General features: G+C 39.2%; 6 protein-coding genes and 1 long non-coding RNA gene across 10 annotated transcripts in view; 6 read left to right on the forward strand and 1 right to left on the reverse strand.

Annotated features, from left to right (window-relative positions):
• The first annotated feature begins 12,525 nt into the window (after positions 1 to 12,525).
• tmc1 (transmembrane channel-like 1) lies at positions 12,526 to 23,147 on the forward strand. Its single transcript, XM_028032984.1, has 20 exons — positions 12,526 to 12,613; positions 15,602 to 15,625; positions 15,892 to 16,357; positions 16,443 to 16,631; positions 16,718 to 16,808; positions 16,903 to 16,984; positions 17,287 to 17,393; positions 17,493 to 17,591; positions 17,682 to 17,824; positions 17,908 to 18,052; positions 18,142 to 18,336; positions 18,922 to 19,101; positions 19,176 to 19,328; positions 19,995 to 20,123; positions 20,213 to 20,280; positions 20,419 to 20,658; positions 20,734 to 20,859; positions 21,255 to 21,333; positions 21,759 to 21,894; positions 22,609 to 23,147. Exons 1-20 carry the CDS (start codon positions 12,577 to 12,579, stop codon positions 22,818 to 22,820), a joined length of 2,901 nt encoding a protein of 966 aa, XP_027888785.1. The 5' UTR covers positions 12,526 to 12,576; the 3' UTR covers positions 22,821 to 23,147.
• Positions 23,148 to 23,249: 102 nt separating this feature from the next.
• On the forward strand, positions 23,250 to 34,289 carry tmc2b (transmembrane channel-like 2b). 2 transcript variants are annotated; one of them, XM_028032682.1, is made up of 20 exons: positions 23,250 to 26,239; positions 26,366 to 26,407; positions 26,779 to 27,232; positions 27,700 to 27,858; positions 28,226 to 28,316; positions 28,400 to 28,481; positions 28,563 to 28,669; positions 28,758 to 28,856; positions 29,413 to 29,555; positions 29,637 to 29,784; positions 30,004 to 30,198; positions 30,275 to 30,454; positions 31,111 to 31,269; positions 31,406 to 31,534; positions 31,953 to 32,020; positions 32,241 to 32,480; positions 32,921 to 33,043; positions 33,294 to 33,372; positions 33,464 to 33,590; positions 33,673 to 34,289. In XM_028032682.1, exons 1-20 carry the CDS (start codon positions 26,194 to 26,196, stop codon positions 33,885 to 33,887), a joined length of 2,886 nt encoding a protein of 961 aa, XP_027888483.1. In that variant the 5' UTR covers positions 23,250 to 26,193; the 3' UTR covers positions 33,888 to 34,289. The 2 variants fall into 2 exon arrangements, with proteins under 2 accessions (XP_027888483.1, XP_027888484.1); XM_028032683.1 differs by having other exon boundaries at positions 27,703 to 27,858.
• Positions 34,290 to 37,815: 3,526 nt separating this feature from the next.
• cyp1d1 (cytochrome P450, family 1, subfamily D, polypeptide 1) lies at positions 37,816 to 49,239 on the forward strand. The gene is made up of 8 exons (XM_028033358.1): positions 37,816 to 38,115; positions 38,462 to 38,775; positions 42,188 to 42,796; positions 43,380 to 43,503; positions 43,597 to 43,686; positions 45,653 to 45,776; positions 45,859 to 45,945; positions 46,367 to 49,239. Exons 2-8 carry the CDS (start codon positions 38,482 to 38,484, stop codon positions 46,647 to 46,649), a joined length of 1,611 nt encoding a protein of 536 aa, XP_027889159.1. The 5' UTR covers positions 37,816 to 38,115; positions 38,462 to 38,481; the 3' UTR covers positions 46,650 to 49,239.
• On the reverse strand, positions 48,344 to 65,001 carry kifl (kinesin family-like). 3 transcript variants are annotated; one of them, XM_028033355.1, is made up of 23 exons: positions 64,889 to 65,001; positions 60,536 to 60,716; positions 58,839 to 59,021; positions 56,607 to 56,696; positions 55,970 to 56,079; positions 54,905 to 54,997; positions 54,704 to 54,826; positions 54,471 to 54,563; positions 54,306 to 54,366; positions 54,095 to 54,225; positions 53,356 to 53,532; positions 53,088 to 53,245; positions 52,864 to 52,970; positions 52,397 to 52,503; positions 51,446 to 51,545; positions 51,163 to 51,355; positions 50,910 to 51,090; positions 50,604 to 50,841; positions 50,180 to 50,340; positions 49,850 to 49,954; positions 49,609 to 49,706; positions 49,447 to 49,525; positions 48,344 to 49,324 (listed from the first exon to the last, which is right to left on the reverse strand). In XM_028033355.1, the coding sequence occupies exons 2-23, from the start codon at positions 60,636 to 60,638 to the stop codon at positions 49,274 to 49,276; spliced, it is 2,742 nt and encodes a 913-aa protein (XP_027889156.1). In that variant the 5' UTR covers positions 60,639 to 60,716; positions 64,889 to 65,001; the 3' UTR covers positions 48,344 to 49,273. The 3 variants fall into 3 exon arrangements, with proteins under 3 accessions (XP_027889156.1, XP_027889157.1, XP_027889158.1); XM_028033356.1 differs by lacking the exon at positions 64,889 to 65,001 and adding an exon at positions 61,182 to 63,386; XM_028033357.1 differs by lacking the exons at positions 48,344 to 49,324; positions 49,447 to 49,525; positions 49,609 to 49,706 and having other exon boundaries at positions 49,848 to 49,954; positions 50,128 to 50,340.
• anxa1a (annexin A1a) lies at positions 63,528 to 69,120 on the forward strand. Its single transcript, XM_028033361.1, has 12 exons — positions 63,528 to 63,638; positions 64,192 to 64,271; positions 64,959 to 65,049; positions 65,436 to 65,530; positions 65,623 to 65,736; positions 66,777 to 66,867; positions 66,996 to 67,075; positions 67,840 to 67,984; positions 68,068 to 68,163; positions 68,262 to 68,320; positions 68,410 to 68,532; positions 68,650 to 69,120. Exons 2-12 carry the CDS (start codon positions 64,212 to 64,214, stop codon positions 68,704 to 68,706), a joined length of 1,011 nt encoding a protein of 336 aa, XP_027889162.1. The 5' UTR covers positions 63,528 to 63,638; positions 64,192 to 64,211; the 3' UTR covers positions 68,707 to 69,120.
• Positions 69,121 to 69,246: 126 nt separating this feature from the next.
• mfsd3 (major facilitator superfamily domain containing 3) lies at positions 69,247 to 93,187 on the forward strand. The gene is made up of 6 exons (XM_028033360.1): positions 69,247 to 70,014; positions 70,439 to 71,238; positions 82,461 to 82,608; positions 86,696 to 86,796; positions 88,353 to 88,462; positions 91,629 to 93,187. Exons 2-6 carry the CDS (start codon positions 70,545 to 70,547, stop codon positions 91,833 to 91,835), a joined length of 1,260 nt encoding a protein of 419 aa, XP_027889161.1. The 5' UTR covers positions 69,247 to 70,014; positions 70,439 to 70,544; the 3' UTR covers positions 91,836 to 93,187.
• A 42,980-nt stretch (positions 93,188 to 136,167) lies between these two features.
• LOC114154087 (uncharacterized) overlaps positions 136,168 to 143,134 on the forward strand; it is a 19,559-nt gene continuing 12,592 nt past the window's right edge. The window contains exons 1-2 of the long non-coding RNA XR_003597474.1: positions 136,168 to 136,179; positions 138,076 to 138,079. This is a non-coding gene — a long non-coding RNA (uncharacterized LOC114154087). The remainder of the gene's footprint in view (positions 136,180 to 138,075; positions 138,080 to 143,134) is intronic.

The following is a 143,134-nucleotide window of genomic DNA, read 5'->3' on the forward strand; positions in this document are numbered from 1 at the left end:
CACTTTCTGTGAACCCTAGAGGTTGGTTGAGTTTCTGAAATACTAAGACCAGCCTGTATAGCAACCGAAAACCACAACATGATCAAAGTCGCATTAACCCTCTTTTCTTCCCCATTGCTATGCGTGCTTCAGACTGCTGTGAGCTGTCTTCACCAGATATAGATGCTTAAAAGAATTGAGTAGCTGGCAATGTTGACTGATTTTATGTTTGTGTTCTCAGAAAAATAAATAGGAGTTCCTAATAATGGATCCAGTTAATACTGTCCAATTAAGTTAGAATTTAAATAAAGTAACATTAATTTTGGTTGATTATATAAATAGAATGCTATTTTTTCTTGGAAGTCCAGCTGATTGAATCAAGTCATAAGCATCTTTCACAAAACACTAAAAGCTAGGATTTTAACACCTTTTATCTACAACTTTCTCTGTAAGGACCAAGATGGTGTGAGATGGCTGTTACACCTCTGATTTGCTAGATGATGTAATCACAGCCCTATATTGGTTATGTAAGGATTTGCCAGCATTGTGACTTGAGGGTGTAGAGATGACAGTCTGTGTGACTAGCTGGCCAGGAGAGTCAAGGCGAAAATACACCAAGACCGCAGGGTAGCGGTGCATCAAAGACCTCATTTCTTGCCATTAGCACACATTGGACGGGCTGTGCTAAGATCTGGTGAGACAGAATAGATCAGTGGGCTTTAGCCAAGGGCAGTGTTCCTCAACGACGCTGGCATTTGAGATGCAACAAAATTGTTATAGTTTATATGCCACCAATGTGCTTAATGCTTTAAAAGTGGAGATGTTTGCCACTTGTTTTATGAACAAACCTCTATGTCAGGGGTGTTCAAAGGGTGGTCCACTGTCCATTTGCAGCCCCTTGACTGATTATGTGCAATTAAAGAATCGTACAAATTTCCTAAGAAAGAGTGATTCAAATCATGCTCTTATTGCTGAAAACAGACAAAAATGTTTTCTGTTTTGTTTTTTTTTCTATCCAGCCCAAGAAAAGTTTGTGAACTTTGTGCATTTCTTCTGTTGAAAACAGATAGCGGGAGAAATTGTTTCTTTGAAGTTAAGCACAGAATCTTTGGATCTACCTTTTATGGAGAGTAAACATAAAAGTTATTGACAGGCAATAGTTATTTCTCTATATAAAGATGGCTAAACACAAAAACACCAAGCCAGGCCTAGCTTATATGGAATGCAAAAACAGTGTACTATAGCAACTATGGCAATAGTAACAACTATTGCTACTACTATAGCAATAGTTGCTGTAATAGATTGTAGCAACTATTGTAAGAGATTAAGGGTACAGTTTCATAGAGATGCAGCAGTTTGGACAAATATTCTGAGGTCATTGAAAGACCCAAAAACAAATTAAAGTACAATAACATTTTTCCTGAAATAAATAAGCTGTCACAGCAAAAAGGCTAATCCCATAATGATATCCTCATGTTTCTTTGTACCTTTGTAGAAGTTCAACTTGTTAAAAACAAGTACAAAATGACTTGTGACCTCACAAGTCATTTTGTATAGTTGTATAGTTGAGTATACTCAACTAGACCTCAATAAAACTGGGATATAATAATAACATAAAAAGCATTAACTCCATATCAGAAAAACAATTTAATTGAAATCAGTCAAATTGAGTGTAAAAAAATCTGTAGTAAGATACAAAATGACTGAGATTGTTATATTACAAAATGCTGAAGGGATAAAATAAACAACACGCAAATGAAACCCAATAATACTCTAACCCAGTTATCATCATGAAGCATTAGGCCTTAAACTGCTCATACGGGATCTAATCAATGCGAGTACAGGCCAAATTCTTCAGTGTGAAAACATTGCTTTGGTCTATTGCATAAGCTCACACAGAAAGACAAGCAATGCTGACTAGACCCACTTGTGTGGATGTTGGCAGTGTAAACAAGTATTGTGGAAGGTAACAAGATAAGTTCTGAGTAGAACTAAGAGCAGATCTGTTTAAACTGGTTGTGCAATAGCACTGTGTTCGTAAACAGGGGTGTAGCCCCAGGGTAAGAGCACAAGGGAAAAGTTGTCAGTAATGTTTTGGGAGTTTTTGAAATGTATTATGAATCCCTATATAAATATTTGAAACGAATGTATACAGTCATGTGAAAAGATTGGGATGCCTTATGAATGTCTTTGTATGTTCTAACATATTTCAATAACTGGATGTACAATCTACCCTGTTATGGACTAGTGATGTGTCCAGGCGGTAGCCCACCTCCTGGCCACTGACTGCTGGAGACAGCTTACTCTGTTAAAACCTCATACCTTTTGTGTGGTGTGCAACTGAATCTTAAAGCAATTACGTGAACAACATGGTGAAATTACAACACCTGAGCCCTTCAGAAAGATGACTATTCAATCCTTGTGAACCACCTAAGGGATTTAAGCTTCAACATGCTCAGTTCTGGCTGTGGAAATAATTTTACACTGAACGCCAGCTGTAAGATGCTAAAAGAAGTCAAAGTGTCATTATGAGACTGACAGCAAGGTCTCATGCACTGTTGATGTGAAAGTGTGTGCCTCTAAAATCAAAGATTTCTTATTTCTAAGTTTAATATGCTTTGGAGGACTAAGGTGGAAAACGTTCCTCTACATATAAACATATAAAGGCTTGATTCAAGTTGATCAGAGAGAATAGAAACAAAGACCGGGATTTGGACAGATGACTCTCTAATGCAATTATTTACAGAACAGTGAACATGTTTGGCGTAAACATGTTCACTGCATCCTGAGATGCTATGTTCACCATAACATCTCAGGAAAACTACCTTACACCAACTATGAAGCACAAGTCTGGAAGTCTCATTGTTCAATCAATCAATCAATCAATCAATCAATCAATCAATCAATCAATCAATCAATCAATCAATCAATCAATTTTTATTTGTATAGCACATTTCAGCAGCAAGGCATTTCAAAGTGCTTTACATCATATCAAACACAGAAACACAATGCAACATAGAATCAACAATCAAAACATGACATTAAGTCAGGTTCCATCAACAAATTTGTAATTGATTACATTTCAAATACAATCCTAAACAGGTGGGTTTTTAGTCGAGTTTGCATCCATACAAGCTTTATATGTTACACTCCTACTGTGTTATATGGAACAAAATACCTATTCCTATTTTTATTCCCACTCACGCTCACAATCACACAGTTTAAAACGATGTAAACGGCATTTTAATGGGCTTCTGGCACGAGGATCCGTGTGCCAGAAGCACCAGAATTTGTTTGGAAATCCTTTGCTGAACTGGACTCTTCAACACGAGAATGACCCAAACCTATCAGTGAATACAAGGATTAGAGAATTAAAAACAATGTAAAATTCTGGACTGAGAAAAATCCCAGACCTTGAGATCATTTAGATATTTTGGGGTAACATGTTAAAAAAAGGTATTTAGTTACACCACAGAGTTGGAGTCTTACATTACTACTAGATTGTTCATCACGACAAAAGTTTCAAGGGTTGTTTTTTTTGTTTGTTAGTTTTTGTAAAGGGAAGATTCACCTTGATGTCTGTTTTTAACATCTTGTGGCACAAGAACATGTTATCTACTGTGCTGTTGTGAAATATAAAAACGTGTACTTACCAATGACGTATAATGTGTTATTGGTGCTGTATCACTTGCCCTGAGGTTTAACAAGTCCAAACACATTCGCCCCTAACCTTTTTGTGTATTACGTCAGGCACCACATGTCTCTAAGCACTACAAGCAGTGCTGTAGAGGGAGCAAACGCTTGTGGTGCTAGTGTTCTGAGGGTACATACTGTTAGCTATTAGTGGTTGAATTCTTGGAAGCAGGGAAGGGTAGAAGAGTCGCACAGACACGGTTTGCCCAGTCAGCTTCAAGTGGAAGTGGAGCGAAGTGAAAGTAAAAATAGCTTCTGGCTGTGGATATTTACCTAACTTTTTCAGGGGAACCCAACCTTCTTTTCCACAGAAGAAAAACACCCATACAGACAATGTTTGCTTACACAGACAGCTGTAGTTTCATTTAATGAACACATGTACAAAATAAGACTTGTTCATTTACAACTAGGGACACAAGTTTGGCCTTTTCTGGTTCTCAGGCAAGAAGAAAGTTGTTGCTAAAAAACATAACAAACCCTACTTAATGTTTTTCATAATGCAACATTGTAATGGATACAGTGATCATGTGCAAGAATGTGCTCTGATAAAATGTGATCGAAACGGAACTGTTTAATTTACAAACTAACACTGCAAGTCACCCAAACACACCACCCCTAATGTGATACACCACATTTCATCATGTTGTCGAGAGGCTTTTTCTGGAGGGATACAAAAGATGGGAAAATCTAAATACAGGGTTACTCTGCAGTATTTTCATAGAGGCTGGGGGAAAAAAACACAAAATTGGCTCCTAGGTATACCTACCAGCAGAGTAAAACCAATAAAAATACTGCCAGAGCTCTGATGGGATGGTTTTGATTGAAAAATAATATTTGTTTGTTATTACAATGGCCTAGTTAAAGTGTGGACTTAAATCTAGTCTTTGATCTTCACCTGTGCTATCAATACAATATGATTGAGCTTGAGTCAAGTAGCCTTTCTCGTATTACTAATCCTGAAGAATTTATGTTCACAAATATACTTTTTGTTTATTATACCACATTATGTTGATGTTGTGTTTTGTTTGCTTTTCCTTTGAAATTTTCCCAATCTTGCTTACAGTCATGAAACAAATAATCAGTGATGAGTGAAACGCTGATTAGAAAGCCAAAGGTCACAGTGAAGATGTAAAAGCAACAACTGCACTGTTTATCGCCAGTCAAACCGGTTGATTTCTACGTACATTTCCAAAAAGCACTATAAGTGGTTTTAGGTTAAAAGCTTTTTTTTGCACGTGCATAAGTGAAACACATGCAGCGAGGGCTGGAGGCAGGCAAGGAAAGGGAACCTTGTGTGTGTATCACACTGAGCTCTTTGTGTCAGAGTGTTGTGCTAACAGAGCAGAAAAGAAGAAGCATGTGTGTGGTGAGTATGTGAAGGTTCATGGGTTTCACTGGGTTGAAGAGGGTGGGTGTGGGGTGTGCAGCTGAGGAGAGACTGGGAGATTTTCAGCATTTGAGTATCATCACCCATCCCCCTCGTGTCGTAGCTCGGCACTGGATCGCCACCCGTTTGTAGGATGTAGGTGTTCATCCGTTTCTCTTCCCCGACCATGACGGATGCACGTGAGAGACCGAAAGTGACAATGTTGCCATGACGACAGATTGTACGATTTACAGCCATCTTTCTGTGTAGGCGTGTGTTATGTCTGCATTCGTGTGTGTGCATATGTGGTGTGTGTGTGTGTGTAAGAGGCTCTGAGGATTACTTATGTGAATCTGGAGCAGCCTGTTTGTAGTTACTAGGCAGATATTGGCCCACCCAACACACACACACACACACCCCACACACACGCACAGACAGAGCCTCGGCTTGCTTGTGTCTGGGGTCTTATGGGTGAGACATTGTTGATAAAGGGAACTACTTGTGGCAGTGGCAGCTTATCTGTTTAGTGAGGCCGTCCATGGGGCTTGATAACTTCTGCAGCAAAGTTTAAAAAAAATTTTTTTTAACCATAAACATGACTTTAAACCTCTGTTTCCTGCTCTTTCTACACTCATATCTCGCAAAGGAGCACTTCATCTGTGTCTGTGTTTGAGTGTGTGCTAAATTTATTAAACAGAATAAAGGAGAAGGTGCTCAAAGAACATTTTTGTGATGTGGGGAATTATGGCCCACTTATGCTGCTGTTACTGTAATTTTTGCTGAAGGTTTTTAGAGAAATACAATCTTGACATTCAGAGAAACAAAGAACAATCGGATCAAAAGACAGTAATTTTTTTGATTACTTTCTGTTTTGCTCTTTTTTACTTCCTGCATCTCTCATGACTATCATTCTTGTTACTTGTGACCAGGAAGGAGGCTTGGAATAACTTCCCCGGTTCAAAAAAAAAAAAAAAATCTTAAATTATTTCCTCGACCTTCTCAAGTTGTGTGCAAGCCTACTTTATGGGTATTTTAAGTTATTTGTGGCCATGGTTTCTGTTTTAAAAAAGAAGAAAAAAAGCTGAGGCGGAAGCCTGCAGGCCTTGCATGTACACGCAGCAGACTTGGAAAAAAAAAATTGTTTCTGTTTCCCTTTACAAGCTGATCCATGTGGGTCTGTCTTGTTCCAGCTGACATCTGACACTCTGTGAATGAGTGCACGCCTGTGAGTCATGATAAAGCCCCCGTGCATGTGAAAGTAAGAGCGTGTGCATGTGTGCGCAGCAGATGTCCTGAGCTCTGCTCGGTTCCCCTCCACAGACTGGCTGGTCTTTGTTGCTGCTCCCTCGTGCAAACGGGTATGGCCACGTGCTACTCTGACTGCAGGGACAAGCCACGCCCCCCTCCTCCCTTTAATCTGTCAGTTTCTGACGCCAAGTCCTGCCCTAACAACACCCAGCGACTTTACAGGACCTGCCTCCCCTCTGGATGACGTGGTTTTTACTCATGCATGCTCGCCATGCTGTCTTTTAGTCACACTGAAACATTGTGGCTGAGAAAAAAATAACCCCACAAACTAAGCAATATACTTCCTTTTTTGCATCATTTTATGTGAGCTGTCTATTTCTCAAAGGTTCCCCTTTGATTTGTAGGTTTTGAAAGCTTGAATTTCCTTTGCTGCTCACTTCCTGGCTACAGTGGCTTTAACTTTTCACATTGTTGAGTTACAACAACAAACGTCAGGCATCTCTATAACAGTTTTTAAGGTGTTAAAATCTTTTGTAATGCAGTGAATTTTTTGTCAGCACGAAAAACCTCAAGTCTAAACGTTACAAACTGAGATCTGCTCTCCACAAGGATCCATCTTAACACATAAACTTCATAAATTATGCATACTGCTGCTGGGAAACATAATCAGGAAACTAGCCTTTACAAATGTAGATCTTATTTTATTGATTAATTTTGCATCAATGCTTCCTAACAGTTTGCTTAGTGCTTGTTTAGTCCTAAAAATCAGCATCCACTCTGTCTGCTTTACATATTTATGCACACATTTATTTTATTTTCTGTGCATAGCTTTGGATAGCTCATCCTTTTCTATTTGTTTGTTTATTATTGTTTGTTTTCCAGTTTTTAATCATATGTAAGACCCTTTGTGTACACATACAAAAGTGCTTTGAAATTAAGGAATGATTGATTGACGTATTGACTGACACAAATGTACACTCCCCAGATTTTTATTAGAAAAAAAAGTGTCATTTGTACATCAAAATTTCACTCTACTTTGTGTTGCTCAGTAAAATACATCTCTTATGGAATACACTGAGTTTTGACATTTGAAGTAAATGGAGAAAATGTGAAAAGTTTCAGCTGGTGTGAATGCTTCTTTCAGGCACCAAGAAAGCTGAAACAGGAAGAGGGACTTTTTAATTATGGGGAAGCTAGGGAGAGATCAAAGTGGGTTTCACATTAGAGGCATGAGTGCTGGTGAAACTGAATGCGGCTCTGTTTTTTTTTTTCATTTTAAAACTAGTCTAACTGCTGCACTAAAGCAATCTGTCATCCAAGTAGGTCCTGAAGGTACAGAAAAACCTGTATGGCGCTGAAACAATCATTCATTGTGCTTGAATACAAGTATCTGCCAGGTGATCATTGTCTCATATCTGTGCCGATGGCAAAAAAATGTGTTTACAGTCTGAGTCACACCTGGATTAGCTTGCGCTTTACACTTACTCTCCTTCTTTCTAGAACAAAGACAAGACAGGTTTCAAACAGACAATTTTTTTTGCATTTATGTTTTGCTACACCACTAAAAACATAAATAAAATACAGCACCTTGCACAAGGATTCACACCTAATTAACTTTTTTGCATTTTGTCATGTTACAACAATAACCTCCAAGGTACTTTATTGGGATTGAGTCTCCTACATAAAACCAATTGCAACCAATTTCCTTTATGGATAATTGGTAAGAAAAAAAAAAATCAAAAGAAGTTCAATTTGATGTTTGCCAAAAGCCATGCTTGGGTACAATAAAAGACAAAATCCAGAAATGTTTTTTCTGGTGTAATAATAACTCTGCACGTTACCTTAAACACATCGTTTGCACCACAAAATATAGTGGTTGTTTTTCTTCAGCTGTGACAGGTGAGTTCATCAGGGTTGATGGGAAGATGGATGGAGCAAAGCCCAAGGCAATCTTGGAATAAAACATGTTAGAGGCTGCAAAAGACTTGAGACTGTAGTGGAGGTATATAGCTTCCAGTGTGTGAAAGTCCTTAAATATTTAACCAGAGCCAAAATTGAATCGTTCAGATTAAACCATATTCACGTGTTGGAGCAGTCTAGTCAAAACCAGACCTAAATCCAACAATGAGTCTATGGCAACACTTAAAAACTGAAGTTGACAGATCAGTCTGATTTGAGGTATTTTCCAAAGAATAACAGGTCAAAAATGTTATTCTTTTGTTCTAGAGGACGGAATAGAAATCCACAACAAACTTTCAAAATTTTTATTTATGAAAACTGTGTGTAATAGTTTTTCACTGTTCACAATCATTCTCTTCTTGCTGTTCTTTCATAAAATCACACAAAAACACTGGCTGTAATGCAACACACGTGGAAGATCCAAGGAATAGGAGTATTTTTGCACTGTACATTAGAAACAAACTTTTACGCTAATCACTCCTACTCTTGCCACAAGGATAGAACAGCTAACTTTGCGAGGTAACATTAATTGACTGAACATAATTTTATTGCATGATGAAAAACAATACAAAGCATTTATATTAAGTTCTCCCATGAATTTAAACCAAGGTCTGATGACCTCATCAGAAAGCCTTTCTCCCTGTGCCTCAAGCTTTTCCTGTCACTCCTGTTGTGAGCGGAGAGCCTGGCAACAGTCGGTTCATCTGTTAGACACCGCTCTTTCAGGTTGATGGCGCACTGCCTAACACCTTCATACTGACAGCTACAAACAAATGTTATATTTGCTTAAACAAAATATCAACTTGAGGTACTATAACTCACCAATGCTTCTCTATCATTTACTGCCCTGACAATATAATGACACCAAAAAACAGTGAGCCTCACAACAAGAATGGGCAGCATGTTTTGTGCAAAGATCACATGTTCTCTGTGGAGCCTTCCACAATTTTCCAAGACTGTCCAAAGAAAAGAATCTTAAGCTGTTTGTTTTCATTATGTTAGCAGTGAGTAACCTTGAGAAAATAGAATAGAATAGAATAGAATAGAATTACTTTATTCATCCCAGCAGGGAAATTATTTCGCAGTTACAGCAGCATAGAGACAAGACACACAACAACCACCACTGATTAGCAATTGTAGACAAGATAAAATAAGAATAAAATATGACATGCTGTCAATATAAAAAGCAGCTTAGAGCAGACCTTGCAAGGATTCAAAAATGCAGAACAGAATGTATATGTAAATATATGTACAGCAAGTGTGCCACAGTGCAGTTGTGCGAAATTGGACTGATTAGTGCAGAACAGTGATTTAGCTTTTGTTGTACAGTGAGATGGCATGTGGCATCTCGTCACATGCCAAGGGGGTTCTCGTCATGTATCATAATCATCAACATTAAGAAAAATGAAGGAATGAAATATTTCACTCTATGTTTAGTGAAGCTATACAACATGAGTTTTATTTTGTGAAATACGTGACTTCTCTCTGGGTGCAAAGAAAAAGACCCTTTGAAAATAACATTAAATATAGACTAAGTCTAATTTTTAAAAAATGTAAAAAAAAAAAAGAAAAAAAAAGAAATCTTTTTTCTATAAAACTGTTTTGAAGGGTGAGTCTAGATTAAAGATTACAGAATTATGATGAAGATTGAAATAATTATATATGTTACTAAAATGTATAATTTGTCTTAGTGAAATCAAGAGACCATTTGCAGCCTGGGATAGGCAGAGCTTTAAGAAGTGAAACTAACAAAATAGGAGAACGATTAAACAGAGGTGCAGGGCAATCTGAAACTGAATCACTTCTCTTTTTTTAAAGAATACTGGATTATTTGAGTTTAAACCTGATCTGGTATAAATAAAAACATTTGTTACAGGTGTCAGGGACAGTTGTGCTACACCTTATTAAACTGTAAGAATATATCCAAATCATCAAAGCAAGTTTGATATAAGAATATGTTCAAAATAACAATAAACAAACAAAACTAAACAAAAAACAGTTTACCAAGTGGTTGTGATGAAACTGGATCCTTCAAAATTTCCATTTTAAACAAACTCTTTCTGTGGTGGAAACTGGTTTTAAGTAGGACGGATCATAATGGCGAATATTTGGACTAACTGGTTTCTGGGATGAGCAGCTTTCAAAAGAAAAATACATTCTTACATGTTGGTACTTTTACGCTGTAGGCAGAAATATGGTAACAAAGCATTAGTACCAGAAAAACTAAGCCAAACTATTTGCACACAGGTACATAAACCTACATTTAGTATTTTTAATTGCTCTGGTGTGCAGTTTCAGTGTAAAATTATTATTTCAGTATCCATTATGAGGACACATGCATTATGACTATAGTTGTGGTTTAGTTATGTTTTATTTTACATTATTTAACCTGTAGTTTGTTTTAACATCACAGTCTACTCAAATGGCCTCACTGACCCTTTCCTCCTCCCTTGTGTTCTGTGTAGATAGATAAGGCTAACGTTAGCATTGAAAAACGGAACAATTTGCAACAAGTCATTCACCCAAAACACACACACTCGGTTTTGGCCTCTTAAATTCAAAACGGCAAACTCCAGTACATACAAAACAAGAAGCATGTACGACGAAAACTATGTTTGAGAAGGCAACCCTATCGTTTCCTGCTACTAGAAAGTTTTCATTTTGGAGCAATACCGCCCCCTACAGGATTATGCTAGCACTAACGTTACTTATTTCTACGTACATCGTTGCATGCTGCATGTTCAAACACATGACATTTTGCATCAAAAAACTTAACTCTTAAAATGGTTGCTTTTATACTTCTTCAGGTTAACACTGTAATACATTCCAAAAGTTGTTATGGTTTCAGATAAGGTCTTAAATGGAAAGCCGTACAACAAGCAACTCTCTGTGAAATAAACAGTAGTGCAAAACTATTAGCTAGCGTTACATTCAAAGTAATCAAAACACATTCACTAAAAAATAAAGCAAATGAAACCAAAACAATCCTAATACTGAATCCTGGAGTTTTATTTTATTTTTTTTCCCTGCAGGATGAAGCACACATTGAGATGACTCAGATGGATCAACCACTTTGGCCCACAGAAGTTTAGCTTGTAGACTTACATTTAGTTATTTATCGTCTTTTAGTAAAGTTTTCTTTGAGTTCTCACATTCCTTTACATCAGTAAAGCACTTTGATTCGGTTGTCGTCAACTTAATCTGACTGACCAAGCAAACGGAGAATGACCTGTGCTTGTCTAGCGCTCAATCAAATCCAGGACATTTACAGGACAAACTCCTACCGCCATCGATGAGGAGAACCTTAATCAAAGAAGAAGCTAAGATGTCCATTAGAACTCCAGAGAAGCTGCAGAGATACATGACTTGACTGAAAGAATTTGTCAATACGACACAGTAGGTAGCACTGTTGCCACGCAGCAAGAAGGTCCTGGGTTCGATTCCCGGCCAGGGGTCTTTCTGCATGGAGTTTGCATGTTCTCCCTGTGCATACGTAGGTTCTCTCCTGGTACTCCGGCTTCCTCCCACAGTCCAAAAACATGACTGTTATGTTAATTGGTCTCTCTAAATTCTCCTAAAGTGTGTGTGCATGGTTGTTTGTCCTGCCTGTCTCTGTGTTGCCTGGCGGATGTACCCCTCCTCACCCCACTAGGGACAAGAGGGAACAGAAAATGAATGGACCATCCATCAGTTATACATACAGTATACATTATAAACGTACTCAAGAAATGTTATGGTCAAATGAGACAAAACGTCTATAAGTGTGTCGAAAATTAATACTCAAGTAATTGTTGAACCCTGACACTTTAACAATGAACACTCTTGTACAAAGAGCCATCATCCTCACTTTTACCTGGCCTGCCTTTAACCTCCATGTTTTTGTCTTGCCATCCCCATTCATAGACCTCGAACTCTCACTCTCACTGACACGTGGTGCATAATCTTTCAAATCCACAGACAGCCGCATAAAAGGCAGTCATAACAGTTTTGAATAATTGATTGTTAGTGAAATTGCTTGGCTCTAGAGTTTCCAGCTCATCATTGTTCCTGCCTCGGGTCGATGGGTGGTGAGGAAAAAGTGAACTTCTCAGGCAAGTTACCCATCATGTGCCAAGCCATCAGCGCACATGCAAAACGACATATACCTGGACCTGCACCCACACCCTTCATCCCCAAAGCGGTGCATGAGCTTGAATAGGGTTTCCCTTCTTGTGAAGTAGAAGGTACAGCAGCAGTGAGGAAGTATTAAACCCTGCAGCTCTGTTTGTTTTGCAGTCCACATCACCTCCTGATGTTGCCTTTTCTAGAAGACGCAGGACCATGAGAGGAAGATGCCTGTAGACACCCTGATCACCTCAGAGAACGACAGTAAGATATTGACCATGTTCACATTACTGGATAGGCATTGCTGCTCTGCTTTTCTAATATAGTACAACTCAGGATTTATTGGGTTTGTCATAAATTAGCTTAGATTTTTGTTATACAAGCAGGGTAAGATGCTTCACCCACTTTAGTATTATCTATAACATTTTGTGTGCAGGTAAGAAACTTTAGGCTTGGTCTCCACCAGTCCTTATATGTCCTGTGTCAAAAATTAAAAGGCCTCTTCTTATTACTTTGTTTCAATAGTGACATTTTCTTGCCTGTCTCTCATAAAAGCCAGATGGTGGACATGGCCAATTGCTGATTGGCCATGTCTTGGAAGGTTTGCAGTTGTGCCATACTCCTTCTATTTTTAATTGGTGGAGATAACAGTACTGAAAGCTTGGGATGTTGTTTTATAATGCAGTCCTGCTTTAAACTTTCTTACAACCTTCTTGGTCTTTGCTGACACTTGTTCACTAATATTCTCTAACCAAGGGCATCACAAAAAGCCTTATTTATACTGGATCTTGAATACTGAGAGAGAGATATTGAATATGAGATATGAGATATTGAATGTTTGGACTCCACAGTTTTCAGATCTTTATTTGTAAACAATTTTGAAAACAAAGTATGATTTTTCTTTCACTTCACAGATATGCTCTACTTACTGATGGCCTTTTACCCAAAAACCCAGTGAAATACATTGAATTTTGTGGCTGTAGTCAGACAAAAAAATACTTTTACAAGCCATTTTACATTGTTTCCTCCTAACTAACCCCATTTTCCTTTTTTTGGAGATGGTCCCTGCTCTCCTATGCTCGTAGGCTTAGCCTCCCCCTCTCTACTTCACCAGGCTATTGTTTGACTCCTTTGTGCCCCTCGGCTGCACCTGACCGTAATGACCCATGTGCTGCCCACTCCGGTTACACTAAGGACACACATCAAAAGACCAACTACATAAATATCTGTTCGGTCTGCCAGTGGTCCTCTTTGTTTTCCTCTTTATCCCTATTTACAACAGTACAATAGTCCCATGTGCACAATAAGGTTTGGCTCAGCCAGTCAATGGAGTCAGTGTGGCATCCACAATATAAAAAATTGACTGGATTTAATAAAGCTAATGCGAGGGGTTGGTTATAAAGCACTGATATCATATGACTACAGTTATGTGCATGATTTCTATTAATCAGTGAGAATGCATTACTGCATGTATGTTCTGGAGATTTCTGCTATATCTTTAGCTAAATTTTACTATTACACTTTTTGAAATATTTGTGCTTTTGTGCAAATTTCAGCAACATTGACATACACTGAAATTCAAAAATATTCCACAAAATTCAGCTAAAATCTTCTACTTTTTCACAGCTTACTACTTCTGCCTACTTCATCGTAGAAACTCCATTCAACGTTTAAACAAGTCACAAGACTTTAAACTACCTTCCAATGTCTCGGCTTTTTGATATCTGCTATGATTTTTCCACGATTTAAGTTTTATGCAGATTTTTGATCGTTTTCAGGTTTACAATGTGATCCTATGGTGGAATTCTCTAACTGCTGTCAGTTGTTAGAGTGTACACTCTAGTAACTGACGATTTTTTAACTTTTCATACTTATTGACAAACAAAGTTATGCTGTTCATACATATTTAACTGCACAGAAACAATTTATGCATCAAGACGTAGCCACATATGTCTACTTTAAGGAACTATGACTATCATAGCTGCAGGTCTTTGGGGTTTTTGTCAAACTCTTCTGGAGCGCAGACATGTCACACTGTCTATTTCTTCAATGTGTTTTTCTCTTGTGCTCTGTTTACATATGTGTGTCAACATTCTGCTTGTCTACCTTTCTGCAGATGCCTTTTGTTTTTACTGGCTTTACTGTCTGCAAAGGCATTCTGAAAACTTCAATCAATTTAAGCAATCCATATATCAAAATTCTGCTTCTTCTGCTGAATTATGCCACATCTTCTGCTACATTTTTCTATTGAACTTTTTCAAATATTTCAGGTTACATACAAGATTCTGTTTCTGCTGAAACATCTTTTGCTGAATTTGACTATTTAGCAAAAATATGTTTGGCTTTTTTTCTGTTTTTTTCCTACTTCTTATGCTTCGTTCTACTTTTTCTAGCATATTCTGCAGAAATCATTCTCTAGATTTGCATTCTCACAGCTGTTTCGCTTGGAACAGCAATTTTTCTAGTATAAGTTTTAAGATGCAGTTGAAGTCCCTTAGCTATATGAGTTATAGTTATAAGTATTTAGGACAGTTTAAGAGAGTTTAGTCCAGCAATATCCTTTGCAGTCCAGAATTTCCTTAAAACCATATTTAGTTGTGATTGATGGATATAAAATTATTATCTTTAACTTAGATTTTATTGAAACACAAAAAAACTCAACGAGATTAAAAATCTATTTTTCAAGCATGTGACTGATTTGTACAAAAAAAAAAACGTGACAAGCTGCAATAATCAGAGAATACATAATCAGTATTTTTTATTGAAATTAATAAGGACTAAAGATTTACAGCCTGATGTTTCCTTCCTGATCAAAAAGTGTTTGTGTTTTGATCATTTTCATTTCCCTCCCTAAGACCCACCTAACAGCGTCTCCCATGTTCCTGTTTGGTCCTGCACCTCCAACACTCTCTCTTGCCGTTTTTCCAAAATTCCACACAGACTTTAGGTACTGACAGCAAGAGAACATGCTGGGATTAAAGCCTGTTAACACCTGACTTTTTCTGGTTGATATGAAGAAAGATGGTTGAAAAATAATCTTGGAGATTAAAACATTCTATGGCTTTAAAATGTATGTTAAATAACAAAACATAACACTTCTGCTTGCGAAACATGTCTATCCATAGTTAATCTGTATAATTTTTTAGTTTTTCCGACATACTAACTTATATGCCTGCAGATTCAATATGTTGATAGTAGAATACATTTTATCAGTTGTCCTAATTTTAGTCTGGAATTGTTTTTCTCCCACAGCTGATATTGAATTGGATTTTGCAGGTGAGTCAATACGGAAAATCTCAGTCATGAATAAAAATATTTCACACTATTTACTTCTGGGAACTATTTTATTGTAAAAAATAAAATAATTGGGACATTAAGCAGAACTTTACATCCAGAGATTGTGTTTTGACCAGATTTTATCTCACCAAATCATCCTACTGTGGAAATGGACAGCTGCTAAACTGTCCATCTGTTTCGCAGCTGGTGGACAGATGGCAAGGAAAAATAAAATCACCTCCCTCGCCCCTCTCATTTTTCACCAGGTGATGAAGATTTTCAAGAAAATCATGAGAGGCAAAAACACAAAGGGAAGAGAAGAAATGGTGACAGACCAAAAAACAAGAGGGAAAATCAGAGAAGAAAAAGATCATCCAAGTCAGTGCAAGGAATAAGAGAGGAATCTCAATCCACGACAGAGAGAAGAGAGAGACGTAGGAGGCAAAGAGGAAAAGCTGAACATGAAACAAGCGGACATCAGGGAAACAAAGGTGAGCGGGATCAAACCAGGGTCAAGACAACAAAATCAAAGAAGAACCTCAAAAATGAGAAAACCAGAAAGCTGGAGGGGAAGGAGGATGGAGAAGCTCAGGAAAGAAGTGAAAAGGGAAAACTGAAACCTGTGTGTGCCAAAAATGAGGAGAAAATAGAAAGTGGAGATCAACTTAAGGAAAAAGAAAAAGCACTTGGAGTGAAGAAGAAGAAAAAGCGCAAAAAAGTTGTTGAAACGAGGTAATGCTTCATGTGATGTGATAGCTCCTGCTTCTAAACGAAAATGTCTCGTCACTCATTAACAGAGCCTTCTGAAATGATTTAGTTCAGAGCCAGAGACGAGTGAGGAAAGTGAGGATGAGGAAGAAGTCAATAATGATGGAGAGGTGAGGCCTGAGTTACTGTCACCGGAGGAGTTGGAGAAGTTGAAGGAGGCAGTGGATGAGAAGAAGAAGCTGATCCAAAGTCTGAGGGGGAAGCCCTGGCCAATGAAACAGAAACTTGTCACTTTACGGTACACTTTAATTTATTACTTAAAAAAACAAAAAACAAAATGACTTAAAAAAGTCACTTGCCAATACTTTATTTACTGACTTTTAGAGAGTCTCAGCTATTTGTGGAGAAATATGAGGGAGCTTTGGGGAAAGGGAAAGGCAGGAAGCTCTACGCATACAAGGTCATGATGACAAAGGCAAGTAGACGCCAACGTTTACTTATTCAGAAAAAAAATCTCAAATTAATCCTGTTTTTTTTTTTTTACTTTTTTGTAATCATTGCATCATTAGAAGTGGAAGAAGTTTCAAAGAGACTTTGAGAACTTCAAAACAGCCTGCATCCCGTGGGAGATGAAAATTAAAGAGATTGAAAGTAAGATTCAAACATTTGTTATGAGTAAGAAGACATATGACATATGTTAAAATGTATTTGAATAGAACATCTTTTCAGACACACATTTTGAGTATACATGATCTTCCTTCTAAAAAGGAGAAAATAGTACATGAAATAGTGTGTGGTGCATTTTTGACTGTTAAAAAGTTTATGAAACCATGTCTACCTTTCACAAATATGCTCTTATTCATGCTGATCTACCAGCCAATAAGATGAAAATAATGTTTGTAGTTGAAAGATGACAAAATGTGAAAAGCTTTTGTACTTAATGTGCCATTCAGGTCATTTTGGCTCCTCAGTTGCCTCATACTTCATCTTCTTACGGTGGATGTATGGCATCAACATGATCCTGTTTGGTTTGACCTTCGGCCTGGTTATGGTACCAGAGGTACTCCAGCTTTGAAACCTAAACTGGAGTTTCTTTTTGTTCATTGCTCTCTAGATATATTTCATGTTGATCATTCTCCTCTTTACTTTTTTTGAACAGGCATTAATGGGGAGGCCCTATGGCAGCATCCCGAGAAAGACTGTCCCCAGAGCTGAGGAAGCTGGTGCCATGGACTTTGCTGTCCTTTGGGACTTTGGGGTCAGTTAGAGATGTGACACACATTGATTACTTCCACCTAAAACAAGATGTTTAATTTGCTTTTTTAATCTTTTTCAATGTCACTCATAGGGTTACGCTCAGTATTCGGTCCTCTTCTATGGTTACTATAACAACCAGCGCGCTATTGGCTGGTTCAAGTTTCGTATGCCGTTGTCGTACTTCCTAGTCGGTGTGGGCACAGTGGCCTACAGCTATATGGTTGTCATACGGACGTAAGTTTTCTGCGCAGGTGTTGAATGACAGTATGTCTTCATTGTATGAGGCTGCATAGAGAATGCATTCTTCCTGACTGAAGGATGGCGCGTAATGCAAACGAGTCAGGGGTCGGAGATGACAACAGCTTCAATTTCAGCTGGAAAATGTTCACAAGCTGGGATTACCTGATAGGAAACCCTGAGACAGCAGATAACAAGTTTGCCTCCATCACCACCAGTTTTAAGGTCAGGCCTGCTCTCTGTCTAATTTCCAGTGGAGCAATGAATGAAACAACACAGCAGAGTTAGTCGGTTGTGCTGCCTGACATCTGCAGGAAGCAATCTTGGAGGAGCAAGAGAGCCGAAAGGACGACAACATCCATCTGACTCGTTTCCTGCGCGTGCTGGCCAATTTCCTGGTGTTGTGCTGCTTGGCAGGAAGTGGATACCTCATTTACTTTGTGGTGCGTCGGTCTCAGAAGTTTGCCCTGGATGGTCTGGAGAATCACACCTGGTGGGAAAGAAATGAGGTGAAAAGGGAACAAATAACGAGTGAAATGATTATTACAGTAGAATATTTTAGAAGCAACATTTTTAGGTATATAAAGAAATTTGATTAAATGATTTTATTTTTTTAATTTATTTGCTATGTCTTCTTTCATTTTTCATTTTGCAGGAAAATTATGTTAGAAAAATTTGGCTCAGGCTAAGTTTTAAAAAAACCCAAAAAACATTTCTTTATTGTTTTTTATTTATAAGTGTGAGCTCACTGCTGAATATCTGATTGAATTCTGCAGTTGATCCCATATTAATAAGAGAGATCTAAAACAATGAAAATCAAACAGCAAGAGGATTTTAATGTTATGCATAAACTTTATATTTGTTAGGTTCATCCACTGAGGAGTTGGATAGCTGCAACAATATTTTTGCCTATTTTATTTGCTTTACGGGTATTGTAAAAGCAACTTACACTACAATTTGAACACAGTGTTATCCAAAGAGTAAGTGGTACAATTACAGACAGTGACGTCACTACACACAGACTAATGGATAGTGAAGAATTCGATGGAAACGTGTGATAAGATTTTCTCAGGGGCTGTCTTTGGGCCTCTCAGGTGAATATGGTCATGTCGTTACTGGGAATGTTCTGCCCCATGCTGTTTGACGTCATCAGCGCTCTGGAGAACTACCACCCCCGTGTCGCCCTGCAGTGGCAGCTGGGTCGCATCTTTGCCCTTTTCCTAGGGAACCTCTACACCTTCATCATCGCACTGATGGACGCGATCAACCTTAAAGTGAGGGACCGTGAGTCTGATTCTATAAAATTGCTTTTCTTATGACATGATTCATCACAGAATGTCTTTCACAGAGGAAAGAGGAGAAAGTAGTAAAGTATAACATTACAATGTGGGAAGCAAGTCTTTATAACGGCACAGGATCAGAAAACAGCACTGCTCCACCCGTCACCATCCACCCTGCTGATGTGCCGAGAGGGCCCTGCTGGGAGACGATGGTGGGGCAGGTCAGACTGCATGTGTGTGTTTGGGCTATTATGCAAGTCTGATATGAGTGCTGCTCCAGCTTGTTATTATATTAAGTGGACAGGCGTTGTCTAATGATGTTAGAACAAATGAAAAGCAAATCAGAAAGCAAGAATTTTAATAATACTTTTAACAGATTAATCTTCCAAAAAATATTCATTTAATTCAAACATTTGTTCTGATTTTGAGTTACAGTAAATACATCAGTGGAGAACCACTTTTAATGCACTTATTTAACAGTTATTTCTCATGGTTTACATGAATTTAACAGTAAATATTATGCACATTTGCAAACCATATTAAAGGTTGTTGCTCTCCAGTAATAGCTTTTTACATTTTGTCACATATGTGGACATTTTGGCTACTTTTCAGGATACCAAGTTTAGATGGTACAATACTAAAGGATTTGACATATTTTAAGTTCATTTTTATATAACTAAAAAATGGTGGTTCTAATGTTTCGAGATATGAAAAAGCTAATGTGGTTTGGATTTCTTTTACATTGTATTGCATTTAAGAAAACTAATCAATGATGCTTACCTCCTGACTGCTGAAACAGACATCTGGATATTTCACTTTTCAGTTAACCCTCATTTAAGATAAGCAATATTATTATATGCTTTACATTTGTTTGTGTCATCATGCAGGAGTTTGTTCGCCTGATTATATCTGACACAATGACGACTTACATTACGCTGCTGATTGGAGATTTCCTAAGAGCTGTGCTTGTTCGTTTTCTGAACCATTGCTGGTGTTGGGACCTGGAGGCTGGATTTGTGAGTCGACTTTTTCATAAAATATACTTACATTTTATTCCAAGTATATAAGGTACCATAAGGTGTGTTGTTTCTGACTCTTCTAAAAGCCTTCGTACTCTGAGTTTGATGTCAGTGGAAATGTCCTGGGGCTTATCTTCAACCAAGGAATGATATGGTGAGAAGAAAACATCAGTTTATTTGTCAGCACCGACTTCATGGCTTTACATGAGGCCAGTTGGACTAGTACTGTGAGAAACGTATGGAAGAACGATAAACAACACTAAAAATGACTGGGTCTTCCCTTCCCCTGCAGGATGGGTGCCTTCTATGCCCCTTGCCTGCCGGCTCTGAACCTCCTGCGACTCCATGTGTCCATGTACCTGCAGTGCTGGGCTGTGATGTGCTGCAATGTTCCACAGGAACGGGTCTTTAAAGCCTCGGGCTCCAACAACTTCTACATGGCCATGTTGCTGGTCATCCTCTTCCTATCCACTCTACCGGCCATTTACACCATTGTAACCATCCCCCCATCATTTGACTGTGGACCTTTCAGGTACTGATGTAAGATCAAGGGGTTTCTTCTGAAATTCCCCATGTTTCTTTCTCAGTTGCCATCATGTCTTCACAGTGGCAAGAACAGGATGTTTGATGTGATCCAAGAGACGCTGGAGTCCGATTTCCCGGCCTGGTTTAGTAAAGTGTTCAGCTATGCATCTAACCCTGGGCTGGTGCTGCCCTTTATATTGCTCATGGTGTGAGTCACCATCAGATTGTATGAATTTAGTGTTTATACAGTACAGATCAGAAATGTAAATACAATCATCACGGATATGAATGTAATATTAATTTTTCAGCTTTTAATGATTAATTTGAATTATTTTTTCTTGAAGTTTCTCTTGAACTTCAGAGGTTAAAAATTATCCATACAATCTCAAAAACACATATACACTGTGCTGTAAAAAAGCATTTTCTCATTCTGTTTTTTTTTTTTGCACTGAAATGTTTGAGATCAGAAGCAAAAACAGGAATTGCTGTAGACAGGCTTTTCCTTGCAACTGTAAATTCAGTTTTAAAAATGCTTTGAAGTATTTTACTGGGACATGTTTGGGTGCTTCAGCATTGATGATCTACTGCTGCTTTATTTTTCAGACTGGCCATTTATTACTTACAGTCCACATCCAAAAGCTACAGAGAAGCAAACGTGGAACTGAAGAATAAACTACAGATGGTAACCCAGAGATTAGATAATTTTGTTTTCCTCACATCATATGGTTCAGATTTCATTTTGAATGCATAGAAATTAAGTTTAGTCAAGTAAAGAAACTGAATTAGGTAATTTTTTTCACCAAAGATGTGATTTAATCTTACAATATTAATGTTTGTTTCACCGGATTTTATTTTTCTATCAACACTGGAACTTGCAAAGAATGGAAAAAAATTGGACATTGTATTCCTCCAATGGCGTTGTAACAGTATTGAGTGCAATAGAATGATCACACCAGCAGATAGCAGCAGAGTGAAAACTCAAACTGCATCAATCCCAGAGCTATGCTATACTGTAGCTTCACATGTACCACACATGTACTGCATACAATAGTAGAATGTGCAGCTAAAACATTTATGGTCTGAATTAACTGAGCGCTATTTTCCAAGCAAAATGAAGAAAACAAGAAAAAGAATAAACAAGCTGCACTGAAAGCTCAGATGGATCTGGAGGAGGCCAGAAAATCAGCATGTCAGACTGCGGAGCTTCAGAGGAACAACAATGCTTCAGTTCAAAGACGAGAGGGTGAGAACGCCAAATCAACATGACAAGATAGACAAAAAATGTCATGACGGAATACTTTAAACAGGAAAATAAAAACTGACTTTGTGTACTTTAGAAATGCACAGAAAGTGGTTTTGGAGCTGGATTCAGTAGCAGTAAAAAATCATTCAATGTGTAAACTCGCAACTTAATTCCTATATCTTCATGTATTATCAGTTTGTAGTAGCGTAACTAACCTTCGGTTTGAATGCAGGTTCAGAGAAATCCATGTTTCAGATCTTATGAGGCGGGGTTATGTGGAGTTACACTCAGCAGTCAGTGATTTAACTGGAGTTTTAACCATTTCAGTTCAGAGATGTAAGGAGGCCTCAACAATGCCATTGTTTGATGGCTTTAAGGATGGAGTACTTGTTATTCAAGTTCAAAACAAACTTTATTGATTCCAAAGGGAAATTAAATGAAGCGATATTCAGAAATATGAACCAACCCCTAAATTTAATTATTAATCTGAAATGATACAACAGAAAACCAGCAAGTGAAAATAAATCTCTAGTGGGTTGCACTTAGCTAACAATTTAATAACTCTCCACATCTGGTAACAGCAGAATAATGGCGTATGTTAAATTTAGTTGTGGGATGACACTGTTTCCTACTCTTCCATTAGCATGACCCTGCAAAAACCTAAAAGCTGTCTAAATAATATACACATTTTTATTTTTTATTTTTTCTCTGCAGATGATGAAGAAATCTACAACAAAAATCAGAGGATGTATCATGTGCGCAACCCTTCTCCGTCTGTTGGTGACAGAGAACCACACTTCCCAGTGAGAGGCCCTGCTCCCAGAAATTGCCATAATGGCAACCATGGGAACCCAAGATACCTTCCTGGTTTCCATCAGCAAAGTGAGCCCAGGATGTACAGGGTGCCGAGTCTGGAGAGACACTGACAGAACAAAGACAGAAGCTGTAGCCAAGTAACTTATTTACCTGGGAACTGGAAAAAGAAAACACTTAAATGGAGGCAGTTGGTGTGATAATCTGTTTTAGAATTAGTTTCTGTTGAAAACTGACCAATAATCGGACATTTCTGAATGACAAAAATTCAGAAATGTCCTTGCAGTTGACTGCAAGGATATATTATCTTCTTTAAACATTTTACCTCAGTACTTGCACTGCCTCCTAATATTTCATTCCTTGACAACAGTAGATTTCTTTCTATCTATCTATCTATCTATCTATCTATCTATCTATCTATCTATCTATCTATCTATCTATCTATCTATCTATCTATCTATCTATCTATCTATCTATCTATCTATCTATCTATCTATCTATCTATCTATCTATCTATCTATCTATCTATCTATCTATCTATCTATCTATCTATCTATCTATCTATCTATCTATCTATCTATCTATCTATTTCTCTGTCTGTCTGTATATTTAGTATTGCTTAGCATTGCCATTACCATTGCTATTCCTAACTGTTGCCCTAGGGCCTAGGCCGATGTATTAGAAAATTAATTAGGCACGGAGGCCACTTAACCCAGACAGGAATCCTTAAATAGATCCCTTACTCAACTCTGGGCTGATTTACGCACTAAAATCTGTTTTTTTTGGGAGGTGGATGTTAGGAGGAACTTCCATGTGGGCTGTAGACTGTGTGCAATGGCATTGGGAAAATAATAATTTCTAATATTCACTTATGGACATAAATCAAGAATAATAAAACTTGTCCAGTTGTTTCCAACTAACCGCCTAATCTTAGCCTGACCTCATCAGTTAGACAGTTTACAGCCATTGAGACAGAAGATAAAATGGCTTTTTAATTCTGGCTTTTTACGTGTTATTAAGGTGCTGCATATCCCTCGTTCACTGTAGACCAAATACCACATAGTAAAATAATTGTAAGACATCGTAGAGTAAGGGACCAGAAATAATAAAGACAAAAGAAACAGCACATTTTTTACTTTTTTTTTTTTGCAAAAGGCCTGGAAAATTCCAGTAAATACCTTAAGGTTTTTTATTGTAGCAAAATATGTATAAATTCTCATGGTCTGAATACTTTTGCAACAAAGACAGTCGGTAAATCTTCTACCCAGACCTGATAGGGCACTGTTATTTGAGCTTTAGTTGCATACAGTTTTGAACTTAAGCTGAGTTTTGAAATAAAAGCTGTGTGCTCCCACTGAGGAAAAAGTGCTGAGTCTCTATCAGGTAAGACGACCGTTAATATGAAATCCTCCTACTTCATTGCTCAGGATAAATCCATTGCAAGTAAGCATTAATTATTGACACTGTTTTTATCTGCGATCCGCTGACTGACAGTCTGCCGCTCATCAGGAAAGAGGAGCCACAGACTGTCAGTCACATCCTTTAATGAAGTTGGAAGAGACATATTAATGGTATTAATTAGCATTGTTTGTGTGCTGGAGACAAGTCTTAATGTTACAGGAGAAGAAAAGGAGGAACCACTGTTAATCTCAGTGACATCAACCCTCAGATGGCCCCTGTATCACCCTCCTACTGGGGTTAAGTTTTGGCTCCCTCCCAGTCTCAGTTCAGACTGGTACAATGCGTCAGGAAACTTAGCCTTGACAGATTGCACATTACCGGATGTCTTGGTTTCCTTTGTAAGGTGATGACCATCTAAAGCTTAACGCTGCAACGAAGAGAAGAGGGGTTGTGCAAACACTGATTTTACAGATTAGATACTGTCCTGCTTTGTGTGTGAGAGGTTAGATCAGCACGAGCGAGTAAATGAGTCTCAACACCAAATGCATATACTCTAAAGAAAGAATGAGAAAGGCTGACACAGACGAGTGCTTGAGGCTTGTAGGAGGCAGAAAACAATATGGAGGGAGGTGGATTAGTCTCAATTCCAAAGCATCATCTTTTCTTTCAGATGCAAGCCATCAACTCATTGCTTCTGTTTGTTAGCTGTATAGCAGCCAGCAGCTCCTGTTTCCTCCTTCATTTTTAAATAGGTAGTGTGTGTTTAAAACAAAAAAATGTCCTGCTCTACCTTGTATTTTCTAAAAGGTCAGCTCTGATGAACAGTATGAAAGCATGCAGGTAAGCGATGCGTTGTACTGTTCAGAGATGCTTTCTGTCTAATCTGTCTAAGCTTGAGGTTTTTTGCAAGAAAAGAGGTCAAATATTTCAGTCTCTGGGTGTGCAAAACTGCTAGAGCCCATGTTTCATTTTCCTCCCACCTCATAACTGCCAACTGCTTTGTTTTGGTCTGTCACGTAAAAAGCGTGAAGGTTTTGATTGTAAAGTAAAAGGCTCTTGGAGTGTGAACACATCAGTCGATTCTCTTGTGTGATTATAGGACATTGTTTCTGCTTTACCAATACAAAAATATGTCTATGAACACAGTATTGGAGTAGATTTGGAAAACCAAAAACTCAACCTCCAGTTTGTGGCCTAAAAGGCTAATTGATAGCAAATTTGGCAGAGTTAAATCAACAATGTGCCGAGTCATTTCGTCCTTCTCAGAATTGGTATTAATTTAACTCTTTCAGCGTTATTTCAACAAGCGACTGAATAATTTTAACTTTTGAAATAGTCAAAACTACTCAGTATCTTGTTGAAATAACCCTGAAAGACTTAAATTAATACCAAAATACACTCGACACAGTGTTGATTTGACTATGAAAAATTTCCCTTATAGAGCTGATTATGAATGAAGTCACAGTCTGACTGGAGTAAAACGTCCCCTGTTTGTTCAGCTGGCACCTTTTTCAAGTATTCTGACTATTTGTTTCCCCTCTTGATCAGGATTACCTCATGTTTCATCCAACTTTAATGCATTTTGCCCTATTTTTCTACAAGGTGTTGTCTTTCTGGGTTTTAGTAAATAACGGCAAGCATGAGTGCTTGATGTCAGAGCAGCTTTAATATGAGGACATTATCTATATTTCTACCAGGTGAAGGGTACTAATAGGCTGAAGTTTGAACATTTTTCCTGTTGAGATCAATAAACGTTACGGATTAGTGACTGTATATCCTCCCCTGTGTCTGTGCTATAGTATCCATTGACGTTTTGATTGACAGGTCCATTGTCTGACAGACTGTGTTTCCTCCTCTGGCTCCCTTTTGTCATCCAATGGGCTTGGAGCCTCTAACGGTTACCAAGGATCCCTGAATTGAAACGGCTCTAACTCTAGCACACCCGTTCCTGCTGATGTGTGCAGTTGTGCAAAGTGGCATGTTGACCCTGCAAACTCTCTCATAAATGGACAGGATGCAAGTTTGGATGTAAGGGTTGACAGGAGGAGAAGAAGAAGCTAAGAACTCAAAAACAGCTCAGGAAAAATGCCTCCAAAGAGGAGAAACAATGACATAGTTGATGTTGAAAATGGTGAGATATTTGTGCTAATCTGCTGTTTTTTAGAGACCCTTATATTTACTGATAGTACTACATTATAAAAGCGTATCTCTTATTGTAACTTGTGTTGGATTATTTTTGGTCTGTTTTTTTTTTCAGTTGGGATGGATGTGGACGCTGAGCCTGACAGCGACAGTGAAGGTGAGTGATTCAAGATCTTTTCTACTGAGGTGAAGAGACAAGAATGGCAATATCAGTCTAATCTGCTTTAAAACAGAAAACATATAGTTACTAAAAATAACTATACTTCTTCATTCGCATGTTTTTGTCTATTTGATAGCATAGTTGTTGGTGCCAACAATGGTCCAGCCGGTAATTTTAGTGAAAAGATTTTTTTCTCAATTTTTGATTTTTAAGAATATGCAACAGTAATAAAAGCCAAATGCATTTAAGGTACCTACATATTTTTCTGCAACTCTACTAATATTTTATTGATAGGGTATGACTCTAAACTGCTACAGCATTGCAAATCTCATGTACTAACAATAAACTGTTTTGGGTTTTTTTCACAGAAGAGGCGAGGAAGAAAAGTCGAAACAGGAGAGCTAAGTTGCAACGTAAAGCCAAGCATGTCAGTGAAGATGAGGATGAGGAGGATGAGGACGAGGCACCCCGACGACGAGGACGAAGGAAACTAACCAAGACAGATGATGATGATGATGAGGAGGACAAGACCCCTCAAAGACGAGGACGGAGGAAGACAACCAAACCCCAGGACAGCGACGAAGACGATGATGGAGAGAAACGAAAGGCAGCAGCAAGAAAAGGAACAAGAGCCTCCAGGAAGAAGGCTTCTAAGGAGCAGAGCGATGAAGAAAGTGAGGAAGACAAGGGGAGAGGAAAGAAATCTGGGAGAGCCGTGTCCGAAAAGGAGAAAGAGGAGCAGAATAATGACAAGAAGGGAAACAAGAAAGGAAAAGATGAGGAGAATAAGGACAAGAAAAAGAAGAATAAAAAGACAAGCAGGTGCAAATGTCTTTTCTCTGCATGATTTAGGCTGCTTTCTGCATGCAGTCTTATTCATAGTCCTCAAACAAAGCTAATGGATGAAGGTTACTGAAGTACATTATAGAAACATTAAGTAAGTGACACCTTCAGCAAAATGAATCCTCTAAATACATTCCTTATCTATGCAGCAAATATGTTTAACATCAGTTAGAGGACCATGATAGTAGCTGCAAGAACAAGGCAGTTTCTGCTTCCCAGAATAAAAAAGAAGGCGTTTGCCTGTTCTTTCTTGACTGACCTATAGTTTCAAGCTGCTACTCATTAAGTTTTGCACACACAAAAAAAAATCCCCATCTCAAAACAACTTTCAGAAAGTTGTTTTTGTGGCTGTTGAAACTTAGCTTCTCCAATGTGGTGGAAATTTTGGGCTAATCTTTCTGAATTCTGCAGAATTCACCACCAAGAGACATCTATGTTCTTTTCAGCAGCTCCTCCTCCTCTTCTTCATCCTCCGACCCGGACGAAGAATCATTGTCAGAGGGAGAGATTGCAGCCCTGAAGGAACAGGTGGAGGAAAAGAAGAAGCTGATTGCTACATTAAGGAACAAACCCTGGCGCATGAAGAAGAGGCTCTTGCTGCTCAAGTAAAGAGAAAAGCTCAACCAGTTGACTGAAATCCCATTTCCGTTTTCTGGGTCGTAGAGCATGAGTGAGACGGAGAGGTCTGGGTTTGTTTTCATGCAGAGATCAGCGAGGACAGGTTTGCCCAAAAGAAGCGTGACAGAAGAGAAGCTATGACTTTTTCATGAGCTTGTTTAATGCATGTTGTTGTGGTTGACTCAATTCACGGACTTCAAAACATCATTAATCAGTAAAACACCCCAGACTTGTCCGTACACCTTGTTTTCTCTGACTTATACAATTACCAGTGGAGTGTTTTTTCAAATTTTTTTACCTCAATGGAGGACATCATTTGATTCATACATTTTTTTTCCATGTTTGGACAAACAGGGAGGCCCAGGATTTTGTTGAAAAGTTTGAAGGTGCTCTAGGAAAAGGGAAAGGCAGGAGACTGTATGCTTTCAAAGTCATGATGACGAAGGTAAAAGAGTTAGCATATTGTAAGCATAACAGATAATCTTTGTGGAAAATGAAGTTAAACTGTGTAAAACTTTTCTCCCCTAGAAACTAATCAAATTTAATCGGGATTTTGAGAACTTCAAAACGGCCTGTATACCCTGGGAGAGGAAGATAAAGGAAGTAGAAAGTTAGTACCAAAGATCTAGTTTCTCTAAAAGTCCTCCACCGCTGTCTTTCTGAGCCAGATTTTCTCTTTGCACAACCACAGGTCACTTTGGATCTTCAGTCGCATCATACTTCCTGTTTTTGAGGTGGATGTATGGTTTAAATCTGGTCCTTTTTGGGTTCATGTTTGGCCTGGTGGTGATCCCTGAGGTGGGACTTTCTCCTCACAGTCCTTGTTAGCAAGTGTGAGTTTCACTATAAATCCTCTCAGCTCTCTTGTGTTTTCTTTTGCGTTTAGGTTCTTATGGGTCTACCATATGGTTCAATTCCCAGGAAAACTGTCCCCAGAGATGAACAGGACACAGCTATGGACTTCTCTGTCCTCTTTGACTTTGGGGTGAGCATATTTGCTCCATTCCTACATATCTAAGGCAAAACAAGTTGCTGAGCTAACAAAAGAAAGAAAAAACTGCCTTCCAACTTTGAAATTTGATTAACAAATTACTTCTAAAGTCTTATAGAAGACCTACCAGTCATCAGACCTACAAACTGGTAGGTTTGTAGGTCTTCTATAAGCATCAGGTCCTGATGAGGAAGGCTGGTTTTACCCCTGTGGAGATTATTGTATTAAGAAGGATTCTTCATAAAATGAGGAACACTATGATTTTAGTTTAAACATCCTCATCATGAGACTGTAATACAAAAATAGTGCCTTCAGTAAGGGGCTTCAAAGAGCCACTGTAACATGGGCCGCTACAGGAGATCCTTCCTGCGCCTACAACAGCTCTTTGAAGGAAGCTGTATCAAGTGCAAACTGATCACACAGGAGTAATCACACTAACAGTGATTCAAAAGTATTTCTATTGGTGGTTGAGCCTAATTTCTGTTTTTATCTCCTTGTGCAATAGAATTGTGTATTTTTGCTTTTGAGTTTATGTTCGTGTCTTCAACAGGGTTACTGCAAATATTCCGTTTTATTCTACGGATTCTACAACAACGAACGAAGCATCGGGCTTCTGCAGTTCAAACTCCCTCTGTCGTACCTCCTCACGAGTGTCGGCATTTTCGGATACAGCTTGTTGGTTGTCATCAGAACGTATGCAAAAGATCAACATGCAGGACTACCATTGTTAGGAGTGCAGATGAAGGGGATGGCTTACGGCTGCTATTTTCTCAGGATGGCTCGTAACGCGAACGAAGGAGGAGACGGGGGAGATGAGGGAGAATTCATCTTCAGCTGGAAAATGTTCACCAGCTGGGACTATCTGATAGGAAACCCTGAGACTGCGGACAACAAGTACGCCTCCATTACTACCAGCTTCAAGGTTAGCAGCTGTGTCTGTTTATGTGCTTAGGTCTGTATAATTTTCAGAATGATATCTTCATATTAAGCGTTGGAACATGAAAAATCATCAAGACCTTAAATTTGGATTACCAAATTAAGAGATTTCAACATGCCAAAGTGTCGAGATGTGTAGTTCAACATGATGTTTTAGGTAGGAGACAGGTTACTGTATATTTGACGCCACTTATCTGTTTTGTAGGAATCTATTGTAGACGAACAGGAGAACCAGAAAGATGAGAACATCCACCTCCGACGTTTCCTCAGGATTTTTGCAAACCTCCTAATCCTCTGCAGCCTTGGTGGCAGCGGGTATCTCATCTACTATGTGGTGAAACGGTCTCAAGATTTTGCTAAGATGGACCCCAAAACACTCACATGGTTTGAAAACAATGAGGCAAGTCTGTTCCAAAGATGGAACGCGAGAGTAGCAAAGGAGATCAGTAATTAACCTCTCTCCTCCGGTGTATCAGGTGGAGTTTGTGATGTCACTGCTGGGGCTTGTGTGTCCTCCTCTATTTGAAACCATTGCAGAGTTGGAGGACTACCATCCTCGTATTGCACTGAAATGGCAACTGGGACGCATCTTCGCCCTCTTCCTTGGAAATCTTTACACGTTTCTCTTTGCTCTCTTTGATGAGGTTAATGAAAAGGTATGTCATACAAAAGACACCAGAATTCATATAGAATGATTTTTCCACTAATCATTATAAATTCACTACAACAGAAAAATAAAACACTTCTGCAATGTGTGCAAATATTTTCAAACTAGATTTTTAGATGCAGTTTTTCTGTATTTAACTGAAATACTTAGTAATTTGGCGTGGATAGTATGTTCAGCTTGATGTGGAGTTCTAGTTTTTCATCACAACTTTGTGTTGGTATATTACATACAATCCCCCCAAAAATACATGGACACACATTACAGCGTTTCTTTAGCTATACAGTGGTGCCACTCTGACCTTTGACATGGTGTCTTTAAAGAATTACATATGTGTCACATTAAATAAGCAAAATGCTACAGTACATATTGAAAAATGAAATTGGGAGGACAGTTTTAAATGTAGAATAGCAACTTTCTAACCAGTATAATTAGTGTTAGCATTTTCCCATTAACAAAAATTAAACCTTTAAAACATCAGTTTTGTTTACATAATGCTATCACACACATGAAGTTTGTTTTAGAAATCACATTAAGCTTGCAAAAGAAAAAAAAAAGTTTAGCAAGCCATTTAATTCATTACACCACATGAATTTGCACTGTGTGAACTAAGCTACTAAAAATTGTTTGTTTTGGTTGCATTTTTAGCTGGAAACTGAAAAATCCATCAAGAACGCCACTGAATGGACTTTACATCAATACTACGCCAACTACAGCTCGTTCTACAACACCACAAATGTGCCTCCTCCGACTGTGGCCCCCGCTGATGTCATCAGGGGCCCCTGCTGGGAGACTGGAGTTGGAAGAGTCAGCACTGATGTTATGCATTGTTCAATATTGATTTGAAGGCACGGACAAATGCCCGTGCTTTCTCATAAGTATGACTTACTGTGGATCTGATAATATTTGTTACTCTATGCTTTTGCCTTTTTTTCTTCTGCAGGAATTTGTGAAGCTAATTGTCTCAGATGTGCAGGTTACCTTTTTGACTATTCTGGTCGGTGACTTTCTACGTGCTTTCATTGTCCGCTTTCTCAATTACTGCTGGTGCTGGGACCTGGAGGCCGGATTTGTGAGTATTCATATGTGTCGCTACGTCAACATGCCTTTTCATTTTAGCTTGTTTAGCTAACCAAAAAGGAAGTTTGTTTACATTTGTTCCTGCGTACTCATCTCCATTTGCATTCTTTTCATGCAGGAGTCAGTACAACTTTCCTCAGTTAAATAGTTGTGATTGTAAAACACAGTAAACATGGCAAAGTTTGCATTAGCTTAAAGTGAACCTGATCTACAAAGTGAGGTCTGGCAAGACAGGCGATCCTAAGCTTTAGGGGTAACATGAGATTGAAATGAGATCTTAATTACAGAGGGGGAGATGAATGGAGGGAGACAGAGACCATGTAACAAAGGAGCAGCAAATACAAAGTGTATTGACCTGCTGTTTTTTAATTTAGGTCGATGTATTAATCTTGCTGTTGTGTTCATTCTAGCCTTCATATGGAGAGTTTGACATCAGCGGAAATGTCCTAGGGCTTGTATTTAATCAAGGAATGATATGGTAAATTCAATTAATCAATATATTAGGATGAGATCAATTTGTTTATATTTGGGAGTGCATACTTCCTTGGACTTCCTTGCTGTTTATACTGTTGCCTGTCAAAAACCCCACAATGTTAAATATTTATTCTGAACTTGCCTTATTTAAATTAATAATTAGTTTGGTGTAAGCTGATAAACTCTTATTAAAATAGTGTGTCTACATTTGCTGTCATCCACAGGATGGGCGCATTTTATGCTCCTGGTCTAGTGGGCATGAACGTCCTGCGCCTCTTGACCTCTATGTATTTTCAGTCCTGGGCAGTGATGGCTTGCAACGTTCCTCATGAGCGAGTCTTCAAAGCCTCACGGTCCAACAACTTCTACATGGGCCTGTTGCTGCTGGTGCTGTTTCTTAGTCTGCTTCCTGTTGTGTACTCCATGATGACTCTGTCGCCATCCTTTGACTGTGGACCTTTCAGGTAAGTAGATGTGTAGGGCAGTGGATAGAAATTAAATACAAGTTACATCTGTGATTATAGTTTTGCGAGTTACTAGCAGTCTGTTAAGGAAACAGTTTCGGTTATTTGCACTTTCCTGACAGTTTATTAGATACCCCTGTTTGATTTTTCACTCAAATAGTGAATCAGCCAACACCTAGCTAAAGTTTAAAAAGAGCGTCAAAAAGAAGGGAAAATGTGATTTAAGTAAGAAGCAGTTCCTTGTTCTACGCTTTGCCACGCTTCAGCCTTTGGGAGCAGCAAATCTGAATTTTGAGTAAATCAGGAAGCAATGATAGTAATTTACAGTAATCCTAAACTTTCCCACTTAGGTAATATTTTTTATTTTTTTGCTCACTTAACTGAGACATTGATCTAAAGAGCAGTTAAACCATTGTACCCTATTTCATGTCTTTCTCCAGTGGCCAAGAGAAGATGTATGATGTGGTAATAGACACTATAAAGGGTATGCCAGCTTTTATTGGGAACATTTTTACATATGTCAGCAACCCTGGGCTCATCATGCCTGCAATCCTTCTTATGATGTAAGTAAACTTTGAATACAAATGGAATGCTGTTTTCTGTCTCTCTAATACATATAATTTGGGATACTTTAATTTTGCACATATGATCTGACACTGATGAACTGGAAAAATACAGGCTTAGGGAAAACAATACAATTTGAAAAATTACCTCTGTGCCTATTTTTGTGATCACAGTGTAAATTATCTATAACTTTAGGCTAGCATGTTATTTGCAACAATCTTTAGCTTAAAAACTTTTACTGCTTCACAGACTGGCCATCTACTATTTGAACACAGTGTCAAAAGCATATCAACAAGCAAATACTGACCTGAAAAAGAAGATGCAGATGGTGAGTATTAGTGGGCTCTTGTTTACTTTTTTCCTAACGTGTTTTGTCCTGCCATCAGCATTGTTGTCTGCTAAACTGGTTAAAATTTCAGGCTCGAGATGATGAGAAGAATCGCAGGAACAACAAGGACAGCACCAATCAAATGATGAAAGACTTGGAAGACCTACTGCCGAACAAATCTCTTGCGCCGACTCCTGTTGAGGAGGAGAAACCGCTTGGTACACTGAACTTTTTAATGTGCATACGTATTGCATATATTCGGATGTATTTACCTTGTTCTTGTATTATTTGTCTTTCCAGATATTGTAATTGATAAGACTAGAACAACTAGAACAAAGCCAGGCACGGCAGGGAAAGGAGTATTAGTGCAAAAGGAGGATTCACTGGCTGCCCAGAACCCCAGGCGCCCCGTGACCCGGGCCCCAGGGCCAAGAGGGGGCCCCCCTGGAAACATGAGGTCACCTCAGCCTGAGCCTGGAAGAGGCAGAGGACAGGGTGCGGCTCAAAGAAGATGAACAACAAAAGAAAATTTAAATGGCTCACCACAAATAACAACCAATGGTAACATCACTTTCACGGTCACCAGAGGGAACTGTTGTGTTATTTGAGTGATATACTTTTTTATTAAATACAAACTTTTGTACATTTGTAAATTGTAGAAGTATTGGTTTAACGTATGCAATAAAAATAAAATATAACAATTCATCATACTGACTTAGATATTGTTAGTGGGCTGTTACTACCAGGTAGATTTCAAAAATGCAATGGAAACATGATCTGCTGAATTATACCAAAGCAATGAATGAAAGAAATGATAGAAAAATAAATGCAAAAAGTGGATGCATTCTGCCCTCCTCGTCAACTTAATGTTGTTATCGTTTGTCTAGTTCTTGATAAACGTGTTACTATCTGCTGTATTTTGTCCTGTTTCTTATCCCTGTTTCTGATCTGTTTCACCATTTGGTTTGCTTTGTCACTTGTCATTGTCCCAAATGTCTTCGGTTACTCTTATCTTGTTTCCTGCTCATCAGTAACCTGCTTTCACCTGATGAGTCTTGTTAGCATACATGACTCTCAAAAGTTTATACACATCTCTGTTAAAATCCCAAGTTACTGTGATAAAAAAAAATTAAGGCTGCGATAAATTATTTCAAAGTTTTTCCACATTTAATGTAGCGATTATTTTACAATTCAACAGAAAAACAAACACATGCTGCAATACCTTGGTTATATAACTCTGCAATATTAAATTAATATTTGGCTGAAGCACCACTTTATTGAATCTCAGCATCTAGTTTTGTTTGGTACACATCTAAAATCACTTAGTGAATATTAGCATAAAATAAAACTCAGTTGCTCTATAAGACTATTGTAATATTTGCTCAACTGTACGTCTTTAGACAAAACCATAAAGGATCTCAAGAAAAACTTAATTTTTCTCCAAAGATTTATTAAAAACACAACACAGAAACTGTAGCAGAAGATTCCCAAGATGTGAACAGGCTAAATGGAGTGGGTTATTGTTAGCCAACATAGTGTAAGCCAACACAGTACATGTATCATGTTAGCTAATATTGGAATTTTAGACAATTTTACCAACAACACGAAAGGAGCTGCAGGACTTTTTACAAGTATTAATTGTTCTAGATGTGACAATGATCTTCTGTATTCTCCATATCTTTGGATTGTGGAGTTTGAGTGAAGCTTTTTACTCCAAATGAAATCAGAGATTTTGTCCTGTGTTGTTCTGCACAAGTGATCCTATTGTCATTCAACTTGGAGGACATATTGAGGTACAATCAGTTTAAAACTGAAACTGAGAAAATTTCATTTACCGTAATGTACTCAGCAATGATCTCTGGATATTTTCTTCATATCTTTCTCTCCAGTTGACTCAGATTTCCAGTAGTTTTCAGTTGTTCCTTATTATTATTTACTGTCAAAATAATTTACCATAAAAATTAGGAACTAAAACATGGAAGTCAGCTGTTTCCTTTGCAAATGTTCCTCTTAAGCCTAAATCGCACTCCATGTGTGTCCATCTACTTGCAGAAACAGTGCCAGAGGAAGTGCTGGCATCAGCAGAAGGTTAACACCACAGGGTCAAAGGTTACAGTTGGCACCAGAGAATTAGGCCGGCTCTGAACAGTAGAGTGGCACCAGTTTGTACGGAGATGAGGGAAGGCCGGGACAAACGTACCACCAGAACTGAGCCTGCATCATATTTGCTTAAAAAAAACCCTGAAAGCTAACATGGTAATAGAAATATTTTGTAGAAAGAGTTGCACGTATAACCACAGAGATAAATAATATACAGTATAAATATTTTGGTTGACCCAAAAGATTTATACTGGTCAGAAACTGGTCAGTACTTTCTGAGCAGCACGTTAAGAAAACCACAATAAAGCCACTGTCACTGCAGGCAAAATAAAAGTTATACCTCTGTCCAATGTGCCTTGAAAAAGTAAACATAGCCTTTGAACTGTTTTTCACAGTTATTTATGTTACAAGTTTGAACTTTAATCTGTTTAATTGTAATTTTATGTTATAGGGCGGTGTTTAAGCAGTGCATAATTGCTAAGTGGAGTGTAAAGGACAACTGGTTTCATTAATACTTAATAGAGCTATCCTTCTCTTCTGTTACAGCTGCAAGGCTTCTAGAGTCTTTTTCGCGTTTGTACATTTACTGACTGAAATTTGTGCCAATTCTTCGTCTCAGGACAGCTGAAGTTCAGTCAGATCGGATAAGAGAGTGCGCTTCTTGTCAAAGAAAAAATAGTCAAGTAGATTCACAGAACTAACAGATTTTTGAAGCAGATAAAAGAAAACATAAAGCTAAAAAATGCACACAAACTACAAGAGTAGCTCAAATGGGAAAAGAGTTAACATATACTAAAATATTCACAATTTCTGTCAAGATTTGTATCTTTTCATCTGACATCACACTGCTTCGTCATGGCATTCATATGCTTGAACTTTTTTCACATTATGCTTAGTTACAACAACAAGTTTCAGTGTACTAGGTTATTAGATTTTTCGCTTGAATTTAGAGCTGGTCCTTGAGGCATTCTAACACATTAATATACTTTAATCTAAACCATCACAGGTAATGCTGCCTGTATGTTTAGGACTGTCCTGTTTTTAGGTGAATCCCTCCCACATCCGTTTGACGACTCGCCCTGTATCCCTGCAGTGAGCATGTCTGTCAGAGCTGGGGATGGGACCAGGAGAGCATGATGGAGCAGCAGGTCAAAGGAGTTATCGCTGGAGCTTACAGTGTTGGGCGTCCTGCAGTTGAGCTTGAGCTAAAGTGACAGTTAGCTCAAGCTAAGAAAGAAGATAGAGGGGGGTGAATGGTGAGAGAACAAGACTAGGACAAAATGTAAAATAAGTCATAGAGGCAAACAAAACTAGGAGGAAATGTGAGTATGTTTCAGAAATGACAAAATGTACAAATATAAAGAGGAAATAAAGAAAGAAATATAAGCACTGTAATCAGATGTAGCAGTCTTCATTTGAAATGCTAATATGCAATTAAAAGATTTTATCAGAGGGCATTGCAGGTTCATTGTCAAAAGAAATTAGTGTCAACAATCCACAGTATAATTACACTATTCATACACTTTCCTTTAAATTACAACCACAAACATCAGCATATTTTGTTTTAATTGTATGTCACATAGTACAAAGTAGTGGTTAATACTAATGTGGAAAGAAAATAATAGAATTGTTTTAATGAAAAAATCAAAAACTTAATTATTTTTGATTATTTAGAGCTGCATTTACAACTCCAACTCTTGCCTCTACCAAATTCTCTCACTACAGCTGTCCTTTATTCCCCAAAATAGCTCAAGCTCAGTCAGATTTGACTGGGAGCATTTTTAGGTCTGGACTTTAGTCTGATTGATAGTCCTAAAACAAAAACCTTTCCTTCATACATCAGGCTCTATATGCTCAGGGTAGTTATTCTAATATAAAGTTTACCAAGACCCCAGTTGTAAGCAATTTGTCAGCCTCTGACAGACTTTCTTTCAAAGACACCAGCTTCCCTGTGGATGAAAATGCTTAGTTTTGATCCCATCTGACCAAAAAAAAAAAAAAAAAGAAAAAAAAAAAGCTGTGAACAGTTTTCCCACAGCATTATGCTGCCTGCCACTACTTGGATCACTGTATAGAGAGTATGCTCGGGACCGATTTAGTTTTTCAGACGATGGATTGAACAGAGCTCTGGTAGATGTAAAATGACAAACAGCACCATCTTGTGGCAAATTGCACAAATTACAATTCGCAAACGACATTTTCCAGGTAATGGTCTCGTGTTCAACGTTTTAAAAGGTTTAAATAATTCAGACATGTGACCTTATTAACATAAGAACAGATACGTTTCTTCCCAATAATGTTCACAAAAATATGAAGTGCGACGGGAGAAAGAACAACCGCGGAACTCGCCAAAAATGTGTAAGTTTATTAAAATGCATACATTCATTCTGGATAAAGGATACAAACATAAATGTTTCGCTAATCTTACCCTTTATTTATGTATCTTGAACAGCAGCTCATGTATGCAGGCTAACCTTTTTAGACGAAGCAGCTTGTCTACAGACGGGGAGGTCCCTGTACAATTTATGAAACCCTCCCCTAGAAACATCATCAATCTACAAACTTCTTTCTGGTCTGCATTGGGTCTCTCGTCTCTCAGCCGCTTAGTTTTTACACATAAAAGCCGCAGAGGATCACAGTGTGGTGAGTTTTCCTCACTATATTTCTCAAGCTATTTCCCATCAAGTGCAGATGTTTCATAATGATGTTTTGTTTGTTTGTCCGTTTGTGAAATCACGCAGAAACTGTCTGGATGAGTTTTATATATCCATGCTTAGAGGTGGATCATAGGAACAGGAAAAGCACTTTAAACTTTGGTGTGGATTTGATCCAATTTATTGCAGTCTGTTAAACAGGAAGGCTTGCAGGAGTTCTGATTTGGATGACTTTTTCCTGCATTTTCTTCTGTCTTTCACTCTTTTTTTAAACTTTGGAACATAACTTGATTTTTCTTTTCAGACATTGTTTTCACTTTCTTCTCTCTACTTAGCATGTTCCTGATTTGACAACATGGGGCTGATCCTGTCAGGATATCTGCCAGCCAAAGAGAACTCTAGTGCACCTCTCTCCAGTGTCACTCTTGCTCTGTGTCTTTTTACCCTCATACTGATGATGGCCATCAGGGTAAAACAGAGCCACAGATTTTTCTTCTCCTACCACCATGACTCCCACTTTGACAACACAAAGTTCCCTAGTGCTCCAGGCCCCAAACCTTGGCCCCTTGTGGGCAATTTGCTCCAGGTGGGGGACCAGATGCATCTCTCATTAACTCGCCTGGGTCTGCAGTACGGTGATGTTTTTAAGGTACGGTGAGTTTGGATTCTAATTTATTATGACATTATTTACACTCATCATATCCATGAATTCTAAAAATAATTTGAGCCTTTTGTGATATATTTCGATAATTCTTATTCCAGATTGAACCGACAATACAACGTCAAAGAATCGGGTGTGCATGTTGGATTTGTTAGTTCTGTTGTAATTCAGAGTGGCTTTGTTTTAATACTGATTGGGTTCCTTCACAACCCTGTGAGTAAATACATGTAAACTAGCACCAGGGTTAAGGAATTTGAAGGTACCATGCATCTGTACCTCTGACAGCAAAGCAGATTCATCAGCATCATGTCCCCAACACCATGCCTAACAGCTGGTAAAGTTTGCACAGGTTTGAAAGCCTCGCCTTGATTCCTGCGAACAAACTTATTGTCGCAATGGATAAACAGTTAAATTTAGGCTTGTTTGATCTTGAAACTTCCAAAGCATGAGTTTGTATTTCACTTTTTGAAGGTATTGATTGTGGAGTAGACGGTTCTTTAGCGGCTTGAAATCTGTTGATTTGAACAGTGACACTGACGTGGTTTATGATGGGCTTCAAACCTGGTGGTTCATTGATTGTTCTTGAACATTCTAACAAATTTCCTTCCATCTGAGGGCTAAACTTTGATCAGATGGCTTAAACTCTCAAATCAAGCATTTAGAATGACTGAGAAACTATTGTAAAATTTAAGGACTTTCATCATAATCCAGATCGTTGACATTTTTTCTTTTTAAATTAACTGACATTATTTGTTCTACATTCATTCCATAAAATTCACCTTTAAAAGTCCCAAATGAATTCAGTATTCATGCACATGATGCATGTATATGAACTTCTGACTGGCGTTGTGTGTGTTTTTCAGTGTAAGTAACTTACGTACAATTTTCATGTATCTGTACTTTACTGAAGTAGATTTTATCTTGGATACTTTCGACTTTTACTCCACTGCATTTTACAGTAAGTATCTGTACTTTCTACTTCACTACATTTCTACAAAACCGTCGCGTTACTCGTTACATCCAAGTCGCATTGCTCTTTTTTTACCCATTAAAATGTGAAGTTCAGGGACTTAACGTGGGGCTGTAAAATCCAAGCAATAACGTGACTTACTAATTACGTGTGTCTCTCGTTACCCATCGCCTCCCGGTTTCACTCGCAAGCGGAGCTCCAAGACATGCGCAGTGGTTTCCTCTGAGCGGGAGAAGATGTCTGTCTAATCGTCAGTAATAGAGTACCGCTACATGAATCATAAGATTTGGCGACATGCAAATTCAGCAGCGCTTCGCTTTCACAGACGGTGGGGACTATGTCCAACTTTTATCAAACTTTTAGCAAAGCTAGCTGTACAGAGACAGATGTGTTGCATGGAAAAAGTTGTCACTCATCATTGTGCTGAATTGTTGACTGACGTGTCGCATATGTGGGACAACGCTGTGACGAAAAGTCTGCAATATATATTCCTGAACGATCCGATTCTTCTGAACGGCTCTTACATTGCAGTAGTTATTATTATTTTATTTAACATATATAGAAATGTATTTAATTGGCGAATAAATAAAACAAGAATCTAAGAGCAGGCAGAGCATGCTCATTGCTCTTTAATTGTTTTTGTCACCTGTCATGGTGGCAGATGTTTCAGCTGGAGAGGGTGAGAAGAACCACAATGCGCTCCTTCGGCTTGGTTACCTCTTGCTTATTGCGCCTTGGACAGTGATCATAGTTGAGTGTTGTTTACCATTAGGGCATTGTCTTAATTGCTATGTGTAATGGTGCAGATGGTTGTGGTTTCTGACATAGGCAAACCAGGTCAGAAACGCCCAGGGCGCTATCTTTTTAGGGATGGCATGAGACCACCGGGGTTTGTAGCACAGAGATGGAAGCAAAGCGGAATGAAGAAGAGTTTGAATTGATGATATTGGTTGAACTTATTTCAGCTCTAAGTATTTAATATCTATGTGTTTTTATGGGAATGTGGATCTTTAAGATCAATTTGAAAAGCAATTTTGATCATATTTCACATTTTATTGTGTCATGTAGCGCGGAGCGCTGGTCTTGGGTTAGGTAGTCTTGACTACGTCCTTGGTTGCATGTAAATCTAGATTTAAATTGTGTCACAGAGAGTAAACACAATAAAAAAATGCTTTATCTATGGCATTTTTCATTAAAATGGCACATTTCTGACGTGTTAAAATTAAATATGATAGGTACATGTAATGACATTGTATTAGCGATTAGGTATTACATTCAGCAGGTACTTTTACTTTTAATACTTAAGAATTTTTAGAAGCCAGCACTTTCTTATTTTTTTCTGAAGTACAAATGTTAATGTGGTACTTTCACTTTTACTAGAGTACATTTTTGTCTGTTTATTTGTACTTTTACTTAACCCTCCTATTATGTTCGTTTCTGAGGTACAGCAAAATTGTTCATGGGTCAATTTGACCCAGGGAGTGTTTAATCATACAATAGTGTCAGAAACCAAAGAATTCCTCCAAAACATTTTTGTATCTGATTAGTAACTCCAATACTAACCATTTCAATTAATATTTGTGCAATGATGTTTTATTATTTCTCAAAACTTAAGGATCAATGACGATAACCTACTCATTTACTCATTTGGACATAAAAAATGGAATTTACATTTTTAATGACCACTGAAAAAAACCTAAAAATAAAAAACTATAATTTCCTTGAAATTGATCTTTGGTAAATTTTTTTATATTACACTTTTTTTTTTTCAATGGGTGATCTTTAACTTGAGACACACAAACTGTTCTGGGTCAAATGGACCCAGAACAGATTAAAATCATTTAGTCATGCAGAGAGTATTTATGTTTTCCTCCACTTCTGCTGAGTGTCCACTCAGTGTGGGTGGAGTTTGTCCACAGGAACAGAAAAGATTCCTGTCAAAAGTTGTGTGAACACCTGCTTTCTCGCAGTTTCCTAGTGAAGTAAAGAGAATAGTGAGAAAGTGGGCTTGTGGGCGTGCACATGCGCATGTAGGGGTGTGGTGGGGTGTGTTTGTGTGTGTGCATGTGTTGTGTTTGTGTGTGTGTGGTGAAATATGGTTCATAGCTGCAAGGAAACATATAGAATTGGACATTTTTTAATCTTCTTTTGCACTTTAACCTGACTACCGGGTCAAATTGACCCAAACAGTATCTATGTAAAAAGTAGACCTAGCGGTTGGTACAAATGTGTAAAATGAATAAATTTTTAATTTATTTGTAGCGTGCACCTATTAAGACAAATAGAAAAAGTTTCATGCAAAAAAAAATACTTCCAACTATTTAAAAAAATATTTTAAACTTTAAAACGGGTCAATTTGACCCGCAACATAACAGGAGGGTTAAGTACATTGTTTGAGTACTTTCTCCACCACTGGTGTCTTTGCCTCAGATGCGTTTCGGCTCTTTGCCAGTGGTCATCCTTAGTGGGTACTCCACCATCAGGCAGGCACTGGTCCGTCAGGGAGAAGATTTTGCTGGACGACCTGAACTTTTCACTTTCTCCGCCGTGGCTGATGGGACCAGCATGACCTTCAGTGAAAAGTATGGACCTGCGTGGCTGCTCCATAAGAAGCTGTGCAAAAATGCCCTAAGGTCCTTCTCCCAAGCCGAGCCGAGGGGATCAGGGGCCACTTGCCTCCTGGAGGAGCAGATGTGCACTGAGGCTGCTGAGATGGTGACGGTGATTCGGGAAGAAGCTGCAAAGAACCACAAGACGATGGGTATAGATCCCACAATATCCTTAGTGACCTCAGTGGCAAATGTGGTGTGTGCCCTGTGTTTTGGGAGAAGGTACGACCACAATGACAAGGAGTTTCTCACCATTGTGAACATCAACAACGAGGTACTGAAACTTTTCGCAGCAGGGAATTTGGCTGACTTCTTCCCAGTGTTTCGTTACTTTCCCAGTCCGTCTTTGAGAAAAATGGTCCAGTGCATTCACAGGATGAATGGATTTATGAAGCGAAGAATTGAGGAACACATCAACACCTTTGATAAGGTAAAGAAGCCTGCTAACTACATTAAAACAAGAAATTTATTGTAAAAGAATGAAAAGGGGAAAAGAGTTCACATCTGCTAAAATATTCACAAATTCTGATTAGATTGGTGTCTTGAGGTTTATGCACTTTACAGTCCCATCTTTACTTCATCTTGTTTACAAGCAATATGTACTGTATGCAGTCCTGCGCACGTCTAGGCATTGCATGTGTGTATGTCTTGTTTCCTTTAGATTATGCCACTTATTTGCATCCCAATCTTTTAATCTGCCATTGCACACATACGGCACCGGCCACTGTAGCCAAAAAATAACAAACAAGTCCCCTGGGATGAACTATTGTTCTTGTGCAGAGTGCCTAAAATGTTCGCACACACTCTAATTAGGAATTACCAACCTAGTGGAAGACACGCGTCCCACTATGACTGATTACCATTTTGTCCCTAATTAATTCGTTCAAAATTCAGTCCTAATTTTCTACATAATCACAAGATTGATTCCCCCCACCCCTTGTTATAATAATGACGACAATCTCAGGAGGTCATGCCATGAAAGTTTCTGTCATGTTTTGTACGTGTGGTTGCAGAACTGCATCCGGGACATCACAGATGCTCTGATCGCACTTTGTGAAGAAAGGGAAGAGAACAGGGACACATCTCTACTTTCTAACTCTCAGATCATCCACACCGTCATAGACATCTTCGGTGCAGGTTAGATGAACCAGCATAGCGACGCCAATGGCATTACTGCATAAAAAGACGCCCTCGTTTTTATGCAGCTGTGCATTTTGTGCTCTCCAAAAGGTTTTGACACCATCATTGCTGGATTACAGTGGAGCCTCTTGTACCTCATCAAGTTTCCAGACATCCAAGACAAAGTACAGCAGGAGATAGGTATTGTTTTATGTCTTGATAGGACAAATATCGAGATCTAAATGACTGAGGTGTGTTTGTGATGAAAACTGAAACCCTAACTGCCTTGGTCAGTGTGACCGCAGCCTATGAAAACAGAAAGAATGTACGGAATGCTAATAGCGTGAGCCTGTCTGTTCTCATGAATGAGTCAGGGTTTTACTGTCCAAAAATAGCAGGTTGCTCATTAATGAATCCAAGTAGCACATCACTAATGAGCCTGAGTTTGTGTCTGTTGGTTTATTACAGAGACAAAAATCAAACTGCAATAGTTCCTAATAATAGTGATCTTGAGCATTTTGATTAATATTAAATTTAGCCCCAAAGGAACATCAAACATTTACCATGCAGATGAAAATACAACATTCAGGAAAAAAAAAAGTTTTATAATGTTAATGAAAGTAGCATGATATTTGTGAACTTTGAAGAAAATCAAAGCAAAACAGGTGTAATAAAAAGTTAACTGGTCTTTGAGAAACTCAAAAGCTCAGACCAAGGTTTGCTGACGCCGGAGTTACTTTTGATGTAGACTGACTGAACCGGTGCCGAATGTCCTGAGGCACGTCACATTTTCACAGTGAGAGGAAGGGAGGGGGGATGCTAGGAGGTGACAGGGTGAATCAGAACAGTACAAGGGTTGGAGAGTTCAAGAGAGACACAAAGGCAGTTACACGCAAGGCTCTGAACGATAATAATTTACCATTGTTCCTTAACGCAACTAAAATATTGGAGGCAATGGGCTGAAAGGCTGCTCTTTGTAAGGATGGACTGCAGCTGAACTAGACACCTTATTCACAAAAACAGGATTATTTAGAATGAAAACAAGATATGAAGTGAAAACAAGTAAGTCCTTAGTCCTATAGTCTTCAGTCAACTGCAAAGTTGTCATGCCCATTAAACTTTAATAGATTTGTTGGAATTTCATGTGATGGGCCAACACAATGTTTGAAGTGGGGCTAGATTATAAACAATATCCAAATCTTTGAACATTTTAGAGAGTACTTTTCAATCTGTCATCTGAGAATGGACACAATGTGGCACCAGGACATCTCAGGTGTGATTATCTGTCGATGTAAAATCTCAGTATCTTGCACTGTGCACATCTTGCAGTAATGTAAACGTGGAGAAAAAAACACAGAAAAATTCATAGTTGAGTGAAAGCTGTAGAAGTCCAGTTCGCCACAGGCAGAGATGAAAACTAAGACTGCACATCATCCAACAAGTCATCTCCACAGACCTAGGTGTTAGCAGCACCATGCTGTGGGGATGCTTTGCTAAACCACAAACAGGGAATCTGATCAGTGTGTGTAATACTGGGTAATCCTTAAAGAAAACCTGTTAGCCTGCAAAAGACTTCAGACTGGGGCAGAGAAGGAAAAATCCCTAAACATACGGTTAAAGAAACTATAAAACTTTTTGATGAAAGTATATTCATGCGTTAGAATAACCCAATTAAATTGTATATTTAAGTCTAATTCAGTTTTTATGATGATATTTGAACATTGGTGCTCATAGCTTTGATTCAATGTACTTCAGCTATTTAAGACATGTAACAATCATATCATAGTTTTCAGATGCTCAGTGTTGGTAGACATACCCCCCAGTAGTCTAGCAGCTGTAATGATAACAAAAGCTAGCTATGCAAAGTAATTCCTCAGGTACATTAAATGAATCTCATCAATTTCATTTTTATTTGAACATTTTAGAATTTCTACAACTTTACTATCAGTTGGTCTGTTGCTTAAAATCCCAATACATAAACTAAATGATGTGTTTGTAATGTGGCCAAAAGGATCAAGGAATACTAAGACTTTAGGAAGACATTACATGTTTTCAAAAATAGTTACAATCCTATTAAATAAAAAAATAGAACAGAAAACAAAGATGGTACAATAAGATCTTAGTTTACTGTAAATATTTAGTTGGATCTGTTGTTTCTTCTTTTAAGATGAGCACATTGGCTCAGCCAGACTTCCTGGGTTTTCAGACAAGCCCAACATGCCCTTCACTGAAGCATTCATATTCGAGGTGTTTCGTCACTCTTCCTATGTTCCTTTCACCATCCCTCACTGGTAAGACTTGAGCTTTGGCTGCAGTTTATTTTGGTTTAGCATAAATATTATCGGAACCTTTCATATGTTCCTTTATTTCCAGCACCACCAGAGACACCATCCTGAATGGATATTTCATCCCAAAGGACACATGTGTCTTCATTAACCAGTACCAAGTCAATCATGAAGTGTGAGTTGTCACAAACATTGACACTGATTGATGGTTTAAACATGGTTTATACCAGATCAGGTATGTATTGTCTTTTGGGATATTTCTCATTAAGCTTTGCATCGAGGGACAAACTCAGACTCCAATCAGACTGGATGAACAGTGTTTGTGAACAATGGTTTTCAAGCCTTGGTATAGACTCAGTTACCTTTATGTCTGGACTTTGACTAGATCATTCCTACTTTAAACCGTTTTTTTTTTTTTTAGGTGATTTGGCTCATATTCCTGCTAGACGTATGCTGTTTGTGATGTTCTATTAAATAAAATTCCACTGAAAGACTGAACTTTGTGGTTGTGTGATACTGCAAAATGTAGAAAAGTTTGAATGTAATAAATAATTTTGTAAGCTGTAGAACTCTCGTTGTTTTTCATTTTGAACCAGGGATCTTTGGGGTGATCCAGAGAATTTTCGGCCACACCGCTTCCAGGACCCGTCTGGGCAATTAAACAAGGAGCTGACGGAGAAGGTTCTCATCTTTGGCCTGGGGAAGAGGCGCTGTCTTGGGGATAGATTTGCACGTTTGGAGATGTTTGTGTTTCTCACCACGCTGCTCCACGGTTTGCGGATTGAAAATGTTCCTGGACAGGAGCTGGATCTCAGCACAGACTATGGTCTGACCATGAAACCACGTCCGTACAGGATTACCGTCTCCCCCAGATTTTAGACACTTTGGACATCACAAGTCCACAGAGACGGTGGATCTGTCAATACCGTTCACAGACTGGAGTTTCTTTTTAGTTTAAAAAACCTAAAAAGGAGCAGTTTCTCTATTAAACACACCATTTGTTTAGATGTTCAGGTCAAGCAAACTGCATTGGTATATGTTGAAAATGTTCCAGTACTTAAAGTCCATCAAAATAAAAAAGAATAGAAGCAGTCCCTCATTAAAAGCCTTTACATGAACTTATTATTTACAGTTAAACACTGGGGGAGAGGAGGGAACCATTTTACAGAGCGGTGATTGGTGCTTCAAGCTTGAAACTGTGTTCAGCCAAGGTGCATGGATCCCCCTTCTCTTTGTCCTGCCTCAGCTTTTAAACTGCTGTAATCCTCTCACCTACGTCATGTCTCTGGCTCCTCTTCTACTTATTGTTGCTTTATGTCATACACATAAACTAGTTTATCTTCACTTATAGTTGCAATCTATTGTTTAAATATTACTGTCCTGAACCTTTTTCCAATCTATTTCTCTCTCTCTTTACCTCCCACATTCTTAAATTACTAACAGTCTCAGTCGACTATAAAGATGGCAATGAAATGTGAAATTAGGCAAGTTAGTATCAATAAACTAGACTCACAGAAGTAAGAGCCGAGCAGGGCAGAATTATCCTTAAAAGGAAAGTGTTGTACTCCAAACTGTTGAAGTTTTTCTTTCTTTTTTTCCCCCTAACCTCCTCGGAGGAGAATGCATTTCACCGGCGCATACTTCTGTCAACCAATAAATGAGCTGTTTCACGTGGATTGATGATGTTGAGTTGTATCTGTAATCACTTCCTTGTTGACAGTCACTGAAATTTGTAGCTCAATAGTTTGATTTCCATTAGTTTATGTAACAATTATAAATGTTTAGTGACTTGTAACACACTTGTGCATTTTATAACCACTGCATTCATCTGGGTTCGCTTGTTCTAACTGTGACTGTATGAATTTTACTTTTTAAGAGTTAGCAGAGCACTAATAAACACATCACATGTGATAGGCAGGGTTGATAACTAAAATCATGTTTAAAAATATTTCAGAAATAAAGAAAATGCACTTTTCTCATAATCTGTGACTCATTTGTCTTAATTAAATAACAGTATGGGGCAGTAAAGCTGGTCTAGCTAATGATAAGATGAGTGCAGCTGAACACAGGGAAATCCTGGAAGAAAAAGTTGAAAAAAGTTGGAACTGGGGTAAAACACAGATGTTTGTGTGTGTAATATGACACAATTTTAAAAAGTTGGTGCTTCTGTAAGACACTGCAATTACAGAACAATCCTCCATTTTCCTTTGTTTTATTTCTGTGCAGCAGCAAAGTGGTTTAATCAGCGAAGCAAACTATGAAGACCTAAGGACCTGTTAGCCTTTTCATCAATCATGTACCCCCTCCATCTGCTCTCTGCTCTTCACTGCAGGCTTTGTCCTTCACTTTGCTCTAGCCGACTCACAGTGCAATTTAAACTCATCAACAATAACAAATGAAGGCCAGCGTGTGTTGATTGGCCACTGATCCAAAGCAGCCAATAAAAAGGAGCACGCAATGTTAGAAAAAGTGCGATACAAAAAGAACCACTTGTCGGATCTACATCATAGATTAGGAGAGCGTGACATTTAAGACTGGGCCCAGCTACAGGTAAAAAAAAAGAAGAAAACTACTAAAATGACTCCAGCAATTTATTTTGATGGTTTAGAGCTTTTGGAGTGGAACAAAAACAAAAAAGCAGCAGAAGAGCCAATCTTCTACAAATTCTATAAATAAATAATTGCAATACTTCAGAAAATAAGCGGCTTGCAAAAACATACTCCTGAATCTTTTTCATGTTCTCTGTGGACATTAATAGGTCTGTCATGATAGCAAATTTTGCTGGATGATAAATTGTCCCAGACGTTATCGCAATAAACGATAACACTGTTGTTATGAAACCATTTTCAAGTAATAATAATGCAGGAACACATTCTTCCAGATCAATAAACTTTAGATTCTAATGAACATTTAACACTGGAACTGGAATACATTTTAAATGTCCAAAATAAATAAACAAAACAGAAACAACAAATAAAATTAATCATGAAGTCTCTGTAAACAAAACTGTCTGTCACAAAAATCCCAACAGGATAAGTAAAGATATAAATAAAATCACAGTGCATGAAATTATATGACAGTTCAAAACAGCTCTATTTAATAGATTAATATCAAAGTTTATTATTTTAGACTACAGCTTTTCCAGTCCTTTTTCTTTCATATTATAAGTCAAACTAGAGTTTTCAGTCTCCACTTGTAAATTCACTGTTAAAGAAACACAACATGTGCTTTTTGCTTTCAGTTTTTTAGACATATATAATAATCCTTTGCATGTATGAATCACTAAGTCTTTGTCATCCTTTAGACAAACAGAATCTGAACTGTGGGAGCTTTATTCTATAGCTCAATGCACCAACATTCATTTTCAAACAGCTTTCAATCTCTAAAGCAAAATGTGACTTACTTGTGAACCCCCATCTTCATCCAACATTTAAACCTTTTAAACATGCCAGCGATTACAAGACTGGCCATTATAAAACACAGTGTGCAGAAACAACAGCCTATCAAACATCCACCTCTTCCACTGCCTGTCCAGATTTCAGCTTCATGATCACCTTTAAGAAACACAGAGAGGCAACCAGGATTTTAGTCATTTAAACCACTGCAGTAACATTTTGTTTTATTCTGAAACAGCAGAGCTTCATATCAAAGCAGAACAAATTGAAACTGTGCGGACCTCTTTCAGCTGGGCGATCTCTTTACTGTCCACATTTCTCTGGGCGTTGTTAGTTATGGCTTTCACTCTCGTTGCATAACTGAAAAGGTCCATCAAGTTCAATACATAGATTTCTACCAGCACAATAAATAAACTACTGTCTCTTTTGTGTCTGATTCTTACACGAGAGATGTGAGAGTTTCGTCCAGATTGTATTCTGATGGGGAAATGTTGACAATCATGAGGGTTTTGGCATTTCCTCCCAAAGAGTCCTGCATAACCTGGAAAGGATGGGGAAAAGACTTGTGCTGCTTTGCATGACAGAATTTACAATCCAGGACCACATTTGGTTTTCATCAGCTCTTTTGATTACTGCATGTTCTTTGGATAAATCTAGTTTGTGTATGGGTTTTTACACCAGCACCTGTGTGAGCTTGCTGTTCCTGTATGGTACATGTGGCAGCTCCGCAGACAATGCTGAGATCACATCACCCAAGGCACTCAGAGACTTGTTGATTGAGTTTGCCTCCTACAAAGTGGCATGCAGTGCATAAATGTTCAATCCCATTTAATTTGATACTCCTAAACTCTAAATTTCTAAGTCTTAAAGCAGAGTTAGGTTTTAAGTTAATATCCCAAGCCTTGAGTATCTCAAAGAGCATCATCTGAAAAAGAAGAGTTTTGCACAACTTACAAACTCACCAAAAAATATTCAAGGGGTTTGAATACTTTTCACGGTAACACAGGAGCACACCTTTAGCTGGTGGTCCTTGGCACCGGTCTTTGCTGCTCTTTCACTCCCTGCCAGATCTACAAGGCTCAGCTTTCCGGTGTTGACACTCCCATTAGTCAGATTCCTGCTCTCCACCATGATGCCAACAATCAGATGGGAGCGGGAACTCTCCACATTCATCTCTTAAAAACAGCGGCAGTACGAAAAACAACAACCAGCACTGTTAGTTCATCTTTTGTGATGCACTTTTGTACAGATAGTTTCAGATAGCGCACACCCAATCACATTCTAATAAACGTGGCCCTTCCGAAAGCCGATTCTCTGCAGCTCACCAGTTAGTTCAATAATGACGTACATAGCTACCTTTTCTCTAACTGGAGCTAAAAGGATTACTCCAAACCATTTAGCGCAGCCCTGTTTGAACTGCACAGTATGGGGCACTCACTGGTGGCGGAGATGTGTCGATTGGCGCAAGCCTGTTGGAACAGAGCATAAAGCTCCTGGGCACTGGAAGCCTCCTTTGTCTCTGCTCCTTGGGCGAACACAACCCCCTTTCTGTTCCTTTTGATCTCCACCCGCCTGGTCGGGCCATGGGGTTGTGTCTGCGCATGGACCTCACCCGCCTGGCTCACGAAGAGGTCCTGCAAACTGTCGTTGTACAGCTCCAGCATATAGGCCGAAACCTGAGGAGGGGGAAGGATGAAGAAGCACCGCAACCAGAGGCAGGAACAAACAGGAGGAAGACTGCTACCTTGAAGTCAAATTTAGAGCCGTTCTCGCGCATGATGTCAAATATGCCGTTAAAAGATCTGGGCATAATCCCAGGGTTCTTCTGATCTTTGTCCCCAACCATGGTGAAAGTTTTCCCTGAGCCTGTCTGGCCATATGCAAAAATGCAAACATTGTATCCATCGATGACTGACTGCATCAGCCTGTGGGAGGGAAATGTTGGGAATTATTGAGAAACAAAGTTTCTCACATTCTTGTGTGTTGTATTGTTTTACCTGTTTACATCTTGAAACAAATCTTCCTGAGAGGCCTCTGTACTGAACACCTTATCAAACTGAAACTCTCTGGGCCCTCGTTGGGTTTCCACAGTGACAGAGTAATCGTCTAATTTAGCCACCACAACGGCCCCACCTTGTGTAGCTTCACTTCGGTTCACTGGACGAATTCGACAAAACACCCTGATTTTACCTGATAGGGACATAAAAGCATGAAAAAAAAGTCACAAGAGTCTAGTCCTTACTGAAAAAAATTGATTGCAAGTTGGTAATGTTTGTGTACCTTTCATTTCTTCCACCATGTTATAATATTTCTTCCTCATTGCTCTTTCTGATGTGTAATTCTCAACTACCTTCTTCTTCTCTTCCTTTTCTCGCTTCAGCTTAAGAGAAAACAGTGAAAAGACTTTGGTACGGTAGAACCCAGACAATAAGATCTGAATGAAAACATTCCTGTTTTTATTCAGGAATGTTCCTGCAAACTGTTCCTGAGCAAACTGAAGATGCTCAGAAAGCATCTTCAGTTTGCTGAGCCAAGTTTTGATTCTAATGGTGAAAATAAGTTTCAGCATTCCTCCAGTCAGCAAGAACCTGCAGGGTCTAGGTTTAAAACCTACTCTGCAAATACTAGTGCTTTGGGTTCCTTTCTGCATATTATAGATTTAATTTCTAGCTTACATGTTCTGATGGGACCTAGCCCAGGTTCTACCAGGCCCTGAAGTGAAGGGTTTCTGATTTTAATGTTTTATTTTTTGAGTTTCCAGCATATGTCTTCCTGGCTGACTTGCTGTCATTCCCAATCACTTCTACTTTGCTATTATTTCTCTCACAGTTGAAAGGATTTTATTGAAAGGATCAAAATACCAAAGTCATTTTTGGAAAACAATAATCTCATAGCCCCAACTTTGACCCAACAGCAACTCCAAGAATCTCAAATTTAAATAAATAAAAAAGATATATTGTCCTTTTTATTTTTTAGAATAAATAGGTACCAGTAAACCTGAAAGGATTCAGTGGGTATAAACAATGAACAGATGGATTTTGGAAAAACTCTACTTTTATGTGGACATGGTTACAAATCTTAATGTCTTTATATTGTAATATTAATGCATAAACGAAACATGTCCGGGGTAAATCCCTATGCTGGTTCTAGTGCTAGTTCCCCACAGTCTCTTAAAACCTGCCCTGCAAGTTGTTACTCTTGTGGCTCTGAGATGTCTGAATGAACTCTTACCTGATCCTGCAGCAGGAGAAGCTGGTGGCCAATCCCCTTTACAGTCCTCTGTGCGGTTGGAAGTGTCTCTTGTCCCAGGATGTCCTCCAGCTCAGACATTTCACAATCTAAGCACGGAGTAAAAAAAAAAAATTAGTATCTTTCATAAGATTTGTGGTTGAAGAAGATTCTGTACTGAAGCAATAAGTTCAGCTTCAACTAATTTGGTGATACATGAATGTGAAACTCAAACTTGATTGCAAGCAGTGCTTTGTAATGTCATGCAGGGAATTGCCAATGAGGGTCACAGCTGTGTTTGATAGGTAAAAGTTTAACTCCCTCAATGGAAAATATTGAAAATGTTTATTATAACAGCTTGTGTGATCAGTGTTTTGATCAACACAGTTGTTGTCCTCTAGTGTTTGTGTAGCTATTTATTTACTTGCATTTTTGGGGCAATATTCAGCTGACCTTAGAGCTGAACTCACCATTCATTACAGGGCATTCCCCAGATTTGATGTAGTCTAAAGCAATTTGACACACCTCATGTTCCCTCACTGTCTCTTGCAGAAAAGACAGACTTGACTCATCTGACCTATAAAGTGAAACAAAAGTTTAAACTACAGTTTTAATATTTTTCCTCAGTAAAGGTTTGCATAGATATTTCAAGCCATGGTCATTTCTTTTGCGGACAGTTTAGATTGTCTCTAACCCCTCTTGTGTGGGAGTCTTCTCTTTATCATTGCTGTCCTGTTTAGCGGTTTGTAGATGAAGTTTGTCTCTGGCTTCAGCCAAAGCAACCCGATTGTCTTCTATCATTTGGTGCAAAAGAGCTCTCGACTCTGGCACTGCACTGCAGATTTCATGGGCCTTGAGGAAAAATGATTGTAAGGTATCAAACATCAACTTTGGAAAACATATTTGAGATAATGTGAGAAGTAGCCTGAGGGCAGTTGTTCTGCAAAGTGTGTGGCCAGCACCTTGGTTATGACGGTGGGGAGCAGGACGCTGCAGTGTGGCTGTGGGACAGGAGGGACGGGGATCCTTTCTGCTTCCAGGAGCTCAGTGATCTCCCTCTCCTTCTGGTACAGGCTCTCCTTCAGCTCCTCCAGGCGGGGGTTGGCCCCCTCCAGTGGCTGATCTGAGACACTGCATGTCTGAATACAAAAATGCACTTGCTTGTATTTAAACAATCACTAAATGTTAATATCAAACAAAAGTAACCCAGGAACACAGAGAAATTAGATTTTTCCATTTTTATCAATCAAAAAGATATGCAAAACAAAGAAAAGAAAAAAACATTCTGCCACCTCTGGTAGGAACCACTGCTACCATGGTTGTACTCTTCTTTGCAAAAAAAAAAAAGAAGAAAAAAAGAGTATCATTATATAGCCATGAGTTAGCAAAGGGGATTAACTATTTTTTTATTTTTTTTGCTGTAGAGTTAATTTGGCTTAGCTTTTTCCCATGATAACTAAAATCATCATTAAAAAACTAATTTTATATTTACAGAGGTTACATTTGCATGATGTAAAAAATTGTTTGAGTATCTGAATAAGAGTGACCAGAAAGCAAAAAGAAAATTAAAGAGACATTTAAGGAGGGAAATACTTTTGTACACCACTCTATGTTGAATGATTACCCTCACAGATTAAATGAAGCAAAAGAAAATGTCTTGGACATATAGTACTATTTTGTTATTCTGATGATCCTACCCACCTCCGTTTGTTCTTTCTTGTCTGACCCCTCCTCATCCTCTGCTGCTTCCTGTTGCGCCTGTGATGAAGATACTACCAATATTTCTTGGACTTGCCCTATTTCTTGTCTGGCCATCTGCAGCTCCTGCAGTGCTGTTCGGGGTAACACACACAGAGTAACTTTTCATCCCTTTTTCTTTGTTTTCCATGTCGCCAAATGCTGCTGGACTCACTGGAGGCCTGGTGGCAGTGCAGGGCATCCAGCCTGCTGGAGAACAGCTCCAGCATTTTGCTCTGACACAAAAGAAAAAACACAAACGTTATGTTTGACTCCCGCTCTTCTGCAATATGGCCACCAGAGTGTGCTCTGGTGTAGGAGCTGCCACATGCTCCCTAACTTTTTCTCTCTGCCATTGCAGGGTCTCTTCTTTCCATCTTCTCCTCTCAGCTCTTTGCTCCTCCAGCAGCTGCTCGTTGTGTGCAGTCAGATCCTGCAATACACATAAATGTCTTCAATTATGACCTGTGCTTTTCAGTCACCATGATCCACCATATGGTGGAACAGAAAAAATGGATTAGTAAATTGAAATGTTTGCATGTAAAGGAAAAAATGCATTTCTGAGTGACTTACTGCAACGTTCTTCTCCAGGTCGGCCTTCGTCTTCTCCACTTTGTCCTGGTAGAGGTCCAGGAATCTCCTCACAGTGTTCAGTTTGTTCTGATAGTGAGATCTGACCTTCTGTATGATCCGTTCCTGAGAACAAATGCAGAACTTCAATGAAAGTTCTGTTTAACTTCATATTCACACACTCTTAGACTTTTTTTCTTTTACTTGCGTCTCCTGAGCCGTGAACTGGAAATTCTCCTCCAGTTCCTGCACTGTTTGCAGATGTCTCTTCTTCATTGCCTTCATGTCTTCAGCAATCTGCTTGTACACAATATGCTGTAAGTTAGCCAAAATGTACAAAACTGCATTCTGTTTTGCAACATGACCTAATGGCTTAGAGGTAGCAGCATAAGGGCAACCATGTGAGAGTGAGTAAGAATAAAACACAGGATATCTGACAGTAGCTCCATTGTGCTCATACTCAACAACTGCACTCAGATGTCTTGATGTTTGCTTGACATTCAACACTCGCTGCTTTAGAAGATAAAATTACAGTTTTGGTTTTCAGTGAAATAACAGTAGATATTATGTGTATTGGAGAGATTCTACTCCTTGAATTTCTTTACATTTTGTGATGTTACAATTACAACACTCTGTATACTTATTAGAGTTTCATCTTTTAGACTAACACAAAGAAGTGCACATTTGTGAAGCATATATATATATATATATATATATATATATATATGTATTTTCTTTTCTTTTTTACAAGAGCATGACAAGTTAATTCTTGGAACCACTTATAACCTAACTCTGCTCTTAGCTTCTCTACAACTTCATCTCTTATCTTTCTCCTGTGTGTTCACTAATGTCTTTAAACAAATTTGTTCTATTATTCTATTAAGAATAACTTTAAAGGATATTAATCTGACTTTGACTTTTTAGGTTCTAAAAGTCAAAGTGCATGGCCTACCACATGCTCCCTAACTTTTTCTTTCTGCCATTGCAGGGTGTCTTCTTTCCATCTTCTCCTCTCAGCTCTTTGCTCCCCCATCAATTGTTGCAAAAACAATTTAGCATTTTTTCCCTACTTCACAATAATGTAATATTTTGTGTCGATCCATCCCATAAAAACCCATTAAAAAGTACTGCAGGTTGTTGTTGCAATGTGACAGAATGTGAATAAGATGTCTGAATACTTTGCATAAAACAGATTTCATTGTAAGTATTTTGCAGTGTGAGCTCCTCTACTTGTTTTGCACTGTTTTCCTGTGCTGCTCATTATTTTACCTGAGCGATGCAGAGCTCAGCCGACTCATAGGGGATGTAAATCTTGAGTTCCTGTGAGCGCTCAGCTTCTCTGTCATCACTGCCAACTCCCAGCTGAGATTCTGATGAGCCTGCATAAAAATAAATGCGGATGATTATTGTTTACTCTAGAGCAGGAACCCAGGTTGACAATTATTATCAAAGTAACCTGTGAAGTTAGTCTCAACTTCATACCAAATTCCACCGGCCGTCTCTCATGTCTGTGAACTGTTTCAATAAAATCGTTCTTTCCATCAAGTGATTCCCTTGGTAACTCATATTTTATATGTATTTAGGTGATTTAAAAAACAAACAAACAAACGAAAACAACTTAAATGTTAAAGAATAAACATGTGCTGCCAGAGAACTCCAAGTGAACTTGAAAAATTTGTTTGGGGTTCTTGTCTAAGATGTGCTGTTAGTAGGTCAAACAAGGCAAAAATAATCGTTTGTATCCAATTTTTCTTAACCTCTAATCCTCTGAAGAAAGAAAAGCAAATTTAAAAATAGTGGCTTAAATGTAGATGTAAATTGCTATTATTAAAAATATATCTAAAAATGCCTCCAACCAGACACTCACCCCTCATCATATTAACATCATTTATTTTGTATACAAAACCTTGTCCATCGCGTTTCCTCCTGTCTGCAACAATCCAGCGTCTAAAAGCAGCCCATCTCCTCCTCCATGGATTTTTGTGCCGATGCGTGTCTTGTACAGGAAAGTTGGAGGGTCGTTGCAAAACACACAAAGAGTTCAAGGACAAAAGAGAAAGAGAAGGCATTCACATTTAAAGCATGACATTTTACTTTACCTCAGGATAGAGTGGACATCTGGATCATATATTTTTATTAGTTTTGTTTATGTAATTATTTAGTTTTTTTTTTGTCTCAATCTTTATTTTTGAAAATAATAAAAAATGGACCTGTACTGCTCTATCAGCTTAATTCTTTCTTTCTTTTCTCTACCTTCTCTATTCTGTTTGCAGTCACTTTTTCATTGTCAGACATTCACAAAGCCAATCTTTCTGGAAAAACAAAAGCAGCCAGTCACACTTATCCTCTCTATTGGGGTGTGTTGAGACTCACTGATCATAGGGGAGCTTTATCTTTTCTTAATATAAGGTATTATAATTGGGCATGTCACGACAGGCGCATTTACTAGTGAATCTGAAATCTGAAATTTCTGTTGAAATTTCAATGGATTATTACAGTTTACATTAGAATAGAATAGAATAGAATAGAAACACCCTTACTGTCCCACAAAGGGGAAAATCAGGTGTAACAAAAGCATAAAACGCACAAAAACTGAAAAAATTATATATCCATTTGAAAACAAAAGAAGCTAAACTGTTCAAAACACAAACTAAATCTGGTGAGATGTAGGATTATTATCTCAGATTATACCACTTTTTGCTATAGAGGTGTTAATTAATCTGGCTTTTAATTCTATTGCATTTGGGTGCTGGTAACACATATTTGATGATAATGTTTTTGATAATAATGATAAAATATTTATTCTCTTTGCTGAACCTTAAAAGGCTTCTTGTCATCTGCAAGACATTTTCTGTGTCTCTGTAAATCTATCAGGTTGTTACTCCAAATATTAAGCTGTCATTTTGGCAACATAGAGACAGAACAATTTATTTTACACACAAGCTTCTTTGTTTTTCTTTTTTTTGGTTTCTTTAATACTCAGCAAAAATGTGGCAACAAAAATTTTGGAAATTCCCTCAAATGATTGGAACCTGATCTACAAATGGCTTACAATGAAGAGGTTTGGAAACTATATCCAGTCATCGCACTGATTATTTCTCAAGAATAAAAAAAATTCAGAATGCTACAAAGATAATGTAGGATGTACAACATTTTAAATAAAATACATTCCAGCCCATCAGCCTCTGGCTATAAATAAGAACAGAGGAAATATGTTCACCACCTTTGGCTTTGCCTGTGGATTTAATGCCTTGCATCAAATCTTTATCCACCTACAACGTTTTTCTATTTTGTAGTGACGTAACTACACATAAGTCTACATTGCTGAGATTTTAATGTGACGGGCCAACATAAAGTGGTGCTTAATAGTAAAGTGCAAGAAGAACTGTTGAAAAAGAAAGACTCAGTCCGTTGAGGTTGAGAAGACCTAAATATGCGGCACCAGCGTTAACTCATCCACCCTGCAGAGCGCCTCTCAGTCACATGATCAACATCAAGTGAAAGCATTCAAGAGTGTAATCATTAACTTGTTTACAGATGAGAAGAAGTAATTTGAGGTGGACTCTATTGTAATGATTGAACTGATTTATGAGACATTTATGACAATTTTATTGATCCATTGTGAGCACAAGAATGAAGACATAAATTTCAAGAACATCACATTTTATTTAAAGTATTACATACAATTTCTAGATGACATCTGACCGAATGTGTGCAGTTTTAGGGTAATTTACATCTTTTGAGATGACGCAAAAAAATCCCAACAAAACAAAACAAAAAAGAAAACACTTTTCATTTGAAATGATCAAAGTTTAAAAAATTATCTGTTTATTTTTTTAACCTTTTGCATCAGCTTATATCTAAAGCACTGAGTGATTCCAATCAAACAAAACTTTCTCCACTCTATCTGTCACATTCCCATCCCCTCTTTGTTTTCTGGTACAGGAATCTAGGCGTGTCGTCATGCTGTTACTCTCTTCTCAGAAATACCTTTCAGTGAAAAAACAGAAATCACGTCAGGACACTGAGAGAAAGGTCCTATCATGTGGAAATGCATCAGCTGCCTTAGCTTGGGAGCAGACAGAAAATGAACCCAAAGACTTAAACCAGAGCGAAGCTGAATGAGACTAAGACTGACCTGATGCGATGTTTCCGTACTGCTGAAACTGTGAGTTGGGAAATCTTGGACTTGTCCTCTGCTCCTTTAACTCAGGTACACTCCCAGGTAGGTTTTCCAAATCCTGCTCCGATACAGGGGCATGGCCTGACTGGGACGGCTCCTCCTGCTCCTCCGTCGACCTGATAGTCGTCTCCCAGGCAACTGAGACAGAGAACAACATTCAGAAGATCTAAATGAACACTGCAAGGAGGTCATGTGAATATAAATGCTTATATGTCACACCTACGCAAGGTCTTCTTGTGAAATTAAAAATAAAATCCAAAATATATTTCACTAGACGTTTTTCAGTTCCTCTTTAAATGCTTAACGTGTGAGTCTCGATCATTTTCTTAGCATTCCAGACATACTTCTCTGAGTTCAAGCCCAGATTGCAGCTGAGCGACTCCGGCACATTCAAAGAGCTTTTCTATTCACACTGGTGCAAGCTTTCCCACAGCAACTCTTAACAAAAAGATCTGTAACTCTGTTGTTGTTGTAGATCCATAAAAGATCTGAATTCCTCTGTAACTTTCTGTGTCACGTCTGATTTTAAAACACCTCCAACTTTTCTAAGGTAATTAATGTTGCCAATAATGGAAAGGAACCCATGTTAATGATGACCTGTGTTTACCTTGCAACAACACAACTGAATGGGTAATTCAAACAGGTATAGTAACTTAGACAAATTCATGCAGCCATTTTTAGATCTGTCACACAATTCAAGACTTTCTGGCAGGCGCGTTGATCATTTAGTCTGCCTCCGTTTCTTATTTCCACTCTGACCATTGCTGCACCATCAATTGCGAGACAGCAGCTGTGAAGGTGAGAAATGTTTTATCTATACTGTATCCTGAGATCAGACAAATTAGGACTACAGTCAAGTTGCAGAAATATTTTAAAATAGCTGGAGGAAGCTGCAGAGTTTATGATGTGGCAAACTAAAAAAAATAAAATAAAAAAATTCACTATAAGTTATCAAGATGTGGTTAGTTTAGATTAGTTTAGTAGTTTAGCTAAGTTTGCATAGTTTAAAATGCAGATGAAAGATATCAAGAAAAAATAATTATAACAGCGCAAGAAGAGGCAAAAACCCAGTGGGCCTATTTAAAGCCTCCGCCAAAATAATACAGAGAAAAAAAAAAAAACAACACAACGCTTTGTCTGTTGATTATAAATATTTTAAATACAATCAATACAGCATAAAAACACCTAAGAGTTTTAATGGGAATTTAAATAAAACTTGTAAAAATAAAAGTGACATTTCTTTAAGTACGTATAGCGTCAAATAATAATTAAACTCTTTTAGAGAATGACTGCCTTTCATAAAATTCAAAAAGCCATTCCAAAGTTTATCTACTCTGTACTGGAGAGAAAACTGACCTTTACTGGTTTGATAATTAGGAAGGTAAAATGTTTACCTTGTCTATTGATAAAAACGTAAGAAGGCCTTCAAACCTTCTGTTAGCTCTATGAAAATCTGCATCAGCTACAGAAACATCTAGAGCTAAATCTGACACCAAGCATGTATAAATTGTTAGAGGTGTGCTTATTTGAGGGTGCTTAGCTTTAAGTGTGACTTTCACATCTCCACACAAAGTGTGGAAACCTCCTCTTTAAACAAACAAAGAAATTCCCATTTCACCTGGTCAGGAAGTTGTGTTATGTGATGCACTTACTTTGCTTCCCAGCAGGTGCCACTGAGTGATGCCTCCCTACTTTCTTTCCCAGGAAGGTCAGGGAGTAGGATCTTCTAGAAGTCCCAGATGTGTTCATGTACATTATGTGTGTCGGTCCTCACCACTGTTCTTATGTTCTACTGATTCTCTATAGCATTTGGAGCTGGATCAGTCCAAAACTCTGCAGGGAAAAGTAAGTTAAAATCCCCGTGGAGCCGAGACAGATGAAAAAAAAAAGTTACCTAATATGCAATCAAATTGGTCCAAATATTTCTGTCCACATGATGAAATCTTGTTCAACCCTTTAAATATTAGCAGATGTCTCAAAGCCGACACAGCCAATTCACGCAGAGAGTGTAATCTGCCTCTCAGCCTCTTCCAGCTTCTGTAAGCTGCAAGCTGAAAATCTCAAATACCTCTTTATTTAACATTTTTAGAAAGAAATAAATTGTCTACAGTTCTCAGCAGGAACAGGAATGGATCCATTTCTACCTGCATGGCACCTGAAACACCATCCCCAAAAGAAGCTATTTTCCATAACATACCACATACAGCATAAAAACACAAATCAGTGTTTTGTTTTTTTCTTCCAATCCTAAGCAGTAGTGAGCTGGAAAATTAGATTAAAATGAGTTTAGATAAGTACCTGGTTGTGAGTCCTGAGCTCCCTGTCGGTGTGACTCAGGTCAGTTTGGGTGCTGCTACGCTACAGGAGGACAAAGCCAAGGTAATCCCGATGCCTCGGGGGAACCAAACTCTCGACAGGGTTTAAATATTAAACTGCAGAGGTAGAGTTTCACCAGCTCCTGGCTTCTCAGCAGCAGAGCACATTGGTAAAAAGATGCCCCCAAAGAGTCCTCAGGTTCCTTCTGTATTAGATCCAGATTGCAACTGGACTCTTTGTTGCCACTCGGAGATGTTTAGTTTTTACCCCCTCGCTTACTCGAGCAGGGGTTGTTTTATTTTAATTCGTTTTGGCGGAAATGGCACACATTTCTCTGTCATCAGGGTCAAATCTGGCTAATTATCTTTCTTGCGATAAAAAGGAGTTGAATGGAGTGTATTTTTTTCACAGTCCATATTCTTCCTGGAGATGCAGTTCAAAAATGATAGCCAACTCCTCTGTTCCTGCAGCGTCTGCTGCTGGTGCCTAACATTGTGTTCTTCTTCCCTGTTGTTTTTGGCTGACCTGGTCTGGGATGATTTCCTTTCTTTTGCTGACTAGGACTCATTTGTAGCATTTGGACTACAGCTGGAGCATCTGTTTAACACACCTTACTTAGCAGCAAATCCAACCCTGATGCCACTTTAATGAAAATACAGCTTTTCCTTCTCTTCACTTTACTTTCCCCAGCATTCAACACTGTCTACATTTCTCTCTGAAGCTCTGAAGTGTTGCTTTTTCAAATAGTGGACCAAAGTGTCATTTCAAAACTCACAAGTACAAATGACAACAGGGCAAACTTTTTTAACTTGCGAAATGTGTGATGATGATGAGTTTCATCACTAAAGGTTTGTTAAGTTTGATTATTTACCGTGACGACAAATTCTACCTGTGTTGAAATGATGTCGTCATGCAAATGCATCACTGGCTTTTATTCATCTCTCTGTCAAAGAGCCCCCCTGTTGAGGCATGTGTGAGGCCTTGGCTGAACTGACATGACTGTCTACCACACCTTAAAATAAGTCATTACCTCACCACACCAAAACCACACTCCTTTCAGGAAACTCCGAGGTCTTGCAAAAGGTTTTAATAAGAGACTCACCAACGGAAGCTAATTGGGTTTAATGTCATTTATGATAGCATCAGTTGCTTTTTGTTACACTTAAATGTTTCAGACAGTCAAACAAAGATAGCCTATAAGTAAACAAAAAGAACTGTAAAATTTCTCAAATTTTTATTTCATTCAACAAGGAAAAAAGTTGTCCAAAACAAAATGACCCAACGTGAAAAAGTAGTTAAAGCATAAATCAAACAGAGATTAAACAAAGTTGTCTAGAAATCTTCCACTGTCACCCAGAGTTGACAAAAAAACAGATATCATGGCTTGATTGAAAGAGAAGGAAGTCATTGACCTCAGTTAGTCTGGAAAGACCGTTGATGAATTTATTGATCACTTCTGTCTGCTTTAAGAGTTGCAAAGTCTTATGCCTGTGTCATTATTTCCAGACCCATTTCAGAATATTTCACAGCTACTCTTGCTTTAGATGGGGGCATGATCTTTTTGTTTTGTTTTGTTTATTTACTAAGAGTTCTTTAAACATATTTCACACTGGTTCTATTTAAGCAATTTCTTTATTCTGCTGGTTTTCACACAGGACCAGACTGACTTGGAGAACTTTGTTACTTTGTCATTTAAGCAATACATTGAAAAAAATAAAATAAATAAAAATAAAACACGTGTATTTACTTCAGTTGTTTTCGTGTAGTGTGACATTAAACTTATTTTGGTAATCTGAAACATCTACAGCGATGCATTTCATGTAAGCAAGTTACATAATTAAGATGTCTTATGGCTAAGTTACGCATATGTGTCTTTATTCAAACATAATTAAATATAAATCATTTGAGTCCTTAAACATTGAGTCAGCAAAAAAAAAGGGCATTGATAAATAAGTAAATGTGTTAAATCTGTAAAATAAACTGATTGGTGCAGGCGGCCCATATTAGGAAAATATAAGTAGAACTCATAGAGCATTTCTCATAAAGTCAGTAATCCCCATAACGCAAACTACCCACGGAAGTCCCAGATGTTGCATATCCCTGTGATTTTCCAGAGGATAACATTTTTATGAAGGATCAGGACCTGGCGTTTTCCCCGCACATGTGTCTCGGTAAGCCGTGTGGCTGTTAAACATCTGCAGGAGAAAATGCGCACAGATTTCTGCGCACTAAACGCCGTCGTGCGTAATGGACGGAGCTCCGCTGCGCTCGGATGTGCAGGGCAGACGCTCAGTCCAATCGCAGAGGTGGAGCCTGGGCAGTATGGGCTGGACCCTTCACTAGGTGGAGTTTAGCTCAGACATAAATACACGTCTTCTGCCCATACAACGCCCCTGCAGCCACACAGTCAGACTAACTTCTCCCTTCTGAGGCCTCTCGGTAAGTAGTTTATCCGCCATGAGAAATAAAATAAAAAAACTGCACTCTGTTCTCCTGTTCTTAATTTCTGACTTTAGCTTAGAGTTTGAGTGTAAACTGAAATCTGGAAGTATGCTGTGTCTTACGGGACTGATGCGCTGTATGAGGGTGTGGCTGATGAGACAGCGGAGATTTTGCAGGTTTTGCGTTTAATACACATGCAGAGTTGTTACGGTATTGTTACGCCGCCGTAGTTCCCATTCAGGCGCCATCTGGAATTATATGAAAGGGACGATGAAGTCTATAAAAGTCTGTTTCCATATCAAGCGGTGTGTGGGTGCGGCTGCGCAGCCTGCATATTGTTGTAATTACTGAGCTAAACCTCATGTAAATACAGTTCAGAAGGGTTGAGTCTTTCCTCTGAATTCAAGTTTGATTTGATTTGAATAAAGCTAAAAATAACAATACATCTTCAATAAAACAAAGCCTGCAATCTCCTCTTAAAAATGTAGCAGTTTTAAAATGATCGCAGAACTGACATCTTCTTCTCTAACTTTGTCCTCTCCTCTTACAGACAGAACCAACTCTCCCAACATGTCTTTCATCCAAGCCTTCTTGCAGCAGACAGTTTATCTGGGCATGCCCGATGAGTCAGTGAGTAACTTTCTAGCACTGTTTTAGTTGCTAAGGCCAACCTCTCTGTTTTTTCCTTTTGTCCCCCCTTCCTCTGCGGTATGCCCTGGTGGAAAAACTGATTAGGCAGAAGGGGGCGTAGAGGAAAATAAAAAAGTCTCCAACATGGGCGTAAAGAAGGAAGGAAAAGGTTGTAGACCTAAAACAAAGATAAAATTAGAGCTGAAAAGAGAAAAAGGAAAGGAAATCTGGACTTTTAAGGTTGTGTGAAATGAGACTGATGGCTGAAGCTCTGGGAGTGTGTGACTCAGTGAAGCAGGAATTTGTGCCCCTCCCTTTATACACTTTGCAAACAGCGAATGCTACTTCTCCTTTCTCCGATTGCTTAAAGTTGAATTAGGGAGAACGTTGCACAACTTTTTCGTGCATGATTTCTGTCCCACCTCCTACAGTATTGCTCAGTGCACCATCATGGGACTCCCAGCCGTGGAAGTACAAAAAGCAAGAATAAAGTCTGTTGCAAGCGTCATTTTCTGTGTGATCTTCATCCACACGTGTAATAGCCAGTTGTTCTTGCTTTGGCATTTGAGCAAATAAGGCTTTAAAATAATAAAAAAAGAAAAACTTTTGCAACATACCTCATGCACTCCTCTTTGCAGCGATCAGTCAAATAAGACGACCCCACCAATCACCTGTGTTGCCTTTTAGCTCCTCAAGAACGAGGGAACGGTGACTGCTGCTCCAAACTTCAACCCCAGTGCAGACGCTGGAGTCCTGGAAAAAGCCATCAAGACTAAAGGTGAATTTTAAAGACATACACAGACGCTGCTTGGGCACGTGTGAACATGCTTCTCTGGTCTTGAAGAGCCGAGAGCTGTAGGAACCACTGCTAACTTTACATTTATTTGTGTTTTATTGTACTTTTTTAGTTCATGTTACTTTTATACAATTTACAATGTATATTGATTTGGTTTTGATTAATAGATTTTTAAATTTTTTATTTTCTACCATTTACTGTTTCTAAAGTACTTTGCATTTTGCGTGTAAGTCCTCTAAAAATGAAGAGTGATGGACCAAATGCTGTTTCTAAAAACTAAAGAAAAATATCAATACCACCTTCTGTACATCACGTGTCATTACAACTTCATGAGACAAATCATTATCTTAACTAATCTCACACTGCAGGCGTAGATGAGCACACCATCATCGATGTTCTGGTCAAAAGGAGCAACGAGCAGAGACAGCACATCAAAGAGGCGTACCAACAGGGCTATGGGAAGGTCAGAACCTCTCCTCTAATGTATCAGTGGCAGAAAAAACATTATGCGTCAGGTTATTTTTGTGCTTATATGTGACTTCACTTTGTTTGTAGCCTCTGGAAACAGAACTAAAAAAGGCCCTGAAAGGCGATCTGGAGGAAGTGGTGCTGGCTCTGCTGAAGACACCGGCGCAGTACGACGCCCAGCAGCTGAAGCTGGCGATGAAGGTTGGTCAAACGCACGGAGTTCAATAGATCCATAAAAATTAAACTATTCCATTATAACTAAGCAAATACAACATACAAATAAGCCGCATAAGTCTTGGTTATTTCAGTAAATAAAAATGTGGATGGTTTGAAATGTGTTTAAAGGTGGGATAATGGAGCTTCTACTTTTTACTAAAGCCAGGGTTCTGACTGCTAAAGGGAAACTTGTCCAGCAGATCAGAGTTCATTAATATGCTGCCACATAAATAGTATTAAGTACTTAAACATTTTCTTAAATTTCGAACCTCTGATGTGAGTATGATGTCACACTGAGTTTGGTACGACACAGCTGTAAGCTAATGGTAGTGGCGCTAACTCTTAATAGCACTACATGCCAAAATCAATGTGTTTCCCTCATTTTTGCTTACATATGCGAGCTCTTAACCCTGATGAATAATTTCCACATGCCACTTTTACAATGTTTTATATCTTTGGCAGTCGTATTAGAAATTGGACTCTTGACTACTTGGAGACCCATGACTATCCAGATCAAACTTTAAAGTTTAGGAGTTGGGAAAGCAGAACATTTCTTAATATATTTATTGGTACTTATCACAGCTTTTTGTTCTTTAATTCAGTGACATACATAGTGATGAGAAATATATGTTTGTGAATGTGTTATTTTTGTCAGAACACACATAGAGGGGAAAAAACTGTTTCAGCTTGTATTGCTAACACTTTTTAGCATCATAAGGAGCCATTTCCAAATCAAATGAATTCCCAAAACTTTGTGATATAAAATTCAATTAATGTGATACAATAACATTTTTGACCAAATATTGCTTTTCCGAGTGGGATTATACTTTCTTCTCCTGCAGCCCAAAGCTTAGGCCGTACCATCCTCTGTTATTTTTGTTAAATAAAGACGCCCACCTACTTCCACACATTCATCCATTGGTTTCTTAGTGGAAGGTGGAAGCTGGGTTGTTGGGTTTGGGTTTGTTATTATACCAGGTATTTTTCACAATGTTAGTATTTCTGCTCACACATTCCTGTGTCAGGGTCTTGGGACAGATGAGGATACTCTGATCGAGATCTTGGCCTCCAGAACCAACAGGCAGGTCTTGGACATTAAGAAGGCCTACAAGGAAGGTATGTACCTAAAAAGCTCAGGAGGAGTCTCTAAACTAGTAGGCAGTAAATACTTTGAGAATAGTTTTTTACAAAAAGGCCAAAATGTTCTTACAAGCTGAATTTTATTATTATTTTTTATTTCCTAGACTACAAGAAGGATTTGGAAGAGGACATCAGGTCAGACACCAGTGGAGACTTCAGGACTGCCCTCCTTGCTCTTTGCAAGGTGTGTCCTATATTTTAGCCAGTGAAGTTTGGAAGGTTCCCAGGTTTTACAAAATGTATACTTGATTTCAGATAAACCTTAGTTTTTCTTTTATGGAGAAATTATATCCAGCAACGACCATTTTTGAAACAATGGAGGAGTTAAGAGACCACAATTCTTGCAGAATAGTTTTACTTTAAGGTTTATCATTCCTACAGTGACAGACATTTGCTTTTTACTGAAAATAACAAAATAACAAGTTTGACTTTCAGGTGTTTTTCTCCTAAGCTTCATAATAATAGTCAAATATTTTCAGCCAAAATCTGAGCAAAAAAGAAAGAAGTGTTGGACATAGTGCTTGTAGACATTTGACATCTGCCACATATAATTAAGACATAAAAATGTCTCTTGTGCAACTCAGACTTTAAAAAATTTACAAAAAGATTTCTCTTTCCAGTGCTTGCTACTGGAAGACTGAAATGAATTGCAAATCCTGTCAGAAGTACTCAAACGATGCAAACTGATCACTCACAAAGGGATCTAGAGATGTAATCCTTTTGAGATGTTTATAACTTGAGTAACATTTGAGTTTAGCATATGTTTCTTAATTTTTATAGATATATTATCAGCAAATAAAGTGGCATTTTTTACATTTTCATACAACATACCTACATTGATCTAAATATTCTGCCTGCCTGAGCTTTGTATTTTTTGTATACATTGTTTAGGTTGATAAGGCAGAGAAATAAGTGTCTAATGGGTTAATGTCCTGTTGCACGTCATAGGCTGGCAGGACTGAAGGAGTCAATGAGCAGCTGATTGACAGCGACGCCAGGACTCTGTATGAAGCCGGCGAGGGGAGGAAGGGCAAAGACTGCTCCGCCTTCATCGAAATCCTGACCACCAGGAGTGCCCTACACCTCCGCAAAGGTTAGTATGGTGACCTGTTGAGTAAGATGTTTCCGTCCCTTTCAGAGATAACACTATTCTGCTTCTTTCTTTATTTTTTTTAGTGTTTGATAGGTATTCAAAATACAGCAAAGTGGATGTGGCCAAAGCAATCGACTTGGAGATGAAGGGAGATATAGAAAGCTGCCTCACAGCAATAGGTGAAGGCAGATACTTGCACTCATAATTTCAGTTACTTAAGAAATGATTATAACCGCTACTAGAATTAATCTTGAGACATTCTTCTGAATTGTAACAGTGAAATGTGCTGGAAGCAGGCCGGCGTTCTTTGCGGAAAAGCTCTACTTGGCCATGAAGGTACAGTCTGTGTAGCAGCAAAATTCTGTCTACTCTGTGCTGACTAACAAAACGTTTCCTAATTCTTTGTTTTGCTCTTTCTCCATCAGGGTAAAGGCACGCGCAAAAACATCCTGACTCGCATCATGGTGAGTCGTTCTGAGATCGACATGAAGCGGATCAAGGATGAGTACAAGAAAACCTACGGCAAAACACTCTACCAGGACATTCTGGTGAGCAGACATCAAAACATGACATTTTCTTCCATTTTATTGGGTTTTACATAGTAAGATGGATATAATAGGCCATTCAAAACTTTTAGAGTTTAACTATTTCTTTTTTACCATCAGGATGACACAAAAGGGGACTACGAAAAGATCCTGCTTGCTCTCTGTGGCGAAAACTAAAAGCCTGTCTCTGGGACCAAAGTGGAAAAAGCCAAAGATCTCCAATGATATTCAGCAGCTGTGGAAAATCCCTTATTATCTTCTGACATGTATGGTGTCCTATGCACTCATGGAAGACTGAGAAGACGTCTCTTCGACTGTCATGACATTTAGTAATAAGCAAAAGATTCTGTTGAAGTTGTCACTGCTTTACATCCTCCCTCAACGCCAAAATATTTTACATTATGGCAGCAAAGGTAGCACATTGTGCTCCTGGACCAATACTTTAGACTGACTTAGCTTTGCATTTATTTACAGAGGCTCAAAAAGCTTAGGTCCAGTACCGCAGATTGGCTAACTTGTGCCAATCATCTAGTTGTAGTAACATTTTTGAAGGTGCTTTAACATCTGCAAATAAAAGCTTTTTTTATTGAATAATTTGATGGGGTCTTGTATTTATATGCATGTATACATATGGCAAACTAATGTGCTCTATTGTTAAAAAATAAATAGTGGCAGTATGAGGAAATGTATGAATTGCTTGAACCAGATAGTTTTGAGAAACACAAGTTGTTTTCAGCTATTAATAAACAAACAATAATGACACAGTACATGAAGAACTAAACATTGAAAGCAAACTTATTCTAGTAATTTGGAGGCCAGAGCAAAGATTTGTTTGATCTTTTACAATCTACAGACAAACTGTAGCTTGAGGTGCAGAATGCAAATGAATCAAGGTTTAACTGTGTAAAATGTGTGTCACATTAAAAGTAGAGCAAGGTGTGCATTCTTGGCTTAATCATTTTAGATCACAAAAAGGCATTTTATGTGTTCTGTACACCTTAGAAAAGCAATTCAATTCAAAGAAAAGGCGAGAAGCAACAGAAGTCTCAGAAACCTGAACTTCGTGGTTTATTAGTTACACAATATAAAAGCACAGTTTTATCTTATAGCAAAACTTTGTTTAGGCCAAGGAATAAGCCTACATGCATGTATGTAACCTTTATTAAACCATGTATGTCCCACTGAGATTTAAAAGATTGCGTGGTGTAATAACTGGATGTTGAAAAATGCTCTGCTTGAAGCAGTTGTAGTTTTTTTTCATGCTGGTCTAAATCCATGAGATGGCAGTATTGTAATGTGAATAATGCCGGCTGCGGTGAAACTTCAGAGAAGAAGAAACAAAGCCTGTCCGGCTGGTTATCCGCAGAAGGGGGATGGCCGTTCTGGAAGCTAGTACCTGGCAACCTCAGGACCCAGCCCAGCACTGTAAACAAGCGGAGGACACTCAGCGGCTAGCTCAAGCTGCAAGACCCAGCGCTTCTCTCTGTATGTGTGAACGTGCCTCCTATAGCAGCCGCAGAGCTGCTCTTCATTACTCTTTTTGTTACAACAGCGCCTTCACTAATGCTGACACGTCATATACACGTGTTTTAAAGTGTTAACCCGGTGCAGATCTAGCCCGCTAACCGAGTCACAGCAGTTTGTCAAAGGTCTATTTAGAAATGTCACTCTGCGTGTGCTGTGATGATGCACATTAAATGATTAAAACGCATGTTTAATTGTGATACTGAATGAGCAAAAGGGTGTTTGGCTTTAAGGAAGCCGGCGGGGTAACGTTACTAGATGTAACTGAGCTGTGCAGAGAAGCAGTAAAACAGCGGTGAGCAGCCAACCTTATAAGGCTGCTGGATACAGACCGAGTTCACCTTGACTAACCTTGATCTTTCCATCTTTGTTTCTCATGTTTCAGGTCAAAAAAGTTGCAGTTCGCTCGAAACACACCCTTTAATGTGAATACTGACCCATGGACCAGTTCAGAGTCTGCTTCACCCCAGAATCACTTTTGGAAGTAGATCATGAATGACAAACTCGTCTTCCTGGGCCTGCTGTACTTTGTCCAGGGTATTCCCTATGGTCTCCAGTCTTCTCTGCTTCCTGTGTACCTACGTGGAGCTGGCCATTCTCTCACACGCATTGGTTTCACCAAGATCCTCTACTTTCCTTGGGTGCTGAAGGTACTGTGGGCCCCTTTGGTGGACCGAGTGGGAACCAAACGTCGCTGGCTGGTGGGCACGGTGTCTGGGCTGGCGTTGACATGCCTCTCCAGTGCTGCCCTGGCTCCAGAAGCACACATCTGGGGTGTGGCGGGGACTCTGCTGGCCATGAACACCTTCGCCTCTGTTCAAGATATTGCTGTAGACGGGGCTGCCGTTGGGCTGTTGAAAGGACGCGGGGAGCTCGGACTGGGCAATACGGCCCAGGTTGTGGGATACAAGGCTGGATCAGTGTTTGCCGGTGGTGGGCTCCTAGCTGTGATTGATGTGGCTGGATGGAGCTGGATGTTTATGCTCCTGACATTTGTGTATGCAGGCGTGGCTCTGTTTGTGTGGGGGGCCCCTGTGCTGGACGATGAGAGCATAAAGCAGGCAGATGGCAGCAGGAGGGGGGGGCAGGGAGCCGAGGCTATGAGGCCGTGGAGGGTATGGAGGAAGCTGATGGCAGTGCCCGGCACACCTTGGACAATCTTGTATGTGCTCACATACAAACTTGGTAAGTCTAATCACTATGCAAATTTGTTTCCTGTTTTAACAAGCAAAACTTTACATAGCAACGGATGTGTGCATACAGTGTGTTCTGCTGCTTAAACTTATTGCAATGAAATGACCAGAGTGTCATTATTTCACTATGTTATTCATGCTGTTAAGGAAATAAATACATCTTACTTAAGGTGAAACACTGAGTCAATCAAGAACGAATCAAAATGAAATTTTGATTATTGTTTTATTAAGAAATTAAGCAAAGAATATAGCAATGACTCCCCTGGCTAGTCCAGGGAAGTGAAGAAAAGATGAAGGTACATCTCTTTTAATATCCACCAGCCCTCTTACAAAGTTTGGAGCAAAAGGGAGTATCCCCCAAGTTTCAGTTTACGTCACAACTCCGGTATTTGCACCTGCAGACTGTGACCCTGGATGATTCAAACCCAGTTCAGAAATACCCTTTATTATGTGTTTCCAATGAACTGCCTCCAACACGAAGGGTGCTTTATAGCTAAAATTGATTGCTTGATTGATTGACATAAAACAGAGTTTGACATAACAATGCACCTTTAACTTGGCTGCATCAGAAGCCGCTCAAAAAGCGAGTTCAGTGGCCTAACCAGTGCTGGTGGTAATTTATGGTGAATTCTCTTCAACCAGCCCTTTCCAAGTTTTAAAACCAGTAGGATTTAACTGATAAGCTTGACGACAAGGCTGACTACTACTAGCAGATGCAGGCTCTCCATTTTCGTATTTAGAACAATCTTTCAACATGTTGACAAAAAAGACTGGATTATCCGAGAAAGATGTTTAATTTATGGAAAATAATTAGATGTGCTACTTGACTTTGTTTTTACTAGTCAATTCCAGTCAGCCATTTTGGATTTTTAGGTCATGGTTGGTAAACAATCTTTTTCTTCCCCAGCTGGAAATTTGACCCGAGGAGACCTCTGTGTTAATTTTGGAAAGCTCCTAAGTAAATATTGAAGAAATAATATAGCTATACTTATTCAATCAGTCTCACAATGACAATTGGTAGTAACTTTTCTTCTCTTTGTTTTTATCATAATATCAAAAGTTTAAAGTGAAATTTTCCTTTTCTATTCCAGTATTTCTTACTACGGTGACGCCTGTAAAACATTTTTTTTTTTTACTGCAGTTGTACCTCTTACAATAAATCTGAGGAAACTACTGTTTTATTCAACATATTGTGAAGACCCACAAGGTATTCACTTTGATTATATCAACTTTAACATGTGAAGAAAAGACCTGATAAGAAACACACAAACTGAGTAACCATTGCATAAAGACATAAAACATGTTACCAGTTTCTATTGGGAACCCCAAAGCCATCGTTGCCCAGCCACTGTTTGAACTATTCAGAAGGTTTCCTTAAACTAAACAATCAGGTTATTTATTATAATAAATATTCAGATTTCTGAAAAAAGTTGTTCCAACATCACATTTTAATTTTATTGTACAGAAAATTTACTTGCATTCATCTATTCTTCAGTATTTCCATCAGTCCATTGAACTTTCCACCCACCTGTCTATACATCTATGGTTCCACAAATCCATCCGTGGTTTTTGCATACGTGTCATGTAAAACCTGAGGAACATCTACATTTGTATTTTAGAGTTGGACCTAAAACTGAAACTAAAAACCTGGAAATTTGCGTCTCGAAAATATACAGCATTTTGAAATGAATTACGAGAATCCTGTGTTCAGAAATACATCAAGAACTGAGAAAGGAAATTGATTTACCCTCTTTAAGCTCGTATAATTATGTATATATGATCACAAAGCCCACCAACAAGTTGAAAGACAGAAACAAATTTGATGGAGCAATCTAATATTTAACTCAATCTGTTTTTCCTCATTTTCTGTTTGAAGGTGAGACTAACAAATTTGTGGTTTCGGTAATTTTATCTTGATTGGTGTTGCTGTCTGAGACCTCTAGATCACCACTAGATGTCACTGTTGGTGTTTCAGTAACTAAACAGAGCCACCAGTGTATTGCTGAAGTGTGTGGAAGTAATTGTTGCAAGCCAGTTTGTTCTGTCTCCTGTGAGAACACTAAGAAATACAGACTCTGGTCAGACGAAGCAGCTTCTGGTACTCAGAATGAGCACAGAAAGTGACTCCACAAAGCGCCATGAGCTCCTTTCAGTTTGCTAACTTGTCGTCAACAATAGAAAGTTGAAATCTAAGGTGGTCCCGTAGAAGTTAAGCTCGAGTGTTTGGTAGCGAGAGTTAATATGACCAGAGTTTGGTTTTTGGTAGCAGAAGGGGATTATGTGAGGATTAGAGCGTCTTTGTGTCTGTGGCGTTAAGAAGCTGAAATAGAGGAAACCATGCATCTTTGCTGATGTGTACTTACATGTATGTGTGCAAGTGGGTGGTGGGAATCTAATTGTCTCCTCAGATTTGCACAGTTCTTTCCTGTGTATGGGGTATGGATGCATACAGCTTTGTTTTTTTTAACAGTGTACATGAGGGTGTGTGTTTTTTCTTTTTCTTTTTTTTTTTTTAGTGTTGAGGTTGGCTCAGTAATCGGATAATCCCCTGCAGACGACACTGCTAGACAAAATATGAAGACTGGCTGGACCCCCTAATCTGTCTAGGAGCAGCCCTCCACCCCCCCAATGCAACACTCTCTCTGATCCATGAGCTCACACATGAAGGCACACAACACATCGTTGTTGCTCAAGAATACAACAGTTATCAACTTTAGCATTGTCAGTGTATTTATTGGTTTCCTTCTTTGCAGTCATCATATTACAGAATTTCCCCTTTTTGCTATTTCAATGCCTCCTATATTTGCATCCCAGTCCAATCTATATATGTATCTTATAGTTTAGATGAATCTTAAATGTGTGGCCTATGTGAGACAGTATTGTTTTTGTTCAAGGGGGTATGTGGATATGTTTGTGTGAGACCAGTAATCTGTCTGTCTGAACAGTCCCCCCCCCCCAAACACCTCTCATAATAACACGCATATACAAGCACAAAAACCCCTTCTCCCTCATCTACCACTAATGAACTCTGAGTTTGCTCTGCTTCCAACTCTGTGGCCAATCATTTGCTGCCTCGTGTCTAAACAGTGACCCTTGTGCCATCTGAGGCCACCAGCTTGGTGGGTGAACTGTCTGGGTAGACCGACAGACAAGGGGGAGAGAGGGGGAGGGAGGCCGCCCAGGAAAAATGGGAAATGAGCCAGGGTAGAGGCGAACAATGAAGGCCTGGAGTTGCAAATACTTTTCCAAAATCTCATCAACCATGTTTTCCCAAAACGTGGTAGACATGGAGAGGTATAAGATTCTCAAGGTACAATAACATTCAGTAAAAATAACGCAGTTTCACACTATATCTGTGTTTATGTGGGGTGTAACGAGATCTTGTTGTACAAGATTTCAAGATATTAAAGCATCACAATATTGTTGAAATGACTGCCACTATTCCAGGAATGGGCAACTCCAGGCCTCGAGGGCCGGTCTCCTGCAACTTATAGATGTATCTCCACTTCAACGCGCCTGAGTGAAATAATGAGGTCATTAGCAGGACTCTGGAGAACTTGACTGCACTTGGGAGGTGATTCAGCTGTTGGATTCAAGTGTGTTGGACCAAGGAGATATTTAAGAGTTGCAGGACACCGGACCTCGAGGACCAGGATTGCCCACCCCTGCACTAGCCAGTTGCCGTCAGCTTGTCTTCATTTGATGAAGTTGGGATAGAAAATGCCCCAGTTACTCTTAATTCACTTGATGATCAGCATTTTGGACTTCCAGTAGGAATTATAAATGGCAATGGTGAGAGAGCACTGGAAGTTGTGGGTGATCTTAATGTGTGTTAGTCTAGAAGCACCACAAACTTTTTAATATATTTTAATAATTATAATAACTATAACTGAGATGCTCATAAAGTACATTTTAGTTTAAATACATCATTGTCACATTTCACATTGAAAATATAACATCTGGACCATTTAAAGTTGATGCAGCATGCACAGGAACCAGAATGTGAAAAATACCCACTCTAGTTCTAACCAGAACTGAACATCTGACTAAGTTGGAGAACCATTTAAGTTAAAGTTGAGGTATTTCAATAGAGAAAAACCTAACAGGCTCTTGGAGTGAAGACTGGAGAAGAGGATGAATTAATAAACAGTCACCACATGGCTCCTCCAGTAAGGCAGAGAGCAGAACTGCAATAGAAGTAAACAGACTTAGCCTTGTTAATTTACATGATCACTTTAAATGTCTTCAGGTTTAGGTTAGTGTGTTCACCTACCATGTCCAATCTGTCATGATAATACACAATATTACACAATGTAGGCAAATGTTGGATTGACTCAAAAATGCTTGGTGCTCCATCAAACTGTGAAACACACTTTGATCACTTTTGGACATCTTTTTTCATCCTTATGCTGTACGATGCCAGGTCAGAAATAGTGATAAATCCTAAAAGCAACAAAGTTTTAAAAATTCATTTGTGCCATTCCCTAACCAGGAAATACCAATCCTGTTCAACTGGACCATCTTCTCTACATGTTTTATGTTTTCCTTCGTCAGCAAACCTGATTTAAATGGATGGGTCATTAAAAGGTTTAGCTGAACTTCATAATGGGTCTCTTGCTTCAATAGATGGATAAATGCTAAAAAAAAAAGTAAAGCACTTGCATTGATTAACTGGTAATAGTAATAATAAAAGATTTGACTTGTTTTATTAGCAGAATGGTAAAATGAAATCTTATTGGAGCAGTTGGACCAACAAAACCTAACTTCATATTACACAGTTCATTTAGTCCAAAAACCCATAAGAAGAAAATCCTACCCAGTGGCCTAGAGGGCTTGGTATTTGTGGAGGGGTTATGTAATCGCGGTTACCTTATGTTCTGGTCTGCATGTTCTTGAGTTCTCAGTGCCATAAAGAACTCCTTGTCTCCAAGTGTGTGACAAAACACTAATATGCATTAGGCACTGTGAAATTCCATATAGGCAGGTTTTATGCCGTCCCTAGTGAACCTGAGGAGCTGAACAGTGCGTGCAGGTGCGTGTGTATCCCTGTGGACCTTCTGTTTGTGTACGTGCATGCTGCATTGTCCTCATACATGTAGACTGTATGAAGCTGCCTTCATTTACCCTGTTGTTGGCGGAGAGTGCTAATTTTGTTCTGCATGGTGACTGTGTGTCCTCGGTGATCTCCCCGGCTCTGACATCTCTTTTCTTTAAGCTGCCACAGGAAGGTCAGGTCTTCGCCGACCTCGCACAATTGTCTTAAACTTTTTATTTCCCAGCTCCACTCCATAGGAACTCCTTTGCACGTATATACACACCTACACACGGCTTCAACCTTAAACCCATGTGCCTGAACGTACCCATTGAATGCATTACCCTAAAATCACTTGTGTATGAATTAGCTTGCCAGATACTGTGTTGGCAAAGAAATATCAGTATATTTCTAAGACATGCAATAGCTGGTCAAACTGTTTTTTTAGGCTATGTGTGGCGCTACATGCACCTGATCAGAGTGTGGAAGTATATAGCGATGTGTTACGACTAACAATTATACAATAACACTTTTCACACTTTTGGTTGTTCTTGGGGATTAATGCAGCAGCTGACATGTACTGGGAGGACAGGAGGACTGATTTGTCTTTGGTTGCAGAAGCAAAAACTTCTATAAGGGAAAAATGTGAAGAGGTTATAGAGAGAGATATTCGGTTGGCCTTATTGAAAACCCTTTGACAATTTAGAAAGGGGAAATGGGGACCAGTCCACCTATCCAGGTGCTCGATAGCGTAGGAAGGGGTATCTGGGTGGCTTTTAATTGCTATCTGATCCTTGTATGCCTGAAGCAAGAGCTGTGTCTGTATTCAAGCTTGTTCCCAGTGTGGAAGGAGACAGCCTGGGCTGCCCCTTGTCACCGATCCTGTTTGTGGTGTTCATGGACAGGATCTTAAGGTGCAGCTGCAGAGACTAAATCCATGGCCTTTGGTGTGCACTGGAGCGGTTTGTAGCTGAGCTCAAAGTGGCTGGGATGAGAGATCCTCTAACTTTGAGAACATGGTTCTCAACTGGAAAAAGATGAATTGTCCTTCTGTAATACAAACCACTACAGGAGGTCCTTGTTGCCATCAGTATGTACAACAAGTTTTTGACGAACATTGGATGAGTTACAGCACTTCATTTTCATGTGGGATTTTTGAATTTGAATTTAAACTTACAAATAAGTGCATGTTTTACCTGTAGCTGTCAAAATGTTTTATAGGTCACATTCCATTTAAACTAGTCCAGTTGGTCTCACCTGGCTCTGTTTATGTTCAATGAGCTTACCCTCGTTTGCTTCAAGGATCATCTTTGTAGCAAAATTGCTCACTCTATCCTTTTTTTGTGCCGCCAGTAGACAGACACAGATCGATTTTACATCAATCTGTATAAAATCGATGAAGTACGACTTCTGAAGTCGTACTTCAGGAGTCAGAAGTATGACTTCTGACTCCGAAGTACGACAGTAGTCAGTAAAATAGACGTAAAGTTATCATTATGTTTACATATTGTCTATTTTGCTATTCAAAAGTGCTTTTAAGTTAACTTTTTGGCATTGAAAAACAATGGAAATTTTAATTAGAATTTATTTTCCTTTCATGTTTTATTTATTTATTTATTTTTAGCTCAACAACTTATTTTTGTTTTGTTATTAAAGCCAAGGACTGAAAAGTGTTTTACTTTGGGATGTCCCACTCAGGACTGTTTTGTCTCTGATGCTCAGACACGTTTTAGATTAGGCATTAACGGCTGGACGAACCTAATCTGACACTACATTAAAAAATATAGAAAGTCCATGACATGTATAGGTTTGAAAACCCCCTAAATTATAAGTTACGGTAAAATAAAGTTGATCTGGTTGAGGCTTCAGTAAATTTAAAACTTTCAGAAGATGTTTACAGGCACAGCAGTTTGCAGAAATATTATTGTACCTGGTGAGGAACATTTAGTTTGTTAGAAACACAGATTTGTTACAGCAAAACACACAACCTAAGCACAGTTTTGCAAGCCGTGCACATGGTAGATGGTGATTTGTTTTCAGAAATTGTTTGGCAGCTGACAATAAATCACAAACAATTGACCAACAACAGTAATTGGGAGTTTAGTCTCATTTAAAAATGTCGTTATCGGAACCCTGTATTGTTGTTGCAAAAGTTTAGAAAATGTTATTAAATATATTTGTGTGCTTACAAGCTTTTTAAATAACCAGGATCAACAAAACACCCCCTTCCTAATTCTTGTCGCTCTTTTAACGGTAAATAGTTTTGTCTGACTGTGCTGTCTGTAAACAGTTTTCTTTGAGCCTGCCATCCCTCTTCTGTTTCCTCTTCACTAACCTCCTAACAATGTCTCTGTTCAGCTTCCCCTCCTCCTCCTGCTTCTCTGTCTGCAGCCATCTTCATCGCTGAGTGCTATCTTCTCACTTGCGTCATGTTCTGTTTGTGTCTTCCTGTTCGTGATTGTATGATGCTCGTTTGCTGCATCGGTTTTCTCCTATTAGTTCTTTTTTTCCTAATTGACCTATTGCTGTTTCTGTCTCATTAATCTCTTTCATTTTTTTGTGTGAGCCTCTTCTCACTGATTCCCTTTTTATTCCGATTTCTGATGTCTTTTCCCCTTCCTTCTTCTTCACCGTTTTTCTATTTACTTGCTTAATATAATAGAGTCCCTGCTAAAATAGACAATTCTTGCTTGGAGAATAGTTAATGGGATAATCTACTTGTTCATATTTGTCTACATTTCCAACCAATACTCCATGTGTAAAGAAATAATTAGTTGAACATACAGAACTTTGAACTAAACAACAGACAATGAAGAATCACATCATGTTTACTTTATTAACAGAGTCAAAATATTGAAGATGCAGTTGGTAACTTTTATAAAAAAAAAAAAAATTGCATGTTTGCTTTACTTACATAAGAGGAAGGAGCCACCGATGGTGGCGGATAAACTGTTGTCCTGCAGGTTATTTCTCCACCATTAGTGCAGCTGCAGCAGACCAGCAATCTTGAACTTGTAAGTTGCGAGTGGCGGAGGATGTGAGCAGCGTGTACACAAGTGTGATATTCCTCTGTTAAGACATTCCTCTTGGCTCTCATTGGTTGTTTCTGAACAACCAATGAGAGCCAAGCAGAACAATGGGCTTCTGCAGATCAGGACCACAGGGAGGAGTTCAATTTTTTCTCAGATTATCTGTATCATATTATACTGTCAGCACACAGTGACTGTTTTAACAGATATGTAAAATATTTTTGTAAAAGATTCCTACTTCAGATTTAAATCGACTTTTGCATCTCAGATTAGTCATTACTATTACTAAAACAGCAGACTTCATGTCTTCATGAAGTCTGAGAGATGGAAAGCTCAGAAGGATAAAATAATCTTGCTCTTTCTCGCTCTCCTGCAGCCTAAGTAAAACTTAGACATGTCCCAACATGTAGCAGAAAATACAGTTAACCTTCAAATATCTACTTTCTTACTTTTCTAAGCATTGATACTAAAAATTGCTCATGTTGAGTCTCAGCAACACTGTGTCAGGATCTGTGTTTTTCTGTGTTTATTTAGAGTTTTATGTGTCTCCATGTTGTCCTGTTCTCCCCTTGATCATTCCCAGGTGTGTCTCGTTTCTGTGATCACCCTCTGTGTATTTAATGCCACCTGTGTGTCTGCGTGCTTGTCTGGTCCTTGTCTCGTCTCGTTTGTGCGTGCTGTCTCTCTGTGGTTCCTGCCTCCGTATAGCTAGTGCTACCTGTGTTGAGCCCTGGTCTCCGCTCTGCAGTGCTGCCTGGTTTTGGACTTTGTGTTGGCTTTTTCGTCATTAAATCATTATTATTCATCTAACCTGGTTCCATCGCGTCTGCCTCACCACTCATCCACACCACACCTCATGACACACTGATGCATGTCGAACAAGAAATGATGGCGCCTACTATGGTGTATTCACTGTATTGAAAGAGATCAGATTTTTGAGTTTTTAGTTGGTAGTGATTCTTTAAAAAACACCACACATACAATAGATATTAAAATTTTGGAACAAATCCTTACATTTAGGCTGAAAGCAGTGAATGTTTGCTTTTTGCAACATTTGTAACATTTACTGAGATAATGTGTTATCAAAATGCATAAGGATGAGGAAGTCATTTTGTTTCTCTTAATCTTCCTTTTCCTTTAAATTCTCTTCTTGTCAGCGTATTTGGGAAAGGTGTTTGTTGGTGCTCGGGTAGATCACGTATGATTCATTTTCAGCCAATAAAATACAAGAGGGCTAGTATTATGTCAATCTTTTTATTCAATTATTTATTTTGCGTATTCTACTCACTCCACTCTGTTCTTTAGATCTGCTGTGATGAGAAAGATCATTGTGAACCTGCAGTGTTTTCTCTTTTCTCTCCGACTTCATCTCAAAGACGAAAACCAAAACACGCTCGTCTGTCGGAAGGCGAATGTCCTATCTGATTGGTTAAGTTAACATTTATGACCAACTTCATGGCACAGTCAGTCCCGTCTGTATGTTGAGCATGTGTAATCTGCCAGCGGTAACACATGAGTGACAGAAGTGAGAGACGAGCGTTTGCTACAGAGAGAATCCACGTTTCCTCCCCAGGTTTCACGAAGGTTGTCACACCATTGTTACAGCGGTGACACTCTAATTCTGCTGCTGCACTCCCAATCACTGGGAGTCTGTTTCATCTGTCTTTGTTTCCCCGTCTCTTTCTCTATTTTTGTTTGTCTCCTGGCTGACTGAGTGAGTGAGTCGTCGGTTGTGTTGCGTCGTCTTTGACAGCAGTCTGGGAGCCAAGCTGTCACTCATGCAGCTCCTTGGTCCCACTGTCTTTCTGAAGTCGGTCTCCATTAATATAACACTGTGTAGTCGGCACCACTGAATATTTTACTGTAATGTTCCACAGAACATTACCCCCACACTCAACGCCACACAGAAGAAAGTCGTACTGTCTGACAGAAACTTTTTATTTTGACTGAAAGGTCTTTGTGAGGTCTGTTTCATCTGTGGAAGTTTCTGTGTTTTTTTGTTGTGTTTTCTCTTTTGAGCTTTAGGAAAAGTGCTAGGCCCCTTTTTGATAAAGTGACTGAGGGTATTCTTTTTCTTGTCGGGCATCTATTATTGACACTTTCCAGGAATAGGCCTAGGTACGCGGCACATCGATGCGCTTCGTTTAAACCTGCAGCCGTCATCTCCGGAAAAAGTGTGTTCTTCGGGTTTGCAGGCTAAACAGTTTGCTCCAACCTCCTCACTGCATTTGACTTTGATATTTTTATTGTCGATGAAAAGTCGGCTTGTTTCGTGAGAAACAAAAACAAAATAAAAAATTTTTTGTCACTTATTTCAAAAAGTGAAACCTATTCCTTACACAGAGAGTGAAATATTTCTTGCTATCACTTTTTGTAATTTTAATTATTAAAGGAAATAAAAACTCTCAGGAAATCAAAATGTTACATAAGATCAATAAATAAGGGATATTTTAAACAGAAAGGTAAAGCTTCTGAAAAATGTTTTTATTTGTATACATTCAGTTCTTGGTTGGGCCTCCATTTAAATTACTGTAACATTGCGGCGTGGCATGGAGGCGATCAGTCTGCAGCACTGCTGTGGTGAGGTCCAGGTTTCTTCGCAGCCTTCAGGTCATCTGCATCATTGGGTCTGGCGTGTTTTATTACTCCATACATATGGAGTTTAAGGGTTTAGACATTTTGACTATTTACCATTTAAATACTTAATGATATTTTGCTTGACAATCCTCTCAAGGCTGCAGTTGTCCCTGTTGCTGTTGTTCCTTTTCTTACCACACTTTTTCCTTCTACTCAACTCTTTATGAATATAGAGTTGATACAATGCTCTGCGTGCAACCAGTTTCTTTAGCAATGACGTTTTGTGGCTCTCCCTCCTTATGGAGGATGCCGGTGTCAAATCAGCAGTCTTTTCCATGACTGTGATGATCCAGACTGAGGGACCATTTAGAAACATTTGAATGTATTACATCTATATCACTTTTGGAGAGCAGCGATAGATAAAGTTGAAGTTTTTTTCTGATATTAACCTGAAAAGACAGAGTTTCTCACCAATAAGCTTCAAGCTTGAACTGCTGTCTTGTTCAGGTTTTCCTCTATTCAGTCCCTCATCTCACTTTTTGTGCCTCTTTCCCATGTGTCCTTTTCTTTTTCCAGGTGAGCAGGGTGCTGTGACCATGTTTCCTCTTTTCCTCCTGGATCACCACATGACAGCCAGAGAGCTCGGCTTCTGGAACGGCGTCGTCGCTATGGGCTTCTCCATCTGTGGCTCATCCCTCGGAGGCCTGCTGCTCGCCCAGTTCAGGTAGTCGTCATCGGCAGTGAGAAACCGCTGTTGATTGTCAAATTATGCACTGTTGATTTAAGACGCTTGGCCGGCATTATAAATGACCTTCAGCATCAGCTAATTTGTAGGGCGTAGTGACAAAAACATAAAAGTTCTGGTGGAGATAAAATATCCAAAACAACAGCAACCATGCTAAAAATATTCAATATGATAAAAAGTGTGTATGCTGCGCTCTCATCATGTAAGATATTGTAATCATCTTTACCTTCTTCTTCACCTTATTCATCATGCAGATTTCCCCTTTAACATTTCTTCATCACTGTTGCTTCACTCTATTGGCTTGTGTGTACGTACGTGCTAATGCGTGTGTGTGTTTGTACCTTTCTCTCTCTCTCTTTCTCTCTCTCGGGGTGTGTACGGTAATTTAAGTAAACATTGCCTTGTTTGAGAGCTCAGGGACCCCCTGTGTGGCGTGTGGTGTGAGAACAGCATGAACAGCAAATCCTTTACACACACTCAGGTGCACGCAGAATACGCATAAACACACACACACACGCGCACGCACACCCCTCAGTTTGCAGAGACAATATAGATGTAGCTGAATGTAGGTATTAGATTTCCCCACAAATGCTAAGTTGTTAGACTGACTTATTATGCTGTGAAGGCTGTGAGGAACTGAAACCTCTCAGTTGGTTTGCTAACTCTGATGACACTCAACATTTAAAGCCTTTTTAAATTAAAATGAGAATTTATCTATTCCTTCTGTTAATCTAGATTTTGATCAGTTTATCTAGCTTTATATTTATATTGTCTTCCAGTTCCAGTGTAAAGTTAAAGTTTATTGATACTTGAGAATGTGGTCTTGGATTATTATGCCATTATCAATATATTGCTTGAAAATGGCCTCAAAGCAAGAGTATTAGTGTTTATTGCAACAACTTTTGGGACAATTTATCGTCCAGCAAAACTTGTTATCATGACAGACCTGATGCAGAGTACCGCGAATCACAATATACACTTGAAACACAGATATGCAATGATATTACAGAGGTAGGAGTCTTTACATTGGTTTAATTCCAACAATATATCCAGATGTTCTTTCTTTTAAAGTGAAGCTTGTGTGCTGTTTTTCCAGTTTCACGTCAAATTGCATCAGGTGATCACTTGACAGCAAATGTTCTGTGTTTCTCTGGTTAATGTCGACTTGTGGTGTCTTTTTATCCCACCTGCCCATATCTGTGTCAGTATTGTATGTGTATGCTAGCTTGCCCAGACCTTTGTTCTCTGCTCTCTCTCTCTCTGATGTCAGCCTGTTTGGTTCTTTCCCTTCGTGAAGGAACACTAATAAACAAAGAGGAAACCTCCAAAGGCCAAACTTTTCTAAGGGCTAAAGTGCTTTGAAAAGATGTCATTGTGATACTTTGCCTTTTGATCCTTCGCGCTGTCTCCATCTCACTTGTACAGGGAATAAACGGTTCACACACCACTAAAGGCAGAAAACACTTGGAGCTATGTCATCTTATTGTGTCATTCTTTCAAAGATACAGAGGTATTTTGTGGATTTTATTTTATCTAAGCTTGAACCAACCAAGATGTCTTTTGAAATGAGAAATGACCTCAAAACGGCCTTATTCAATACCCTCAGCTGTAATTTGTTTTTATGTATGAGATAAATGTGTCTGCTGAGCTCTTATACAGCATTCAGCAAATGACTTGATGCGTTTGTAAAAATTGGTGAAATATTGATAGGTTGATGCTTATTGTTCTTTATAAATAAGGCCAGAAAATTCTTGGTGTGTTGCATTTCTAACTATTCTGTCTCCAAACATGTCGCCATACTTTGTGGTGCATTGTTTATAGAAATCAAACATCTAATTAATCTCCATTCAGTTTATTTGTGTTGAACAATTCACAATGAATTACCCCTCAAGGCAGCTCACAGCTGGACACAGAACTGAATAAATAGCATTTTGAGTTCATATGTAATTATATGGAGTCACGTTTAGTACAAATGCAGATCAAAACAATCACATTTATCCTGATACAATCCAAACACATAGTCAGATTATCATCTAGTGCCTACTTGGATCTAAATTATGAAACCCTGCAACATTACATAATCTAGAGTCAAAATTTCTGTAATCATTTATTGCCTATTGCATTGAGCCGTTGATGCTGCAGCAATCTCTCACCCAGAGCGAGCGTGTAGTGACAGTGGAGGGGAGCAACTTTCTTTTAACTTAAATAAATATCCGGCTAAAATAGACTCACAATAAATAGGCTAAGAAGAAGAAAACAGATGAAAACAAAAGCACTAGACTGGGAGTACTTTCTATGGGACATAACAGAGTTAAAGGCAGAAATTTCTTTGTAAATTAATTTATTCAGGAAAGACTTGCTTCTGTACACAGAACCGCTCGGTCATGACTAACACACTGCTACACGTTTCTCCTCTGTTTCTCCTGTTGTTGCTGTCCAAAGGACCAGTGCACCAAAGGCTTTTAAAGATATTTTTGCTGATTTTCTGCTTTAGCTTTGTTACCACAGATCTAAATGCTCATTATTAGTATTAAACTGCCCTTTTGCTGCTGCAGAAATCTCTCAGTTCTACTCACTTTAAAGATTGAATGAAATAACCTGGTGATGTAGCTAATTATTAAAGGTAAAATTTGTCTTCCACACAACATGTAATGACCCGAAAATCTTTTTTTTTTTACTTTTACTTTATTTGTATTTTTCAATATTTGAAAATACTAGTAAAGACTTATGTGCTGATAAGTCTTTAAAAGTTCATCTATACCATTTAGTTTTCCGTACCACCCTGTGCCAGATGAACACTTTTCCTTCCTCACCTCTTCTTCTCACCCCCGCATTAGCACACAGAGGCGAGGTTGTCCAGCAGGTTGTGTCCCACGTCTAAAAGCCCAGTTGGAACGTTTATCCACTCCACCATCAGAAACGGCTGAGTGGTCAGTCAGGGACGCTCTTTAGAACCACCAGCAGCAACCTGAGAACAAACCTATTCTTATCTGGGCCTGGCCTGTGTAAGATGGCAGCCAGGCGGGTTTTCTTTCTCACACACACACACTCTCTCTCTAACGCACAGGCACACACTTTAGCATCTCTTGAGAAAGCGTCATATGAAAGACTATCATTGAGAAAGGAGGTAAAGAAGAAGCAAAAAGAGGAATGTCTTTAGCATGTGAATGGTGCAGGCTTGGTTTTCCAGTCAGGATGTAGGTGGAGGCGGGGCTGAGAGTGGAGAGAGGGAGTGCAGTGGAGAAAATAGTGTATTTGTGTTAATTATAGTGATTTTCCACAAAAATATGAATGAAAAGAAAATTTAGTACCTTCTTAAAGGTTGTTTTCAAAAAGTACTTTTAATCTGACAAACCAGTCTCGTCTGAACACATTCTAATTTATTGAATATGACTGTATCAAGCAAGGTTTACTGTCATTTTAAGTATCGCCGATCAATCTAAAAATGAGCCACGTCTCGGTGGATCTCCATGGAAAGGAGTAGAGTGGTAAGTTTGGCGTAGACGCTTCACTTACCGTCTTGAATTAAATATTCTGCTTTGCGTGACAGGCCCTTCTTCCTCACAATCTTTTTTACACATAAATAATTACATGCAGAAAAAGCATAAACAAACACACACAGTCCTTTTGAGTGGCAGGTATCCTCTGAGTGATTGGCACTGTTAATCCCTGTTGTCACATCAACAGTGTGAGTGCCCAAATGTGTGTGTCTGTGTGTTTGTATGTATGTTAACAGTGATTAATTATCTCTCTCACGCTGAGGATCTCCTTAGGTTATTGATTACGTCACGAATCAAACCCACAGGGGGATGATTTCTTTGCACTAACAGGGAATCAATTAGTGTCTGGGGACTTGTTTCCTTATGCGCTTGCTGACATGTAAATGTGTGTGTGTGTCCGTCCATGAATGTGTGCTAGTGTAATTGTATGAGATACAATAAGGTGTTTAAATGTAATGCTACGAACCCCGAGGCGTCGTGGCGTACACATCATGTTGCTCGCCGATGCACTTTTAGCTCTTAAATCCGTCTTCCTGAAATTTGTGTTGTTGCTTGTTTCTCCTCAGCATCGGGGCGATGATGCGACGGGTGTTTGTGTTGCGTACCGTCAGCATGGTCTTCCAGAGTTCTTTGCTCACTGTACTGGAACCATCGCCGCTCATGAAAGGTGAGAAACTGGATGGAAATCAAAACAGACAATATTTCCAAACAAGATATAGTTTCAAAGTTGTCATGGCTCATCCAGAAGATCCTTGGGATGAAAAACAGGCAGAAAACTATTACTGTTGCCAAGGCCCTCCGAACCCCGCCTCTTATGATTGTACACAATCAAAGGAGAAAGAAAACTGCTCCAGTAGCTTAAAAAATGAGATCTGAGGTTTGTGGTAAATAAGTTAGTTTAACATCTTTCTGTTCACTTAAAATTATTTTAACCACATTTCAAAAATGAATTGGGCAAGACGAGGTTCATTTGGATAGTCCCATTCATATTCAGAATAGTTTAAGTGCTTCAAATTAAAAACAGATCAGAGATAGGAACCTCCCAATGAAGCGAAAATACAAACAAGTAAAAACAGCAAAGTACAATATATAAAAATATCACAAGATTATGTGAAAAGCACAAAATATTGTATATATTATATCAAAAGATTATATTAATTTAATAATGGGAATGTTTACTTTTTCACTTAAGACCAGGTCGGTTTAGATACTTTTTCCCCCATAAATTAACTAATCATTTGAAAACTGTGAATTGTATTTAGTTAATTATCTTTGCCTAAATAAAAAAAAAATACTTTGATGATCTCATACATTTAAGTGTGACAAAAAATAAAAAAATAAAAAGACATTTGTAAGGATGCAAAGACTTTTTCAAAACTCGGTGAAAGTAAATAAAAACTACAGAGACCTTCAATGGCCACACTATCATATTGTGTGACCTAAACAAATGAGTGCTGAAATTCAAATGTGAATGTGTATTATATATTATATTGTGGACATTGACACAAATGGCACATTCGATTTCATTGTGCTGCCAGTCTAGCAGTGTTTAGCATTCACTTCTCTGCCGTTTATCTTTGCCAAAGACTTCGTCTTCCCCATCAAGGCTCTCACACTGAAAGTCGAGGCCCGCCATCCTGCCTCCGTTCCAAAACCCGACAAAGATTTCACAAAAGTTAAAGGGGAGAGGGGAAAGAAAGAGAAAGAAAACAGAAAAACATTCTGTTTCAGATTTTCAATATTACATGATAACACTCTGCTTCCCACTCTTCCAGTCTGATCAGGCGGAGTATCTGTGTGACTCCAGCAGCTTTGCATCGCTGACTGAAGAGTCTTATTCTGCAAAAACTCTGGCGTCTTGAGTGAATAATTCAGTGTTCGTGGGAGCAGAGACAGATAGGCTCTGTGGTTCCTCTGTGTTTCCCCACTAACATTGCTCTGCCACTTCCCCTCAGAGGATAACACTACATGTGTTTTGGAGATGTGTGTGTGTGTGTGTGTGTGTGATTTCGGGGGGTAGACTTTACTCCTCAGCTGCTTACCTTTTTCCTCCTGCTTTATTTCTTCACTTTGACATCTACATAGAATAAGTATGAGAAGTAAAGATGTAGAAAACACAGTAATTCAGCCTTTTCCCTGTCAGGAAAAGCACCTTTTTTTTGGGATGCAGATGTTTTGTGGCTGATTACGATCCACTTTGCCTGCACGTGTTTGCTTTTGCAGGAATGGCGGTCCTGAGCATGAGCGTTCAGCACTTCCTGGGTGGTCTCATCACCACGCTCACCTTCACTACCATGATGCATTGCACTCAGAGGGCCGAGGAAAGCATACAGGTAACAAAGACTTCATTCACTCTGTCTTCCTCTCGTTGTTTTGTTTCTGGTCGTTGTCGTGTTATTCGGCAGCGTTAGATCATATCCTGTGGCTTAACAAATCTTTTTATGTGCTAGAAATAAAGGCTGCGTTCTTGTTTTTTTCTCATCTGACTGGGCTTTATGTGCTGTTTTGTAATGTGAAGTAATTTCCTTTCGGGGTTGTCAGAAAAGGACTGTGCCACACCTATTCCCAGCTCTACCTGCCTCTTCTCACCAGCGGTTTCCACCTGTGAAATCTCAAAATGAATCCCAAACCCAATTTCTGTTTATTGCTTCCTTCTTCTGGCGGATTTCTGCCTCCAGCTACCTGACTAAGTTTTCTTTTCTTCATTTCGGACAAAATGCTCTTTTTTGTCTGACTCCCAGCATCTTGTTCTCCTCTCTTGATTTCTCGACTTTGCTGTTTCTCCTTTTGTCCCTGCCGTAACTGGGCCATCACCGCCTGAAGGTGATCGCTGTTCAAGCAACCGTCACTCAGTCAATCTCTGAGGGTGACAAATTATAACTCGCATTGCTGTGGCTCCTTGCGTGTGAAACGAGAATAAAAGAAGAGACACCTGCTGAGCAGGTGTCGTAAAACAAATTCAGATAAACGGCAGTAAACGAAGACAAAAATGTGCTGATCAGAGCTACAGTTAGGTCTGAGGGATATGGGGGCAGGTAACTTTGCTTTTTACTGATTCAGTTTGTGAATCTGCGTGCCCAGAACAGGAACGCATTAGCTTGTCTGAGCTCGATGTGTGTAGCATGAGCGTGTTATTGAAAGTAGTGCTATCCAGTAACAGAAAGCTGATAGTGTGAGTGCTTGCTAAGGATACCCAGGAGAAAGAAACCGAATCTGTTAAACAAGTTGCTCAGAATAAAGACACTCCACTTAGCTTTGGTCACACAGGCTCTCAGAGATCTCTGCATCAGAGCGCTGCCACAGTCTGCCGGCAAAGTCGCTCTGGGCGCCGAGCTTCTGAGCCTGGCCGACAAAACCGTAGATTCTCACATTTGGAAGCAACAAGAACATTGTTTAGTCAGATTCAAGTAAAATACCAGTAGCTCCAACATTAACATGTTGACTCTGTTTAGTTTAATTATTATATATGAGTCCTTCAGCTACCCTGTTTCATCAGATATAAACGTCATAATGTACAGTGACATGAAAATACATACTTGATATTCTGGATGAGTCACTGATGCTCTCTGGGAGTCATTTTGGTAAGCTGGTTCGCCACTCTTTTCTGTTTTGTGGATATTGACTAACTGCGATTCTCTGTGATCTTTTCCAAGCCTCCAGACGTCATTGACTGTGATTTTTATAATTTCACGTCTAGGGGCATGATGTGTTGCTTTTTAAGGTATTTTAGGCGCTGTTTTCAGAGAAACCGTAACATATTTGTTGCGATCCGGCCGCTTATTTACACATCAACAGAGATTGGAGTCTCCTAGAGAGGAACCTTTGGGAGCATCTCCCACAGAGGTTTGAAGTATTTCACAGGTGTGAAAGCGCAGCTGCAGGGTGAGGCGTTTTGGCAGTCTCGTCTACTCATGGACACAGTGCCGTCTAAACTTGAAACTTTTTGCCAGTCAACATTTGAAAATACCGGCGCCTTCCAGTCAGCTTTTTTGCGTAAACAAAGCCGTCCAGCTTGGTAAGCAGGCTCTTTCTAAGTTATTTTTTGAAAGTGCAGGTCAATAACCAGACCTGTTGTGGCTCAATACATCCAGTCATGTTTAGATAGATTTTTTTTCTTTAATAAACAAAATCAGAAATTAAAAATTGCTCTTTGTAGTTTTTCAGGTTATCTTTGGCTTATTTCCAAGCATTGTTCTACAGACAGTGTCACAATGCAAGGTGTGTTGAGTGTTTGGAAAAAGATAAAATGTGATATCTCTACTTTCCAAGTTTTTGAACTGCAAAAGAATTTAACAAGTTAAAATATTTTTTAGTTAGATTCATGACAGTGAGGGCTTCTTCACATTAAATCTTTTGTTTAGATGATGTGATTGTTGATGTGTTTATCAGTTTTAACTTTTGCATACAGTCTAAATGAGGAACTCATCTTATTCAAATGTCTCCAGAATCTCTGGTAGCAGTCAGTCTTGCAACGAATCTGAAGAAACCTCTGACTGAAAATACAAAACTATACAACCCAGAGTGAATTTTTGTGAGTAAACTGTAAGAAATCTGTCGAAGGAAGTTGGATCAATGTAGAGAAAAGCCACATGTAATTCATAATTGACATCTTAACAAGGAGGCATGTATCAGAGAGGAAGCCACAGACTGTAAATGATTGAATGAAAGTGATTTATTTGTATAGTGCAATTTATACAAAAAGTCATCAGAAGTGCTTTACTTGAAAATTACGTAAGAGAATCACATTTGAACCAAAAAAGGTCAAATATATTAAACATGACATAAACAGAGAGGTTGAAATGTAAATTTGAAACAAATTAAATGCCAAGACTTGAAAAAATCCAGATAAAGCAATTTTTGACCTTTATATTAAACTGGTGTAAACAATGTTTTCAGTCAGTTTCTGTGCACCGCAAGTTTTCAGGGAGTTTGTTCCATTGCTGAGGAGCATAGAAAGTAAAATTTACCTCCAGTTGATTAGTACTGGATTTGTGAACATGGTGCAGGATGTTTGCTTGGAGCCAAACACAGATGTGACGGTCTGAAGAAAACAAATACATTTAAACCCTGATTGATGATATGAGGTTGACTGTCTGGTGTCCACACCACAACGTAACACTTTCTTGTTTCACCAATTGAAAGTAGTTAAGATGAAAATTTTTAGGATAACGATTTTCCTAACAAAAGAGCTCTAAAATGTTCTCCTGTTGAGTGACAAAGCAAAATAATGGGATGAAAATTGTGAGTTTTCTTCTTTTTTTCCTGGATTTTTAAGTCACTTCTTTTCATCTTTTGGTGTTTTTTTCCCCTGAACATTTCAGATTCACCTTTTTGTCACGTCTGCAGTAATTGTTTCTTTTTTACGAAGAAGCACACTCTACTGATTTTTAGTAGTTAATGTTAAATCCTCTCCTCTAACAGAATGTTAAAGTAGACGCATTGAGTAGAAAATGTAATCTTTTGCCCGTGTTTGTCGCTCACTCTTCACTCTTCTTCTAGGCCACCCACTACAGTTTCCTGGCAACTCTGGAGGTTCTGGGGAAGCTGATGTTCAGCGCTTTGGCCGGCGGAGTGGTGGACTGGTGTGGTTTCCAAGTGGCCTTCCTCTTCTTCCTCACCCTGTCGGCTGGAACGGCCCTGCACGTGTGGACGGCCACCTTCACCGGCGCTCTCAGGGAGAATCAGCTCAAAGAGCAGCCCAAATGAGATCCGTCTTAAACGTTTACATTTAGGGCAAGTCCAGGTACATTAATAATGGACCATTGGAGCTCGACTACGAATATTAAGGAAACAAACTTTGTAGAGTCGTAAATCAAGATTAGTAAAGTTATTTCATATATCAACAGTCTTAAATAAGTATCAGCCATTCTTTAATGGAGAAAAAACGCTTTCCTTTAACCACTCTGTGACTGACTGCTCTTTTGTCATATTTCACAGGCAGAGATGGCCTTATGTTTTATTTATTTTGTTTTGAACATATCTCAAATAGTCTTAAAAAGCGTAGTTAGGTGGTGAACCTTAGGGATACAGTGTACATCTTAAATATGATGGAAGTACTCATAGCTTGATGGAAGATGGTTTATTGTGTTTGGTAGAGACATAAAATATACTGAAAGTTTCATAGTAGCTTAAATTAAAGGGAAATATAATCAAAGCTTATTATCAACTGAGCCAGTTTCATATTGTTATGCGTCAGCAATAAGAGCTGCAGCCAAAAGCAATAGTGTTAGTTTATTTTCTTATACTGTACTGTCTATATATATATATATATATATGTATATATATATATATATATTCTCCTGTGTTGTATGGTTTACAGATGTCTGCTCTTTAATCTCTGCTACCTCGCATCACCACTGTAAGGTACGACACAGAACATAAAGTAACTGCATAAACCCAGAGTGCATACACAGACATCCCGTAATGTGTTAGCTAAAACAAAACGTGATTGTAGTTTGTCTTGAGAAAGAGAATAAAAGTGTAATTTAGCTCTTAAGCAAAGGGCTTTTTTCGTGGGTCGTAAACCATACATTGTCAACTCTTATGTTGTAAATTCCCACAAGTGTCAGAGTACAACTCACACTTGTAGGAAACATCTGCCTTACACACTGCATGGTGCCATCTAGTCTTATTTATTTGACCAGACTCAATAAGAAAGTCAGCTTTCAGAAAGAAACTTGAATGACCAGACTTACTTGGAAGGTAAAGTTCCAAAATCGCACTGTTTTAGTTTGTTTTAATTTCTGTTTTTAAACATGTTTAATGCACAATAACTAATAATAGCTTCTCTTGAATAGCTCAATAATAGCTGCATAGCATAAATTGTTCCCTCAAGTCTTAGATTTAAACAGGTTCATCCCAGCAGGTTCTGTAAGAATACAGAGAAATCCTGTAAGTAGGCTTTGCTAAAGGAAACATTGGCCACTTGATTTCTTTCACATCATGTGAAAAAGACAATGACATTACATATCTAATTATGTAGCCATCTGTGGAACATGAGCGGCAAAGAAAATCTTTGAAATTTGCACAAAAATAAAGCTGCTGGGGACATTTCTAAAGTGTTTTTTTGTGTGCGTTTTATTTACCTCTCCCCTTCTCTGGATCTTATCAAAATTTTCGTGTATCCTCTCTTAAGGTCTGTTTGTGGTTCTTCCACTTTTAAAAGTCCATTGTGGCTTCTAGCGGCCCCGACTTACAACACTGGATCTCTGCAGAGGTTGTGGCTGACGGCTACGGGAGTGAATAGGCCCCATGTCACAGCACCCGCAACGTAAACAGCTCTAATGACACAACAAATGCTGTGAAGGAGGATTAGGCCGGCTTACACGGCCCGTCAATACACCTCCACTTTACATGTTCCCACCCGGCCTCATTATCTTGGCTTTCCTTTTTTTTTTCTTTTTGTTATAGTGGGACTGAGAGGGGAGGGTTTGAGGAGAAGCTTTTATTCGCTCCTCCTTTTCTGAAAAGAACATTAACCAAGAACAATGTGTCTGTTTGATTAGATTTCTATTTGAAAAGTTGCTTAAAACCACAAACCCACCTTAGGATACGGTGCTCTAATTACTCAGGAGTTCCTTCACGTATTTATATGTTATATGATAATGTTCACATTTTTTATTCCGGACTTTGGCTCATAACAGTTTTATTGATTCCCATGTCTGAAGTCAAGATATAGGTTAAAATAATACAAATGTAAAGGAGAGCACAGGAAACCAGAGGATGCAGTCTAAGACTAACAGAGAGATAAACCGATGTAACACATGGGCCACACAATGTGAAACCAGGGATTATAATGTTCAGTTTCAGTTCATTTTCACTTTATTTTGGTAAATTATCAACATTACACACAGAAAACAAAAACAAAATGCTACTTTATAAACCCATAACATACCAGAAAAAGGAGTAGGCTGAAGCCAAGGCTTATCCCTGCACATCCTGCTCTTATGTCAGTTCATATGGCAAATATGTATTCAAGCATTTGCTTCATAAGCGCTCTGTGGTGATCCTGGTCTCCCTTAAAGCTTAAAGCTTAAAGTCTCACTTTTTAGCTACTAAGTGTTTTATTCATGGCAGCTTAATTGCACTACAGTAGGACATTAGCAAAAGCTTTTTACCGACACGGGACATCAAAAGCACACTAAAACAACATATTGCATGTTCGATGACTTCATGTTGACTCTACTGTAGCCATCTGCTGTAGTTTTAACTTTGTTGCATCTTTGACTCTCAGTCTTGGGTTTGTCATGTGAAAATGTTTTATTTATTTTCATACTATTAATTGACGTCTTATGGAAGTCACCCTCATTTCTTTCAGCGCTGCCAACAATTCTCCAGGGAAGACAATGATGAAACCGTATACCTCTGCCAGAAAAGAATGAAACAATTAGGAAACTTTATATGAATTTACCATCAGGAAGCTTCAGCGTTACCTCCAATACAAAAGGAGTGAATTTTAGAAGGAAGGAGCAGTTTACCAAACCAGCTCTTATGTTTTTTAAACCTCCTAACTCAAAGCGAACTGCTTCTGCTGAGTCTGTCTTACTCGTTGAAGCTATGCGTAATGGGATAACTGCTGCTACATAACTTGTCAGTCCCACTTTGAAGCATGTGCGGACATTGAAAGGTAGGTAAGTGGTCTGGATCCCACTGCGCTTGATGAGAGTGAGGCCCCCCGTTGAGGTTGCCAGATTGGCAGAAACCCCCCTGTGGAGATGTTGCGTGTCTTGGGGCCAAACGCCCCGCCACCTCTGAAGTGATTTGGTGTGCGTCCTGTTGGCACAAGTCAGCCTTTATCTTTGTCGTCTTTGTCGGAAAAACTGCCCAGGAGTTTGGAAAGGGGGCTCGATTTGTCTGGTGTTTACACGCAAACAAACTGTTGTGTTGTTACGCCGCAAAAGATTAGACAGCAATTTTGGCATCTCATTGAGAAAGCAGTGCACACAAATTCCTGAGCTGTAATCTCCAGACTCAGATTTCCCACAAGTGACCGGATATGGTTTTCCTGTAGCTGTTTTATTTCTTCAGGGCGGGCAACAACTCTAGTCACATCACCAACTTTATACCCATATCACAGGGGAGGCACAACATAAAATAGCCCTGCGCATTCACCCTGCGCCAAGTCTGATCGGCTACACACAGCATCACTAGAAACACCACAAAGACGTCCAGACAATGGGAAGCAGAAATAATAAGGCAGATTTTATGAGCATCCGAGAATGGGAAGAGAGTTCATTGACAGGTACAGTGCAGAGTTACCTCTAAAGGAAAGAGGATGGGAGGGAGGAAGAGAATGCAACTTGTTTTAATCTCAGCAAACAAAGGTGTTGTATTGCTTTTTCTCCCCCCCTCTTTTGTGTCCGAGTGCCTCGGGAGAAGAGAGGTGTTGGCTTTTTGCGCTGCTTTTGTCTGGTGGGTAACAGAATGGTCTCCTGGGAAACCCGAGTGGGCAGGTGGAGGAGCAATCAGCAGCATCAGGTATCGCGGTGTTTCCTTCGCTGGTGTTTACTTTTTGTTTGTTTGCAGAACAAGAGTCATGGACACCGCTCTCTCTTTACTGTACTGTGGCCATTTCTTCCTGTTCTTTCCATCGCTTTGTTCTCCATCCTCGGTACTTCGGCTAACTTCATTGCACGCTGACAGGAACGTTCGCGGGTTTTGTTCATGTCAGAGATTCTGAGATTCTAATGGTTGATCAAAACTCGAAGCAAGCCAAGAAAACCCTGACAGGTTTTCTAAAATAAGGTCTGGAAAAGTATAGAATTGACTTCAAGATTTTTCTTACCTGAGAACCCATGATTATATATAATATTAGTATTTCCAGACTTCAAAACTTATAAGTTGTCTTTTGTTCCCTTCCTTCCTTCTTTCCTTCAGCTCCTTTCCTTCTTTCTTTACTTTCTTTTCTTCCTTTGCTAATTCCTCTCTCCTTCACATCTTTGCATATTTCCCTTTGTCTTTCTTTTCCTTGGTTCGGTACTTCCATCTTTGTGTCCTACCTTCCCTCCATGTGTCCTTCCTGGAGTGCTTCCTATCTTTGCTGTTGTCCTACATCTCTCATGTGTCTCCCTTCCTTCCTCGTGTCCTTCATTTCTTTACTTGTGCACCACCTCCCTCCCTGAGTTGGGTTCCTTCGTCTATCTCTTCCTGTGTCCTCCTTCCTTCCGTGTGTCTGTCCTTCTTTCCTTGTGTCCTCCCTCCCTACCTTGTTTCCTTTCTTCTTGCCTTCTCTCCTTGTGCTGCATTTGCCTTTTTCCCTACCAGTGTTGATTATACATAAAGGACAGAGAAGCCTGGAAAGTTGAATTTAAAAAAGTTGTGAATTTCTGTATGGAAAACAGTGTGAGAGTAAAATCCTAATTATTTTCATTTTAACTTCACCCAGATTCTCTTTCTGTCATTTGAAATGAGTGAAATGAACAATAACGACTTGATTAAGAGCATCCACACAAAGTGTACAGAAAATATGCGAGAGAAATATTCCACTGCTGTAAAGAACAGCATTGTGATACTATTATTATTATTGTTGTTGTTGTTGTAGCATAAAGATAAAATAATATAGCTGATTAAATGTAACATTTTACACAGATAGAGACTGAAGCAACTTTGACAATAGTGACAATGGAGGTTATCAACAATAGATAGTAAGTATTTACCTTTAAAACTATCTTTCTGGCTCTTTACATTTTAAGAATAAAGTCATGAAGTTTTCCTTTAGCTATGTAAAAGTTTGTGTTGAGATCAAACATCCCTTGGCATTGTAGGTTTTGTATTTCTTTTGGGGCTAAAATGCTGTTTGGGAGTTCGGCAGCATTACCAAATTACATCCTGAACACCATTTAGCGGCATGGCGCCTAATTATCCTGCGTCTTAACATTTTTAAAAAATGATATGCATTTTTTATTATTATTATTATTACAGTTAATAGGAAAAAATACCCAGCCATAATCCCTCACCCTGAATTTAGAAACATCGTTTTCTGACGACGGCGTCGGTAGAATTTTCTATTAGTTCTCTGAAAAATCCTACGAGTTTTCCTCAAACGATGCCTCCGAGGGCAACAAGCCAAAACCCCACTGAATAAGTTAATATAAGACTATATTGCATGTTCTGCATTCGTTTCATTAATACTACACAGCTAATTTTCATGCAGGATTTCTCCTCCCTGCCAACATAATCATAGATGTCTATTTATAGGCCCCGGGTTTTAATTGGCATGAATATTCCAATGAGAGACGGAGAGGCGCGTGTTGTAGATGGCAGCGTAAACATTGTGGGATTTACAGACAAAAAGAGCCGTAGGATGTGCAACGCTGATGTAAATATTCAATGCTGGTAATATAAACATGTCCATGCACAGACACACACTGTCTGTGGGTTCATTATAAAAGTTTCTTTTTTTTTTTAAGTCTGGAGCTTTAGCTCTGACTGCCATAATTTTGCAGTGTTTGAACTGTTAAGAGTTGCAAAGACTTAAAATAAATGAGTCTTTTATTGCGTAATCCCACACTGGAATATTTAGAGAAATCCAGCCTTAAATTGAAGTACGTTTAATCAGTCGGAGGAATGAGCATGAAGGACAGAGCGTCCTGTGTGGTCCAGCAGTATGTTGTTGCTGGGGAAGTGTGTGAAAAACCCAAAATCTTCTATCCTGCAATTAGTGTTGCTGTATTTTTTCTTTCTTCTCTTATGTGGTAAAATAAATTTGCCACATTTCTTTCAGCCAGTGGCTAAAAAAAAACTGCATCTCCAGTGAAAACAGAAACTTGTTGAATCCTAGTTTGAAGTTTATAGAAACTTTGATCAACTCGAAAAAGACAATACTGGACAAATCATTGTAAAGCAGCTCAAAAGTGGAAATAAAAGGCATTTCACATTTAAGGATGCACATTTTTTTCTTTTTTTTTTGGCAGGATGAAAAATTTAATAAATAAGAGATTGTTTTTATTGTCTTGTGCAATGCCAGCGGTTACTAGGAGGAAAATGCACAAAAGGATGCAAAAAGTATGAGTCATATTGCTTGGCGAACTCTCTTTGACTTATGTTCCAGTTCTTTCCATCAAATACATATTGATATACAAAACATGTTGAACTGCCTATGTGAGCTTTCTGTAGGTTTCATTTTGCATAGGATGAAAAAAAAATCTAAAGTAACAACAGTAGAAAAGCTAAAAGGTGTTACTCTTATAAAGTCAAGAAATGAGCAGGTTTTTAGAGGGCAGCTTCCTCACTTTGTTTTAGAAACTTACTTAATTCGCTTCCGTCATCCTCATTTCCCCATAGCTGATCATTTGTTGGTTCTGAAACTCCTTTTATTTAATTATTTTGCTCCCTGTTCTTTAAATCTGAGATGACTGAGATGAAAGGCTGACCCAGTCATACTTCCACTAACAAGTGGTCCCACTGCGAAAAGCATTTCTTTTGATTTTTGATTTCTGGTCCGACTTTAACTTTATGGAAATTTCCTCTAAAGTGATAAACCGTCCCGATCACATGTGCGACCGTTTGAAGTCACCCTGGAGCCGCTGTGTGGTGAAACCGGCTCTGCTGTTCATTCACTCAGTGACGGGCTGGGATGTGACAGGCTGCCACCTCATATGGTGTCGAGCCTGACTCACACAGCTCTGGTCTCCCCCTATCTGCAGGCTGGGACCCCTTCAGCGGAGCCCTGTGGCATTCCCCACTGCCTGTCCCTCGGTCACTGCTGCAACATAAACACACACACACACCCTCGCGCTCACACACACTGTTCCCAGGCCTCATTTGAACCATTAGGGCCAAGACAGGAGAAGCCCTGTTCTTATCCACCCACCCCCAACTCTTCTTTTTCTTCTTCTCTGATCTTTTTTTCTTGTCTCTGTCTGTCGTACCTTGCAGAATTATTCTCACCCTTTTGACCTTTCCCTATTTTGTCAGGTTACAACCACGGTCGTCAGTGCATTTCATTTGGATGTTATGCGATAGACCAAAACAAAGTGGTGCATAAATGGCCTACAGGCAGAACACTATTTGTGGAAAAGAACCAGCTCTGAACACACAATGTACACAACGAAAACACAGGCAGCATCATGCTGTGGGCTCCTTTTCTTCAGCCAAGAAAGAGAAGCTAGTCAGAGCTAATAGGAAGATGATTAGAATAAAGTTGAGAATCTGTGGCCACAGTTAGGGTTAAATCTGATGTTCACAAAAACTCTTCATCCATTCTGACTGAGCTTTAGCTTAGTTTCAGTTTCAACATGTGCAAAGACCTGCAGCTATAATTGCATTGAAATGTGGCCCCACAAAGTGTCGACGTAGGGGCAGTAAATGCAAATGCATCACACCATTTAAAATTTTTTTTTGTAAACAATGGTAAGAAAATATTTATCGGTACAGCCGAATTGCATGTCACCGTATCTACCTATGTGTCTATCTCTAACAGGAGGGAAGAGGTGTTTAAGCTTCCTATTGAGGAGCTGGTGTTGCTGGCAGACTCGATCGGATCAGATTCCAGCCCTTTATTATGTTCAGTATTTCTTGGGAAAGTTGTTCTTGCACAAAGTTTGGCAGAAAACAAACTCCCTTTGCGCAGTCACTGAGCTCAGATTTCTCATTCCCAAATCAGAACATCTGTAGGTTCAGGTTGTGTTCACGAACAAATGGGAAATATCAAATGTTTTCTGCTGCACAAGTTTGTGAAATTGTGAAACGAACACACAACCTATTGGATCACATCACTCTTGAGAAAAAAAATGAAGTTTTGTAATATTTTACTGACAAGAGCAGCTCATGTGTCAGAAACAATCAAATCATCTCCAGTTGAACTATATTTCCCCCACAACAATAATCCATGCATCTATGGACACTTCTACAACAATTTGCCATATTTTGAACATATTACAGTTTTGCCCTTTTGTAAATATTCTAAAGTAGAGGTTAGAATAACTTTAAAGTCTAAATGTAGAGTTTGTAACAACGAGCTAAAGTGGAGGAAAACAAACATGAAGTGATTATGAAAACTGGAGGAGAGATGATGTCAGGACAAAAGGACAAATGAGTGATGAACAGGAATGTTACACGGTTTTACATCTTCAGGGATTCATCCTGAGACTGGAGGGTCTCCATCCACTCTATCCTAAACAAAGTCATGGGTGAGTGCATTCACAAACAAAGTCATGGGTGCTTGTGAATGCATTCAGCCCAGTCCTTTAATCTTTTCTAGGCCTGGTTTTAAATAAATGTGAATCTGTGCTGCCTTTTTGAACATTTCCATTTGAAATTTGATATAAAACGGTACTCCTCAGTCGTTAAATCGTTTGCTAACACAGCATCGTTCTATACATCCCATTTTCCTGTTGCTTCACGGGACGCTAATCTTGTACAACCATATATGTAAGTGCTGATATGCGGCGTGCCATACAAAGGGGGAAAGAAAAACATACGACCGCCCCCCCTTCCCACTTCTCCAAGTACCTTGAAAGCAACACCAGCGGTGCGTCCCTGCAGTACGGGAAAAAAGGCTTACAGTGACACGCTGCTGAGAAAAGCCAACTCATCCCCACCAGCATTTGTTGTGCTCTGCTTAATCTAATTCAACAGCTAAAACCTCTGTGACAGCGGCTTCTTGCTTCAAGCACCAAATTATGGATCTTACGGGGAAAATAAAGATGAGGCGAGGAATGAGAGGAGAGCGAGCGCGGTTCATCCTGATCAGATGGGATGGAGGGGGGCACACACACACACACAGAGAGAGAGATATGCATGGATACAGCAGTGCGTGGTGGTGGTGGGGGTGTATCTGGTGGGACCATCAGAGAGACAGCAGAAGGACTGATGTAGACAGCTGGACGTGGACTCTTTAATCTGTCTAAATAGGATCTGCCCAGCGCAGGCTTTTTGTCCAAACAGCAGGCCCGACACTGGGGTGGTGACAGCCAGATGACATGCAGGGGTGTGTGTATGCGAGTGTATTTGACTACTTGTTTATGAGAAAGAGCAACAGTGACAAACATAGGCAGACAGAAACGTCTCACCAATATATAGATCTGGTTCTGATACAAAACATAAAGCCGGGTCTCATTTCACCATTTCATTTTATAAAGAAAAAGTCAACAAGCAAACAAAAATATAGACAAAGAGAACCTCTTGTGAACATGTTCTGGCATACAGAGCCAGACAGGGGAGACCACACACGCATCATGAGTAGATATAGGCCTATGCCATCTTGTCTGGTGCTTTTAATGATTGAATATTATATGCACTTTTATAGATAGACTAATATTTTGTTAAATGATCCCAGCCCCGGCTCCAGACGAGTTTAACAAGGGGGGGGCACCGACTTTTTTTGCAGGGTGCAAAATGAACGTAGACAACAGCAGTAGTCTATAGGCTACTTGTTAACAAGCTTAAGGTGCTGTATTGTTATTAGCTAGTCATCTTTTATCTATCATTACCTGTATCCAGCACCATTACTCTACTCACTCTGTTAGTTTGGGGGGGGAACTGTGCCAAGTTTAGCTGGTTTACTGCATGATTCTAACACACCTGAGCAGCTCTGCACAGCAACAGCCCAACAGGTACAACCCAGCGCGAGCGTCTTAGCGCTCATGTTGCGTTTAAAGGCGGCTTGGAAAAACAGGTTACGACGTGTTAACGGCTTAAACAGTTTTAACTGCTGAAAACAGTGACAGAGGACACAGATATGGGAAGTTCAGAAGCTCCTATTATATCAAATCAATATAGGAATAACAGAGAGTTGTCCACTTTAAGGTCAAAACAACAAAAGCTTCCAGTCCAGGGGGTGGGGGGGCATGGCGGACTCTGTGGGTGGGCAATGCCCCCCAATGGCCGCCCATGCCGCCGGGCCTGAATGATCCTTAAATCCTACACTTTTTTTTAGACGTCAGTTAGGTCCTGGTGAACGTCTGCCTTAATATTTGACCACTCTTCTTATTAGAAATGGTAGAATTATTCTAAAATTGACTGGTTTTCTGGTAAAGACCAATCTTCTAATCACAATCTATGAATGTTAAATAGGGTCAAGGTCACAATGATTATAGAAGCTACGTGTTAGTTTGTTTCATCCATTCCAAAATTAGTTTTAATGCCTATTTGGCATCATTGTCTTGCTGGAAAACCTGTTTGTGTCAAAGTTTGAGCCATCTGACCCAAAACGTCATCTTCAGATGAGTGAAGGATGCTTGATGGTTAGCATGCTGAGGAACAACCCAGGAACAAACGAGGCTTTGTGCTGGAAAACGTGGGAACATCAGTGTTGACAATAAAGGGAGCTTGGTGTCAATGTGGAAAAAGTTGATTGAAAGTTGATAGTTTTAGGTTTGACAAAATTTTATGGACAAGAGAAATGCTTTATGGTCAGATGAGACAGAAACAATGTGTGTTGAGCTTAAGGAGAAGCTTTCAAACCATAGGCAGACAGAATCCGCTGTAAGCCCGGAAACTGTTTCCAAATACTTCAACTTTGTCTCAGATAAACAGCTGGATGTTCCGCTACAGTAATCCCCAACAGATGTCAGAACTACTTTTGAAAATGTTAAAGCAGGCTAATATTAAACTTCTGCAATGATCCCTCCCAAACCTGACCCAACAGTGACAAACCATACCAAGCCTATGGAACGAAAACCATTATATTTAATCATATAATACTCATCTTGTATAATTATTTCAAGTCAATATATTTTATAATTTCTAGAAAAGATTCAGGTAGAATTATGCCAGTAAACAAACCAAAAAAATCATTTTTCTAAGTCATTTTTATCAAAATATTTGTTGAAATATACAGTATGCGCTTATAACTTTGTTTTAACAGACTTAGCTGTTTAATATTGAGCTATTGTGAGTTAGAGAAAACTGTTCTGCACCATTTTCTTGGTTTTAAAGTTGTTGTACAATTGGTCCACCCTGGAGAGGGAACATTTAATACCATAATTAGGATCTAAAATTACTGACATTCATATTTCAATGTCATAGAAAAGCATGTAAGCATATGGGTGGCACTAGTTAAAATAGGTAGGGGTATGAAAAAAATCTAGTGGGTTCCTGTGAAAATGGGACAGAACGGTGGAAGTAAGACGCCCCTTAAGAAAAAGAAAAGCTGGACTCTGGGTTGGACATTTTGGATCTCAAACATGGTCAGTTGTCAGTGATGACATTAGTTTAGCATAGAAAGAAATCCTCCAGTGAACATTGCGATTGTGCACTCCACAGATGACTGGCCGTGTCACCCTGCTCTGCTGTAAACTCTTTCAGACAGGCTAGCAGGCTCTCGGGGCCCGGGGACCCACAGACTGTGATGGGAACACCGTTTAATTGGGGTAATCGGCATGCTTTTAGGGACCTGCTTATTAGGAGAAACCCCCTCACACAAACGCGTGCGCTTCACCAAAGACGGACAGACAGGCAAAGTGACAGCTCCGTTTCACATCCTCGGCCTTCGCCCACATTCCTGCGTTCACAGACCCCGAATCAGCAGGGGGATGCACGGTCGTGAATGTGTGTGAGCGCCGTGACAACTGTGTAACACTAATGATGTTTAACAATATTTAAACGTGCCAGTGATACAGAGACTTCGCCTCGGGGTGTAAGGGGGTAAAAGGTGAGGCGGTTATTGGAAATAGTTCGCTGCAGGAGATCTTTGTGAAACGGCATTTTGAATTGTTCTTAAAAATATATATTTCCATTGTATTGTGGATCCATAGTAGTGAAAATTAAACATTTGTTTGCTACCATGAATACACTCGGCTCTGTGAACTGTACTATATTTACTGAGCACGCTGCGTATGATCTGGGTTTACAAGAAACAAACAGTTTATTTCATTGTTTGAGGCAACAATGACTGGGATTGTTTTATCCTGGGTCTTTGTGCAATACTGTTAGAAAGGGAAGGTGTGTGTGTGTGGGGAGGGGTGGGGTGTACCAGGTTTTTATATCTTTATGGGAACCTATTTCTGTCTACAATGTGGGGTTATGGGGACCATTGCTCCTTGTGGGGACATTTTCTTGGCCCCATGAGGGAAATTATTGTTTTTGAGTTAGTTGTTAGGTATGTGATGGTTAGAGTTAGGATTATGGTAAGGGTTAGGCTGTAGAAATGAAAGGAAATCAATGTGAAGTCCCCACAAGTGATGAAACACGACTGCGTGTGTGTGTGTGGATCAAGTACTGTCTGAATCTACCCCCAGTTGCACCCCCCCCCACACACACACACACACATATTGATGTAAAAGTTTTTTTCAAAACTCGTAGTAAAATTTGCCGAAATTGGGGGAAATTGTCTGGTGGACATTTTTCACATTTCCTTACGAACATTTATTTTCTGTAAATACGTTTTCTGTCAATACGTTCTTGCACTGAAAGTGATCTACAGAAAGCAAAGTTCCGATTTAATGTGGAAATATGTGCACATGTTATCATTTCTTAAATATGCCATACAAATACATCTTTGTAAATTAGAATATCGTCAAGAAGCTAATTTATTGGGGCTGGTATCTCTTATCGTTTTTTCCACTGAACTTCCAGCAAACTGGATTCTGTGTCTCTCCTTTCTTCTTCCAGATCCTGGAAACTTGATTTCAAAATGAAATGCAAACTTTACTTTACTATTAAAAGACGACTTTGAACCACTGAGCATCGCCCTGTTCTTTTTCTTCAGATGCTTCTGATGCTGTCTCAGGAGTGACTAAACAAAAATACTACAGATGCTCAGACTCCTGCCGAAGTCCAAAACTTGTGAATCTCCTCTAAACTCTTGAATGGGATTTGCTTTACAGTCCTCTCAAGGCTCCAGATTTTTGTACCACACTTTTTCTTTCCACATAACTTTCCATTAATGTATTTTAATACATGAATTCTGTCCACAGCCAGTTTCTTAATTAAACAGCTAACTGCTCCTCTCAGTAACTATGTGTCTATCTGACTATTAAGTCAGCAGTCTGCCCTATAATTGCTGACCATACCATTTTGGAGTTAAAAAAACAAAACAAATTTCTTGCTGTTAGGTAATTTTCTTTTTTCCTGTTTATCAGCCATAAGTCATAATAACCTACATTAACATAAAAAGATGAATGTATGGGTGATTAATCTGTTCACAGATAAATTATTTAAGTCAATTAAGTAATCAAAATGCACCTGTGTTACTTTAAAACAGAAAATCTCTTCGGCTCTTTACCAATTTCTCCATGCACATTTAAGTTTTTCCTTCCCATGTTCTCCCTCCTTCTCCTCTCGTTCTCGTGGATCCTTAACTTCCTGAAACTCCTCATTAAACTTTTTTTTTCCAAACGCGAGCTTGGATTTGAGTTTTGTGATTCCTGCTTCCTGTCCTCTCTCACTCATCCTAAAACAAAAGGGCCATTATTCAGCGGCGTGTTTCATGGGGGTCTTACATGTAGAGATGCCGCACCGCCCGACTCAGGGTCAACACATATTGTTTATGAAAAACAAAAGGATGATGACGTGATGCCATGTCTAGACTCCATGCAAATGACCAAGGTTGATAAAAAAAAAAACTCTTTTAAGCTCGCGTATACAGTATTTTCCATGTGACGACACACAAGCGCAACTTACGCAGAACACGTGCGCGCACACGGGGGCAGACAAACTGGAAATGATTATGGTAATGATAAGAATCGTGGCTGTCATCACTGTCTCCTCCACCATGTTAAAAATTAATCTGAGTCAACGGTAATCCACATCTCCTCCTTAGATTACTGGTGTGGGGAGGGGAGGCTCCCAGGCCATCTGTACATCATTAACAGAGTCTCAGTGACAGCTCTCTCTTCTCCACTCAACTTCCTCCAGCCGTCAATGCTGTCCAACATCTTATCTGTCCCCCTGGTCTTTGTCTCAACCCTGTCCGTCCACTTAATCCTGCAACATAAAGAATATTGGTTGCAGGATTAAGTTCAAAATTGGAGATGTGACACCGTTTCCACTGTACCTGCATCTATCAGCATTAACATGGATTTCATGTCGTCCACTGCAGCTGCTCCTGTTCCTCGTCTTGCTACTCTAAAAAACTAAGCAAGTCCTACCAGTCCAAGGAGTTTTGGAAGTCAACACTTGGGCAAAGTATCTTTACTTTTTTAAAGGTGCATAGAAGTTATGGTTTTATTGCACCCAATTGCAATATTTTGTTTTATGCTTTATTCTTGAAACATTGAAGATTAAGTTTTTTTTAAAAAAGCTATGAAGTTGACTTCAGCTGTTGGTTTCCATAACAATATGAGGCATCAACTCGGACAGCAAAAAGGCAAAAACATACTTTTCAGCTGCCCCAATGACTTCTATGCTGCACTGAAGTTCTGATTCATAGCTTTCAAATTAGTGCCAAGCTGATGGCTATTTCATTGTTTTTGAGAATTGTGGACTGGATCAAATCCTCTTTAATTCAAAATCTAAAATATTTAACATTGATCTAACCTAAACTTAATAATTCTCTAACACAGTCAGAGATTTCTGAAATTTTGTATGTGATAATTCACTCATATCATTATTCAGTCAGAAATCACTGCTGATTAACAGCTAGTTGTTAAACTTAACAGGAGAACATAAACAAGCTGGAACATAAATTCTTCTCTTACTCTCAGCTCTAAATCACCAAGACATGAAACTGTTACTTTAGCAGATCTGGGTGACCAATTAAAGGGGATTCAATCTGTCAGCTTTATACTAAATAACAATTATGCATAAAAAAAGGTCAGGCAAACATCAACACAGCAGTAAATCACTCCAAGGCACTTGATAATTGATAACATCTGCATCTTTATTTTAGTGCAGTGCAAGTCTTTCCTGCTATGGGCAAAAATTATCCACATTCCACTTACTTATCATGAAACACACCAGCAGAAGCAGCAGCAGCGTGTTCAAGGGGAACACCAATAAGCTGTGTTTTCTAAATGAAAACTGCCACTCAGTCATTTTCTGCATGAGATTTTGGAGTTTAAAGACTTCCAAATCAGACTTGAGTCTCACACAGCACGGCGTGCAGCAGCCCCTGGAGGAAATCGATAATCAAGCTCCCCGGTCTCAGGTGTGGCTTTGCGTAAATTTAACCTCAGCCCGTTCTCCATCTCTCTCATCTAAACTGATGTGGAGATGAGCAGCTCATCAGCTTCTGCTTTGACGTCAAAACAAAGTGTGGGAACAAACCCCAAAAAGTTCTGCAGTTCCTCTGTTGATTTTTTCCCCCCCTCCAGAACTTTACAGATGGAGCTTGTAATGCTGTTTGGAGGCGGAGCTCGCTATAATGTTTGCGTGTGCATGCGTGAGTTGGTGTGTGTGTGTGTGTGTGTGTACTGACAGATGGCTTGTCACTGTATGAGAGCCGGTTCGCACATTCATGTAATAGAAGCAGAAAAGCACAGCAAGCATATGCAAAAAACAGCAGGACTCGCTGAGTGGAACTAAAGGAAGCACGTTCAGAACGACCGACACTCCGTCACTCCATCAATTACATGGTTGTTGTGTGAGCATCATGTCAGTGATGTGTAAGGCATTTAAATGACTTGTGTACCAAGACACAGTGGCGTAGTTTCCTCTTTATCGTATGGATTTTTTTTCTGACAGTGATCTTCCCTGATCAGTTTCAGGACAGCTGCCAGCATAAATGTAGGTTTTAGGTTTAAAAGTCTTTAAAGGATGTCTCATATCAGTGTCACACATCTGGAGACAGATTTTTTTGTTTGTTTATTTTGTCTATTAAATTGTTGAAGCTCAATCAGATGTAATTGCACACATTTCACTACCCACCAGAATGGAAAGTTGCCTTTCACTCCCCAACTTACAAGACAAATTGACAAACACTTAACACCTTTTTCAGTCACTGGGCTTTTATGTGACAAGATGGCAAGGGTCATTATCTCAGTTTTCAGATATTTCTCCTGATTCTCACCTGGATTCATGTCTGGACTTTGACTGGACCATTCTTAGATGTAAATCGTTTCATTCTGCCTCTGTCTGCATGTTTGCAGGGTCTGCAGGATTGTTTTGTAATAATGTCAACACATCTTTTAATCAATTTCAACCAGTTTGTACTTTGGTAAACCATTTCCACGACATGGAAACACCATCATGTTTCTCCTTGAGGGATTTTGAGTTATACAGTGTTAGCTTTCTAACTTTCATGGCATTTTGCATCCAATCCAAAAAGTTCAATATTAATCTAATTTGAGTACCTTCCTTGGCTGTGTCCTATGTTGTTTGTAGTAAACTTCAAATTTGACTTCTATGGACTTCTCTTAAAAATTGCTTTCACTTTATCCAACTGCTTAGGTTTCCTTGCCGACCTCAGGGCTCCAAACAGAGCTTGAATTCACACGGGACAGGCTAACAAAGGCTCCAGCTGCAAACACACCAGAGAAAACTTGTAGCTTAAAAGTTACTTTGGAGTAGTCCAAATTGAGACCTAATTTAATAATTTCTGCTAAACTGTAACTGTTTGGAAATGAAACAGCTAGTAATCATACTGTTTTATTTTGAAAAATGGAGAGAAAATAACAATCTTTCCCAGTATATTATATTATGTTTAAGTAAACTTTAGATAAAAGTTAACTTTAAGTATGCCATCAAATGTTATAGCATCCTACCTTCGGACACTTTTCTCCTCAGCTTTATGAGGTACGTCAAGCCATTAAAATATGTGTCGACAAGTGGTATAATTCATCATTAATACATTACTTTAGGACAGTACAAACTGCTTAAATTCCTTAAATCCTGGGGAGACAATTAAAGACTATACTTTCTGGCAATGTTTACCCAGTGTTAGCTTCTTTGTAGAAAGGTTTATAGCTAGCTTTAAATCTTCTGATACAAATTCGGTATCTTGTCTTTTTTTGGGTGGGTGGGGTTGCAAATGAAATTCATTCATTGAAGAGCATGTGAAGCAAGTCCTGATCACATAGTCAGTGTGTTTTATGTTTGGCTCACTAGGCAACTAAAACAAGTTGTTTTAATGCAGTTTCATGCAAATTCAATAAATCATAGAAAACACAGAAGTGCGGTCAGTGGCGTTGAGGTGGCAAGTGGACTTAAGTAGAAATCTGCTCAGGGCTCAATGCAGACTTTAGCCTCTTCTATCGCCACTGTTCCACATAAAGACCAGATTTAGGTGGTGGATAATTAAGAGCTGTTAACAGGTTCTTCCACCTGAGCTGTGAATCTCTCCAGCTTCTCCAGAGGTAAAATGGGCCTCCAGTCTGCTTCACTGATTATTGCTCTCCTTGCATGGCCTGCCAGCTTATTTGTAAACCATATTCCGTTTTATTTATGTGCTACTTTCAATCAATCAATCAATCAAATTTTATTTGTATAGCACATTTCAGCAGCAAGGCATTTCCAAGTGCTTTACATCACTACAAACACAGAAACACAATGCAACATCGAATCAATAATCAAAACATGACATTATGTAAAGTTCCATCAATAAATTTGTAATTGATTACATTTCAAATACAATTCTAAACAGGTGGGTTTTCAGTCGAGATTTAAAGGAAGTCAGTGTTTCAGCTGTTTTACAGTTTTCTGGAAGTTTGTTCCAAATTTGTGGTGCATAGATGCTGAAAGCTGCTTCTCCTCGTTTGGTTCTGGTTCTGGGGATGCAGAGCAGATCAGAACCGGAAGACCTGAGAGGTTCTGGAAGGTTGATACAACAACAGCAGATCTTTAATGTATTGTGGTGCTAAGCCGTTCAGTGATTTATAAACTAACAACAGTATTTTAAAGTCTATTCTTTGAGCTACAGGGAGTCAGTGGAGGGACTTTAAAACTGGTGTTATGTGCTCTATCTTCCTGGTTTTAGTGAGAACGCGAGCAGCAGCATTCTGGATCAGCTGCAGCTGTTTGATTGATTTGTTGGACAGACCTGTGAAGACGCTGTTGCAATAATCAATACGACTGAAGATGAACGCATGGATGAGTTTCTCTAGATCTGGCTGAGACATTAGTCCTTTAATCCTGGAAATGTTCTTCAGGTGATAGAAGGCCGACTTTGTAACTTTGACTTGGTCTATCACATAAAATTCCCGGATAATGCACTTAATATTTTTGAAACAGTTTCAGGGATATAAATACTTCCACAACACACTGTAGACGTTTAATTATAGCACAAAGCAGCATTATGTACAGATAGGACAGGAAAAGTTCAAAGGGAATAAAGTCCGAAGATATCATGAGACTCTGTAAAACAGTGTATTTATCCAAGTGCGTGTGTGTCTCTCTGAGTTTGCGTGCAGGCGAGTGTAGGTGTGTGTGTGTGTGTGCGTGCGGGGGTGTGTGTGTGTAAAGGCCCGTCACTCTAGCCCTGCGCAGCAGCCTAACCATTCCTGACAGCCAATAGCTCATTAGAGCTGCTGTTCTATGTTCCTAACTCCATTCGCTCACTCCCAGTTTGCTGGACCCAGCCCCCCAAACAATACGTGTGTGTGGGCGTGTGCATGCGGGGGTGGGTGTGTGTGTGTTGTCAGCTGGCTGCGCTCAGGCCTGGGCTGGGACAGGCTCGATGGACATTGGGGATGAGAAAGCGTGGTTTGGGGGAAACTCGCGGCCCTTTCACAGGCACAAAGACATAATTAACCAAATTGGTAAATGGTTCAAGAAACCGCCTCTTGAACATTGTGTGCTTGTCTCTGGTTGCTATAGAAACACTAAATTTGTGTCCACTTTGTGTGTGCGTATGTGGGCGTGTGTGTGTGTGTGTGTGTGCGATGTCCGATGTCCAAATTAAAAGTCACATGCGATTATCTTTTTATGGTCCTGCGGGACCACACACAAACGTCTTTTCAACTGAATAACTGCAGCATCATCCTCCGCTCCGTGACTCAGTCGTCTTTCAAAATATGTTAAAAGGCAAAATGCCGTCACTTCAGGACAGAGTCAGGCCTGGAAAACACAAAGCAATTTTCTTTCCCATAAAAAAACGATGAGTTCATCAATTCTCCAATGCCAACTTGCAAATGTGTTCAAGAGGAAAGGTAACTGCACTTGAATCGTCATGTGACCTTTCACATCTGATGCATAGTAGGTGTCCATGTGTATGTTTGGGTTTGCATGTCTGTCTCTGGAACCCTCCCATGTCCTCCCCACTGCTATTGAATGAGACATCGATCACCGTGACAGTGGGACAGACGTCAAGGACGAACTGCCTGTATATCAATAAGCGTGTGCTTGAAGCTCGCTCTGCTTCTCTGCCACCGAGGAAAACATTTCTTACTTCAACCGCCGCTGAACAACACACGACTTCATCAAATACGAGTTTCAATGCATTACGAGATGTTTTGTGTTTCAATGCAGGATGAAGTTTTAGCCCATAAAGTTGCTGTTTTTCAGAGTTACTGTAAGGTTCCAGGGTTTGTTTGTTTGTGCTGCATCTCCAGCCCTGTTTTGAGGTTAGTTTCTGTAAAGTTGTGCCTTTTGGCACCAAGCAGCATTGTGGTTTGGCAGCTCGGAGCTTGGTTAAAGAAAAACTTCAGGTCTGACTGAAGAGTTCACTCTTTCTCGCTCTTTTTTCTCCTCCCTCTGTCTTTCTCTGTCTGTTTGTTCCCCTCCCATCCCTCGTTCGGCCCCCAGAGTCACAACAAGAAGCAGCAAACAGCTTGTGCATCCCTCGTACCAGAAGAAAATGCCCCATTTTCATCTGTTTGAATCTGACATTTTTGGCACATTAAATATTGGACATTAATAAATTAAACGTAATGAACTTACATGAAAGAAAAAAAAAAGTCCACTGGTACAATGCAAGAAAGTATAAAAGGCAAGAGTGCAAAAAGAAAGAGGCACAAAAACAGAAAAGAAAGCTCAAACTTTTTTTCTTTAATTCCAATTAACTATTACTTTCTGTAGCCATTGGAGATTATTTTTCATGTTCATTTATTCAAACAAATATTGAATAATTTATTGCAGGGGGAATAACAACATTAGAAATCACAAGCATTTGGTGCCAGCGTGAAAAAAAAAAAGGTCTGTAGATACGGAGCACAGAGGACCACGGCTCTTCGTTAATGGGACTCATTGGTCATTTAATCTAATTAGGCCTCCGCTGGGTGTTTTGTAACATTAAAATAATCATAGCTGCTCTAAGGAAGCTGATGCAGCTGATCTGTGACCACAAACAGAAGTGGTGTCTATTTAATTAAGGTTGTTGAAAATACCAAACAACTTAAACCTTCATAGCACACACTGTAGCTGTCCTTTATCTGTAACCTTTGCCTGCACTGGCTGTTTAAAACGCAGTCAAATGTGTGCAATTTTTGAAGTAATGATGCACATCAGTCAGGAATTTACAAAATAAGTGCAGATTAGAAAAGAAATCAATGGTGAATGATAATGTCTTCTGACTGCAAGCAAATCATCACAAAATAAATGTTTTTGTATTATAGAATAAAAATACTTTGTAGTATTCTTCTGTTTAAGCTTGATGTTATTTCTTTTATTACACAATTAAAACAAGTTTACATCCACCTCATAAAAAGACATTTGTTGTCTCTCTGCATCTGAAATTAAATCAGAGCAATCTTAAAACTTCTCTCGTTTTGGTCAGTAAAATTACTCATCCTAAGTGGTAATACTAAAACCAGAAATTTGAATTTGAACCAGAAATTTAAATTCCAGTTACGCTTTCTTTGGTTTACAAATCTTGGGATTTCAACTTTCATGGCGTCTGATCGCAGTGTTTTTATATTATCACATGGAGCACAAATGAATTAATAACAAAACATTTTTACCAAAAACACATTTTCTCTGCCAGTTTGCAAACAAGAAGTGCGAAACTTTCCAACGAGTGTTTCTTCACTGCAAGAACTTTGTGTTGCCTCCAGGGCAGAGCTTGGTTAGGACTGGCAACTATCAGGTATGAATATTTCAACTTAGTGCATCCAAAACCTTTTGTTAGCAGATCAGAAAAAGAGCAATAATGGCAAAAAAACACCAAAAGATTTTTTGCAGGAATGAACTCTCAGTTGGAGACGCCATCTTGGTAGACCTATGCAGTATTAATTCCTTTCCAATCTTTGACCAGATTCACCAAGCATGAAACACTCATCATCACTGTTATCATAAGTTGAATCCTCTTGCTCCTGTTTTATTCGGTTTAAGAATTTCCACCAGTAATTACAACAAAACATTTTAATTCACAGTCTGCTTTCGGCACTCCCTCAGCTCCTCTCTGTTTGTTTAATCCCATTACTGGCCTTTGTCTTGGTGTTTATTTTCCCCTCTTGTTGCTGTAAGTTGGAAAAAAAACACATTTTAAAAATCAAATGCCAACATTCTCCTTGCTGTGCACACAGTGCCATGATTTGCAGCACCTTGTTAAACCGTATAGGTGCAAGAAATCTGGCTAAATTGCATATTGAGCATAGGAGAGACTGTGTGTCTGTGGAGCACCTCAGGACCAATTATCTGTTCCTCTCATCCTCCTCTCTAAGCAAAAGGCCCCATTAGAGGTCCATAAAGATATCACAGGTAGACCGGAGACCAATTAGGCGTCCCTAAACTAATAACAGGTAGACCAAGTGACAACATCGGTATCCAATCTACATCTCACAGCAGCATGTGTCATGTTGTGCCTAACAAAGCCCCTAGGCCCAAGCACACACAGCTGCACTTAAGAAACTTGCTACACACACAGTCCGATCGGCCGACTGACTGACACGGCTCAGTTTCTGCACGTTTGTAGGCAATAAAATAAAAAAATGCACCATCAATAAAAATATACTGAAAAATGTCTTTTAATGAGAGCTGTAGGAAGAATAAGACATGATATCTGAAAGTGTTAAGAAAATGAAAAAGTATAAACTAATGTACAGCGCAAAATTGTCAAAAAGTTCTGTGTTTTTCTCCAGTATTGACAAAAGCTCAGATTCACTACAAAAAAAAAAGAGAGAGAGAAAATGCCAAAACTTGGCAGCAGGGTCCCACCTCTACCCATCCATCTGATCCTCCCACTCGCCCTCCTCTGAATGGAGCATCCAGAGAGGCGAGGATCAGGTCGACTGTGCAGAGATGAAAGAAGCATGAGAGAAAACAGCCAAACCAGAGGGGATGGTAGAGGAGAGAGGCAAATGGCAGCGGCGGACAGTAGGAGGAGACAGAAAAGGAAAACGGACTTCAAAAAAACAACAACAGCAGCAAAAAACAAACAGCAGGGGAAAAAAACAGTGAAAAGATAGAGAGGGGAGCTTAGAGGCACCCAAGGTCCTCAAACTAATTAAGATGGTTTGCATTTATTTATGAAGTTTAATGAGCAGCTTTTCAATAGTTTGTTTTCCCCTAATATGAATATTTCCTTTTCATTATGTTACACAGATGGAAACTCTCATTCTTTCCAATAATCACACCCTGTCCTTTTTGTTGGATGGGGCGGCTGCTGAACGTCCAAGTTGGTAATTTATTCATTTTTTGGTATTTCTTTTAAGTTGTTAAAAGCAAACACAACTTTGAGTATGTCTTCATAGGACAGAGGTGTGTAATATTCTGATAGAGATTCTCCAATTAAGATAATCTGTAATTTAGATATACAGGTAACTCATGGTAAGATGATTACATCAACGGAATCAAACAGGATTAAAGTGGTTTAGTTAAAGTAAGTGCTTGAATTGACTTGAATACCAGTAGTGGTGCATTCAATGGACTTGGAGCAATTCAACAAAAGCACAATAGTTTAAACACAAACACACAGGTCAAAATGCTGAAATCATTGGCTGATCATTCTTGTTGGTACCTAAACCAAAACAACGTGGTTCCATTACTCCAGCTCTCATGTATTTTTAAACACCTCCCCGTTTTTTTGACTTTGTTTCTATAACTCTCAACTAAAGCTGGTTTTTAAATGTATGTTTTGAAAGCTAAAGCGGCATCATCATCTGCTCCTCACCACTTTTGTCCAACACAGACATCTGAACGGTTTCATTGTTTCCAGCAACACCCCCCGAAAAACAGGAAATAAAATCAATGAGTAATTTCCAGCGGTTTTGTATCACAATGCTGTTTACCTCCTGCTGTTCGCAGGCGCGATTTTTTTTCTGATCATCATTAATGAAGTCCATATTGTCTAGCCACACTGACCTGGGTGCTGGTTTTTAATAGGAAGCCCTGTGGCAGTGCTCAGAAATATGAATCAATGAAAGGGAAAATGAATCCGCAGCAACGTTATCAAATGTTTATTCTGTAGCGTGGCAGTAGGAGTGAGCCTGTTTTCTCCTCAGAGCTGAACCCTGTTGGCATGGCCAAGCGTCCTCGTGGCCATATGGCGGATTGTAATTATACATAATGTTGCTCGGTCAGGTTGGGGCTTATTTGAGGAGTATATATTGGCGGACGTGTCCTGAGCCTATATGTGTGTGTGTGTTTTATTAAAGCGTGTACAGTGACCATGTGTGGGTATGCATGTGCAGTAGACCTTTCATAAATATGTAGCCAGATGGAGACCACAGTGATGTTACAGTTAAGCACAGCACTATGAAACCTGGATTTGGATGTCGTTTTGTTTATCCACCTTGTTCCTAGTGGCGTTTTCAGAGGGATTGATTGTGTTAGCAACTTCCTGCAGGGCAGCTGTGGCCGCAGTTATGCGATTTGTTTCTGTAGTTAATTGTACACAGGTTGGGTTGAGGTTAATGAAGTCGAGTCATTGACCACGGGAATAAGATGGTCAATGACCATCAGATGACCATTTAGAAAGCTCTAAAACAGCTTTCTGGTGAGCTGCTTTAGAGGAAATGTATTCTCTGTAAGTTCTGAGGTTAAAAATAGTTGAAATATTGGACAATGGAAGAATTGTGCAGCCTTTACAAAGTGAAAAATACTTTTGATAGAGGAGCATTTAGTATTACCAATTTAATAAAGCACTTTAAATACTTAATCTCAACTGAAAACAGTTTTCCTTTAACTTGATATTAAAGAAACTAAAGGAACCATGTTATTGTTGGTTTTCTTTATTCCGACGTTGCTTCTTGGCCGCTAAGGCACAACAATTCAATTGCTTCTTAACTTGAAATACTGAATGAATCAACCACAAGGAAACACCTAAATGCTTGAGGAATGTAGAAACTTGATGAAGTCCAAACAAGCATCAGAATCAGAATGAGGAAGACATGAGATTTACGTGACTTTGAACGTGGCAAACTGCTGATCTACTGGGAATTTAACACACAATCATCTCTCAGGTTTTCAGAGAATGCTCCGAATAACAGAAATTGAACAGGGAATTGTAGGGATTAAATTATTCTTCACTATTCAGTGAAGCATAGGCCTACTAGTTCTAGATGACAGAAAGGCAGAAGTTGCTCAAATATCCCATCGTTACACTCAATGAAATAACTTCTGTGAACTCACAACATGTCAAACAATAAAGCAGATGGACTACAGCAGCAGAAGACCCCAATGCTGCCACTGTCAACTACAGGCAAGAAGCTGCAACATTTACAGACTCACCTACAGTAGCACAGGTTTCATGATTGGGATTTTATCTGTCGTGGTTCAAGTCAGTGGTTCACAATCAGTTTCAATCCAAACTGTTTTCATTAAACTGCATTTAGTGTCTGAAAGCCATGCTGTCCTCATACCTGGAAGGTCTTTGTGATCTTGCTGGGTGAAATCTTCCCTCCAGTGGTGGAGCATTGGTCCTTTGTTGACTCCAAGTCGTCAGTGAGGATCAGTAGCATTGTACTGTAACTCTGTGCTTTCTGCTGCTTTATATCAGAAAGTCAGGATCAGATAAGTCATTGCTGAAATCAAACAACGTTAACAGTGAATACTGCTGGACCCTTAGCAGCAGAGAGGATAATTAATCTGCATCAGATGAAGATACAAGCATTATACGCACCGCAATTAGTAAAAAAAAAGGATATTGACTTCACTTTTGTGTATAGCTTGTGCTAGATGTGGATACGCATGTTAAATAGGTTGCCTAGTGGCGCAGCTCGTAGCTCTGCTGTTGCCTTGCAGCAAGAAGGTCTGGGGTTCAAATCCCTGCCTGGGGTTTATCTGCATGAGGTTTGCACATTCTCCATGAGGCTTTATTGTGAACAAGTTGCATTATGTTTGTTAATACCAGAGAGGTAAAATGCAAATAGCACTGATTAAACTTGCAACTGGTTCAAATGATTTGATCTCCTAGTGCCTCGCAAAACTGCTAACCACCATTGAACCTTTTCACATTTTGTCACATTTCAACAACAAACTTCAATGTCTTTTTTATCAAGATTTCTCACAGTTGTCCAACAAAATTAAATGATAATGACAACAGAGTAGGGTGGTTTGCATTTATATTCATCCCCCTTGAATCTAGTCTACTCTGCAGACCCACTTTTCATTAATGGCAGCAACCCTTAAGGGATTGTGTGTAGCAGCTTTGCACATCCAGACAGAAATGTTTTCTCATTCTTCTTTGCAAAGCAGCTTAAGCTCAGTCAAACTCGATAGAAAGCCTCTGGGAACACCAGTCTTCAAGCCTTTCCATAGCTTTTCAGTTAGTTTTAGGTCATTTTAACACATGAATAGGATTTGATCTTCATCATTCCTTAACACAGGATTGCCCAGTATTAAACTCCATTCATCTTCCCATCAACCATGAACAGCTTCCCTGCCTCTATGGAAAAAAGCATCCCAGCAGCATAATGCTGCCACAACCATGTTTCCATGGGACTGTGTTTTCAGGGTGATGTGCAGTGTTAGTGCACTTTGTATTCCAAAATGTGACCTTTTGGTCTCATCTTTATGTTTGCTGTGTCCCTTATCTGGCTTTTGGCAAACTACAAAAACGGTTGTGGCTTTATTTTGACACACTTACTCCGTATATCAATCAACAGATGCTACCACTTGAGCTATGAGTCCCTGCAGGTTCTCCAGAGTAACTTTTTGTCTGGTTAACCCTCTCCTTGCCAGGCCTATTCATGGTTTATCTGATTTCCAATACAGATTATGTATTGAACATAACTCTGAGATGGCTTTGGAAGTTATTAAATGAACTTTTTTTAAAGTCATGATGCTGTTTGTTTACTAATGTTCTCTAATCAACCTCTGTGGTTTTCACAGAACAGCTGCTTTATGCTGTGTTTATGAGGCATTAAGGTTGACCCTGATAACAACGCAGGCAGTTTCAGAAGGCAATTGGTAGCACTGTCTTTCATGTGCTACCAATTTCATGTGCAGGTATTATATTGAAAGCAGTTGTCTGTGAATGTACACCACATTTTTTGATATGTAAACATTTCTGAAAGCCATGTATTATTTTATGGGCTACATTCAGTTGGACAAAATCTTAATATTATAAAATCTGGGATAGTAAGATGACAAAATGTGAAAGTAATCCAGGGGCATAAATATTTATAATTATATATTTTTTTTACCTCCAAAATGAAAATGTATATCGAAGTACACAGGTGGATGGTTTGACATTATGAATACTTTTAGAAGTAATCCTGTTTGAACGCATCACAGAAAGCATTACAACTTACTAAATGAAAATGTGAAATGGGATTGAACTAACTTACTCCATTCACTTCCTTCGCTGTCATACTCAAAATCAGAGGTATGTGTCCTCCTTTAAATTGGTACAGGCACTTCACGGAGAGCGTCATTAGTCTGTAGATCATCCAGGATTTACCTGCTCAGGACATCAGCTACTTGTCACACAGGATGAGATGCTGAGGGCTAATAGAAAGGAGCAGCCCATAGAAAACAACTGTGTGGTGGAGATTTACATGACAACCCCTTTCTGCCTCCTAAACACACCCTAAACTCCACCTCAGACCCCCGTTGCTACACCCCGTCACACCCTTCTGTGTTTTCCATGCTTTCTCAGCGTAATGTATGAGAGCGTACTACTTTCTGTACGTTCATAATATGTTTACAGCTTTGATGTGATTTACTCTGCAACCTCTCCTGTGAGCGTCGTTTGTGTGTGAGGGTGATGAGTTGTGACAGGTGTTGTGGCCGCCAGTGCTGTAGGAGAAGGCGGAGGAGGAAGAAGGAGGAGGAAAGAGGGGAGGGCGTAAACGAGAGCAACACAGATGATTATTTAATTACTGTCTAATACTGCGTGCCGCCCTCCTCCCCTTTATTCCTCCCTCTCTCTTCCTTTTCTCTTTCTTTCCCACTCACACACGCGCACGCACCCCCACACACACAACCCTGCACCCCCCCTCTCCCACACACACACACACACACAGACTCCCCCTTTTCATCCTTTCTTTATTAATGAACAATCCGGTCCTTTCTACAAATCCACCAGGGCTTACTCTACCCCCCAGACACTGTGTGTGCGTGCATGTGTGGGAGAGAAAGACTGTGGTTGTAAGAAGAGTGGGGAGTAGAAAGGGGTTTGTTGTATTTTCCCTTAGGAGGATAACCCCCCCCCCCACACACACACACCCTCCACTTACCCACATGCACACACACACATACGGCTCATATACACACACACTCAGATTTCCAGACTAATCAACATACTTACTCTGTCGGGGTGTGCGTGTGTGTGTTGTTACGTCCTCAGGTAGCTGTCATTGTGTTATGACAGTTGCGTGGATAAATAATGTCTGTTGCATCATCCTAACCTTATTACGTCCCCGTCGCAGTCGGTGCACCAGGTTCCTGGCCTCCACAGTAAGAATGCAGATATGACCAGTCTGATACTGGAGAAAGGAGATGCTCGCCCACTAATGCCAAGTGATTTATAATGTGACACAGAGAGAATACGTCCATCATACATTGGTCACTTGTCAATAAACTTTAAGAAATGATGATGATTTCTAATGATGTTGAAACTGTATTATTTTTAGGGATGTGCCAAAAAAATCGAGTCACATAAAACAAACAAACAAAAAAATTGAAATCACAATTCTCAGTTACTACAATTCAGAATTGATATAAAATGTCCCAACATTGATTTAAAAAAATTCTAAATTAAATGAGCCAACAAAAGGAAGAAGGTACAAAAATAAAAGAGAGATTCAAACACCCTCTTCTTTGTTGAAGGAAAACTTTTGGACTCATTTTTGCCGGGGACAACTGAGCCTGGTAAAAACCAGTCCCTTGTTCTGCGCTTTGCTTCGTACAGAGTCCGGAACCTCAGCTATGAGAAATGATTGCTAGCTGGAGGCGTGGACTCTATTGATGTTTGTATTGATTGGATCTTATTTTACCCAATCGCTAACTTTTAGGCATGACTTTGGTCTCCATTTGAACAAAGTCCATACCAGACGGTGTGAAAACACGCTAGTCTGAGCTCCACCTCAGATTGAGGGAGAAAGTGGATCCTAAGAATCACAAGAGATCCACTGAAGACAGTGGTCTGCTGTGGATGTTGAGAGGGTGGAGTGTGTTTGTGTCTGTGGAGGTGGAGGTGGTGGAGTCCACTTTTATCCCAGCAGTGCCTAGTGGATTAAGATCCAAGGAAGCATTTTTAAACCTTTGTTGACCTTATACCGACAAGCATAATATATGCAATACTAGTGCTAGTTAAACCCATATTTCATTACTCTACATTGATTACAGATCAGTAAAAGTACTCTCATAGAGAATACAATTCCTTTGTTGGATCCACAAAGATTGATTGCTTACTTCTTTGCTTACAATCTACCAATATTCAGAAATTCTTGTTGGTAGTTTTTTATCTTCAACCTTACATCAGTAGAGATTCAATTGTTCAGTAGAAGTGAACACATCTCAGATGCTGCAGATTATCACCAAAATTTAGCTTTAAAGGTTTTTACTGATACAGAAATTGCTGTAGAACCTTTTCTCCTGTCCACTCCTTGGCCCTTCCAACGCTCACTTTCCCTACGTCTTTCTCCCACCTCTCCCATCTCTTCTCACCTCATTTTTCAGACCTTCTTCTTCTTCACCTCACCTCTCACCTCCCCTCTACATCTCCACACCTCTCCTCCTCTCCGCGGCACTCTAAGCCCTCCTCTCACTTCCCCCCTCACACTCCCACGTTCTCTCACCCCTCAGTCTCCCTCTACCCTCCTCTCTCTCTCTCTCTTTCTCCATCTTCTTCTTCCTTCCCCATATCTCCCTCGTTAATAATTCAACAGCAGTGCACACATGAGTGGTCATCGCAGAGCTTCACATGGGGTATCTGGAGGACAAATGAAGCATAAGGGTGGAGGAATTAAAAACTTCCCCACGGCTCAGCTACAGGGCCAGAGGAATCTACCGCCTGCCCGGCTGAAGACCGTCTGTGAGTCCTTTCCCTCTGTCCTCCTGCCAGTAAATGTTAGCAGGGTGGGGTTGGCGGATTGTTGAGGGGGGGGCTTTAAATGCTAAATATGCCCTGAGTTGGGAGGTGGCAGCATTCGGGGACCGCCTGGTGACATTTTGTTTCTTTACACAGCTTGTTCTCCCATTGGAAACCAGCAGAAAAACTCTTTGTGACCGTGTGAGAGGACACACTGGTTTCTGGACCTGCAGAAGACAATGAGACTCAAACTGGAAAATGTAAATGAAAGATAGCTGCACACATTCACTGACCTTTACTTGTTCGTCTGGCAGCAGATGAACAAGGTTGCATAGAAAAACTCTGCAAGATTCATCTGCAAAGTCTGCAAAGAAATGCTTAGAAATAAATTATCATCTGTTTGAACTGTCATCAAGCATTGGCTACTTTCAGTCAAAACAAGCATTATTTGACTCATAATTACATATCAAAGATTTTAAGTTGCCTGTACTGTAAATATGAATACTTAATTTCTCAACAAAATGATTTTCCATCTTTCAGAATTGGTTTTAAATTATATTCTCTCTGGTCAACTAAAAAACACAATTGTACTGCTGCTCAAAATCTGATCCAAATTGGTGAGTGTTCATTTAGAAAACAGTTCTGTCAGTCAATACCACTCATTTATCCAGCCATCCATACAAATTGAAGTCTGCGCTAATTATGATGCATTTGGTAAAAGTTATGAACCACTCAGTACTTTATACTTCCACTTTGGTTGAAATTCCATGTTACGACAGTTTCTAACAACCTGTGTGAATATGGTGATATATTCACATAACTCTGGACACTCAACCCAGATTGCTAGGATTTTCAACTTGCTTTTCCACAGCCCATTAATATTCTCTGTTAGACGAGGCAGCTCCTGCTCCCTCAAGCCACATACAGCCTGATGGGGAGATCCCAGACTTACTTTAGTTTTCATTAGTTTTTGATTCTGCAACAACAAAAGGCTGCAGTCTGATCACCAGTAACCTTCCTGCTGCTTTAGAAATCCTCAAACAGACAATGTCCTAAAAGTTCGACAGCTTCCATTAACACCAGTGCCCATCGTCGAGTCTTCTTGTGTCTGCTGTGGCAGAGAGCATATTTTGTTTGCAAACCTTCTCCAGATCCACTGAACACGTGAACTAGACAACCAAACTCCCATGACCCCTTCAGCAACTTCTTAAGGGTAAAAATCTGGCCCACGGTTCGAGTTGAAAGACCCACTGTTTCTACAGAATCCAAAGTTGCTGAAGTCATTGGAGCCAAAGTTGCTTTTTATTACAAGAAGACCATCTGTCACCTTGAGAGCACCTCCTCTACACCAATTCGACAGCTTCCTTCCTTCTTCAGTTTCCCATCCAGCCCCTGAATGTTGAATGTTTCAGTGTAAAGTCTGTTTGAAGAAACTGTAAAACTGTTACAGAAACCAAGCCGGAACATGTCTGCCTCAGTCGCTCCAGCGTTACATGTTATTTCCATAGCAGCACTGGGATTCGAAGCAGATCCAGGGAAATGTTTTAACAGGTATGCTGTTATTATCAACAAGATTTGACACATCTTTCCATTACCTGAGTTCATCTATGTCAACATTATCCTGTGATCTATTCTCACAATTTTCCCATGAGCAGAACAGATCTGCTTCTAAGGTGGAAAAGAAAGAAAAAAGAAAATTCAGATGAATTGACAAAAGTCTGATTTGTCTTTTATCATTCAGTTTGTGCTCAATATCAAAGCAGGAAGAAAAACTCTAGTCAGGTGTTGCCTATCTGCTACAATAAACAGAAATGAATACATTTTCTGCTATTTGAATAAAAAATAAATATGATGAGGGGTTTATATCACCTTAAACTTCCTTGATCAGCTTCTCTCAATGAAGAAGAGAATCGCTTCGTACACCTGAAGTAAAGTTGCCATCTTGTTATGTGTAAAAAGAACAAAGATGGAGTGGGTGACAGACTAAATGTCACTCAGAGGAAGGAAGAGGCAGAGGTGTGATTTGTTCCAACATCCTTTGGATTCACCACCACAACAGTCCCGTCAGACTGCAAGTCAACAAGGAGGCACATGTCACCTCAAAGTCGGGAAGGCAGCAAGGAGACAAGAAAACCGATGACTCACTGTGACACAAACAGTCACAAACACAGAGAGCCAATAGACACCGACACACAACTGAGTCAGTACAATACACCATGGTACAATGCACATACTAAACACATCAACCCATGCCTGAATTGACTCTGAAATGTAGCAAAAAGGTCATGATTCTTATATTTTGTTATCTACTAAACATCATATCTGATTGAACTCCGGTTGTTTATCGATTCCTAGTTCAAAATCCTACGTATTAGAGAGGTTGGACCTGATCTGAATAACTCTATACTGATCAAGGTGTTAAAATATTAGGTGTACTAATATTTATTTTCAAAATAAATATTAGGACAAATAATTGATGCTGTCAGAAAAAGCAGGTAAGCCGCTGCAGCATCTGGATCATCTTTGGTGATTGAGCTAAAGTGGACACACTAACACAGACAATTGAGCTTAATCAGATCATGACTTAGTTTTGGCAAATGTCTATCCATATATTAAACTGTTACATCTAAAAAAAATAATATTGTGAAAATGTTCAAAATTTTTGTCACTCTTCAGAAAATGAAACTCATATTTTTGGATTCTTTGCACATACAAATGCACAATTTCATTTTGATGATTATGAATCACAGACGATGGAAAACCCAAAATTCAGCATCTTAGAAAATTTGAATATTGTGCAAAAGTTAGTTTTGGAAACTCATGTCATCACTCATTAGCTAATTAACTCAAAACACATGAAAACTACTGAAAGCTCAGTCCTGGTCAGTAGGCTACACAATCAAGGGAAACATTACTGACCTGACAGAAGTCCAGCAGACAGTATGTTTTTCTAGAAAATTAAAGTGTTCACTGTGTTTTATGAAGTCAATAGTCAACCTCAACATTTTAGAGCACTTCATGATTCATTTAGCTGAGAAGCTTTACTAAGATCTGGATTTTATTTTCCAGCAAGACTTAGTAAACTGGCCTGACTTGAACCCACGGAGAATCTATGATTCAACATGAGACGTTGAATTCTGGGTATTCATTGTCTGCATCCTAAAATCATTGAAATATTTCATTTTATATGTAGTGAATCCAAACAGTTTATCAGTGTTATTTTCTGGGATGAATGCATACAAAAGAAAAAAAAAACTGCTTGTGAAAGACTTCTGCCTCATTTAACATACTGTGGCTTGTTAATATTAATCTGCCTGGAATTCAGTTCCTTCAAAAATTCTTTTTAAAACAAACAAACAAAAAAAATAGCAAAAAATAAATAAATAATAATAAGAGAAAAACATTAACTTTGATTTGAAAAGGAAATCTGAGTTCAGGCCAGAACTTTCTACCAAGCAAAACCAATAAAAAGAGATGATAGCGGATGACAAGCTGTCTGCTGTTTTTCTGATCCAGTGTGTAGCTGCTCTGCCAGGTACTGTGCACAGACACACCTGTCCTCAGTATCTGGCAGCAACAATGGCAGGACTGACGATAATCTCAGGGGTAATCTAAGACAAGACACCCACTTTATTGCAACTGAGGTTTAGAAATCACTTTCCACTCCTTCCTGAGTCATTTCCACAAAAAGGACGTCTCATTGTCCACTTGGAGGGGAAATAACTTCTTTGTTATGTTTTTTGAGAAAAGGTGTTTTACTGTACACGAGTAAATGAGCCACAAGAAAAGCTCAGCTGAGAGTGGGAGACCTTTTACTCCCCTGGTGTGTCACAGCTGAGAAAGTTTTAAAGGTTTCTATTTAAATGTTTTAATATTCTGCATGTCGTGCCTCTGTGTGTGAGCTGTGTCGGGCAGAAAGACCCAGCTGCTGAGAGGCTTGATATTCAAAGTGCTGTCTTCAGCCCTGAGGCTGTAGAGCACGCTGTCTAACGTGGCTGAAAGGAGGAAACATATTGAAACAAGAACTGTAATCTAGTATTTGGGGATTATCTTTATTATTTCTTAGACATCTGAATGGATGTAAAATATGTACTTATGGTTCAAACCCATAATTAAAATGTAATTGGTTCTAATAAACAGTAAGTCATATTGTATGGCTGATGGATGGAGGAGTAAAAGAAGTTCATCTATTGTGAGCATATGGATCATTGCTATTTGCAGCCATGATTAGACATTTAATGAAGGTGGAAATTTGGTGGACAATATGAAAGTATATGCTGCGTCTCTCAAACTATTTCTGAGATTTATTTGCAACGTACAACTCCATCCATGACCTGCTGTCATTAAGGATCATTATTTTTGACTCAGAGGTGTTTCAAGTGTTGCCACAAATTCTCTGTTGTACTCAGATTTGGGCTTTGACTGGGTCGTTCTAGAACATGAATATTTATTAACTCATTCTGTGGTCTGTTTTGTTTGCTCTGCTTGAAGGTCAACATCTATCCCAGTCTGAAAGTATTTTACAGCTTTCTCTCCAATGTCTCACATTTGCCTGTATTTGGCTCCAAACTTCTTTTTTTTTGTTGTTATTTCAGCAAATTCTCCTAGGATTTTCACCAGCACATCAGTATTGGTTGTCCTGCAGCTTATTAATAAATATTTAATAACTAACTCTGGTAATTTGTTAATAGAAGCAAAAAGCTCAGCCTTACAGTGACTGTGCAGCACCACAGCTGCAGCACTCCATGTTGGCTCTGCATCACCATGAGGCGGCCTGAAGTCGCCACAGAGCCACAGAGTTCACAAAGGGTTAATGTTGACGACTCAACAAAGCAATCAGGAAAACTTATATTGACTTTCTGTGTATTTAAACACATTATTTCAAAGATCTGAATGAAGTTATAAATCATTATTTCCAAGTGGTTTTTATACCCTAAAGCTATCACACTGTTCTGTGTTGTGCTGTGTGTGTTACCCTTTTAAAAAACACATTATGCAGGTTTGGATGTGAGGAAATTAATCAGATTTAGTAGAATATATTGTTGTATTACGTCTTTGAAGTGTGCGTGTAATATTTAATGTTTTTTTCATTGGAATGGTTTAGGTATATTGGGATCAGAGGTGTGAAAATGACAGAGTTTAGCTCTGTCAGTACAGGGTATGGTACTCTTGTCATGATATCACAAACTTGTCGCAATATTTACGACAGGTTTGTCGCATCAACAAGCATCAGCAACCTGGAAATTAAACTCAGATGCTCTATAAGTGCCCCAAAGAGGCCTGATGATTGTTTGCTGAATTATTTGCTGAAAAAGTTTGCATGATATTACGTACTGTACATTTTGGGACCTTCCTGGGTCATTAAAGTAGCACTTTTGTAAATGTTTTGGCAGTGACCCACATGTAGTAAAAGTTTTAAAAAATTCGCTGACGTAGTTTGTGATCAAATTGAAGGCAACATAGATGTACAATTGTATGATGTGGATAATAAATGAATTAGAGCTGGAAATTTGCTCCTTTAAGTGTGAGGTCGTGGGACTGTTTCCTCCTGGTGGGGATGTTTCTAAAGCAGAAGTATTTTGGTGTCTGCCTCATCAGTGATGACAGGATGAAGACGGAGAAGGAGGAATGCACCAGGGCCATGTCTGCATTGGGCGCTACATCCATCTGTTGCTGTTAAGAAAAAGCTTAGTCAAAAAGTTGAAGTTACTTTTCTTTATAGGGTGTCTGGACTCCTCTTTAGGTACAGGGCGGGTCCGCCGACATTCAGAGAACCTCGGTTGTTCTGCTTGTTTTCTGATCAGGGAACGCCCTGGAATCCATCAGACTAGCCAGGATATTTGCAGAAATTCAATAAGAGAAACTCCAATTTCAACCTGACTGGAGAACATAATCTATCTCAGCCAATAAAGCTTAATTAGTACATTGAAAAGAATTACTATTTTACTAAATATTTTCTTGCTAAGCGGCCAAAGCGGCTGAATCATGGTGGGATAATGTGTTTGCATTGTGAGTGAGGCTGATTTACCGGCAGGTTTAAATCACAGATTGTGTTGTAATTGTTTTGAGCGTGTTGGGAGGGGGCTCGGGGAGCGCGCGCTCCCTCCCTGCTCTGTGATTGGACTAATCCATTATTGATGATGTCCTGATGAGATCAATCAAGCCAGCATTTTTTTTTTCCCCCGTTTTTTGGTTGCTGACACTGATAATGCCGTTATAACACACTAATAGCCTCTGTCATGAATATTTAAATCGCGAGGAACACACACTCCATATTCATGACTTCCATGTTTTTGTCTTGGCTTTTTCTTTTCACCCCCGTCTGGAGTCGACCCCCCTCTTCTGCAAAAAACATGCAGTCCTCACTGCAGACTGTATTTATAAAGCTGTTACTGTCATCCCCTTCTTTACTGCGAATCTAATCCCTATTAGACAGTAGATCATACCTTCAGAATACGTCAGATCTCTCTGTTTATCCCCCAGTGCTCCTCGCTGCAGCGTGACCAGAAGTCCACAGAGAACCAAACCGCATCTCCGTTGCCTCACCGTCTTTCTCTGTTCAGCCACCGCATTGTTGTTTTATTTACCTCAGAGACAAACGCCATATTTATTCATGAATCCCTGCAAAATGCTGGTAAAATAAACATTTGTTTCGTGCTAATGAAAAACATGCTCCCGAAATGAGTTGTTTTGTTTCACGCTCGACCCCAAACAAGCTTGCTCTCGATAAAACAAATAAGTACGGAAAATAAAGGGGCAATAATGCAATTGCTCACAGTGTAAATGCATTTGTTCCAGCAACTATCCTGTGGAGGCAGGCGAATCAGTAATAATTCATAAACAAAAGAGCTAACTGTGTTCATAATTCATAAGAGGAGAAACATATACACCCCAGTCGTTGCGGTGGCTTTCTCGAGGCCAACATGCTGCTAAGCAGAGGCTGTCTAAAAGACGGGCATCAGACAATTTTATTCCTCATCTTCTTTATTAGACAGCAAGATGCACAAAACCTGAATTTAAAGTTTGCATATTATTAGTGTATTATCATTATTCATATAATTATTCAAATATCTGTTAACCCAATGAGGTAACAGAGTTTCGGATCATTTTCTGATATATTTTTAGTCATTTTTGAGGGGCACAAAATTAAAGCGTCTTTCACAAGTTCTCGTTCCTGTGTGTGCTGAACGGCATGAATGTTTTAGGCTCTAAATGGAGGGAGATAAACGCAGTCTACGCTGGGGAGAGGCCTCTGGAGCTCACGCAGCCCAGGCTAGGAAGTGCTGTGTGGGAAAATTCACACACCATTAAAACGTAATGAACACAGGAACACAACACATGGCTTCTCCTACATATGCTTGGCGTTGCCCGTTTTGATAGAAATTCAAATCAGGTGAATTCTGATAAATTGGGAAGTTTTTCGTTATTACATCTTCTGAGAGCAGCTTCGCCTCAAGGTTTAAAAATGACCCAATTGAGTCATACATCACTGAAGTCCTCCAGGTGTCGACTCGGCCTCTGTAAACAAATTAAGTGCATCGTAAGCTATGAACCTATGGGTGGGTGTTTCAATGCAGCTGACACAAAACAAATTTTGTCATGTTTTAGGCTTTTTTGAACACAGTTTACTTTCAGCTGTAAGTGTTGTAGTAATTATTCATGCCCTTCAATTCTCCGAATGTGTTTTTGTCCTTTTAACCACTTTGGAGGGGAGACACGGGAAAAATCCAGCTGCCTTCATCCTGCCCTCCCTCCTCTTCTCAACTAATGTTCCTATTTTTTTATTTCAATGTCCTTCCACTTTCTTACACCATCTGACTCCCTCTCCTCATCATGCCATTCTGTTTACATTGTAGAATGTTTAAAAGAATACTTTAATTTAAAAGCACAAGAGTATTAAACAGTATTGACAAGGATATGCCTGTTGACATCAAATTTGACTTATTTACTTACTTAGACTTAGAAAATCATCGCTCCACACACTTCTGATAGTTAGCAGAATAGTCGCTAACTATGATCCCCGTGGTTCTGTATTTATTAATTTCCTTCATTTAAAATAGGTTTAATGTGCATACATTAATAAAACATTTCATACCCTATAAATGTAATAACTTCATACTCTTAAGTTATTACCTGAATCCAGCTTGACCAATCTGCAACACATTCACATTAACAAAATACAAAAACTGACTAAATCACATTTATTTTTCATGAAATTATACATGTTTTTATATTGTGAATGTGTGACGTGAAGTGGTTATATAAATGTTATTAAAAATACAGCTATTTCTTTTGTGCCTGAGTTTTGAAGCTGGTCAACTTTGTGTGATGACACTCAGGTTTACAAAGCAAGAGTGAAATGCTTTTTGCTTAGTAATTAAAAATTAAATATGTGGATAAAATAAAAAGTCATTAATTTAATTATGATATGAAAAAGTTTAATTATGATTTCTTCATTTAAGCAAAAATATAGTAGTATTTTAACCCTCCTTCTTCTTGTGGTGAGGAAGTTAGAACAATTCAAATCATGGGTAAAATTATTTTTTTCTGTTCTTGATTTGTTTTGTTCTCTTTTCATTAAAAAAAATCTTAGATTAAGAAAATAATTTTAGTGTTACATAAAAAGTACTTCTCATTTCTGGACCATTTTCGTGAAGCTCCACCTTGAGATGCACAAATTAATCAGCCAGAGATTTAAATCGACTGTTGATCCCTTGATCTGCTCTGATCTGTGATTTCTAGATCCAAAAATGTAAAACTTGAATTATTTTCCCTTTCATCAAATGCATTAAAACTGAGAACTGTCACCATTTTCAGTCACAACCAGCTCCAAGTTCTTTGATCCGCTCTTTTTGAGTTAATAAAACGGTTGGAAACAAATGTTTTGCAGTGTATCTGGCGATAATCTTGTAATTAACTCATTTTCGGCACATTGCTAATCGCAGCTGTAATCAGCATTTTCTCTTAAACTGAAGCAAAGGAAGGAAACGCGCTCCTTAAGGAGAAGAGATTAGCAGAAACTTGGAGTCATGAGTGCAGAGCCAAAACTGCTGATGCCTGCCGCCTCTATGCTGCTTGCATGCGTTTCATGCACTTACAGTGAAAGTGTGCCGCACAGTGAGTGGAAGGGGGAAGGGACCAAAAGATACCGTATCCTTACTAGAGCTGTCTAGACCTCCGTGGATTCTACGGCACAATACAAGCATAGCTTTTATTCACACTCAAAACTTCCTCCCTGACTGTAATACCCTCGCTGTGTGTGGTAAGCTGCGCCGGCCGCCTCAGGCCCTGACTGTTTGTGGTCAGGCAGAGAGGCCTGATGGAAGGATAGATGGATGAGAGGCATTAAATTACATGCTGACTGACCACAGAGGTGGATACTGACGCCGCAGGGCCAAACGCTGCCTCTCTGTCCAAGCCCATCTCTTTCCCCCCCGCTGCCCCTATTCACAAGTTTTGTTTATATCTCATTTCTCTCTCAAATATGCTTTTGCCCCCTATTTTTGAAGGACAACTTTTGGATGTCTGCAAAATGAGATATTTAGATTAACAGACCTTTAACTTTAGTAGTTTCTGCCTGTGGCTAGATGGCAAAACTCGGTGGAGAATTGCCACTAAGACGTCTGGACTAAAAGAAAAGAGACATGCACATGTTGAGAGAGCAGTCGGGCTCAGAAGCTGAAAACCTTTTTGTTTTTCTCATGTTCACTCGTGAAATTTAAGTTTAAGTTTTCTGTAATATTTCTCTGAATGTGGATCCGGAATATAAATGAAAATATAATATAATTATATTTACAACTATATGATTGTAATTTAAAACTGGATTCTGTATAAGTGGTTATAAACTGGACCTGTCCATAACGTGCCTTGAGATTACATTTCTTTGTAGTTTGGTGCCGTACGAATTCATTACAGGTTTTAAGATTTTGGCTGAGTTTTATAATAAAGAGGACAAAACCTATGAAACAAAGGCTGATCTGTAGAAGAAATCCTATTTTTCTTTTCTTGTCTTACCTTTGCAAATTTTCATTTGTCACAATTCTGCCTTCTCACTGTCTGCATAGGCACACAGCTACCATCATAGTGCACAAAAACACTCTCTCGCACCACCAAGCCTTACTCCTGATAGGCCAGAGGGGGTTCCATTAGCCCCTACCACCTGCTGTGAAACACCCACTCCTTTCTTTTTCCTCCACCGACACACACACACACACATGCGCACACACACGCAACTGAATGCACTTGAATGCAGAAACTTAGTGCTCTTCCTAACAAACTATTGCATTCTTCCTTTGTAAAAGGCACATATAGTCCAGCAGTTATTATTCTCCAGATTTGTAGTTTCTGCCATAATGCGCTTAAGAAATTCGACAGACTGCAAATACAAGTCGCGTTTTTTTTCTTTGGTTTTTTTGTAGCAAATTAATTATTTATGCTGCTCAGAAAAAGAACAAACAATCTTGCAACCTCATCAAGGAAGTGTGCTTCTACGACAAGTTAAAAACAAAAAAAGTTCCTTTTCAGAAAAAGATGGTCAGTATTTCCCTCACTGACACATATTTTTAGGGTTGGAATATTGACACATGAACCTGTGAGAAATGTTTTAAGATTGTATTTGATCTGAATTCTGCATTTTGTGCTGAGGAGACTCATTTCTGCGATAACAATAACATTTCTCTAAATGTAAAAAATCACCATGAGACTTTTAATTCAACAATACTGAACAACAAAAAAATATGAAAATAACATTATGTGATGCATTTAGATTAGTTTTGATATCGATGCGACATTTCTAAACACATCAACACATACCATTAAATCCGTCTCTATCGTGCACTCTCTCCCCTGCTTGTCTTGCCCTCATCATATTTTGGTCTTTTCTCATCCCATGTTTCCCCCCTCACCTCCCCGCTCCACCTCTCGCTCTCCCATGCCCCTCCTCGGCTCAGTAGCCGTGGCGAAGACAGCACGATGCGCTGCAATTACTCTAATTGGTTGTGACTTCTTCATTTACATGACAAGTGCACAGTGGTCCTGGGAACCAACGGCCTGCACTCTGCACCCTTCTGCAGCGCTGGACAGCCCCTTCCTGAGGTCCTGTAGGGAATGGGGGCGGGGGCTCACTGTGAGGAGTGATGGTGGAAGACAAAGGGGGTGTTTGGGTGTAATAGAGCGTTAGAAGGTCCGGGGATCCCTCGGTGTGTCCAAGGGGGCAGGAGGTTCTGGGTGGTGTAGAAAAGGAGTTCGATTTAGAGTGTTTTCAGTGAGGATGAAGGAAGAAGGTGTGGACATGATGAAAGAGATAAAAATAGTGATTCAAGAAGCAACCATGTTCTCAGAGAGAAAACGAGAACCGCGGACGTGCCGATGTCGTCTCTGAGCCGGTTTGTGACACATTTCAGGGGCTTTCAGGGTGGTGGGAGTTTGGATGGACGCTCCAGAACAATATTGTCTGCTTCTCGGCATTCCTGTTGCTCATCGTCACAGCGACGCTTCGACTGCGGCCTCCACCCAGTAACAAGGCGCTGAACTCAAACAGTGAAACCACTCATTAGTGCGGCCGCTGCACATGTAAGGGCGTGCGCGTGAATGTGTGTGTGTGTGTGTTTTAGAGTGTGTGTTCTGCACTGTTAGTTTAAGCATTGAGTGTACTCAGCTGAGCTATTGTTATGGTAATTCAGGAGTTAGGTATTCATTCAGGGGGCGGCTCTAATGTTTGCTTTGCGGATAAAAAGGGGGTTTTATTACAAGCTGAAGTTCACTTGTCAGGACTAATCTCATTTAAACAGCTATTCTGTAGGGCAGCGAGGGTGAGAGGCTGCGGACACATACTTCTCATTGCTCAACAGGCTGTTAGTACGGGGCATGCCGCCGTTTGTATATATGAAGTATGCGATAATAGCTTCACAGGCCAAGGGCAAACACATCTACGAGTAGAGGAAAGTGTCCCGGTGGTTCAGAGAGGTGCTGGGAGGTAAAATTCAAAGAGTTTCTGGAAGTAAAATGATAGGAAAGTAACGGGTGAGCATGTATTTATCAGTGTAAACACAACACATTGCCTGATTCCTCTGAAAGATGAGCCATCAAAGTTCTATGTTTAGAAAAGTGAAATAATATCTCACTTCAAAGAAAGAAATTTGTGGGAAAGAAGAGAAGAGTTTTACTGCGTCCTGCAAAAGTAAGAATACCTCCTGAACTTGTTGACATTTTTGTCAAGTTACAACCACAAATGTTAGTGTATTTGTGGTTAAAGTACAAAGTAGAGAATTATAATTATATACATAAAAGGCTTTACCAACAATGTCAAGTGGAGGAAAAACTGTACAAATCTGAAAAGTTTGGTGTGTGGATAAGTATTCAGCCAACTTTACTGTTGTACTCTGAAATTAATCCAGTGCAACTGATTATTTTCAGAGGCTTGATAGAGAACATCAGTGAAGAAATAGCATGATGAGGACTAAGAAACACACCAGGCAGGTCAGGGGTTAAAACAACATTCACTACAAAAAATGTGATCTTTCTGGAAAAAAAGAAGCCTTTTGTTGGAGACATGTGGAAAAAGTTTCTCTGGTCTGATGTCCTAAGACTAAAAACACCATCAGCACAATTCTGTCTGGATGATTTTCTTCATCAGCAAAGATGTTCCAAGTTAATGAAGCTAAATATGGAGCGAATGTTCAAAGAACTTCTGAGAAGTTTCAAAGGATTGAGACAGAGATTCAGAGGAACAGTTCAGATCAAGGCATATTTGAATGGCCCAGTCAAAGTCCAGAATCAAATTCAATCAAGTAAGCCGCTGCAAGACTTTAAAATTTATGTTCACAGCTGCTCTCTGCCTAATCTGACTATGCCTGACATATTTCCTTTTGGTTGTGCAAAGCTGATAGATTCATAAAGACAAAATGATTTTCAGCAAAAAGATATACACTTATACTTGTGTGATTATGAGCTGTCTTGTATTGGCCATCACATAAAATTACAGGTTTTGTGACACTCGGAGATGTGATGTGGCAGAAATTGAAAAAGTCCAAGGGAAGTGAATACTTTTGCAAGGTACTTCATATTTGCTTATCCACTCTTTCTCAGGAAAGCGACGTTTTAGTCTCCTGTGGGAAAATTTAAATGATCAAGTTATGGGAACGTTGTGGTCTAAATATACAAAAAGGGTAAAAAATCTATCCTATAAAAACAGAACACCGTAATGTTTTGCTCATTTTCGTGTTACATTTTCAAAGCAACAGCTGGCAAGACTTTTCATCAGAAGAGCTCTGAACACCACATCCAAATCGTCCAATTTCCATCCACACAGATATCAGATTGAGATTTTTTTTCTCCACCAACTCTTTTATAAACCAATCCTCTTTCTTTTTTAAACGGATGTGTAAGTGTTTCCGTTCTCTCAGCGACGCGATTTTTAATCCAAACAATTGGGCCGACGCACTAACTGAGGTCGTTCCTGCCCTGCGATGACCCCCTGATCTCGCTTCAGGGGTCAGACAGAGACGAACAAACGGCAACGACGTGCGGAAAAGCAGCGTGTCTCTCCAAGGGTTGCATTCTCTCTTAGACCAATGAGTTTAGCTGGGGAAGGGGGAAATGAATCTGACATGAGCTGAAGAACGGGGAGGAGGGAAGACATGAAATGCACGATTTACGCAGGAGAAAGAGACGGAGTGATGAGTGGGGAGGAATGCTACCTTTTGTTAGAGAAAGTGATCTTTAGTGAATGATTTCACTGCGCCTCCCCTTCAGATGAATATCTAATTAGACTTTTTTTTTCCCAATATACATGCTCAAAATCCAATTAGTCCAGACAAAAAAACGGAACATTGCTCTCCCAAGGTGACAATAGATTAAAATAGATAGGATATTTCAGTGGGCTCCTTTAAAAGACGCTTTATCTCACTTCTTTCCTTATTCTGTCATGGTCCAATCAGGCTTTTAAATCCTTATCAAAAAAAAAGAAAGTAGAGAGGTAAAAATCTGTATTGTCTCCATGAATCTCTGAACAAATAATCTTACATTCTTGCTTTGTTTGAATTTTTGGGATTAAGCCAAACGAAAGGATGTTACCAATAATTTGAATTGCTGTTAATTATTCCAATGATACAGCAAAAATCATGCTGGAACACATTTTGATGAACTGGTTTAAAAATCCTAAAGACCAAAAGAGCAGAAGATACCATATCTGATAGGGGTTCATTGTTTTATATTGATTATTCTTATAATCAATATAAAGATTATGATATGTCAAGCACATTTCATAAAAATGCATAATTTAGTCCAAAATTTGATAAGGAGGAACATTTGTGTTATAGCACCATCCATCTTCTGATCAGCTGGCAGAAAGACATGCCCACAGCATGATGCTGCCACCACCATGGTTCACGGTCGGGATGAGAGTTTTAGTTGTCTATTTCATAAAACCCTTTGCATCAGAGCACCTTCTCTTGCTTATCTGCTGCGTCTTCCAACAAACGGCTTTTATTCAACAATCACTTTCTTTTTCAAGAGGTAAATTTTACAAAGTTAAAAACAAGCATAAACATGAAAAGGGTAAACTAAGACATGATTAAAAAGTTAAATCAAACGGTTCAGGAAGTTAGACAAGTACTTAGACTATCTTAACGAATAACACGTTTGGGAAAAATGTCTTCAGCTGCTTCATAAATGAGCCCAAACTCTCAACACAATGTAAAAACAAAGCAGATTGTCCCACAGTAAAGGTGAAACAGTCTGGGAAGGCCCTTCGTCTCGAGTTTTATATCAGATCCTTGTGACTACGAGCAGATTGTGACTGGAGGACATGGGGTTCGAGTTGGAGTACGAAGGAGAGTCACCATGTAGGTTCCTGAAAGCTAAAGCAGGATTTGACTTTAGGTTTCCAAAAACACCTTCGGTTTGTTCCAGTGTAAAGTCTTGCTGCACAGTTTTGAACCAGCTGAAGGCGATCAAGGTTTATCATTGTTGATGCATGTGTGTTATAACTTACTCTTTTGTCATAAAGGCTGTTTCTCTGAGTGGTGGTCTGCTTGACCAGCCTGTCGACTTACAGTGCCATGCTTTTGTAAGTTTGCCATTGTGCCGTACTCTTTCCATTTCCCAATGAAGGATTGTGAGGCTCTGAGAAACTCAGAGCTTTGGATATTGTTTTAAACTTCTTCATAACTTTGTCCTAACTTTGCTGGACTGAATTTATTTAGGGTACTGGAAGAAAAAACAGTCTGAAAAAAAGATTCGTATTCATAGAACGTCATAAAATCCATGAAGGCGTTTTCTTTCCACTTCACAATTTTTGTGTTTGTGTTACAACATAAAAATTCCTACAAAATACAGTGATTGTAGAGGCTTTAATGAGACACAATGTGTTAAAAGTACACGATGTCTGAATGCTTTTTCCAAGCCTTTGGGATTTTGTTCGAAACCACAGACGAGCCACAAACTGCTCATTTGGGTGCTAAAAACAGTCTCGGGTTTTAATTGTCTGAGCACCATCAGCGAAATGCATTCTTGATGTATTTAAAGTTAAACAAAATGTGACTTGGGTTTCACACGCAGGCTGGAAAAACCTCAGTGTTCCAGCTGGTTAGTCCTCTCCTGTGTAATGAGTGGGGCCGTCCCACGCATCACCTGTGAGAGCAGCAGCCTGCGTGTCAACTGTGACCTGCTTATTTTAGGGGTTCTGGGGAGGAGAGTTGCTTTGGGCTTGCATCACTCAGACCTGCAGCTGTGTTTTTGCCTGGCTTCCTCACTTTCAGCTACAGCAGCTATCAAAGACATGGTCTGAAAAAACACGCTCCATCTGCAGCGCGCTCATGAGCGATGATGTACTCAGCTTCTTTACCTTTTATCGGAGTGTTCAACCCACCCCACTTTATAAGAGCAGGGTCTTAAAGAAGTCTTTCACTTCTCTTTCTCGTTTCCACTCTGCCTCAAGGAAGCTGCTTGGCGCTTTGGCAGCCGTAAATGTCAGTATTGCTGCGAAATAAAAGAGTGATTGTTTTTTATTCTCGGTAGGCTTTGTGTCCTGCAGAGGTACTATGCTAGGTGTGTTCTCAGAGTAAGCAACGTGCCTGCATGTGTGTGTTTTGTCTGAGCGATGCTTTTGTTGACTGTGTGAAACAGACACGTTTTAAAGTTGTCTTTTGAAGCCGTCGCTCCTCAGAGAGAGTAAAGCTGTGAGCTTGGAGAAGGTGACAAAGCAAAAGGTACAGGGTGTGTAACAGGACAGAGCACACACTCTGCCTTTCTCTCTCTCTCACACACACACACGCACACACACACACACACACACACACTGACATGTGATCAGTGATACACCCAGTTACTCTCAGGCTCTCAGCAGGCCGCCAGGTTCCCTACTGAACAAGCCAGAAATGAAACCCAAAGCTAACGCGTGTGTTCTCTCTGAGCACGGCTGCTCCGCTCTCACGCTCCCTGAGGTGTGTCCCAAGCACACACACAACACTCACACACACACACACACACAAACTCTCATATTGTAGGGGCACAGAGAGATTTTAATAAGCAGAGAGAGACAGAGAGAGTTTTTTTTCCCCCCTCTGCCAGCCTTATCACTGAGCTCATCGTGGTTTCCTTTCAGAGCCGGGTCACAATGGAAGCGGCATCGGAGATGAACTCCCAGAGAAGCCAAAGAGCAGGAGAGGGGAGGAGATGGAGAGGTCATGACCACTGTGGCACAAAAATGAACCCTCCGCTGTCATCAGGAGAAGAGGGAGCACGAAAGGAAGGAGGAAAAAGAAGAAAAAAAAAGAGAGAGGTGTATTGCTAACAAATTAGTTTTGGCTCGTCTTTAGAGATTGGCCACTTTGATTGGTTCCTGGAGTCTCTTTGGCACACAGCAATTAGGAACCACACAACCCTTGTTCTCCACAGAGACAAAAAAAAAAGAAAAAGCTGGAGGAGCTGCTGTTGCTGCTGCTTTGCCATGCTGACTAAACGCTGGCTGCGCTCTGGTGAGGGAAAAGGAAGAGGAGCGAGGACAAAGAAAAAGCCAAAAAGCAAATTTTGTTTTTGCTCTTTTAAGAAGAAATAATTTAAAAGAATGAGAGGAGATGAGGAACTGAGAAGCTTAGTCAAAACTGAAATCCTGGCAAAAATGGAAAGAATTTGTGATCCACATTCAACTAAAATAAAAGGAAACTATGAAGACATATATTTTTGTTTCATTCATCTGAACAAATACAAAGCTAATGTTTCTTGATGTATATATTTTAAAAAATAGCTGCAAAAAATATTTTCTGTGGGCAAAATACACACAATATTTCACCTGACACAGGTTGGACGCCGTTCTGACTTCAAAAGTAACTTTCAGGGCGTAATCTCACCTCTGGTTTGCTTGTTTGATCCGGACCAAAAAACGAACTTTATCATTTTTGTTTGCTGCATTTCGCTTTCACATTGTGTTTTTTTGCAAGCGGAGAATAATTTGTGAGTAAAGCTGTACATGTGACGATCAATGGGGGGGAGGGAGGAGATCACAGACCCACAAAATCAAACTTTGGGAGTTTTTCATTCTGCATTTGTGCTGTTTTTAGGACTGCGATACATTTTTGAATGTTAAGAGCAGCTTATCTAACTCTGGTCTCACGATGCGATATAATAGTGTGCTGTGCGCTGAATGAGACGTGATGCCATGACCCACAACATCACTAAGCAGAAAGCAGCTATAGTAAGGTTTTAGTATCATCAATGCATACAGTGGTGGCTCATTAAGTTCAAAAAGATATATATTTCCTGTAGCTGGTTTGGATCGATTCTGATCTGAATTCACACCAGAAGCGAACCGCACCAGAGACAATCTCAAAAATGTTCAAACTCAATTGTGAAATCACGATTCGTTGATCCATTTACAAGTATTTATTTGATTTTTGAACCAATCTGCCCTTTTCTGTCTGACATCTGACACAAACAAAGCCTTTTTGTCCACACATCAGCTGCTCGCTGGATTTTGTTTTCACCCTTTTGGACTTTTGTATCAACCTGACAGATGGTTGTGTTTGAAAATCCCAGAATATCAGCAGCTTCTGAAATTCTCAAGCCAGTGTGTCTGGCACCAAAATCCATTCTGATAATCTGTTTGCTGCCACCACATGATTTGCTATTTGTTTTAACAAGCAGTTGAATATAATGTGGCCGGTGTAACCAGTGGTTACACTGGTTCTTTTTTCTGCCCAGTGAGTTTAATGTTGGTGATATGTGTGGGCTTGTTTTAAAAATGGTTCTTTTTTTTATCATTTCTGTCATGCCAGTTGCTATGTTTTATTTATCTATTGATGTTTACACTCAATACCATGCAGAATGGCATGGAGGCTAGAGGGTTTTTTTTTTCCAACAGAGATTTACTGATCTGATTACATGCAGTATTAAAACTTTACATTCCCCAAACAGAGCAGGTTTCACCAAAATAAAAAGACCGCATCTGGGTTTCACGTTGCCATGTTGTCGTACTAATAAAGTCTCTTTCTCAGTATGTTTGTAATATGTTCTTTGTCTTATTTTTGTACAGATAAAATTATGTATTATGTTTAAAACAAAATTATAAAAGAGTCGATTGATTTTTCGGGTTTGTGTTTGAACTGTGTGGTGTGAACATTTCAGACGGATATGTTTAGTGTGAAACACATATGCTGCTCTGGGTTGAAGGTGACTCTGTCTGTGAGTGTGTGTGTGTGTGTGTTTGTGTGTGTGTGTGTGTGTGTTGCTCATTTCCAGTCGGACTGAGCCCCTGCAGGCCATCCCTGTGTGGTCACTTCAGGGTGTCCTTCTGACCTCGTCTCTGCTCACCATAACCCACTCTGACAGATCCACTGTCCTCCTCTCAGGAACATCCAAATATTTTTTGTTGTTGTTTATTGATGTCTGTACATTTACTTTCAGATTGTACCATGCTTTTACTGCAGCAAGACTGAATAGTCTCCACTGTCGATCACCTTTAAAGACCCTTTTTGCAAAGATGTGCAAAAAGCCTTAAAATAAATTCCCCTTTTTTGTTGTTGCATAACCTCACCGCGAATTTTTCTTCACGAAAACTCTGCGAAAAATGAGTGTTTTGTTTGCATTTATTCAGGGAGGAGAATGTTGTATGTTAAGAAATAATTGAGGTCCTTGCTACTAATACAACTTTTCTAAATAGAACATCACTTCTCCAACCGTTTCTATAACATTTATAAGGTAAGAGCAGAAATCTGTGACACTTCCTGTTTGGGTTTTGGCTTTGCCCTCTTCTACTCACCCAAAGGTTTTCAGAGGTTCAGATCTGTGTCCACCATAAAAAAGGTAATTTTGCATTTAGTGAACCATTTCTCTGTTGACTTGCCCTAATATTTTGGGTCAGTGTCCTGTTGAAAAACTCAACAACTAACCATTTTGACTGATTTGACCAGATTATTGAATAACAACTGAATGAGTGAATTAAGTGATTGTAGATCATCATGTTGTAGAAATTCAATTTAACTGAGAAATTAAAGGGTTTTTTGTCATTTATTTATTTTGTCAAAAAAATATTATTTTATTGATAATGATTTGAAAAAGTAATTCAAAATGTAAAGCATTCAAGGGAGTGAATACTTTTATATCAATCAATCAAGCTTATTTGTATAGCACATTTTATCAACAAGTCAGTTTGCATCATAAAAACACAAAAACACAGAGTCATAAAAGACACAGTCAACAATTGACACATTACATTTAGTCAAGTGCCATCGTTACACTATATAATTAATCCTCATTTATTCTAGCAGCCAGGAGAAACGGGTCTCCGTTTCATGTTATTTGTACCTCAAAGAAACAGAAAGTCATGGCTTATTAATTAGGTGATTGTTAGGGGCACCATTTAATAAGATACTGTTAATTTTATTTTAAAAAATAAATAAATTAATTAAAAAATTATGAAAAGGTTTTATGCTTTTTCCAGGTTCATATTGTGGCACAAAAAAAAATCTGCTATTGGTTAAAATTTCCCCACGGCAGATTATAACTTCAGCATTATTACAACTGTAGGTTGCTTTCTTTTAACTCTCCATTTAATGTTTAATAGTTTTTCTTTCACTCATTTATTTGTTTTAAAGTAAGAGACTGTGAACTGGAATGTCAGGGTTGTGGAATAATTCCTTTTGGTTTTTTAATGTCTTCTTCCAGAGTTGCAAACATCGTAAGATGGTACAACCTTATTTTCTCTGTGCGTAGAGAGACATGTTGTTTGAAAGTCTAAAAGCTGCCGCTGTGCCTGCCAGGCTTAAAGTTAGCAGCGGTGCTTTAATTTACTTATAGTGACACGGCACACCAAGACAGGCAATTAATCTTCATCCTGGAAAGTGTCTGACTGCTGTGCTCATTTGCAGCTTTTTGAAACTCTAAACTTTTCTACAGAACAACAAAACATGGTCGTGGTCAGCATACCGCTATCTCGTTGTTAAAAGCCCCTCATGTGCTCCGTAAAAGCTTGATTTAAATGTGAAAACATGACAATCTGAGCAAAAAAAAAATGTGTGAATTAATTTAGCGAGGTGCTCTAACCAATTATATTCCTTCATTATCTGGTATAATCGGTTTCCGTTTCCCTAATCCTCCTCGCTGACTCGTCTCTGCGCTCTCCTCCTCTCCACACATGAGGAAAGTTACAGAGGAAGTTCGCCCAACTCCCGTGGCTTGGGTGGCTTCTCATTGTGTTCTTTATTCATGTGTTATTTGTTTATGCGGATTAATTATTAAAAATTTGGTGCATTTTACTAAAGTTCAAGTCTGCGGATAATGATTCCTCTCCATTCTCTCCCAATGGGTTGTGTTTGTAATTTCCTTGAATATAAAAGTTGCATAATTCATGTGTATCGGCGGGCCGCATCTATTAATTATGTCTGTCTTTAAGGTGCTCACGTCTTTACCACATCTTCTTTTCCCTTTATTCCTCCCCTCATTCTTTCTCTCTCTCCCTCTCTTTCTGTATCTTCTCCTCTGAATCTCAGAAATAAAGACTTTGGAGCGCTTTCCTGATTGATCTCTCTCTCTCTCTCTCTCGCTTACATTTTTGAGTTTGCGAGGGTCAAATGGACTGTGTCCAAGTTTCAGCTTGAAAAAAAAAGCAGATGAAAAGAAGCTGTGAAGAAAAGGGGAAAAAGTTTGCAGTGTTGCTGTGATGTAAATGCCCTTATTTAGTAATTTATAGAAGGGGGGAATTGAGCACAATTCTGTGGAGATTCATAAACTATTGATGTGTCTAATCTTTCAGATCCTGCCAACATGATGATCATGATATGTGTTAGCGTGAGACACTTCAACTCCCCCCCACTTCAACACACACACAGTTACTATTCACATCCACTTCCTAACACACACCATTCTTATTTCTGTTTTCCAGTTTTTCTCGTCGCCTTCAGCTGCACACTAAATCTTCAGACCTTGTTTATCATAATAATAGCAGCATTAATGTCTTAGATCAGTTCTGATCATTTGGTACAAATAAACTAAAATAATAAGTTTATGTTTTGCTCAGTTTATCCTTTATACCAACATTCGGTTATGTGCCATCTATTTGGTTTTGAAATAAACAGTCAGGTCGGACTTTCTGCTTAAAGCCAACCCAGCTTTGAATTTCAGGAAGGGTCAGAAGCTGATGCTCACATAAAAATCCTTATTCATCCATAAACACTCACATACAGGTTATATTAATTATTTTCAGAGGTAATAATTATATTGTGCCTGATTTTAACTGTCCCTCGGTTATTTTTGTATAACTTGCAAACTGCACAAGAGGAGATTAACTTCTCAGACTAATCTCAGCAGTATAGCGGTGACCTCAGGTTGACCTTAGGTGAAA

The sequence above is a fragment of the Xiphophorus couchianus genome, chromosome 12 (genome assembly GCF_001444195.1).
Source record: "Xiphophorus couchianus chromosome 12, X_couchianus-1.0, whole genome shotgun sequence".
Classification (NCBI taxonomy): domain Eukaryota; kingdom Metazoa; phylum Chordata; class Actinopteri; order Cyprinodontiformes; family Poeciliidae; genus Xiphophorus; species Xiphophorus couchianus.

What these genes read in the sequence shown, in the direction of transcription:
- tmc1 (XM_028032984.1), top strand. Translation starts at nt 12,577, where the DNA reads ATGCCTGTAGACACCCTGATCACCTCAGAGAACGACA. An exon ending in TATATGGTTGTCATACGGAC is followed by an intron (nt 17,825 to 17,907) that starts GTAAGTTTTCTG and finishes TCCTGACTGAAG; the next exon opens with GATGGCGCGTAATGCAAACG. An exon ending in GGGAGACGATGGTGGGGCAG is followed by an intron (nt 19,329 to 19,994) that starts GTCAGACTGCAT and finishes GTCATCATGCAG; the next exon opens with GAGTTTGTTCGCCTGATTAT.
- tmc2b (XM_028032682.1), top strand. Translation starts at nt 26,194, where the DNA reads ATGCCTCCAAAGAGGAGAAACAATGACATAGTTGATGTTGAAAATG. An exon ending in AAGAATAAAAAGACAAGCAG is followed by an intron (nt 27,233 to 27,699) that starts GTGCAAATGTCT and finishes TGTTCTTTTCAG; the next exon opens with CAGCTCCTCCTCCTCTTCTT. An exon ending in CTGTCCTCTTTGACTTTGGG is followed by an intron (nt 28,857 to 29,412) that starts GTGAGCATATTT and finishes TGTCTTCAACAG; the next exon opens with GGTTACTGCAAATATTCCGT.
- cyp1d1 (XM_028033358.1), top strand. Translation starts at nt 38,482, where the DNA reads ATGGGGCTGATCCTGTCAGGATATCTGCCAGCCAAAGAGAACTCTAGT. An exon ending in CATAGACATCTTCGGTGCAG is followed by an intron (nt 43,504 to 43,596) that starts GTTAGATGAACC and finishes GCTCTCCAAAAG; the next exon opens with GTTTTGACACCATCATTGCT. An exon ending in CAAAGTACAGCAGGAGATAG is followed by an intron (nt 43,687 to 45,652) that starts GTATTGTTTTAT and finishes TCTTCTTTTAAG; the next exon opens with ATGAGCACATTGGCTCAGCC.
- kifl (XM_028033355.1), bottom strand. Translation starts at nt 60,638, where the DNA reads ATGTACATGAACACATCTGGGACTTCTAGAAGATCCTACTCCCTGACC. An exon ending in GTACGGAAACATCGCATCAG is followed by an intron (nt 56,697 to 58,838) that starts GTCAGTCTTAGT and finishes TTCCTGTACAAG; the next exon opens with ACACGCATCGGCACAAAAAT. An exon ending in CCAAGGACCACCAGCTAAAG is followed by an intron (nt 49,955 to 50,179) that starts GTGTGCTCCTGT and finishes GCCACTTTGTAG; the next exon opens with GAGGCAAACTCAATCAACAA.
- anxa1a (XM_028033361.1), top strand. Translation starts at nt 64,212, where the DNA reads ATGTCTTTCATCCAAGCCTTCTTGCAGCAGACAGTTTATCTGGGCATG. An exon ending in AGCTGAAGCTGGCGATGAAG is followed by an intron (nt 65,737 to 66,776) that starts GTTGGTCAAACG and finishes TTCCTGTGTCAG; the next exon opens with GGTCTTGGGACAGATGAGGA. An exon ending in AAGCTGCCTCACAGCAATAG is followed by an intron (nt 68,164 to 68,261) that starts GTGAAGGCAGAT and finishes GAATTGTAACAG; the next exon opens with TGAAATGTGCTGGAAGCAGG.
- mfsd3 (XM_028033360.1), top strand. Translation starts at nt 70,545, where the DNA reads ATGAATGACAAACTCGTCTTCCTGGGCCTGCTGTACTTTGTCCAGGGT. An exon ending in TGTGCTCACATACAAACTTG is followed by an intron (nt 71,239 to 82,460) that starts GTAAGTCTAATC and finishes TTCTTTTTCCAG; the next exon opens with GTGAGCAGGGTGCTGTGACC. An exon ending in ACCATCGCCGCTCATGAAAG is followed by an intron (nt 86,797 to 88,352) that starts GTGAGAAACTGG and finishes TTGCTTTTGCAG; the next exon opens with GAATGGCGGTCCTGAGCATG.